This window comes from Meles meles, chromosome 2 (assembly GCF_922984935.1).
Source record: "Meles meles chromosome 2, mMelMel3.1 paternal haplotype, whole genome shotgun sequence".
Classification (NCBI taxonomy): Eukaryota; Metazoa; Chordata; class Mammalia; order Carnivora; family Mustelidae; genus Meles; species Meles meles.
In genome coordinates, this window is record NC_060067.1 from 12,660,879 (window position 1) to 12,786,033 (window position 125,155).

General features: G+C 36.8%; 1 protein-coding gene, 1 non-coding gene and 2 pseudogenes across 5 annotated transcripts; 3 read left to right on the forward strand and 1 right to left on the reverse strand.

The window, feature by feature from the left end:
- The first annotated feature begins 3,802 nt into the window (after nucleotides 1–3,802).
- On the forward strand, nucleotides 3,803–25,433 carry LOC123933700 (annotated as a pseudogene).
- LOC123933710 lies at nucleotides 12,436–20,023 on the forward strand (annotated as a pseudogene).
- A 12,639-nt stretch (nucleotides 25,434–38,072) lies between the features above and the next one.
- On the reverse strand, nucleotides 38,073–75,566 carry YTHDC1 (YTH domain containing 1). 4 transcript variants are annotated; one of them, XM_045996847.1, is made up of 17 exons: nucleotides 75,175–75,566; nucleotides 64,886–64,987; nucleotides 64,201–64,529; nucleotides 63,649–64,081; nucleotides 58,648–58,737; nucleotides 58,123–58,176; nucleotides 57,470–57,564; nucleotides 55,672–55,780; nucleotides 55,472–55,589; nucleotides 48,315–48,399; nucleotides 47,145–47,311; nucleotides 44,584–44,666; nucleotides 43,282–43,318; nucleotides 43,146–43,185; nucleotides 42,977–43,039; nucleotides 41,151–41,285; nucleotides 38,073–39,088 (listed from the first exon to the last, which is right to left on the reverse strand). In XM_045996847.1, the coding sequence occupies exons 1-17, from the start codon at nucleotides 75,200–75,202 to the stop codon at nucleotides 38,864–38,866; spliced, it is 2,193 nt and encodes a 730-aa protein (XP_045852803.1). In that variant the 5' UTR covers nucleotides 75,203–75,566; the 3' UTR covers nucleotides 38,073–38,863. The 4 variants fall into 4 exon arrangements, with proteins under 4 accessions (XP_045852803.1, XP_045852799.1, XP_045852811.1 ...); XM_045996843.1 differs by having other exon boundaries at nucleotides 43,146–43,209; XM_045996855.1 differs by lacking the exon at nucleotides 58,123–58,176.
- A 39,146-nt stretch (nucleotides 75,567–114,712) lies between these two features.
- LOC123937812 lies at nucleotides 114,713–114,814 on the forward strand. Its single transcript, XR_006817598.1, has one exon. It is a non-coding gene; the product is annotated as a U6 spliceosomal RNA (small nuclear RNA).
- The last annotated feature ends 10,341 nt before the right edge of the window (nucleotides 114,815–125,155 follow it).

A 125,155-nucleotide genomic window follows, 5' to 3' on the forward strand; every position in this document is an offset into this window, starting at 1 on the left:
GCCTACTTGTGATCTTTGTCTGTCAAATAAATAAAATCTTAAAAAAAAAAAAAAAAAAAGAAAAGAAATGGCGATTTCATTTGGATACATAGCCCCAAGTGGGATTGTCGGATCATATGGCATATCAACATTTAATTTTTTGAGGAACTGTGACACTGTTTTCCACAATGGATGTACCAATTTACATTTCCACCAAAATGGTATGAATTCCCATTTCTCCACATCCTGACTTCTTGAATTTCATCTTTTTGATAATAGCTATATTAACAGGTGTGAGGTGATACCTTATTGTGGTTTTGATTTGCATTTCCCTAATGGTTAATGATGTTGACCACATTTTCATGTACTTATTTGCAGTTCATATATCTTCTTTGGAAGAAGTCCTTTGCCCATTTTTAATTAGATGATTTGCTTCTTTTGCTATTGAGTTGTGTGAGTTCTTTATACATTTTGGCCATTAATCCCTTAGCCAATATAAGATTTGCAAATATTTTCTTCCATTCTGTAGATTGCTTTTTCCATTTTTTTGATTGTTTCCTTTGCTATGTAGGAGATACTTAGTTTGATACAGTCTTATCTTTTTCCAAAGATTTTATTTTACAGTGAGATCACAAGCAGGAAGAGAGGCAGGCAGAGAGAGAGGAGGAAGCGGGCTCCCTGCTGAGCAGAGAGCCCAACTCGAGGCTCGATCCCAGGACCCTGGGACCATGACCTGAGCCGAAGGCAGAGGGCTTAACCCACTGAGCCACCCAGGTGCCCCTTGTTTATTTTTTTTAAGATTGATTTATAGGAGAGACAGACAGACAGAGCAGAAGTGGAGGGGAGGGGCAGAGGGTGAGGGGGGATTAGCAGGAAGCCAGACCCTGAGATCAAGACCTGAGCCACAGGCAGACATTTAATCAACTGAGAACACCCAGATGTCTCTGAGTAAAGTATTCTTGGCAGGCAATTTTTTTTTTCTTTCAATACTTTGACTCTATCATTCCCTCTCTTCTGGTCTGCTGGTGTCTTATTGGCGTTCTCCTGTATGTGAGGAGTCCTTTTTCTCTTGCTGCTTTACAAAATGATTTTTGTCTTTAATATTTGAGAGCTTGATTCCACTCTTTTTCAATGAAGATCTCTGTGTTAAATCTGATATTTGAACTTCATGTACTTGAATGGCCATATATTTCCCCATATTTCAGAAAATTTCAGCCATTATTTCTTTAAATAAGTCTTCTATCTCTCTCCCTCTCTTCTAGGATTCACATAATGTGAATATTGCTTCCTTGGTGGTGCCCCAAAATTCACATAAGCATTCTTTACTACTTTTCATTCTTATTTCCTTTTTTGTCCTCTGATCAGATAATATCAAGACATCTGTCTTCAAGTTCATACGTCATTCTTTCCCCTTGATTGAGCCTGTCATTGAAGTTCTCTGTTGCTTTTCATTTTATTCATTGTATCCTTCAGTTTCAGAATTTCTGTTCAGCTCCTTTTATGATTTCTATTTCATTGCTCAACTTCTCATTTTGTTCATGCAGTGTTTTCCTGATTTGTTTCTCTATGTTATCTTAAATCTCACTGAACTTCCTTAAAATAATTTATTTTTTTACTAACTCTCAGATCTCCATTTCTTGGGTATTGGTTACTGAAAAATTGTGTTCCTTTGGTGGTGTCATGTGTCCTCCTTCCATTTTCACGTTTCTGATGGCTTCTGTTGATATCTGTGCATTAGACGTTGCAGTCACTTTCTCAGCATTTTTGGACTTTTGGGGGGAAAGACTTTCACTGGAAGGTTGCCGCAAGGCCACTGGATATGTAGAGTGTAGTATCTTTGTTCCTGGGAGTACATAGTGATATAGTTTCTATGCAGCTCCATCAGCATAGGCCAAATCTGCAAAGACTGTAGGGGTCTTCTGTGACTGGCTAAGGCTACAGAGATCCTGCAGGTGGCAGTCACAGCTATTGGGGTCCCCAAAGTTGTGAAGTCTGCTTTGATCATACTGATCTCCTTTTGGGCACATGGCAAATAGTCCTAACCGAGGAAATCCCTCTTGGCACCTGGTGCACTGGCACTCAGAATGGCAGGAGGGCTAAGGTCCTGGGATCAGACTCATGCAGAAATACTATATTGCTTTGGCTGTGGTGTGCAGGTGCATTTGCTGTCACAGTGGTGTTAGTCTGAGGTACAAGCATGTGCCGATCTCCTATGGAACTGGAGTCTGTGTCTGGGGTTTGCCTTAGTGACTTGGACCTAAGGAGTGGGGCAGGGGTATGGTCGTGGCACAAGCCCTTAGATGACAGGGCTGAGCAGTGATTTGGACCCAGAGAGACAGGATACTATAGCAACACAGCTTGAGGGTAGTAGATCAAAGTCCAATTCTGGTTGCAGAAAGAGTCCTAGAGCAGCAGCAGCACATACCCAGTGACAGCCCACTAAAGCCACATGTCAGGACCCAGGGGGTGAGGTGCAGAGAATCAGCAGCACGACCCTGGTAGTGGCAGATCAACAACCTGAGTTAGGATCCAGGGGTGAAGCTCAGAGTAGCAGCACCATAGCCCCAGCATTGAAAGGTTAAAACCATGACTTAGGACCCAGGGACAGGGTATAGAGCAGCAGCAGCTCAGCCTAGGTACTTGTTGGTCAAAGCCACAACTTAGAATACAGTGTAGGGTGCAAGGCAGAGCATGACTCCAGGTATGACAAGTCAAAGCATCAATTTGGGACTTGGGAGAGGGCACAGAGCAGTGGCAGCTCTGGTCCCATAGATGGCAAAGTACTGTGGCATCCCAATCTGAGACAGTGGGGCATGGCAATAATGGAGCCCCATGGACCAGGTCTCATCATCATGGTATCTCCAGGCCTGACAGCTCCGTCAGGTGGAATCAGTTTTGGTGAAGACTGTGGAAGTTCTCAGTAGCAAGGCCTGCAAACAATTGATAATTGCTGGGGTTCTCTACAGGCCCTTCCCCAACCCTGTGAGGGATGCCCTCCTGGTGCTGTGCCACTCTGGACTGGAGGATGTGGTAGATAAAATGCTTCTTACACTTCTCTACATGGCCATACTCCATTCTTTTGGTTTTTGCTTTGTTTTTCGAAGATTTTATTTATTTGAGAGAGACAGCGCACATAAACAGAGGGAGGAGGCAAACAGAGAGGGAGAAGCAGACTCCTTGCTGAGCAGGGAGCCCAACTCAATGCTCAATCCATTCCAAGACCCCAAGATTCTGACCTGAGCTGAAGGCAGACTCTTACCCGACTAAGCCACCCAGCCACCCCTGGCCATGCTCCATTTTTTAGCCCTATAAGCTTTCTGCTCTGTCTACATTATGCCCAGTTTTCTTAAAGTAATTTTCATTAGTTTGCAGTTGTTTAATGTTTTTGTTGTTTTGGTGGGGAATGCAAGTGTTGGGACCTCCTAACGCTCCATCTTGCTGATGTCACCCTATCCATAATTCTGTGACAAGGAGACTGTAGAGAACCTCTCTTGTCGCTGTTTTTACACTAGTCTTATCTCTTACATAATATAATTGATTTGCACTTGCAAGATCATCAATTTCTAGCTGGGCAATAGCACTGGTAATCATAATGCAGTATTAAACACACCCTGTAAACACAAATTCTGTACTTTGTCCCTTCACTTGCTTTCTCTGCCCGCTGACTGTTCATATAATACATTACTTTGAGGTATAGAAGTTATATTTTAACTTCTTGACTGATTTCTCCTTGGATATAAGCATGAGCAATGGCAGAAGGGAACAAAAGTTCCTATACTTTGAGGTATAGGAGTTATATTTTAACTTCTTGATTTCTCCTTGGGTATATGCATGAGCAATGGCAGAAGGGAAGAGAAGTTTAAAGGAAGTATTGCATATGACCAGTATGTCTATGAAATGGATCTCACCCCTGCTGCTGCTACAGCTGAATTGCTACTTCAGTTCTGGGAGTTGTGGAAGGGTCCTGGTGTGGCCAATGGAATACAGTCATTGGATCAATTTAAGAGCAATTCTGGATGAACTTCTCATGAGGGGGTCATGAGGTCACTGTCCTGAAATCTTCATTTTCCCTGTTTCATGATCTCAAAAATCCATCAGGTATTAAATTTGAGACATTTCCTCCATCCTTAACTAAAGATTATTTGGAGACTTTTTTTCAGACAATGGGTCAGGAAATGGACATCAGTGACAAAAGATATATATTGGACATATTTTCTAATAATGAGAAAACTATTTTTGGAATAGTCTGATATTTTTGAGACACTCTGTAAAGATGTCTCTTTGAACAAGAAACTTATGACAAAACTACAAGAATCAAGGTTTGATGTCATTCTTGCAGATGTCATTGGACTGCGTGGTAAGCCGCTGGCTGAGCTACTTAAAATATCTCTAGTGCACAGCCTTCGCTTCTCACCTGGCGATGCAACTGAAAGGCACAGTGGAGGTCTTCCTTCCCTCCATCCTATGCACCTGTTGTTATGTCAGAATTAAGTGATCAAATGACATTCATGGAGAGGTTACAAAATATGATATATAGGCTTTATTTTGACTTCTGTTTCCAAATATCTAATAAGAAGTGGGATCAGTTTTACAGTGAAGTACTAGGTATGTCATGTTTTTAGTTGATAGTGGAAGGTTTTAATTTTCCTAGTGTCTTGGAAGGTAAGTTTGTGTAAGTCAGAAGAATATGTCTTTTATAAATGAAATGATAAAATGAAAATATAAAATGATCTGTGAATCTCAAAAGTATTATGGAAAGGCTTATATTATAGAGTCAGTTGGAATCCTGTGGCCATTAGTACTGGACACTCTAGGAAGTTATAAATTACAAATTGAAGCACTTAGGATATCCTTAAGGAGTTACATATCCATTTTAACTAAGTATTTTTTTTTTAATTTTAAAAGTCACTTAGAAACTTCATAAAATGTCTTGATGAATGAAGACACATAGATTGAGGACTTACATCCATATTTCTACCATGAGTATTGTAGCATTTAGAAAACTGCTTCTACTTATGTAGCTCAGTTTCCTTATTTAAAATCAAACTATTTCACCATTTTACGAGAAGGATTCCTTCATGGTTGAGAACTATAGTGGCTCTATCTCAAACTTGGGAACCTACAACTTGAGGTTTCTAATGATTCCACATTCCTTCAAGTGCTTATAAATCATGTTTTAAAAGCCTAAAATCTTTTTCATGGGTGGACATGCATTCGTCTATATCTTTTTATCACTGTCTCTCCTTTTTAAAAAAATAATCTAGAGGGTTGCTGGGGGTTAGGAGGTAGGAATATGGACATTGGGTTGGGTTATGGACATTGAGGAGTGGTTGGGTTATGGGTTATGGACATTGGGGAGGGTATGTGCTATGGTGAGTGCTGTGAATTGTGTAAGCCTGATGATTCACAGTTCTGTACCCCTGGGGCAAATAATACATTATATGTTAATAAAAAAATAACCTAAAGGTGAGCAAAAATCTCTATTTCTATAATCCATGAGAAATTTTCAGCTAATTGCAAATATTTTAATTTCATTAATGATTGTTAAAGTCCTACCATGAACCAATCAAATGCAATCATAACTACAAAGAAATGAGCCATACTCTAAAACCACACACTTTACTTCGAAAATCTAGAATCAAGGAATGAGGTTGCTAAACTGTCAATTAGATGGAGTACTCTAGGAAAAGGTGTTTTCACGAGTATGGTAGGGTTAATTGTATAGTTTAAATATATTTGCAACTTTTATTTTTATAGCTTTAGAGAAAAAAAACCTTCATGTTTAAATCTATATGGTTTTGTTCAATAATTCTTAATAATGAGTGAATGTACTGGGGCACCTGCGTGGCTCAGTCAGTTAAATGTCTGCCTTCAGCTCAGTCATGATCCCACAGTCCTGGGATGGAGCACCATGTCAGACTCCCTGCTCAGCAGGGGGTGTCCTTCTCCCTTTCCTTCTGCCCTTCCCCAGCCCCACTCATGCTCTCTTGTTCTCTGTCTGAAATAAAATCTTTCTAAAAATGTGAATGTACTGATATGACATTAGACATAAAGTTCCTCTCACATTTCTCTCATTCACATTTTGTATATATAAATCTATAGGTAGATTTATACAGGTACACACACACATACATACACATGCAATCGCTTTTCCAAAGAATACTTTTAAGCATCTTTAGCTGCATCATTCCAAAATCCTTTCAGAAAATCACTTACTATAGTCACATGTCAATATTCTCCTTGGGTCTAACATTTGTTTTTGTTTTGTATGTGTTTTTTCCTTCAGGAAGATTCACTACATTATCTGGGTTAATGGGGAAGGCTCAAATATAGCTCATTCAAACCTACTGGATTTTGAATTTCCTCACCCACTCCTACCACATTTTGAATTTGTTAGAGGCCTCCACTGCAAACCCGCCAAACCCTTGCCTAAGGTAATCTATTTCTTGGTTTTGCTTTACTTTGCATTTTCAATATGAATGACTCTGTATTCTTTATTTAGAGTGTTTATTTATAGTGACACACACACAGGGAGCCAGATACAGTGACCTAATTAGAAACTCATGTATTTCTAAGTCAACACAAGTATCTGAATTTCATTATCATTACAAAATAAAGTGGAATATCTAGGAGACTTGAGAATAGTGTCAGCTAAATTAAGGCCTGTATTACTCAATATGTAAGTATCAGATATTCATTAAAAGAATCCTTACAAAGTAGCTAACATATTGCAGAGCTAAGTGTCAATATTCAGGGAAGCAGTGTAGACGGTTTCTGCCACCACCCACCTGACACCTTATCTGGAAAGAGAATATAAGCACATAATAAAAACTATGAAACATGTTATAATAAAGAAAAGATCACAATGGTAAGGAACATTCAGTGGGAATCACAGAAAAGATCTCTGAGTCACTGATAATTAAGGTGAGATCTAAAAGATATGCAGGAACATGTAGAAAAGGGAAGCAGAAAGTAGAGGAAAACACAAAAGAAAAGCAGGTAGAGTATGAATGACATTTCCCAAGAACTCCAAACTTACTCTAGCAGGAAGAAGCTAAGTAAAGGGACAGATGATGCTGGAAAGATAAGTTGAAGACAGCTACTTATAAATAGTAGTGTGGGCTAAGGGTTAAGGAGAAAATGAAAAGGTTTAAAGGAAAGGGAGAAATATGATTACATTTTCTTTTTAACAAAAAATCTCTCGGGATGTAGTCACTGAGTTAGATTGTAAAGGAGCAAGAGTGGAATGGGAAACCACGTGGCAGGCTGTTCCAAAAAACAGGCAACAATGATGGAAAACTGACTACAATGTTCACAGGAGATGACACTTACTGGTAATAATAGTACCAACCTCATGTTTTTGGTGGTGGGGGGGGAATAATATATATAAAACATCCAAAATGTTTCTGGCACATGCTCAGTGTTCCAGAAGAAATGTTAACTACTGTCATCACTGTTAATTTGTTACTATCACATACTATAAACAATCAATCCAATGGCTGCCAGCCATCCAAATCTAATTCCTCAACGGTAACTGGTTTTCCAACATATCGATATTATATTCTCACACAGTCCTAGAGAGCATGTTTCCTATAAAGTTGTTTAAAAGTAAATGTACAAATGGGGGCAAGGAAGTGAGCACATTAAAATGTTAAAAAAAAAATTGTAAGGGTTAGGGCTTTTCAATAGTGCTCTAACTAAAAGTAAAACCATGACTCAACAATATAAATGTGTTACCCAACAATTTCAGAGACAAATCCAACATTTACTTTCTTCCACTCCAGCATTTAAATCATTCCTCATATGAGATCCCAGGATTTTGCATCTTAGAGCATTTTAGAAGAGATGGTGTAGTCAGTCAGAACAGGTGTTGTCTACCTACACCAAACTTACAGAAAACATCAGTAAAGCTCCCCTAGGGAACATACATCTCAACACCATAACTGCCTGACAGAATGAATACAGAAAAATTGTACACTGCGTATATAAGAACCATAAATTCTGCATATTATAAAGACCAAATGATCTCTACTACTTGAATCTGAAAACTGCCCACAGCTTAAAATTATGAAGATTCTGTTCAGTTCATAGGATGATAGTCCTTAAGAAGGAAAACAAGAAACTAATATGTTTTAAATTGATACACCTTTTTCTTTTTTAAGAGGAGAGAGAAAGAGCGTGCATGGGGGGCAGAGGGTCAGAGAGAGGGAAAAGCAAACACAGTCAGGGGCCCGACACAGGGTTCGATCCCAGGACCCCAGGATCATGACCTGAGCCAAAAGCAGATACCTAACTGACTGAGCCACCCAGACTCCCCTAAATTTATATACCTTTAAGACATAAATAAGAAACGAGTGATCTTTAGTGAACAATTTTATGATCTCTTAAGAGATCCTCTTTGTCTACCTCCTTAGTGGTGGCAATATAAAACTGGTATCTTATTTGAGAGTAAAACACAGTGTACCTTTTGACTACAAATTATTTAGGTGATCTATAACTTTCACAAGGTTCAAAGACCAAGATAAGATTAGTGAAAGTTCCATGTTATCTAACCTCACCCTTGAAAGATTTCCTCATTAAATTTTGAAAAAGTAACTGTCAATAGGAAGTGGAAAAAGAGGAGAAAGAGAAGGACAGGAGAAGGATAAAGAGAAGTATCATAATAATTACTAATAGGAGCTGTTGTTCTGAAGTTGCAAAAACAAGATTTTAACCCATGTCAGTGATTGTTAAGAATTATATAAAGAAATGGTCTTTCCAAACTACTTACTTTTCCATTAATTATTAAGTTCTCAGAAAATTTTTGTACCCTTTTTAAAGAATTAAGACAGTTGGCAGAATGCATCAGGAGTCTTAAAAATGCTTTATAGGCTTTGGCTTCAGGCTACCCATGTGTCCCTGGACTCTTGTATTTGGTTCTACTGGTCTATATTCTCTTTTTATGCAGGTCCCATATTATTTCAGTTACTATAGCTTTGTAGTGCAGTTTAAAATCAGGGAGTGTGAGGACTTTTAATTCATAAAACTATGCAGAGAAAAATAATCAAGATGTACAAAATTTGAGGCAATTATTCATAAAAGTAAACACTGGAAGTAATCTAAATATCCAAAATTAAGTAATGGTTAAATAACTTATATTTGTGTATATCACACCATTATAATAGGTTTAATCAAAGGATGCTTAATTATACTTAATAAGATGTATTTATGAGATTTGGTTGAAAAGAGAGGGGCAAAATGATAAATATAAGATCACAATTTTCTTGCACAATGAAAAAATACAACAAATTGGGATTAAAATTTTCAAAACATATGTCATAATGTAGACTTAATTATATGAATAAAGATTAGAATGAAAACATACAAATTTTAGCATAATGTCCTCAAGATCCATCCATGTGGTCACAAATGGCACTTAGGTTGTTTCCACTGGTTGTTGTAAATAATATTTCAACAAACATGGGAGTGCATATATCTTATCAATATCCTGTTTTTCTTTGAGTATACACCCAGAAATAGAATTGCTGGATTATAAGGTACCTCTATTTTTAGTTTTTGAGGAATCTCCATATTGTTTATCATTAGTGGCTGAAGCAATTTACACTCCTGAGTGCAGTGTACAAGGATACCCTTTTCTCCACATCCTCAACACTTATCACTTCCTAATAATAGCCATTCTGACAGGCATGAGGTGATATCTCATTGTAGTTTTGATTCACATTTCCCCAACGATTAGTGATTCTGAGCATCCTTCCAAGTACCTGATTGGCCATTTGGGTGTCTTCTTTGGAAGAATGTTTATGTAGTTCCTCTGCCCATTTTTCAATCAGATTGGTTTTTGGAATTGAGTTGTAGTTCCTTATGTTTTATATTAACCCCCTTACCCAATATATGGTTTGCAAAAACTGTCCCCCATTCTGTAGTTTGCTTTTTCATTTTGACATTTCTTTTGCTATGTGAAAGCTATTAAGTTTGATGTAGTCCCACTTGTTGGTTTTGCTTTTGTTGTTTGTGGTTTTGGTCTCATATCCAAAAAAATCACTGCCAAGACCAATGTCAAAGAGCTTCTTCCCTATGTTTTCTTTTAGGAGGGTTAAGGTATCACATCTTGTGTTTAAGTCTCTGATATATTTGGGTTGATTTTTGTGAGTGGTGTAAAATAGGGGTCCAATTTCATTTTTCTGCATGTATATGCAGTTTTCCTAACACCATTGGCTGAAGAGATCATCCCTTTGCCATTGGGTATTCCTATATATGCAGAATTTGATTCTTACATTTTTTTAAATTAATTTGAGAGAGAGAACACGCACACATGCAACTGGGGGTACTGGCAGAGGGAGAAAGAATCCTCCAGCAGACTCCTCACTGAGCACAGAGTCTGACACAGGGCTTGATCCCAGGACCGAGATCATGACGAGTCAAAATCAAGAGCCAGCCACTCAACTGACTGGGCTACCCATGTGTCCCTGGACTCTTGTATTTGGTTCTACTGGTCTATATTCTCTTTTTATGCAGGTCCCATATTATTTTAGTTACTATAGCTTTGTAATGCAGTTTAAAATCAGGGAGTGTGAGGACTTCAACCTTGTTCTTTCCAAGGGTTGTGTTGCCTATTTGCAGTCTTTTGTGGTTTCATGCCAGTTTTAGGATAGTTTGTTCTATCTCTGTGAAGAATGTCATTTATTTATCTATTTATAGAGAGCATGACTGGGGGGAGAGGCAGAGGGAGAAGAAAAGAAAGATTCTTAAGCAGGTTCCAAGCTCAGCACAGAGCACGACACGGTGCTCCATTTCACAACCCCGAGATCATCACCAAGCCAAAAATCAAGAGTCAGACCCTTAACAGACTGAGCCCCTCAGATGCCCCTGTCATTGATATTTTGATAGGGATTGCATTGAATCTATGGATGGCTTTAGGTAGTGTGGACATTTTAGCAATACTAATTCTTTGCATCCATGAACATATATTTACCACTTGTGTCTTCTATTTTTTTTCCCCACAAAGTAGTTTTTGCTGTACAAACCTTTCACTTCTTTGGTTAAATTTATTTTTTTCCCTGTCGTTAAATTTATACCTATTTTATTGTTTTTGATGCTCTTGTGAACAAGACAGTATTTATTTTTCAGATGTTTCATTATTGGTGTATATAAGTGGAACTGATTTCTGTATGCCAGTTTTCTATCTGCAACTTTACTAGTTGATGAGTTCCAATGGTTTCTCTGGGTGAGTCTTTGGAACTTTCCATACACAAAATCATATCATCTGAAAATAACCACAATTTAACTTATTCTTTTCCAACTGGATGCCTTTTACTTCTTTTCTTGCCTAGTTGCTCTAGTTAGGACTTCTAGTACTATACTGAATAAGAGTGTCAAGAGTGGCATCGTATCTTCTTCCTGATTTAGAGGAAAAGCTTTCAATTTTTCACCATTTAGTATGTTAGTTGTGGGTTTGTCATCTATAACCTTATTATGTTGAGGTATGTTCCTTCTATACTCAATGTGTAGTTTTTCTAATGAAAAGATGTTGTATTCTGTCAAATCCTTTTCTGCCTCTATAGAGAGAATTGTCCTATTTTTGTCTTTCATTCTGTTACTGTGATTGAGTTCCATGTTGAACCATCCTTGCATCCCAGGGATAAATCCCACCTGGTTATGTTGTATAATTCTCTTAATATGGTCTTGAATTCAATTTGCTAGTATTTTGTTCAGAATTTTTGTATCTATATTCATCAGGGATACTGATTTACAGTTTTCCTTCCTGTGGTGTCCTTATTAGGCTTTAGTATAAGGATAATGCTTGCCTTGGAGAATGATTTTGTAAGCACCCCCTCCTCTTCAAGTTTTTGGAAGCATTTGAGAAGGACTCCTTTATATGTTCGGTAAGAATTCACCAGTGAAGCTGTGGGTTCCTGGGGAATTTCTGTGTTTGGAGGTTTTTGATTAGTGATTCAATCTCTTTACTCATTATTGGTCTGTTCAGATATCTACTTCATTATTCAGTCTTGGTAATTGTGTTTTTCTAAGAATTTATCCATTTCTTCTATGTTATCTAACCTGTGGGCATATAATTGTTCAGAGTACTCTTTTGTGTTTCCTATGCATTTCTGTATTATCAATTACAATGTCTCCTCTCTCATTTCTAAGTTTGAGTCTTTTTTTCCTTAGTCTACGTAAACATTTGTCATTTTTATCCTTTCAAAAAGAGAGAAAAATAAATACTTTATCACTTGCATGTGGAATCTAAATAAGCCAAACTCATAAAAACAGAGAGTGGTTATAGCAGTTATCAGGGGCTAACCACACTGGCAAGATATTTTTTAAGAGTCCAAACTTGCAACTAGCAGTAGTAAGTCTTAAGAGAGCTGATGCACAGTATGAATACAAAAATAATATATTATAACCCTCACACTTGCTAAGAGACTAGATCTTAATCATCCTAACAAGAAGGAAATAATCATGTGACAAGATAGAGATGCTATAATTATGATGGAAATCATATTAAATATGTTTCAAGTCAAGATGTTGTACACCTTAAGTTATACAATGTTTTATATATATATATGTGTGTATATATATATATATATATACACACACACACACACATTTTTTTCAATTAAAAAAAAAAAAAGACATACATTTTAAACCAGGCATATCTCCAGATAGACAGCATGATTAAAACTTACTTCATTTTTTTTTTCAACTTTTTATACTTTTTCATATTTTCTTGCAATAAGCTTCTTTTCACAAGGATGTCAGGGAATGAGATCAAGCAGTCTGTATCAGTGATTAATCTGCAGAGAACAGATTAGCGTAATACTATAGGGGACCATCTTCCACAGCATGGATGAAGGAGTTTCAGGCCAATCAAACAAAACACTAAAATTTTCATTTTAGGCCAATGAAACAAACAGTTTAGGTAATCTTAACTGTTGCTACAGTCACTGGAATTACACTACACCAGGACACACTATGTGAGTCATAGGAAAGTTCAGTATCATATTGAAATTAATGCCATCAGGGGAATTACACTTTTGTTCTACAAAACAGTATACAAGACCACTGAGGTTTGGAAACTGTTTCCTTTTTCTCTAAAAATAATTTTGAAAAGAAGTTTTGTGACAATGATTAGGATGAGAAAGTATATTTTTATATTGGAAAGCCAGATCATTATGTTCCAGAGAAAAAAGAATAATCAATTTAAAGAAAAGGAAGAATGGAAGGAGAGGAGGAAGGGAGGGAGGGAGGGAGGGACGGATGGACAGGAGGGGTGGGAGAAAAGGATAAGCACAGGGTTTTTAAAAAAAAAAAAAGCATATGGTTTTGATCAGGTATCCAGGTAACTTTTGCTCCTCTACATATTTCCCCCTTTGGAAGGAGAGTACACCGAACATTGTGGAGTTATTCTAGTATAGTAAGTAATATACATATTTTTAATTCACGATTAATTCATTCACGATTTAATTTAAATCGATCAGGGACAAGACGACAGAACGACTCTGAAACAATTCTGGGCAAACATGTCTTCACCAAGAGTATTACCTAGTCTGAATCGAGCTATTCAGGAGGGTGACCACAGCTCTGCTGGAGAGAACCCCGAGGCAGCTCTCCCACTGTGGTTCAAGGGTTCCCTGGGGCCCTTACTGTGGTGATTTAAAGACATAATGATTAATTTTAGTGAAATTCACTCAATCCTAAGTCATCTAAAAACCAAAGCTTTTATAACTCACTGTTGAACCAACTGCATCTATGAGGCCAATTACCATGGTATCCCTATGGTGGGCATTCCTTTGTTTGCAGATCCACCTGATAACATTGCTCACATAAAGGCCAAGGGAGCAGCTATTAGTTTGAACTTAATACAATGTCAAGTACAGATTTGCTCAATGCATCGAGGATAATCATTAATGATCCTTCCTGAGTACATTTTTTTTTTTTTTTACAAGACACTATTTCTAGAGAGATGTGCATACGAAAGCCAGGCAGGCACCCATGAGTCCTGCTATGAAAACAATTACAAGTAATATTTGCTCAGTGCTGGAAGACCAACTTCAATAATCCATTCTGAATGCCAGAGTAAGGTTTCTTGCATTTAGGGAAAATGCAAGAGGTTTAAGGATAGTAATTTTTGACATAATCAATAAAAAGAATCACCAAAATGGTTAACAGAAAGATTAAGAGGAAGCACTGAGAACAAAGCAGGGAACCATGAGTGTTGTAACAGTACTTATCTGCACAATTACAACTGTCACCATGAGAACATCGTTTTAAACTCTTCTAAAATTGTTTAATTTCTGTAAACCAGCATGTTATCAATCTTGAATTTCCATTAAACACCTCCAAAATTTTCTATGCTAATATTTTGATTCTGTCACTGATAAATTATAATTTATACATTTATATACTTAAATATATATAATATACATTCATATAAATTTAAACATTCTACAACTTTCAAATTTATCCAATTAAAACTTTGTGAATACTATTTATAAATGCAGTTATACTCAGTAATTTGGTTATGCTTGTTTTATTTGATAGAACTGTAAAAATCAAAAAGTAATTGACTTAGAAGACATCTACTGGGATATTCCCGTTTAAAAGCCAAATTTTCTGGACCAGAAATATTTGGTTTCCAAATTACTTCAGGATACACATTAATTTCCTATACTCTATTATTACTAATATCATAAGTATATATTTCCCCTTTTTATTTCATAATGACTTTAGAAATAAAATTTTGTGAATGTTTGGTTATAATATCACAGGGCACATCTGCATTTTAAAAGCGGTGTTATTGGGCGCCTGGGTGGCTCAGTGGGTTAAAGCCTCTGCCTTCAGCTCAAGTCATGATGCCAGGGTCCTGGGATCGAGTCCCACATCAGGCTCTCTGCTTGGCAGGGAGCCTGCTTCCCCCTCTCTCTCTACCTGCCTCTCTGCCTACTTGTGATCTCTGTCAAATAAATAAAAAAAAAAAAAATGAAGTCTTAAAAGCGGTGTTATTTAATTTTAATTGATTATTCTTCCTAAATAAGCACCATGAGAAGCACATTTTTTGTTTCTTAAGGATGGTACTGTTCATTTGGCAGTTTTATGAAAAAGCGTATCTTTCTAAAATAGATGTCTTTCTACTTTTAATTCTTAATAAGGTAAAGCTGTGCCCAAAAAGTGAGGAAAATTTATTAGCTGATATGTACTGAATGCTTATGAAATACTAATTCCTTTGTATGGATTAAGTAACTAGTTCTTCAATATAGTTGTTTCTTATTGTATTACAAATATGTTTCAGGATTACTTCCCTCCTCTCAAAAACTCAGTGGTGCTCTCACTGGTTTTCACAGGACAGGGACAGAAGTTACCTCCATGGTTACTGCTACAGTGTCAGAGCACTTTGTGATTTAAAGTTTGTAAAGCCCTCTTTATTAATCCTTCTTCCTTGTCTTAGTCCATAATCATTTCAACAGTAGAAACAAATGCAACTAGCAATGCCTGCAAGTGAAATATTGAGCACTCTCCAGATGCTAAAATGGCAATACTAACTAGAAAAACCACAATACCAAACCCAAATGGGAGTCTCCAAATGACAGGGACAACTCCAAGAATCAATACAATATTCCTCAAAATAATCAGGTTAAGATATTATTCCTATCCATTCAAAAATGAAAAACTGAAAAACAGAAATGAAAAAAAAAAACCACACAAGGTATCAGAGTCAAGACTCAAAACAACACAATCCATTCCACACTTGTAAGCACGACTTCACTGCTATGAAGTCAATACCAGCTCTTGATCAGCTCTGCCCGGACATGCCCCTGAACTTCACATGGACTTGTCTCCTATCTCTGGATTATGACAGTACTTTGAAACTTGCTTACCAGATCTATTAATTAACTCATTCCACTTTCTAAATGGGAAATACTTGTCATCTCCCAGTTTCTTTTTCGTCACAGCTTTAAGTCCTAGGCAGTCAACAAATTCCAGCCCATAAATATCCCTAATTGTCTCTAAGGAAAATAATAGCATTTTTCTCCAATGTTACGTGGCACTCATTTTTACCATCCACACAAACCCTTACACATACACATGAAAATTTCATTTATCTTTTTTCATATACCTTTTCTACTTTGTTCTGTAAATTATTTGGTTTTCTTTCAGCTATAAAGAGAATGCTCGTGGTCATCAACCACTCATCATGATCAGCTTATAAAGCCTCTTGACCAACCAGTCTTCTGGATTGTCATTTGTCACAAAGCAGCCAACACCCACCTTCTTAAAACCTCACCTGGTTCCAGTACCACTCTTTGGATGTGATTGGGTTCCTGCTGGCCTGTGTGGCAACTGTTATTTTCCTTGTCATAAATGTTGCTTGTTTTGTTGTCAAAAGTTTAAGAAAGAAAAGAAAAAAGGGAACAGACTTTTGAGACACAGTGGGCATAGTAAGCCAGGAAGCGTAAGTAAGATCATTCCATTTAATTCAACCTCTGTGGATCAAGTTGTGACACATTCTCCTCCACATTTCATTAAGACCTGTGCCTCACCCAAATATTTTACTCTTGGTTAAATATACTGTGTTAATTAATCCATTCTACCCTAAGAGGGAAATAATCCTATGTATTTTTTGACAACTACTTCCCTCAATATTCTTGAGATTCAATTCTGTTCATCAAACCAAGGAGGGGAGGACATGCTACCTATAAAGATAGATTATAGTCTATTTATAATTCTCATTTAAAAAATCCTCAAATAATTCTACCTTAATACTGACATATATAATTTCATAACTGGGAAAAAAAAAAGAGACTCACTGCAGTTTTAGTCTGTGACTTAAGAAACCTGATTTTTACCACACATTTTCAGAAACATCTGCTCTATAAATAAGATCAAATACATATGCCCCTGACAAAGAATAACACAGCTGAACACTTTTTAAAAGTGGCAAAACAGATATTATTCAAACTAGTGTAGGAGGGGAGAGAGATTCCAGTATAAACTGACTGTATAAGTTTATACTCCAACTAAGACAAAGGTGCCTGAAGTTTTTGGGTTTTTGTTTTCGTTTTTTTTTTTCGTTTCCAGTTGGGTCTTTCTTGGTTAAGTAAGAGAAAAATTGTTCCCCAGGGGCCAGCTTTCTTTCTCCTAAATAATTCTATAGCTTCTCTGTCACAAGATGGAAAATTCTGCTCATAAAAAAGTATGGATGCTCTGTCATTAGGTAGAGTGTGTATCTTGTTTAGTATCAAGTGCCAGAAACACAGGCCTCAAAAAGGAAAGGAAAGGAAAATGAAAACCTTGTGCATAGGTGGGTATCCCCTCAGAAATGGTATATGCAGAGTGCCAAAATTAAGCCCTTGCTGCCATTCTACCTCTTAAAAGCCAGAAGGTCAGGAGGCCTCTGTACTCCTTGACAGACAGATAGCCCCAGGTCCCCACTAGCCCACCACTCCTGGGGAGGTTTTCCAGGTCCAATTCCAGAGATCACATTTTCTTCAGCGAAGACTCAATATGAGAGGTGGGGCCATCTTTAAGGACACAAGTCATGACCTAAACACAGATGGAGGATAAGTTAAAGTTTGGTCAAGAACCTCAGCACAATGTTTAGGCAAGTAAGTCCTTTGTGTTTATAGTTCACAACCCTCTTCAAATACAAAATACTTTTTCCTTTGTTACAGGAATTCTGAATGTTCTAACTGGCTTCCTACCTAAAACTATGCACCAGTAAAACCTTTGGTTGAAAGGACTATAGATATTTTCCACACAAAGCCTTGGATATGTCTGAATATCTGTTCTTACTTTATTGAACAACCCTTTATAACTGGATAATAAGACACAAAATAAAAGGAGGGTATAATGATAGATGGGGTCCAGTAAGATTTAGTTCAATTGCTCTGGATTATGTTAGAAGATTTCCCCCCTCCAACAAGAATCTCCCATTTTTTGACCTTACCTTGTCAAGTCAGATATTTCCAACTCCTTTAATACATGGGATACTGAGGATATCAAAACAGAAACTTATATAACCTTTTTACTGATTCTTTTCTCACACAGCATAGAAAAATAAATTGCTGATGGCATAAAGAGCCAAATATTGTGTGTGACAATTTTTAAAGTCCATGCATAAGAAAGCATTTGAAATAGCAAAAAGGCCTCCAACGCTTGCCTTTAAATATTGGCAATTAGAGTCAGAATACAACTTACTAGGTAAAACACAAAAATAAAAAAGAAACCAAGTTAAGAACAGTTCTTCCGACTGACAAGAGATATATTTAAACAGTGAGATGGAAATGAGGCATACTTAGCACTTTTGATTATATGGAGACTTTTTAGCATTCTTCTACACAACAAAATTACTTTTAGCAGTAATCACTGATGAAATTAATTACATTAATAATATCCAGAAAGGAAACAATGAATATTTTCTTTTATTAAACCTGGAATATATAATCATGTCACTAAAAAGTAAAAAATAAATAGTAAAGTACAAAGAAGAAAAAAGTAATGCATTAATGTTCTTTAATTACATTAATGTCTTTTTTTTAAAAAAATAGTGAGGTGGGGGAAGGGGTAAAGGAGAAAAACCTTACACATACACATTAGCCTGAGGCATAATGAAGCTCTATGTGTACTACCCAAGCTGAATTCCAATCTACTTGTTTTCTTAATGAAGTAACTTCTGCAAATAAGATAATGAATGATTGCCAAAATTGGTCTTTGCAATTCTTAGACCATATAGCCACATACATAAACCTATGTCCAGTCATAGGTGATCAAGAATTCTCATTCCTTTTAATTCTGAAAAGTTTCACATACAGCGATATAACACTTAGAGCCAGGAAAAGATGTAAACATAAAGGTACATTTAGCAAAGTCACAAAAATCCCAGTATAAATTCCAAAAATTACAATACCATCCATGTGTTTGTTTCCTCAAGGTTGATTCTAGCGTCTTCCAAATGTCTAAGAAGTCCAAGGAAATTCAAACACAAAAACTTCAAGTGGTTACACAGAATGACAGAACTGATGTAACTTTTTTCATCTTTATAATCTCTGTGCTAGTATTATTTCAAATATACTGCTTACAATCAGAATTACTTAAACACCATAGAGATCAAAGACAAAAATCAAATGATTATGGACTTAATCTTGATAATAATGCACAAAGTTGGGTCCATCTATGTCAGGAATGGTGTAACCAAGAGTTTTAATTCCATATTCCATATAGAATGCAATGTTTATTAAAGGATAAATAATACAAATATACTATTAGTTTTCTTCTCATATTTTTTAGTATATCTTTAGGTCTAATTTTTAAGTACATTCTTTACATATATGTTCTTAAAATCCAACAAGTCACAAAAATTACTGAAAAATAAAAAAGAACGGTGAGGCCTTTAAAGGGATGGGTCCCACTGACACTCCGCAGTCACCCCAATATCCTCTACTGATAACGCCATGACATTTAGCCAGTTAGCAAAGAAGAAATTTTGACAGCGTTCAGATTCAGTACGACAAAGCTGAATCTGAAGCCAAGACACAATAAACTTGAAAACTGGCAGAGCAGACAGTATTACAAATTTCTTATTTGCTTGCATCCCAAAGATTTTGTACCTTTGAGCACTGCATCATGGTAAAACTCAGATGAATAATTTTAAAATGAAGTTTGTGAAATGGGGGGTATAGAAGTCCAGCCTCAAAGACAAGGCTGAAAGAGGCCCACTGAGTCTGCAGCCTCATTGATCTCCAAATGTATAAGAATATACAAACTAGCAGGCTAGATTCTCTTTATCAGTAGTAGCTAGCACATTAGTAAAGGGAGTCATTCTGTTGGACCCACATGGAACCATCTCTGCCCCCATGACCAGTCTGTTCAAACAGCCATGAAAAAGTACTAGAGTGATCAGTTATTTGGTGCCTCTTCTATAGTAGATATGTGTTTTACCGACTCAAAATATATGGAAATGCATTTCACTGATTCGATAAGCAAATCCCTAATTCTTTATCTCACTGGCCATCTTTTTGTATGTTTTTTGTCTATTCAGGTTTGTTGTTTGCATATACTGCACTCATTCTCTACTGCGGTGTTTTTCTACTGACTCTTCTTTGGTGACGAAAAACTACAAAGGGTAAATTTGTTATTTGTAAAAAATCTAGAATTCTGGGGTCATGGTGACAGTGGCTCAGAGCGGCAAAGATAAGGTAAATGAAAATGATACAAACTGGTAAAAATTAATTAGAAATCCTAAGTCAGAGAAGATGACCTTTGGAGCTATGATTGATCAATCTCAATGAGGACACGCAGGATGCAAGAGCTGGAATGGAATGAAACAAAAATTGAAGCAAATACACTGACTCAATCACAAATGCTGCAATGAAGAACAGGATGGGTGACTAAGGCCAGGAAAACAATTAGAAACAAGAGAGCTTTAAAAGTACATACAACAGGTAATCAGGAGAGTCTAAAGGCTCTGCACTGGCTCTAAACTGGTGATCCTGCTAGGCTGCAGCAGAGGCAATCAAAAAACATTTTGAAGGGATGTTTTCACAATACATGTGGAATGTTTGCAGAAATCAGTATCTGTAGAAGATTAACTCATGAAAACCACAGGAGGAGATAACCAACTATACAAAACAGGATGATTTGCACCTAAAGATTACAGATAGAGAAAAAAAGTATTTAGACATGAGTGGTTAATGTAAGAAATGAAGTGTTGAGAAGGATGTATAAAAGAACCATTCTGAAATTCTAAAAATCAGAAATTCATTTATTAAATGAAATATAATTGAGTATATGAAATAAAATAGAACTGAATGAATAGAAGAATGAACAAGATCAGTTACAGAGAGAATTGGTGAATTTTCTGTTTTCCTGACTGAATCTTGATTGATAGAGCCTCCTAGACCTAAAGGCTCTAGAAATTTCCAGTAAACTGATTAAAATATAGGTGTTACCTGCCAGCCCCTTGGAATATTCATAAATCTATACTAAAAGAAACAAAGATAAGTGGAGGAAAGTTCTTCCTTATGGCAGAATTCCAATTAATAATTATAGAAGAAATTATGGATACATAAATCACCATCAGGCAGACACCACAGTAGTAGTTGTTTTAGGCAAGAATTATCCATCAATGGATACTAAAATTACAAGGCAAAGGCATGATGACAAATAGGACATTTACAGTCTCCAACTATCCCTTCATAAAATACTTAATTTCAAAAGGGAAAGTCATAACTTTATAGTGTAGAAACTAAAGACATCATCTTAATCAAGTGATCAGTTAGTAACACTGTTAATGAGATATAGTAACATCATATGCCTTATGAAAACGATAGTGAAAAGAGCACACATCACTTATTCAGCATTCTTGTGCAAAAATGCACAATCTGAATTTAATCATAAACATGAAACAAACCTAAACCTAAAGGTCATTCTATCAAATAACTGGCCAAGAATTAATCAAAAGCATTAAAATTAAGAAAAAAAAAAAGGACCAAACATTATCTCAGATTAAAAGAGACTAAGGCGGTTGACAACAAAATACAACATATGATCCTGGATTGGATCCTGGTGCAGGAAAAACAAATGTCTAGAAGCTAAATACTTAAACTGTGGTCCCTATACCCTATCTACCTCTAACACCCTCCTTATTCTCCCTACACCAAAAAATTTGGGTCCTTTTATAAAAGAAATAAATTGTCCAGGGTAAAATAAAGTAACTAGAGTCAATATAACACATCTAAGTAAAGCCTTTTTCATTCTGACATTTACAGGTGCCTTTACGGAATGCCGTGTGTGTGTGTGTGTGTATGTATGTGTATACACACACACACACACACACACACACACTTAGCATGAAAGCCAAAGTCAGCCAAAAATAAAAGTCTTAAGACAATCTTAGAAAAACAGAAACAAAAACAAAAAGAAACCAAAAAAGCAAAAAACACCAAACAAACAAAAACCCCATCCAGTTAACAAGTCCTTCACTGGTACAAAGAGATCCAGTGAGTCATTCCATTGCCTCATTCTTAAATATAAACAGACAACTAAAGATTAACAAACATTAGGGGAAAGCTAATAAAATGGCAGAATAAAGCTAAAATACACATACATTCTCAACAGACATAACGAAGAATTTTTAAAAATGAAAGACTAACTGTATTAGTAACTTCAGATATCAAAATTACTTCATCCATATACTATAAAACAGAAAAAAGGGAGAGCTTTTGTATATTTCACACCTCTTATGCCCCATCTCCTACCTTTTCAGCCCATTTTTTTCTCCAGTTTTTACTGTGACAAGGAGCTTTTGTAGTTATAGCCTAATAGCAAAGCTCTCTCACTTTCTGCGCTTTGACACCACTGCACACACTGCTAAATGAACTCACCCAGCACTTACATGTGTACAATCTAGCAGTATGTTCAACGGGCGCTCTCTCCTATCCTTCAGGTAGTCATTTGAGGGTATATTCCATAGCTGCTTACTAGGTCTTGGTGGGATTAAGTCCCAGTTGTCCACAGTGATCTCTGTAATACATAGGTACTGACTTTTCTCCCTTCCCTGGATTTTCCTGTTTCACCTTTCCCTATCCTTTACTCCTGGAACCCTTGGATTTCTCAAAGTAAACTACTGCATTCTGATCCTTATATCAGGCTCTGAAGAGAACACAGACGGAGATCATCTGTACCAGATACTGGCTTTAAAAGTAGACCCCCAAGAGGAAACTTGGGAACTGGACAATTCACTCGTAACTTATGACATGGGCAAGGGTGACTACTCCTAAAATTCAGTAAAATCACAATTTTTGATTCATACGGGGGAGTAAAGAATGAGGAAGGTAAAGTACTGACTTACTGACTATATGGGCACAACCGTAATCATACAGTATATAGATAAAGTGGCTTTTGTTAACAGTTTTAGAAGGCTTAAAATAAGGCAGTGACAGCTCAGTTTAAACAAGTATCAAATTGAAACATGCTGTGAAAGTCAAAAGTTCTCCTTGGCAGTGTTTATAGACTCTTCTCTTTTGAAGCATCAGAAAACCAGGTTTAGAATTTAATTGCAAAGATAGCAGAGCTACAAGAGACCCAACTCACAACTTCAACACGCCTCCTATGCCAAAGTCAGTGCCTGGATAGAAAAAGAATGGAACCCTGAGACCTGGGATATTGACTCCCCAGTTTCTTCTGGGTTCTGCTTCTGGAGATAGGTTGGTAAAGAAAAATCTACTGAGGACACAGTAACGTTTCCACCCAACTGAAGCTATGACTTGATCATTCTGGACTCCCCATATCAGTGAGACAGAAAAATAGTTATTATTAGTGGGGACAACTGACTCTGACATTACTCTTACTAGGATCACAGTTACATGACAGGAAATAGGGATTTTTTCCAAGACCCAGGAGATGTAGAAGAATGACTAAAATTCAGTAAAGTTGGAACTCAGTGCCTAACGATAAGTCTTAAGTGTGTACTTGCAGCAACCATGATCCAAGAATGTTAGGGTAACATGGGGACAAGGGCTCATATCATCCCATCAGACTAATAATTTAGGACAGCCAGTCAAACTGCAGGCCTATTGCAGGCCTAGAGACAGGGAAATACGAAATTTTTAACAGAGGAGGAAGATGATAAATATTTATTATTCCCTCAGAACCAGTTGCACAGTGAGGAGAAAATCTTGTTCTTACTAACACAACACCGCTTTATAAAGGGTGAACTTGGCTACCATACTGAAAAGTCTATCACTGATTGGACTTAATAGAGGGCACGAAGGGATAAGAGCATTGCAAAATGTGGACTGTATTTATTGCTCATTTTGCCTTACCTGACCTCTTCACTGCTTTCTATCCTGTCACTACCCTTGTTTTCTTTCAGCCACTGCATTATCGATCAGCTTCCTTAAAGAGATAACCAGTCGCTTAGCAGCTGTCCTGCAAAATCTTGCTTTCTGCCCCTGAGTCTCTCTGATGTGTTACTGATGTGGGACACCTATGACAAGCTATGTTGTCCACATGAACATCCAAATACATCAGAGATACACCATACAAAACCCTTGACAAATGGGAGACAAGAGCCATAACACATTTGCTCCTCTACCATTTTTTAGGTGGCTTAATCTAAGAAGCACTCTGCATACCACTTTAGATGATCCCAGCAGGATAGAAACCAATTAGTTCTCCACAGCAGTGACCAGGTTAATAATGAACCTTGGTACTGGTTTTCCCTCATTTCTTATGTCACTTTCTTTTTCCCCATGCTCCTGTTTCATAGGATTAGTTCTAGAAACAAAATACTAACATGCAAGTCCTTTTTTTAACTGCAGCTTTCTAGGGGAAACTAAGCTAAGAGAGACATTCTTGAAAGATAAAAAGTAGTGGCTGAACCTGAAATACATGAAAACAAACGAAATGACAAAACAAGGAAATCTCTTAAAATGTATAAACAAAAGACAAAGATGAGAGAAAATGTGACAAATGAAAGTATTAATCTAGGTAGTAAGATAAACTGAAGAAAAAAAACTGAAAAGGTAAAAAGCAGCTATTATTAGCAAAACAATATAATGAAGTTTTCTAGAGTAGACATGTGTGTCATCTTCAAAAACAGCCAATGGGAGAGCCAAGCTGGATGCATAAAATATTCACTACAATGAAATTTTAAACAAGGATAAGTAGAAGATGCTTAAAGATTTGAGAAGGGAAAATTTTTAATTACCTGCAAAGGAACAGGAATTGTACTTCCCCCAGCATCAGCAACAAGAAATGCTAGGACAGATCAATGTCTTTATTTTTCTGAGAGAAAAGTATTTTTAATATAGAGTTTTCTATTTCTCCAAATTAGGAATCAAGTATTCAGAAAACAGAATTTCAAGTATTTTAGGAATTAAAACAAACTCACATATTCTTCTTCAGTCAGAATATACTACGTTATGCTGCAATGATAACCCCCAAATTTTCCAGTTTTAAAACAATAAAGGTATATTTCTCTCTCATGTTCCATGTCCACTGCAGTTACACTGAAAGTTCTGTGTCAAATTATCCTTACCCCAGAAACCAGGTTGACAAAACTGCCACTAAATCTCTGGAACATTTTTGGTGACTTTCACGTAAGAAAAGAGGCTTTTCACTGAAGAGAGCAAGTTAGCTTTATACAGCAAAAATATACAAACCTATAGTGTGCCTGGAAGGTAGGTGGTGTGTGCAGGGGGAAAAAATATATGGTAAACAGCACTAATGACTATTAAACTTTCTCAGGCAGTTATGTGAAGAATTTACTCCAATAAAACAAAACTCCAAACCAAGAAACAAAAAGAAACTGGAATCACTAAACAGTGGACTCACTGTGGATTTGCTGTGCTAAGTCGTACAGTCAGGTTGGAAAAGGAAGACACATGGCTCCAGCAGAAGACATCTTAGTTAAAAAATGAGTGAAAAAGAGGACAGAAAAACTCGAAAAAAGTGAGGACATGATGAAGAAAATAACTGGGGGGGGAGGGTGTTGTTGTTGAAGGGGGATTGAGGAGGAGAAGAGGTAAAGAAAGGCAAAAGAAGGAGATAGGGGGACAGTGAAAGGAGGAAAGAAATCCAATTAAAATTTACCCTAGGAATATTATCCATTAAGGAGCACGGGTGTCATGACATGTAACATAAACCAGTAAACAGTATTATTTGGCTTTGGAGTGAATAACAGTTGCAATATACAAAGCAGAGAAAATGTTTATGGACTGTGCTAAGAATCAATCTACAAACGGCAGAAGCTTTAACTACAGTTACAAAATAATATAAATGTTATCCTGGATAATGCAAAAGCTGCAGCATATTTTAGAGTAGTTAACTGAAGGCAGGAGGTTAATGGAGATAGAAAGGTAAGTGGAAGGACAGAACCAATTTCTTCATCTTACAAAATGAAGAGACAAGTGAAGCTTTCTCCAAAAAAAAGAGGTAATGGTCAGTTTCTCAGTGGAAGAATTGAGACTAAAAATGTAGCTGATTTGGAAGGGAGCAAAGTTTTATGAGGGTTGGATAAATTTAAATACATATACATTATCTGCACTGTATAAATTTTGAAATAGCTATATACTATTATTTAGAGATGTGACAACTATCAGCAAAAACAAAAACTGAAATGGTTAAATAAGGCTGATCATCAGAAGATACTTCCTTTTCATGTAAGCCCACAGATACCATTTGATCTATTTAACCACATGTATGAATTCTTAAGTTTTTGGTAAGTTTATTTTTTACCCCTTCCTCAATGAAATATTATCATTAAAGTCAAGAACTAGACAAGAATGTTTAGTTGTTAATCTTTACTATTCAGTGCTGTACTGGAAAGCCTGGCAATTCAAAAGTAAAATATGCAAAAATATTAAAATTTGGAACAGAGGAAGAAAATCTGTGATTATTTGTGGATAATATGGTGTTGAGAAAAATCAAACACAACAAATGAAAAATTATCACAGATTACTTAAATTCTGTAAGATAACCAAATATAAGAGCAGTATCAAAAATGAGTTTATTTCCACGGCGCCTGAGTGGCTCGGTTGATTAAGCAACCTGACTCATGATTTCGGCTCAGGTCGGGATCTCATAGTTGTGAGATTTTAGCCCGACTTCCCTTCTGCCTCCACACTCAGCAGGGAGTCTGCTTAAAGAACCTAGATGTCCATCAACTGATGAATGGATAAAGGAGATGTGGTAGATATATACAATGGAATACTATGCAGCCATCAAAAAACCAAAATTTTGCTATTTGCCACAACATGGACAGAACTAGAAGGTATTATGATAAGCAAAATTAAGTCAGTCAGAGAAAGACAATTATCATATGGTATCTCTGATATGAAGAATATGAGAGGCAGGACAGGGGGCTGTGGGGAGAAGGGAGGGAAAAAATGAAATAAGATGTGACCAGGGAGGGAGACAAACCATAAAAGATTTTTTTTTCCCCAAAGATTTTATTTATTTGACAGACAGAGATCACAAGTAGGCAGAGAGGCAGGCAGAGAGAGAGAGGAAGGGAAACAGGCTCTCCACTGAGCAGAGAGCCCGATGCAGGGCTCGATCCCAGGACCCTGGGATCATGACCTGAGCCGAAGGCAGAGGCTTTAACCCACTGAGCCACCCAGGTGCCCCATAAAAGACTCTTAATCTCAGGAAAAAAACTGAGGATTGCTGGGGGAGGAGGGATAGGGTGGCTGGGTTATGGACATGGGGAGGGTATGTACTATCGTGAGTGCTATGAATTGTTTTAAGACTGATGATTTACAGATCCATACCCTTGAAGCAAATAGTATATATGTTAATAAAAGTAAACTAATTAAAAAAGGATTCTGTCCCTCTGACCCTGCCCACCCCTAACAATAAATAAATACATATTTAAATAAATAAAAATCAGTATATTTCTTAAGAGGGAAAAAAAGTCAATCGTAAGCTATTACAGAACTTGTCACAACAGCAACAGAAACATAAAATAAATAAAAATAATCCTAATGAGAAATGTGTAATACACACTGGAAGAAAAATATAAAGGTTTACTTAAAAACATAAAGACATGAAAAAATGACAAGAACTACCATGTACCTTGATGGGTAACCTCAACATTTAAACTACTCCCTCCAAATAGTTAATGGGCTCAATGAATTTATTTCACACAAAAATATTATACTGTTATTACAGAATAATATGCAATGCACAAAAAAAGGGAAAACTGAAAAGTGAATAATGCACACTGGAGTGGACTACACTTACAAAACACTGTGGCCCTGGTGCAGACATAGATTATGTATGTAGATCATATATCAGACTAGCACACAAAACAGAACCAGGTGTAAACAGATATTTAGTGTGTGATAAAAGAGGCTTGAAAATCATTCAGACATGATTACTCAATGATAAATGGTGCTGGGACAATATGCAATGAAATCCCAAAGCCATATTCTTCCAAAAACAAATTTCAGCTAGAATATTACAGATTTAAATAAAAAAAAAGAACCAAAACTTTAATATCTTTAATATTTAAAAATATATAAAAATGGCAGTGAAAATGGAAGAAAATCAAGAGCCCATAAACTACTTACATATTTAACTATATGAAAGATTTAAGCTTTTATATGAAGATGCCACAAACAGATAACCTATCATTAGTAGAGACAAACCACTAATACTCATATGTGTATTATTCATATGCTCAAGCCCAGCATCTGGCTCTCTGCTCAGCAGGAGGCCTGCTTCTCCCTCTCCGACTCCTGCTGCTTGTATTCCCTCTCTCAGGGTCTCTCTCTGTGTCAAATACATAAATAAAATCTTAAAAAAAAAAAAAAAGTACTCACAAATGTTTATGAGCAGAGATTAGAAAAAGGCAACTGACATGAAAAGAAATGTAAATGACTAAAAGAATTTATGTAAAGATGCTCAAATTTATAAATAAGTATGGTAATACAAATCAATATAAAACTGAAAAGTGTTTTTCTGTTAGACTGACAGCAATTTAAGGGCTCTAAATATTCCAGTACTAATAAGAGACTGTGGTAAATGGGCAAGTCTCAGAGACTGTTAAATTGTACAACTGTAATGACTTGACAATACCAATCCAAATGTAAAATGACCAAACCCTATCATTCAAGACCCCCATCTTACAAAAAATAGTTAAAATGTTAAAATATAGGTACAAGAATATTCATTACAGCATAGTAGATAAAGGCAACATTTAGAATTTCTCTAACTGTCCAAGGATAAGTAAATAGATAAAGACATTTTGGCATACTCATTAATAGAGAATATGAAAACCATTAAAAGTAAGGCATTCAACATGTAGTAAGTCAGAAACACATTCATGGTACACTGTACAGTGCAAAAAACTATTTGCAGAAATATATGGTCTTTTCTAAAATAATTTTAAAACAAAGCATATAGATTATATAAATATTTTTTTTTTAAACCTGGAATAATAAATATCAAACTGATTGATAATACTACCCACGGAAATTAGATTAGATTGGAAAGCCAGACTATTACATTTTTCTGCTTTCTGATTTAATATTTGTTCAAGGGGCATCCACTACTGTTGTAATTTCAATAGATCATTATGGTACTTTCAGACTTTTCCAAAGTATTACTTTACATTAAAACAGAACAAAAGAAAAAACAAGTAAATAATTCCTAGTAGTCTTGCTCCAACATAGCTTTGAATATATTTTCAACTATAGTCTTCTCCCATTTCCAACACCCTACCCATACATCTATACCATTTCTAAACCTACTTCCCCCAAACAATCCTCTACATCATGAGTTTAAACTCACATTCTCTCTGAATATGTATTTTATCTCTATGTAAGATTTAACCTCCTTGAAGGCAGAGATTGTTTTTTTTTTTTTTTTAAGATTTTATTTATTTATTTGACAGAGAGAAACCACAAGTAGACAGAGAGGCAGGCAGGCAGAGAGAGAGAGAGGGAAGCAGGCTCACCGCTGAGCAGAGAGCCCGATGCGGACTCAATCCCAGGACCCTGAGATCATGACCCGAGCCGAAGGCAGCGGCTTAACCCACTGAGCCACCCAGGCGCCCCCAGAGATTGTCTTTTATATCTCCCAGAGTATCCCACTGAAAATGTTTCATACATTTTTGTTGAATTTAATGTAAATTTACTGACCTGCTGTATTGAATGTACTTTCAAAATTTGTACTAGTTCAGATTTGTTTACCATTTTTAATGAAGCTCTTAGACAGTAGGGTTTTTGGAGGAGGCAGTTCAAGACAATGATGTAGAAAAGATCCTGAACTTGCCCCTTCCCATAAACATATGGAATTTACAGTTATGTATGTAATAATTTCCTCTGAGAAAGACCTGAAAAACTAGCTGAGCAACTCCCTACACTGGGCAAATGAGACAGAAGCCACATTAAGGCAAACACGAGAACTTGAGACCCAATCCCACCATAAACCCCACCCCCAGTGTACAGACCCACAATTAGGAGGGAACTCAAAACCCTGAAACATCTTCCTGAAGAGCAAAGGCTTAGACCCCCAAATTGGACACCCCAACTTTTAAGACCCCCAAAATGTCTGATTTGAAAGCTAATGGGTCTCATGTCCACAAGACTCAAAGGATTGTAACGAACTGAGAAACAGGTCTTAAAGGGTTCGCATGCAGACTCACTCACCACAGGGCTCAGTGCAGAAGCAGCCATCTGAAAAGCTTCCAAACACATGTGAAAAAAACTCATTTGGTAACCTTAAAAGCACTGGACAGAAGGGCAGGAGCTTTCTGGGATACACTCAGGGATAGAGGCTGTTGGGAGCCACTTTTGACACTTTTTCCTCCCTCTCCTCTCATCATCTTCATCCTCTCCCTCTACCAGTCTCCAGAGCGCCAGAATCCGCCAGAGAGAAGCTTTTGTACTCCTCTGATCACCAGTTTTTACATCTGGTGTCCCTAATCTTACAGCTGCAACTCAGGGGAAGCCCTTGATCACTTGGCCCTGCGAGGCCTGTGGGGCTTGCATTCCTGGGTTCCATGGGACTATAACAACTGGGAAGGCATCTCTTGGCAGAATATCATCCCAAGGGCACTGCACATATAGGAAACAGAAGCATATCCTCAGTCTTTCTGAGAAAGAGGCCTATTTTCAGAAGCTTTGGCCTAAGGGCCAGCCTTCTGGTCTGGCACACTTCTAGAGGCCAACAGAGATGCTCTCAGGACACTGTTGAAACTAATAAATTCAGTGAAGTTAATAGGTTACAAAATCAAATATAAAAAATTTGTTGCATTTCTAACACTAATAATGAATTATCAGAGAAATTAAGAAAACACATTTGCAACTGCATCAAAAAGAATAAAATACCTAGCAACAAAATTAACCAAGGAAATGAAAGACCGTATACTAAACACTATATGATACTGCTAAAAGAAACTGAAGACACAAATAAATGGAAAGATATACTCGCAGGTGAGAAGAATTAATATTGTTAAAATGTCCATACCGAAAACAATACATAGACTCAATGCAATTCTTACCAAAATTACAACGGCATTTACCTTAGAAATAGAAGAACATTCATAAAATGTGTATGGAAACAAGACCCTGAATCGTCAAAGCAACCTTGAGAAAAAGGAACAAAACTGGAGAAGTATCACACTCCCTGATTTCAAACTGTATTACAAAGCTATAAAGTAGCTTTGTAGCTTTTTAATTACAAAGCAATTAAAACTGTAAGGTACTGGTGGGGCGCCTGGGTGGCTTAGTCAGATAAACGTCAGACTCTTGATTTCAGTTTAGATCTTGATCTCAGGACCATGAGTTGAAGTCCCACGCTGGGCTCCATGCTGGGCATGGAACCTACTTCAAAAACAAAATCACAAAACAATGGAACAGAATCTAGAATCCAAATTTAAACCCATGCATATATGGTCAATTAATTTACAACAAAGCAGCCAAGGATATACAATGAGGAAAGAACAGTCTCTTCAATAAATGGTGTTGGGAAAACTGGACAGCCATATATAAAAGCATGAAAATAGATCACTATTTTAGGCCACACACAAGTTAACACAAAATGTACTGAAGACCTGAACTTAAGACCTGAAATCACAGAACTCCTAGAAGAAAATATGGCTGGCGAGCTGCTTGACATCAGTCTTGGCCATTTTTTAGATAGGACTCTAAAGGCAAAAGCAACAAAAGCAAAAGTAAGTGGGACTGAATCAAAGTAAAAATGAAAAGGCAATCTACAGAATAGCAGAAAATATTTCAAATCACATATCTGATACAGGGTGAATATCCAATATATAAAGAATTTATAAGAACTCAATAGCAGAAAACCCAATTTAAAAATGGGCAAAGGGGGCACTTAGGTGGCTCAGTTAAGTGTCTGCCTTTGGTTCAGATCACAGTCCTGGGATCAAGCACTGATTTGGGCTCCCTGTTCAGTGGGGAGTCTGCATCTCCCTTTCCCTCTGTCCTCCCCCACTCCTGCTCCTGTGTGCTCCCTCCCAAGAAATAAAATCTTAAAAAAAAAAAAAAGGCAGAAGATCTGAAGGGACACTTCTCTGAAGAACGCATATAGATGGCCAACAGGTACACGAAAAAGTGCTAACATCACTAATCATCAAGAAAAGCGTATCAAAACCACAAGGTAGGGCGCCTGGGTGGCTCAGTGGGTTAAAGCCTCTGCCTTCAGCTCAGGTCATGATCCCAGGGTCCTGGGATCGAGTCCCGCATCGGGCTCTCTGCTCGGCAGGGAGACTGCTTCCTCTTCTCTCTGTGTCTGCCTCTCAGCTTACTTGTGATCTCTGTCTGTCAAATAAATAAATAAAATCTTTAAAAAAAAAAAAAAAAAAAAAAAAAAAAAAAAAAAAAAAACCACAAGGTATTACCACACACCTGTTAGAATGGCTATTATCAAAAAGACAAGAAATAATAAGTGGTGGTGAGGATGTGGAAAAAAAGGAACACTTGTACACTGTTGGTGAGAATGTAAACTGATTTAACCACTGCAGAAAACAGTGTTAAGGTTCCTCAAAAAATTATATAGCTACCATGTGACCCAGCATTGCCACTACTGGGTATGTACCCAAAAAAAATAAAAACACCAGGTCAAAGATATATATATATATATATATATATATATATATATATATATGCACCCTGATTTTCATTTCATTACTTAACAATAGCCAAGACAATGAAACAACCTAAGGGTTCATCAGTGGACAAACTGGGTAAAGACAGCATACACAAATGCATGTGTGCGGATGAGCACATGTGCGCGCACACACACACACACACACACATACACAGAGTCTAGAATATTACTCAGCCATAAGAAGAATGAAATCTTGTCATCTGAACAACATGGAAAAACCTTGAGGGTATTATGCTGTGTGAAATAGGTCTAACAGAGAAAGACAAAGGCTATATGATTTCATTTATACGTGGGATCTAAAAAAAAAACAAAACCAAACCTAGACTCACAGAGAACAGACTGGTGGTTGCCAGAGGAGAGGGGGCTGGTGGTGGGAGACAACATAGGTAAAGGTGATTAAGTACAAAGGTACAGTTATAAAAGTAGTCACAGGGATACAATGTACAGCATAGGGAATACTGTTAATAACACGGCATTAACTTTGTAAAGTAATAGTAACTAAACTTCGGTGATAAACATTTTGCAATATATATATAAAATGTCAAATCTAAAACTAATATAATGGTGTATGTCAACTGTTCGTCAATAAATTTTTAAAAAATGATTGTGGGCTATTGAGTTAAATGAGGCTCAAATAAACAAACAAACAAAAAAAAGCAATGAGGCTCAAAGCCTGACTTTATTGCATGCAATAGTCTGAAGCACCCACCAGAGATGATGTGATTAAATGTGACATCATAAAAGTTCTCTTACAATTTTCCTTTTTTTTTTTTTTTAAAGATTTTATGTATTTATTTGACAGGCAGAGATCACAAGTAGGCAGAGAGGCAGGCAGAGAGAGAGAAGGAAGCAGGCTCCCTGCTGAGCAGAGAGCCCCACTTGGGGCTCGATCCCAGGACCCTGGGATCATGACCTAAGCCGAAGGCAGAGGCTTTAACCCACTGAGCCACCCAGGCGCCCCTGCAATTTTCCTCCTTTAACATACTTCTTATTATGCAACTCCAGTGTGCTCTGAGCACCTTTCCTCCACATCCACACTTGGATCTGATGAGTCCAGTTACAAAACCTATCCCCGTATGACTTTTGAATAAGCCAAAACGCACTTTAACATAATCTTTTTGTCCCTAATAATACTATGCCCTCATCCTCTATATTTTATTTAGATCTATGACCTCTTCCCAAATCCCTAACTGTACCTGCAGGGTCTTTGTTTCAAGGTCCAGTGAAAAACAAAAGTTCCTCAAAGATTAAAAAAGTTCTATTCTATTCTATCATGCAAGATAATTCTTTGTCTTGTTTGTTGGATTTATCTTAAACCAGTTTCCCAAAACTGGCAAAGTAGTTTTAACAATTCCAGGCTCAGAGTCACATAACTTAGTTCCCTGAAGTGAAAAAGTATCTCTAGTATCTGTCCCATGAGAATAAGTAAATCTCTTTCCCAGAAGTCCTCAGAAAAACTCTCATGGCATTTCATTGGCCTGTGTATGCTAAACTGCTCAGTTCTAAGCCAAGCCCTGGCAAAAGAAATGCCATGCCCTGACTGAGAAGTTCCTAGGCCAATCTGAGGATGGGGCCAGCTACTCCTCAATCACACAGGTTATGGTAGGACAGGATAGTTAAATGATAAAGAACTGTTAGGGTGAATAAAAGAATGGAGGCCATATAGGAAATCAGTAACATTCATCATAACCATTATTTAAAATTTATTAATATAAAGTCAGTGAGGTCTGTTCTCAAATTCTCAAACTGTGTGTCCTCATGACAGTAATGACACCTGCTATACTACGATGTATGTTTCTAAAGATGTCTGTTTACAAAGTATGATAATATGTATGACAATAGCTCCAATTTCTGCATGAGGTTTTCTATACAACAGAATATGGATATGTGATTTTGAAATAAGACATTACAAAAATGGGGATTTAACCTTACCCAAATCCCCGAAAGAAAGTCTGTATGTAGTATATATTTCACGAGCATTTAAAGTTTGAAAACAAAAAAAAAAAAAAAAAAGTTTGAAAACACAAAAATAACAGAACAAATGTTCTGAGCTTAAAATTAATCCCAATAACATTCTACCCCCATAGATTTCAGTTAAAAACTTTATGAGGTTAAATAGAAAATACTTCTTTCATCTAAAGGGAATGTCCCCATTAAAACCACTTAAGTCTTAATTTATATCAGGGCACCTTGATGGCTCAGTCGGTTAAGCATCTGCCTTTGGCTCAAGTCATGACCCCAGGTGCAGGGATAAATTCATGCAACCAGGAAGCCTGCTTCTCTCTCTCCCACTCCCCCTGCTTGTGCTAATAAATAAAAGCTTAAAAAATGTATTCATTTGTACCAAAATTCTCATCCACTTCTAAAATATACTACAAATGAACTGGAAAGTATGTATTTTTGCATTCTATAAGCCAGTTATTTGCCAACAGATTCAATATTTTCAGCCAAAAACTGAGCTCACATTTCAGAAGCACTGAGTCCCTTAGAAACTTTGAGAGGCTAACTGTAGTCTCCTGTCTTCTTGCCATATAATTTAAAAACAAAGTTCCTCTCAGTGACATCAGTGGAAGCCAAATCTACTATAAGAGTTTACTGACCTGTTATACCCAGAGTATCATTAGTAGGATTGAACAGTCTTTCAGATGCCACAAACACACACAGAAATAAGAAACTGAAAGAGAAACACAGATGTGTGAGATTTAGATACAAGGAAGAGGCAAAAAAAATAGATGACTTGGATGACAGTAAATTAAGCTGTTAAGATCTCTATACGGACTACAATGAACTTGAGGTCCAAAAAAAGGGTTTGGCCCAATGATGTCATGTGCCTCATTCTTAGTAAGTGTATCAAATTGCATTAGGCATTTTTTCTACCCAAATCAAATAATATTAAAAATCAGGATAAAATGACTAATGTGTCAGTCACCCTTACCTTGAGGTCAGGAAACTCTAGAAGAGTCAGTGAAATGCTGGCAGTAATTCTCATTTCCTTCTTCTTATTCCACACATCCAACATCCCTTGGGATAATTTTAATAGTATGACAAAGCAGAATCTATGTCCTTCAGAAGAGTGATCATTGTATTCTACAGCAGGATGAAAAGAGATATCCAGAAGGAAGCTATGCCTATGACAAAATAGTCTGTGAGTGAAAAGTCAGACATTCAGGTATTAGTTCTAAATGAGATTGTACATTAAGTTTGATCAGACATCTGTTGTCATTTGGAAATTGTCCTTCCTAATGTAATTCCCCTGGAGCTGACTGTATTATCACTTGCCTCTTTAGTCTTCCACACTGGCTGGTCAAAGAACCCCACTTCCCTGAACACACATTAGATCAGAGCTGGCTCCATGAAAACTAGCAGAGCTATTCAGTCCTCTTGAGAAAATGATAAACTCAGTGGAAAACTGGTCTCTCTCCTTCTGACACTGGTAAGTATATGGATAATAGAAAACTGGAGGTGGTGATGGCACATTTTTAGAACACTTAGAGTACAACTAAGAATAAAGCCATTATAGAGGGAAAGCAAAGCCAAAAGAGAAGTAACATACCTGAATTCAGTTTCACTCTCTTGAACTTTTACTCCAGATAATAAAATCCCGGACTGATTTCTAAACTTTGAATAACTGAATTTTGTTTTTGACTTCAACATACGGTACAGTGTTTGTTACTGATGTAGAGAGCTTTAGAATAACATCAGAGTCCATGGAAGAAACCACACCTCTCACAGTAAGAAAAACTATCATGTCTTCAATTAGCTAATCAAACATTTCAATTTTACAGATCTATTATTTTGACTCCTCTGCATAGAGGAAAAAATTATAAAGCAATCTTTTATACCACATTCCTGTTAGTTTTCTCCTCACACACACACACACACACACAAAAAATCAGGAGAAAAGTTATTGTGAGGATTAAATGAGCTAATCTAAGTATATTAGTAAGAATTCAATACATGTTAGCTAAATATTTAGAATAAACTAAGCGGACAGTTAATAACCTTCTTAACACCCAAGATACAAAGCACAGGTTAGTGGCCAGACACTTCAGGAAATACCTCCCTTTAGTAAGAAAGCTTGAAGAAAATATGTTTAATATCCTTAGTAGAACCTGGCACCGTTGTTTTAAATATACATTAATTTATGTTCTATTTCTTTCCAAACATATGAAATGGCTTCCCTTGAAATACCAAATTAGATAAAAATATGGATGGAAACTTGCTCCATCAATTGCTACTTTTGTCCTTTTGGGCAAGTTTAATCTCTCTGGGTCTGTCTCGTCATCTATAAAAATAGCAAGTGGCGTGTTACAGGAGGATGAAGCACAAAGTACCACTGCAGACTGCTAAATATGACTTACAAATTCTTACTACGATTATTTCAGAAAAATTACTTTAATATTACATAATTTTGTGTAACTGGTTATTTCTTAAAATAACATTTTTGTTGATTCCTCTGTATCTTAGAAGCGTTCAGTTTAAAAGGCAAGAAAAAAAAACCCCTTAGCTATTGTATTAACTATAACTTACTGATGAATACATGTCACGGAAGCAACTTCCCCTATATTGCCAACTGTTTTCAGTCTAATTGAAGGCAATGATGCAACTAGAACCCAGGTTTCCTAACAGCCAGCTAAATGTTCTCTTCTCTACCATACTGCACACATAAAATATATCCTCAGGCTTAATTTTTGAAATAGGTAAATAAAACTATTAATTATGAGTACACAGAAAAAATATTCTAAATGCCAGGGAGAATATAAAAGCAGTAAACTGATAGTTTTAAGTGTCTTTCAGGAGTGAAGTTCATGCATTCCCCTTTTCAGACCAATACAGATTAAATATAAAATTGTAATTGTGATTTGGTACAGACTCCAAGGTGGTCATATATTTAAATATCCCAAATGTTTAAATATTCAACTTATTTAAAGCCAAAATTTCAGGTATAACTCAAGAAACTGAAATGCAAGAAAGTCTTCTGTAAACTATATTCATAAACTATATTCTTGTGTGGCCATTTATTGTATATAGCTTGTCACCACTGGGAAGGATTGATGGTTAACTTAAATGATGTATCTATAAGAGATTAATTTAGCAGTAGATTTTAAAAGTAAGATAGAAAAACATCTTTCAAGTCGTTCACTTATCAAAGATGAAAACAACAGAAAGCCTAAAAAAAGGAAATAATCCTGTGACCAGAGTAGATCCAAGAATGTTATCGGAAGAATAAATACTTAACCAAATACCAACATAATCCCAGGAAGTACCATTAGTTCTTACATTAGAAACAGAACTAAGCTTTTAACATAATTGGCCTAGGTCAATCACTTCTGCTAAAATATGCAAAAAAGGTGAAGGGCAACCAGAGTTCCTACTGTACCTAAAACAAAGCGTTATTTTATGTCCAGGAATGCGTAAGAAAACAAACTTGCATCCAGACAAGAAAGAAGTACAACAGATAAGTGTCAATCTTTACCAATTTATTTTATACAAAACAGTAGCAATGTAGAATATGGGAATTATCTTCCGCTGCCACACACGCAAGTTGTGAACATTCCAAGCCAATGTATACAGTTTGGAGGGGAAGGCTAAACGACAGCATCAACCATGCTACTGAACATAGGAATTTTTTATTTAAAAAGATTAAAAATTAGATAGCAATGTCTTCTTAATATTGCTCTCATCATTGAAGACTGAAGAAAAATAAAAAGTGACTTTTTAAGATAAAAAAAGAGGGAAAGGGAGAAACAAAGAGGCTGCTACAGCACTGCCATACTGTCAAACCATCATACTTCAATATTTGCATACTTGATAGCAGCATTTTTACTGAACCGTGTGCAACTACATTTAGAAACACATCAAAGCAAAATATCATGGCAGTCATCAATCAAGATCCGAAAAAAAAAAACAAATAAACAAAAAAATAACTCTAGGATGAACACACTATAAGCAGATGAACATTTACAGAGAATGAATCAATATCTACATTCTTGGACTGTTCCATTCTGCTCCAATAAGTGTCAACTCAAACTGTCAACTGTGCATTTTTTGAGGATTTGAGTTTTTCCAGTTCTTATTTACTGCATGCTTGGAACAAAGAGGGATATAATAAACCCTTCTACACAATGAACTTTAAGTAGACCGCTGAAAATAAATTTACTACTTGTAAACACACACAAAAAAAAAAAAAAAAAAAAAAAAAATACAAGATTTTTTTTATCTTTAAACAATCAGTGCTTCCAAAAGCGCATTATCTTCTATATCGACCTCTCTCCCCTCGGTCTCTGTCCCGGTCACATAATCGCTCTCTTTCTCTTTCTCTATCACGTCCTCTATCTCGTTCTCTGTCTCTTCTATTATCTCTAGGGCGGTCTCGCTCTCGCTCCCGATCTCTTTCACGGGGTCTACTTCTCCGACCACTGACAACCGCTTGTGTGCGACGAAGGAAATCATCCACCCTCATGTCATAATCATGCTAGAAAAGGTTAAAAAATTAGTTAGGTATGTTAAAATAAAAAGGGGCACTTATGAGTCCCTATACTGTAATTACTGTACGGTAGAGAAAATATCTAGAAAAATGTACTAATGCCTTAATTCACAAAATGCAATTTTGACACTGCTTAGAAAAAGGATTTTGATGTCTTACTAGAAACCTACAACAGAAATTATTCAAATCTATTGGCACTCAATTCGTGCAGTCTGCTATATAACTTCAATGACTTTTCCATCCAATCTTTTTAATAAGATTTAGGCCAAAGTAAGCACCTAGAGATGACTATCAGCCAACATGGATACAAGCCTGAAGCCAACTATTGATTATCATCAATGTTTTTCTGCAATAGGTGAACGCTACTTTTTTTCCCTCTTTGATTCTACAAACTAACCTGAACCAACTCTGCCCTCTTATGGTAAAATCAGGTATTCTTATATTCCAGATAAACTTTCAAACTGAAGCAATGCTAATGACAACTTATGAAATAGGACATAATTTTAAGAAAATAAGTACTTTAGTAAGATTGCGAAGACTACTCCACACAGATCTAATAATACATAAAAGGCTGAGAAGGACGAGAGAGGTTAAGATGAGCAACTGTCCAAGTGAGGTCCAAGTTGTCACTATAACTACTTGTAAGCTTGATCCCTGCTCTGGCTTTTTACTCTTAATTCTCAACTCTTTTACTTACTAAACTCAGTCTTTTTTCAAGTCAGCTCAAATATTCAGAATATAAGGTCCAAAAACACAATCCCACCTTACCTCTTCCAATGAATACATAAATATTAGCATAAAATATATACGCTAACCAAAAAATTACATAAAAAAGGCAAGTATCCTTTCACAAAGAATCTTAGAAAAATTCCTCTTTTGGAAATTACGTAATCATTTCTAAAAGGCATTTTAAAAAACACCACAATCCATCTAGACAACTAAGATTTTATCATATATAGACTGTGTATCTCTTCCTGTGTGACTGGAAAAAAAAAAGTCTGTTAGTCAATTAGGATTCTCAAATTGTTTCCACTGAATATTAAAGATCCTAATGATTTGATTTTGAAGAATTAGTATCTTTACGAGAATAAGAAAATAAATAAAAGTATCTCAAAGATAGGCCGGGCTACTCTGGCCTACTCTCAAATATGCATGCTCTTCAACTTATGTGGAAAGATAAAGAATGTTTATTGGCCCTGCCAAAAAATTCATCTTGTCACATATGGTGGCGGGGAGGACGTCGGGGATTTCCAGACTGTACATCCTACTTTAAGAACCAAACTACCTTTCTAAGACTATCAAATTTATACACAAGGGAACTGTAATAAAGAGTACAAGGAGATAATTTCAGTTTTAAAAGACACAAGTCCTATTAGGGGAAAAAAAGTGAATATCAATCATTTAATAAACAATCTCAATCTAACTAGTCTAATGAAAACCCAGACATCTCTAACTAGAATTTGCCTTTAATTCACCCTGTTTTGATCAAAAAAGCTTTCCAAATCAACCATCCTAAATTATTAGAACCAATAATTACTAAAGGACAATTACTCATCTGCCTCTCTTAACATGTCATTTGTTAGCATCGTCTTAAGAATCAGGCGAGGTGAACCAACAAAATTTGGCAGAGAAACAAGTAACTAAATGAGACTAGAGATAACCTGTTAACTAACTTAATATACAACATCTATCTATGAAAATGGAGTCCAAATATACAGAAAGTTTAGAAATATTTATTTGCAATAATAGTTATAATTGAAGACTCCTGTATGAAAGAAAATATCCTACTATATGATATCTCCGATATTAACCAAGAATTACAAAGAGAAGTTGCCACAACTTGAGCAGTCTCCTTAATCAGTAAACAGAAACAGTCTATTTAAATAATCCAAAGGGATTACCCATTTTTAATTAAAAGTTGTGAGTTACTTTGAAACAGCAATCAGTAAGAATATGAAACAGTCCACCACTCAACATAATCTAGCAACATTTAAATTATCAGCAGAAGTCAAAGTAGTTCCCTCACACTTGAGCCTTCTCGTGCACTTACTACTCGCTTATCTCTGTATCTTGCTTCATGTGGTACTGGGTGATGCCCTGAGTAAGGGGGATGAGCTTGAGGAGGTGGAGCATGGTGTTGATAGTAAGGATGATGTGGAGGTTGTTCCATTCCAGGATAAGGAGCCTAAAAAAAGAAAACCACTTCCATAAACATCTACCAAATATCCTTGCAAATAAACCATCCTTAGAATTTCCCTATACAAACTACCAATCCCAAACAATTTAATAATCTGTATGATCCATTTACTTTGACATTAAGGTTCTTCAAAATACCCTCTTTATGTGCTTGCTGAAAACAGGTCTGTAACGAACTAATTATACATCTATTAAGATTTAACATGCTTACACTTTCATACCATATCATTTAAATACCAACAGAACAAATCAGTATACAGTGCTTACATTAAGCTAGGCACTGTCCTAAGCACTTTAAACATCTTATTTAATTCTCGCATCAACCCAATGAGATAGGTATTGGTTATTCTAGTTTACAAAAAAGGAAACTAAGCCACCAACTGGTTAATTAACTTGCTTAAAATCACACTGCTAGTAAAAAGGTGGAGTTGGGACATCTGGCATCCAGCTCTAGAATCAATCATGTTAATCACTATACAAACATCTACCCTTAAAAAAAAAACCTCCAGGACCTACTAAATTTTTAAATGCCATTATAAAATGAGTTAAGGGCGAATCAAAGATTACTTTCCTCGTTAGCACCAAGATAATATTCTGACTTTTTAAAAATTTCCCAGAATCTAAAGGAAAGCAATTCATCTATCTGTATACAGTACCTTAAGTTAAGTAAGTCAGATGAAGAGGCCACATTACAGGCAGCATTTAAAGGGAAAAAAAGAAAGAAAGAAAGAAAAAAACAAACAAACAAACAATAAGAACTACTTACATTCCCCAATTTTTTATTTCTAAGGAATTAATGTTTCAGCTATCCTCAATACCTTCAGAAATACTCTAAGAAGATCCAGTTTTCTTACAGAAAGAAGAAAAACTAAAAATTGTGCACAGGAAAAAAATTATGCACAGGATTTAATTAACCTTTTTTTTAAGATTTATTTATTTTAGAAAGAGGGGCAGAGGGAGAGAGAATCCCAAGCAGACTCCATGCTGAGAAAGGAGCCTGACATGGGGCTAGATCTCATGACCTAGACAGAGATCACCACCTGAGCAGAAGGCAACAATCAGATGCGTAATCGACTGCGCCACCCAGGGGTATGAAAGTGTAAATACCTCTGGGGTTTTTTCTTATTTTATAGAAAGAATTTACTAAGTATTGGAATCAAGCACTATACTAAACTTTACAAGTATTTTGTAAATTATCTTCTTTACACTCCCATGAGGTCAACACTGATATTCATTAAATTTCAAACCATACAAAGACACAATATCTGTTTCATTCACCAACCCAGCCTAAAGCAGAGTGCCTTGCACAGAATGGGCACTAAATATTATTTGATGAGCCAAAGAGTGAACAAATGCCCACTGAGTTTTCAGATAAGAAAAACTAAGAAACATATTATGAAACTTGTCCAAGGTCACTGAGTTGAGAAGGGAAAACATTTTAACCCAGGCAGTTTGCAATACTAACCACTACAATAAAAAACCCTACCACTTAATAAACTTGAAACAACACAAATCATTCATTAATCTTTAGTTTTAAAAATAGTCCCCCAAGTATTTATCACTAAAGATATATATTTTAAGTCTCTTAATAGGTAACTGTAACAATCACATTTCAAATAAGCATTCAAAATACATGGAACTGTGAATGAAATTAAATAATTTCAGAAAAAGAATACAAACCATTCCTTGCCAAGGTGGTGGTGGTCCCATGTTATGAAATTCCCTCACATAATCATTGTAGGACTAAAATGAAAAATATTAATGTCAATAATAAAAATTAAATCCAGAACTAAAAAGCAAATCAGATCCTGGTTTTATGAACATTAAATATGTAAAATAAAATACTTACTCCATTTAAAAACACATCTCGGCGAACTCCTGAAAATCGTCTGTTGGGAATAAGATTTGTGAAACTAAATTCAGGTAATTCATAAACTAGTTCCAAGAATGTAATTTAGTACTAAGCAAGAGTGAACCCAACTTACCTGTCTACTTCCTGGTATCGTGGATCCTTTAAATACCCTGTTCAAACATCAAGCATTTTAGTAAATCAAATTTATATTTTTTATTATGGCATTATAATTAAACCTTCCTTACCACTCATTTCAATTCTTCCCATGAAATACAGTGATGCTATTATTGTATTATTCCATTTTCAGATTTTCTTCTCAGATTACATGATAATCTAGGAATTAACTAAATAACTTACTGATATCACAGAATTATAAACTGCTAGAGAGGTTTTCATATGAATCTTCTAAATCCACACCCCAATTCTCGCTAGATAGAAAATTTCTTCATTCTGCACCATAAGGAAAGTTAAGGGCAGAGGAATTATCTTTGAGGACACTGTAACAGGACTTCCTTAAAACAAATGTTTACCTTCCATCTTAGGTATACACAAGTTATGCTAAGTCAACCAGATAGTTTTAAAAAATGCAAACTTAAGGGGGAGAAAAACAGAACTGCAAAAGTCACAAAAATGAAGATTATACATTTTAAGTGAAAGAACCTTAGCAAAAAAAGAAATATTCTTTCTCCCCTTCTTTAATAAAGACTCAGCAAATTAAAACGTGAAAAACATTTGTGTGGCCATGTTACTGTGGAAAAACTAATTTCACTCTCCGGAATATCCCATTTTGGAGAAGAATGAGGTTTATCAAGCCACTGGTTATGTAAAAATGCTATAATGCTCACTAACACCCATTTTCAAATTGCCTAATTTTTATGTGTATTACTGTTATTAAATAAGTATCTTCTCTTAAATACTGTTCCCCTTTTTCAATTCTGGTAAGGGAAAGACTAGCTGAAAAGCTGCTGTGTAGATTACAAAACAAGTATTTCTCATTCCTCTCTAAGAGAAACATGTTAAAGATTTTTATTTAGAAAAATATAGTATAACTTCAGTGTCTAATTAAAGCTATTTACCACATAAGATACTAAATATAACAGGAAATAAAAAGAATAAAGTGTAAAATCACTGCTTTCCCTAACCACTTTTAATGTTAAAACATTTGTGCAATTTCCACTCGTGAAATAATTATAAATTAGCAACATTGGGTAATTAACAGATTATGATAATGAGTCACACTAAAATAGATTAGGCAACCTTCACAAACTAGAATTTAAGTGACAACTATTGATAATCTCCTATGGTTTAAGTAGTCATGTCCTAAAGTTTTCTCACATTTAGAACTACAGGATTACAATAAATGTTTTGTTGTTGTTCTTGTTGTTGTTGTTTCATAATTTTAAGTCAAATATCTGCAGTATTATAAAATATTAACCTGGTCTCTGGTGAAACTCAGGGGCATAGTCAATCCTTGGTTTCTTTCTGCTGTTATGAATATCATAATCTTCTGGTCGACGCCTACACAAATTAGACACATTAGAAATTAAACCAAAAACTGCTGGGACAACAAACAGCAATGCAAGAGTTCTGACAGAAGTACAAAGAATAGCCCAGTATTTCCTTTAAAATAACATCCTAATTTCTAGTTAACAAATTTTAAAATTTCTAAATTTTAATTCCTCTTATTATTATAAACCAACTCTTGAATGTATTGCTGGAAACAGTATTCTCTATAACCCTCTTACTATGATGAAAAACTTGGAAATAGTCTGTTCAAAACATGTAAATCAAATTTTAGTATTCTAAACAAAAGTAAATGAGTGGCCCTCAAACTAATGTAAATATCCAGTTTAACAAAATACTTTCCCAAATAAAGTCTCCATTCAGGTGAAAAAGCAAGAAAATAAAAAAAAACTTATCATCATTACACACAACAGGTAACTCTAAAATCTATATATTCAAAGTTATTAATATCATTTTAGAAGTCTAAACAAAATAAAGAATTCTTATTTCTTTTTGCTTTGCACAAAATTATGCTTTTCACATGATCATACAGAAAATCTGATACTTATAGTGACTTTACAGGAAGTTCTGAAAATTTTAAAACTTTGAAAAACTAGTTTCTAGTTAATAACATTTAGAATTAAGCGAATTTTTTCTAGAGACAATGCCTTAAAACTGGAAGGTAATGGGGCAGTTTTAACAGAGTTCATAAAACAATTTCAAAATATATTCTTTAGAAAGTGAAATTTTACTGTCTACAGAGGGCTGCTCTTTACGGTCTCCCATAAATCTCAATGGGTAATGTAATACATCATAAATACACTTCATTTTATGTAGCATTTGATAAAGAACTATACAAAATAAAAACAAAAATTCCAAGTTTTTTGGTAATAAATATTTTACCCTTAATGTCAAATAAAAATTCTATAATAACCTGCATCACTAGTTTTCCAGCTACTTCTTTATCAACTACTTTCATTAACTTTTCCAACACAAGTTCACTCAAACTGCAAAGTGCAGTAACCCCAAACCCCCCAACAAAATAAAAACAGTTGCATCTACAATAAATAATACTAAGAAAATTAAAAGCTGGTTTAAAAAATAAACATACCGCTTTCCTGTAGTTTGGGGAGTGCATTTACGACCGGTATAAAACATGATAGTAACAGTTCATACAGTAGTCCAACTACTGACTTTAAGCTGTAAGCCACATACATATATGGAGGCCCTGGCAGGCTTGAGAGAAGGTGTAGTGGTGTAATAAGTATAGTTTGCAGTCCATTGCAAAACTGAGGTAAAAACTTCACTTGTATATACTGTATTGCACTGGAAACCTCTTAGCTTAAAACTTCAAAAGACATCTTGGTGTTCAGTCCTTTAAGGCCAAAAATAAGGGGGCTCTGCCAGGTTTCCTCCTACCTACTTGACAGTGTCCTTTTTAAGCTCAAAGAAATGGGGACTCTTGTTGGATTATCTGTACCTACCACAGGATGTTTCCACCAAAAGGAAACTTAACCAAACGTTTCATCCCATCAACCATACATCCAACAGTCTTTAGCAGAATATTTTAGGTTTAGCTGTATGCAAATCTACACAGGGAAAGGTGTTGGGTGGAAGGGCTTAAACCAGTCCTTTGCAAAGACTTCTCCAATTCTGTAACAAGTTAAACCCCCTTTTCCTGGAAAATGCTGCTTAGTTCATAAAGTAGTGATCAATAACCATGGCGATCCTCTAAAAAACACTTTAAGTCCACAGGTACTGCCAGCATCTGGAAAGTTGTAAACAGACACAGCAACAGCCCTTCTTTTCGGTTTGTTGCCGGGTCTCCCAGGGCCACTTGATCCCCTTTGGAAAGAACCTATTGTTTTCAGAAGCTCAGCAAGATGTGTGAATTCACTGGGTACATGTTAGAGAATATTTGGCAATGGGGTTAACACATCACGATGGTAAAATTTGAAACAGTCCCAGTAATGCTCCTCTTGAATATCAAAATAACTTAAAAAACATTTTATCCTCTAAATGAGGCGTCATCTTCTGAAAAAACATTAGTGATCCTTTATAAAAGTCCCATATCTGATAAGGCTTATCCAGAGACACACCTGAAAGAAAAGGCTTTTTACAAAATATTAACAATTTTTGCAAATAAAGACTTCCTCCTCTTCCTCCTTTCTAGCCTGTTCTGAGCAACAAAGGCCTACCACATTTCAATTGTATACATTGTATAATCAGAATATTATCTAATTTAAACTGGTTATCACTCTTTAGCAAATAATTTTTCTGCATAAGGAAAGATCCCCATTTTCCTCTTGAAAAATGACTGAGACCAAGGTGACCATGTGAAATCCTCAATGAAGCCACAAACTAGTCCATGCAGCTTGATTTGAGGATTTTCTCTTTCTTCTTTACCGCAGGACAAACTTTTGACGAATCACATTCCTCCATCATGTTATTCTGATACATGTGCCTATTATCAGTCCAAAGAACGTTTCTAACCTTCCCACATCCCGGACTGGTTCTCGACGGGATGGACGTCCTCTTGATCGGGGCTGAGAATGCATTCTTCTCTTGTGACGCATTTTATGAATGACCTGATACAAGTCAATACTTTCATCGGGGGGAAATAGAAGACAAAGCTGGGTTCCACATTCAAGTTCAATTTCCTAGAATAGGAAAGTAGTAATTTACAAGAAGAAAACAGGAGAAACTTTCAAAAGACTTGTATTTTGCTGAAGGACAAAAACAAAAACAGACTGACTTGGAGACTTCCTTCTCAAGGCTGATGACCAGGATTCCAAAAAATTCCTTGAAAGGTTTTGGGGGAAAAAACAAAACAAAACAAAAAAAACAAAAAAAAACTTTTCTAAAGTGTTCCATGTATTTATATAAGGGTAAAAACTAAAACTGTAGAATCTCCAAAGTTTAATATACCTATGCAGTTGCTTAAAACTCTGTGACAATTGTTCTCTACAAAGGAGTATCGCTTTGTGCAAAATACAAAAATATCAGGACAGGGTTATCTACCTTTACACAGTGGAGGAAAAATATGTTAGTGTGTGCCAACAACTTTGATAATTAAGAACTGCTACATACACTAAAACAGATTAACTACAAAGAGATACTATTGTATGGACTTTTTAAAATGAGTTTTTATTTTCAACGACCAAGTTTTATTTATGAGCAATGAAAGCACACTACTTCTTGTCAAAGTTGCGTGTAAAAACTATGAGCGTCAAAGATTTTGGTTTATTTTAACCACGACACTTTTAATTTCATTTGTAGACTTGAAACCCTAGGTACACATACTTTTCATTCAGCTTCCTTCTAGTCAGAAAACTTCAATGAAGATGTTCTAATGGCATTTCAAAAATTATACAAAGCGTAGTAATAATATAATAAAAAACAATTAAAAATCAGGACCAGAGTTTCTCTTCAGGCGTTTCAACTGATATTTAATGAAAATACCATATAAAGATGCCTGTCTTTCAACATTCATGGAGGCCTTACTGAACAGTCAAAATCACAGTAATCATGAATTCCAAATATTCTCCCTTAATCTGTCACATGAATTCTTTCAAAAATGGCTTAGATTAAATGTCCTTCAATAAAAATATCTAAAAGGACTGACTAAGTGTGTGTTTTAAATAATCAATTAAAACAACAAACCTGTCCATCACGTCCAATCTTTACTGGTTTATGTTCATTCCAAGGATTGGTGAGATGAGCTGACTTAGTGAAGGGTAATTCACGCCTAAATACAAAGTAATGTCAATTATATTCTTTTGCAGAATCTTTTAGGGACCATATACTATACTTCAGCAATTAATCTTGATTTAAATGTGACTGAAATTTAAAGAATCACTTAGACTAGTAGCACTTATTCTCCAGAGAGCCTCTTTAGAGATGTGTTCTTTCCACATTCCGGTGTCCTCAAAAAAAAGTAAATACTGTATTTAAGAACATGAGCTCAGAAACTAAGACAGTTTAGGTTTAAATCCCAGCCCTCCCTTAACTTTTCTATGAGCCTGAGTTTCCTCAGCTTATAAACAAGAGTATCATTACCTACATTTCATATATATTGCAAAGCAATACATAAAATGTTTAGTTATCTCTAGCTTCTGAATACTCAAAAAAAAAATTTTTATTAACTAATCAACAAAGAGTTGAACTTAATCAGACAGTTAATACCAAATTAAAAATAGTAGCCTCCATCCTTGGTTCAGCACTGCTCTCCCAGATTCAAATGTCACCCCGCCTTTTTTAAAATACATCTTTTATTTATTTGAGAGAGAGAGTTCGAGCATGACCGGGGATGGGGATGGGTGGGAATGGAGGAGAAACAGAGGGAGAAGCAGACACCCTGCTGAGCAGGGAAGGGAGACTGATTCAGGCTGGATCCTAGGACCCAGAGATCGTGACCTGAGCCAAAGGCAGATGCTTGACTGACTGAAATAGCCAGGCACCCCAGTTCTCCCTTTCAATAAGGCCATATTCCCTACCACCCATGGAATCGCTCTTGACAATATGAGTATTTACTTATAAATTCATCTATCTGCACATATTAATTATGCCCTTCACTTACATTACGGTACAGTACCTATTTAACTTAAACCCTGGCTCTAAACTCTACACCACGGGGCAAAATGGTCTCACCAACATAAAAAAGATATCCTATATTTTTATATTCTTTATCAACCTAGCACAATGCTGAATGCAAACACTATATATAATAAATACCTGTTAACTGTCAAGGAATAATCAAATTAACAGCATCTGATAAGGTTTTATTTATATGTGCATGAAGTGAGAATGCCAAATTAAATAAATACTTTAAAGAACTATTTACTGTATCTACAATACTCATGAAACTGCTCAGCCCAAAGACAAACAAAAATAAGCAAAATAAAGAGCTGCTTGAAGGATCCCTGGGTGGTTGGCTCAGTCAGTTAAGGAGCCAACTCAAGCTCAGGTCTTGAGATCTAAGGGTTGTGAGCTCAAGTCCCACACTGGGTTCCACGCTGGGCATGGAGCCTAATTTAAAAAAAAAAAAAGAGAGAGAGAGCTGCTTGCATTTCTAAATTTTCTTCCAGAATTATCAAAAAAGAATGAGCACACACAATTATTTTGGAAAAAGAATGGGTACCACAGAAAGAATAGACAAGTTTTGTTGTTTTTAATATGGATGGCCATATCTATTTTAGAGAAAGAAAATAATAATAATAATAAAAAAAAAATGCTTCCTAGAAGAAAAGTGACCCAAGAAAGCCAAATGTTAGGAGCTAAGGAAGAGTTCCAGTTGAAGCAATGAGAGAGCTTGTGCAAAGGTATAACAGAGAAGAAAAAACACAAGTAACTTGATTCAGCGGAAAAGCTACATAACAATTTATTCTAATCTTACACAAATCTTCTTAAAGATGAATACAGAATGCTCAAATTTTGTAACTTCTTTAAACCTTGGGAAAAAGAGAAATGTTTATCTAAAGTCAAAGTAACAAGGTGGCATGCTCTGTGGTGATGGTGATGTGAACATACAGGGGAAGTGGTCTATGAGTAGTGGAAATGCTCATAAAAAGCTTGAATTCTTAGTGTTATATTCATTTTACTTCACAAATCAAGAGTGGTCCAAGAATGTATACGTACACATATACAAAATATATACATACATGCTTTTTTTTTCTTTTACTTTTTCAGGCTATCAGAAGTTAAAAAGAAAAAAAGACTATCACTAACAAGTCTATACCAAAGTCTAGAGTATCCAGAGGAAAACCTTTAGTTAACAATTCTTTGAACTTTAGTACTTTCTTAGATTTTCCCTCTAAACTGCCAGTTGAAAAATTAGTTATAGGAAAGGAATAAATAACCTACAAGCCACCAAAATATAGGAAAATTACAAACTACTGCACAAAGTTATCACTGTTATTTAAATATTAGCAATGGAATACTGAAGGTCCAAAATAAAACCATTATGTTTGAGCTGGTTGAGCCATTTGGCGTTAATCTTTGTAGCCAGATTCTAGAGATACTTTTCGGTGTTGACAAATTAATCTCTACCACAATATAAGCCAAGAACTGTGAGGCGCTAGGCAAAACAAGACTCAGAGTACATTAAGAGAAACTGCGGGACCACGGTCATCACAACTATAGAATAAGCATCCTAAGCTTTACTGTGAGTACTCCAACGAACATGGAAGTAACTCACTGATTTAAGGGGTCTGGCTAAGTGGAAGCAAATTTAACAAAAGACCATACAACTGTACAAAGGTTCTTATGTGCTGGATAGTGTTACAAGATTAAAATTAAAAGAAGTAATGGAAAAAATACCATCTGACACCAGTTAGAATGGCCAAAATTAGCAAGACAGGAAACAACGTGTGTTGGAGAGGATGTGGAGAAAGGGGAACCCTCTTACACTGTTGGTGGGAATGCAAGTTAGTGCAGCCACTTTGGAGAACAGTGTGGAGATTCCTGAAGAAATTAAGACCCTGCAATTGCACTGCTGGGTATTTATCCCAAAGATAGAGATGTAGTGAAAAAAAGGGCTATCTGTACCCCAACGTTTATTGCAGCAATGGCTACGGTCGCCAAACTGTGGAAAGAACCAAGATGCCCTTCAACAGATGAATGGATAAGGAAGATGTGGTACATATACACAATGGAGTATTATGCCTCCATCAGAAAGGATGAATACCCAACTTTTGTAGCAACATGGACGGGACTGGAAGAGATTATGCTGAGCGAAATAACTCAAGCAGAGAGAGTCAAGTATCATATGGTCTCACTTATTTGTGGAACATAACAAAGAACATGAAGGACATGGGGAGATGGAGAGGAGAGGGAGTTGAGGGAAACTGGAAGGGGAGATGAACCATGAGAGACTATGGACTCTGAAAAACAACCAGAGGGTTTTGAAGGGGCGGAGGAGGCGGTGGGAGGTTGAGGAACCAGGTGGTGGGTAATAGGGAGGGCACGTACTGCATGGAGCACTGGGTGTGATGCCAAAACAATGAACACTGTTATGCTGTAAATAAACAAATTAAAAAAAAAAGTAACAATATAATTTCAAAAAAAAAGAAGTAATGGAAAAATTCTTAAAGAGAAAATGGGTTATCTGGAATGGACATTAAAGGAGTGACCATAAAATATCATCAGGAGACTTAATTCTGGATGAATAACATTTCACAGAGTACAGCCTTATTTTAAACTAACTCCCACTAAAAACTTAAATAAGTCATTTTTTTGTGGTTCCTCTCCTAATGGCTAACATGCACCATCTGGTCATGAACTCCAATGTGTCTACAAAATACCTAAGCCATAAGAAATTCAGGGCACCTGAGTGGCTCAGTGGGTTAAGCCTCTGCCTTCGGCTCAGGTCATGATCTCAGGGTCCTGGGATCAAGCCCCTCATTGGGCTCTCTGCTCAGTGGGGAGCCTGTTTCCCTTCTCTCTTTGCCTACTTGTGATCTCTCTGTCAAATAAATAAATAAAATCTTTAAAAACAAACAAAGAGAAAATTCATCAGTTTGGGTGTGTCTCAAGATTCGGCGTTTTAACAGATACTAGTGATTCAAGTAATCTTGGGGCCACACACAAAGAAACTTATGTCTAATTATTATTAAATCCAAGAGGTACTTAAATAAGTCTAATATAACTATTCTATCTCAAAAGAAAAATACTGATAGCAGTTACTGTTACTGACAGCAAAGCCTTAACATTTGATGTTTTAACAGAGTCGAATGTAATTCTCATTTTATAATGAAATCTTAAGAGTACAAAAGACTTACCCCAAGGAAATACCAATGTAATAAATATTCTAAGCCCCTCAGAACTCTTAAGTATTATAAAACTAGACTTGAACATAAGTGCTGAGTATTCTCAAAATTAAAGTTATATATAGAGAAAACTAAAGTTAAAACTTTAGAGTATTTTTTCAGAAGGCGCCTTGGTGGCACAGTCGGTTAAGCATCTGACTTTGGCTCAGGGTCCTAGGAATGAGTGTGGCATTGGGCTCCCTGCTCAGCAAGGAGTCTGCTTCTCCCTGTCCCGCTGCCCCTCCCCGTTTATGTGTATATGCTCCGTCTTTCAAATTAATAATCTTAAAAAAAAATAATAAAAGAATATTTGTTCGGAGCATGGGATGGCACAGTTAAGCACCTACTCCTGGTTTCAGCTCAGGACATGACCTCAGAGTAGTGAGATCAAGCCCCCTGTAGGCCTCTGGGCTCAGGGCAGAGTCTACGAGTCTACTTGAGATTCTCTCTTCCCCTCTCTCCCTGCCCCTCCCACTCATACGCTCTCTAATAATAATTAAGAAAAGAAAAGAATATTCTTTCCAGGTAAACCTAAAACTTAAATACAATAAGGAACCTTTATTATCCAAAATTTTGTACAAAACATTAGCAGGATCCATTTTTGGGTTTGTACCTCTTCTACTGGTGTACACATTTCAAATAAGTTAGTAAATTAGCCAATAAGTCAATGAAGAAGAACAGGAAGACAATAATATATGAACAAATTAAGCTCATCTTCTGAAATAAACAAATTTCCTTATTAAGAATTTGGGTGTGTTTGGGGCGCCTGGGTGGCTCAGTGGATTAAGCCGCTGCCTTCGGCTCAGGTCATGATCTCAGGGTCCTGGGATCGAGCCCCGCATCGGGCTCTCTGCTCTGCAGGGAGCCTGCTTCCTCCTCTCTCTCTGCCTGCCTCTCTGCCTACTTGTGACCTCTCTCTCTGTCAAATAAATAAATAAAATCTTTAAAAAAAAAAAAAAAAGAATTTGGAAGCAACGGCCAAAACAAAATATGCTGCAACAAGTTTAAAACTAAGTAATTATTTTGTCTCTTAATACTAGGACATCATCATTTCCAAATATTTTCCAGTAACACCAACGTTTCTAATCATAAAACCATAAACTAACAAACTTCTTGGGCCTTTACAGTTATAGTCATCCAAATAATTAAATAAATAAATAAGTCAGTCTATCTGCTAAGAAATAGTAAGCGCCCTGTTTTCTCTATGAAGTGCCTCCAGATTTTTAAATATTTTAATTTGATTATAAATTAAGTATAACTTAATTACAACCTTAATTTCTAAACAAGCATAAATTTGTATTTAAAAACCCTGGATGCAATGGGAGTAAGGGAGTATCACCTACAGTCTCACTACCCTAACACCGCCTTCCAACATAATACACACTCTGTTATGTTTTCCCATGTTGTTACATAGATAATTACTCCTGCATACTACATTTAAGTGACAAACCATTATTTACTTAATGATTTTCTATATGGAAGAATTTAGATTGCTTCCAATTTTTCCCTATAGAGATTACTGATGGAATGAGGAATAATGATGTATTTTCATGCAGACAGCTTTTTGCTACAGTACCAACAATCAACCTAATGCACTAATTTTAACTATACTGTTGTCCATATAACTTCAGAGTTCTTTGCTGTCCCATAAATAAAAGTTTAACTGCTCAGGCTGGCCAATATTACTGTTCATTTTTGTCTTCTGTTCTCTTTATTATCTGCTTCATAAAAAAAAGGTAGCTCCCTCTCCCCCACACACATAGGCCCCACCCTCCCACCTCCTCAGCCCATTTGTGTTTCCATGCTCTTCCTTCTGCTAGTTTGCCTTCCAGAACATGAACAGTACTTTTCATTCTTATTATTCTTATTCAATTCCTCCATTTCTATCAAAATCTAACACCTAGGCTCACTTTAACTTAAAAAAAAAAAATACATACGGTCTGTTTTGGGTAAATTTTTTTAACTGAAATTAATTTTATAGGCAACAGATGTGTGCATGTCATATAAAACTCACTCACATAATTAGCTTTTTATGTTAAAATAACTTTCCAGGATGTAACTGTCCATGCCCAAAGTGCCATGTCAGCAAGCTGAAGCTTAGATTTAACTTTTGTATCCCTCTAGGTGCTCAGTTTGACCAGAAATGCAGTATATCCAGTCTGCCAATCCCCAAACACCACAACACCTCGATTCGGGCTTTCTCATCCCAAACAAGGTTGACAACATAGCCCTATCCAAAGATTTTCTATTTGGCTCTTTCTTGTTCTTTATTCTTTATCCTATAAAAGCTTCCTGCCTTCTGCCCCATTCTGTAGTTCTCCACAGGACACTGACCATTTCATGAAGTGTTAAATAAAGTTTTATCATCTGAATTTACTTCTTTAATCATTTTTTAACAACGCACAATCATTCAGTAAGAACATAAAAACATGGTGATAACCCAGTGCTCAAAACGAATCTATTTTTCTAATAAACATACTTAATCTTAATTATATCAATTTCAAAACATCATAATACCAACTAAACATGACTTGCTAACTTCCTTAAGTAACAGCTGTTCACAACTTAGTCACCTCCAAAATGTTAGCCAAGTTAAAGAGTGACTACTAATTTCCTATTCCAGTTACTAAATGACATATTAAATCACTAAAATCATATAGATCCAGGTAACATTTCAAGCAATTGTCTAACTCATGACAAACTAATTACTTAACTGTATTACTAATAGAGAGAACAAATGAAATACATAAAGCTCTTAACTAAATAAACCTTTGCCCTTTACATCCTGTATTTATGAAGACAGTAAGACAAGCAAAACATATTGATGTTATTTTCACTTTAACACTGCTAAAGTTTTTTGCATCCAAATCAGCCTACGAATGAAGCCAAAAAAAAATAATAATAATAATCACAAAGAATTAAAACTAAACAACTGTAGAGTTTTAACATGATTCCCAACTACTACCCCATTTAAAACAAGGGCAATTTTATTATCTCCACTAATGTGTAATTTACCTGCAAATCCAGTCAATTTTAAAAACTCCTCCCAACATTTTAGCATTCATTCCTGCTGGCAGCACCCAATGTATAGGAGATCCTCCATGATGAGATTCTGAAGAAAGTCTTGCAAATCCTAAGGGAATCAAATCACAACATAAAATATAGATGCTAATATAAATGATGTTTTTATATATCTAAATTATTTTTATCCTTACCTTGAAATTTTCCACTCTCTCTAACAGAAAATATTAATATAACACTCCTTGCAGATCTGAATGCAGCATTTAATTTCTTCTCATTTACAGGCAGCGTGGACCAAACACCCTACACAAATGATACAGAGATCAGACAGAAATTAATGCAAATCTTTCATCTTTGCAACTATATTTGCAAAAGACCAAGGCTACTGATAACTGTTATACTTTAAATTCAAGTAAGCTATAATGAAGAAGGGTCTTATTCAACCACTGTCAAAATAATGTACCAATTTATTAAAAACTCAGGAAAAACATGGAGAAAATCCCAACCTCAACAAAATCATTAAAGCAACTAGAAACACCTTGGGGTGGGGGAGGATATAAAATCTTATGGGCTAGAATTCTACATAATAGAAACAATCACCTACAATTATTTTAATATCACAACTATTTACTGTGGTAAATACATGTTGTTTAAGGGTGAATTATAATATGTACATTTTTCTCCTTAAAAACCTGCTTAACCAAAATAATTAAAATACTGTATTATTAAATCCATCAGTGAAGAATCTGTCCAGTTCCTAGCAATTTTTTTTCTATTTAAGTTCAAATTTTTATGCATTAATAGTTTGACTAAAGAGAAATGTGTTGCACATAAAGGCAGAACAGAGTTACTAATCTGTAAAGCATTTTAATCTATTACCTGTTTGTGAAAAGATTAGAAGGAACAGCATGGTAAAGTAAGGCAGAAGCTCTAATTCAGTTCAATCTGCTCATACAAATGATCTCACTCATACTAAGTGCTTAATTACTTCTGCCTAAACTCACTCTAGCAGAGGAACAGAATAAACTTCCACTACGTAGCTATTTGGCATATAGCTTCCATTTATAAAGTTTGATGGGTAATCATTAATGTGAGAAATATTAAGATATGAACATTGACAAAAAATATGGTTCGAAAAATTAACTTTCTAAAGATCAATAGAAGCTATAATGACTCATCTTAAACCAAGAAAAGAAAAATTTTAAATGGTGTAACAGATGTATTTTTGTAGCAAAAACAAACAGAAAATTAGTATTTTTCAACATCCTACAGCAACGGGACATATCATTTTTGTAAATCCTTGGGTGGGCCTTTAAGCTAACTTTTTCTTCTAAATTCAAGCGATGTTACTGGTAAAAATAAACTCTCCGTAAAAGAATGATTTCTTCTCAAGATCTCAAGGTGTAAAACCAGCATCAATATAAAACAAAAAATGGTTAATTACAGAGACATTTAAAGAAGTGTTAGTACAGTAAGTTAGCAACTGAATACAGAAACATAAAAATCAAAGGAAACATTCTTTTACGGTACAAAGTATAAAAAAATATATTCTTCAGTATCACATATTTTGACTTCTAAAATCATCTTTAAAAGACTCAAATTACTATTAGGTTGCCTAATCAGCTACAAAGCAGACCCTCAATGGCCACGGGACTACGGATCTTTTTTTTTTTTTTTTTTTTTTAATATTTATTTATTTATTTATTTGACAGAGAGAGAGATCACAAGTAGAGAGGCAGGCAGAGAGAGAGAGAGGGAAGCAGGCTCCCTGCTGAGCAGAGAGCCGGATGCGGGACTCGATCCCAGGACCCCGGGATCATGACCTGAGCCGAAGGCAGCGGCTTAACCCACTGAGCCACCCAGGCGCCCCGGGACTACGGATCTTTAAAGCTTTAATGAAAATCAGAGTACACTACTCAAGATACTCAAAGTCCACCTTCCCATTTAAAATTTTCAAGATTGGGATAGTTTCAACAGAACTGATGCTAATACCTTAGCTTTGGCAAGAGACACATTCTCATGGTTGTTACTCTTTATGAGAAAAAATCTTGCATCCTGTAGGACATATTTGAGTTTACTGGTTTGATCTGGAAAAAAAAATAAAATAAAATCCAAACTGATTAACTGGAGGCCATTATTACAGAGGTGTAAGCTGTACTGAAATTAGCCCTCCACAACCCAGCTAAACTTTGAGAATTCATCATTACCCATTTGACCTGGAAGGCTAAGCCACAACACATAATAGAGCAAAGCTAAGAAAAGACACCAGCACTCTGCAAGAAGTTAAACCTAGTGATGTTCCGATATATCAGATTCATATTTAAGTATGAAAACAGCTACAAATTTTATAGATATCTTTTATCAGATTATTCATTTTAATAGACCATTATGCTATTAAGTATATATATACCATCCACTGAGTCCAAAACTATAAAATACCTTGAAACGTTTGCTATTGTTCTAAAAGATATGGAGTTAAGAAGTAAAAATGGAGTTGTCTCTTTGTAAGACTACCTTATTATTTTCTTCAATGTAATATATCAGAACATTACTACATTAAAACCAACCATTAATGGAGAACTAATAAGGCAAAATAATGACTTTATGCAGCATGCAATGAAAACAATTTCAAATTTAAATGATACCTTTTCGGACAGCACGAACGGAAGATGATAATTTCTCATGCTTCTTTTCTGAACCTGTATTTAGCCAAAGTACATTTGTTCAGATTGAGCTTTAATAGAGATAAGACAAAATTTCTACAGTCTTGTCACATAAAGTTCTCATTCAAGACAAATTATTCTTCCTGGCGCACCCACACACACAAAAAAAATACTTCTCAATGTGTACGAGTGTTTCATTTTTGGGGTTGTTTGGATTTTTTAAAAATACGTATATTTGAACAGTTTCCCACTCAGAAAACTAGTCACTGAATCATCATCTTCCAAGAAAAAAAAAAAAAGTGAAATTCCACTTAAGCAGTAACAGAACAGGATTAAAATAATAAGAAAAAGCTTAGTTTCCTCTAGAATTATTACACTGAACATGCCAAAAATCAATAGTAATGAACATCAACAAGTTCACACTAAACTACAGCCTCCACACTTTCTATAGCAAGTTACATTAGAATCAGTCAGATATGACCACAAATAAAAGTAAAATGAGGATACCTGCATATGACTCTGATGCAGAGCTTCCACTTCTATCAAAAACAATCGGAGAGATGCCTCTAGCTCTCTTCCTTTCCTTCTTTTTCTCATCTAAAAGGAATTCAAACAAGATTTTTTAAAACATTACAATATAGGTGCAGGTACTCGAATAAGAAACATCATTTGCCTGGGTTTTGCACAATCACGAAGTACTAGTCATCGCTAATCTCTCTCCTGACCTCTCAGTTTCCTCAGAAGGTGTTCCATTTTAAAGACACTGTTCAAAAAACAGAAACATGTTGCTTCTCCCACCAACTTCAATCAAATTAAAAACACACGGCCATAACTGAGAACTACTTATCCTATACATAAAAGTAGTCTTGAATAAAGTTTTCCAAGAAGGGGAAAAAATCTGCCAAGTAAACCAACTTTTATCTCAGTCAAATATACTGTCTCTTTCTATGTACCAGGTACCACTGTTCTAAGTCCTCTCTCTAAAAAGTATACTATCATTCTTCATTACGATTCCAACTCTGATTCTTAGATGTCTGACAAACCCCAGAACCCAAAGCTTTTCAACTGTTTTAAAAAAAAGAATACACTAGTGATTCCTTTTCTGGTTGCCACTGCTTTTGTGTCTTTAATTCCATTCTTCATGATCATTTCCCTCTTGGATTCCTGTTGTTCTTTGAAATTCAATTTAAAATTTATTCCTAAAATGTTACTGATAGCCTATGTATTTATAGCCTATGTATTTCTACTAAAAAGCTGAGAATCTTTAGTAGACAGAAGAGGTTTGCATTACCTGTTTATTTAAGAACAATTTCAAGCTTAATTTCGAACTTTATAAGCATATAAACAAACACCTAAAATGGAATTAGGCTCTCCTGTTTCTATTGGCATTTTAATCATACCACTGTAAGTTCTTTTACTTTTCAGCTACAAGAAGAAATATGGAAAAAAAAAACGCACATATTTTTATAAAAATGGCAGAAAGCTGAAAAAAAGATCCTGCATACAATTTTCTATTATGACTATAGATGTTACCTATTTAAAGATTTAGCTAAATTATCTCCCTAATCCTTATAACAAGCTCATGAAATACTTAAAGCCATTGTTCTCATTTACAGAAAAGAGGAGTGGTTAGGCAACTTAGCCAGGGTCCCACATTTCCTGGATGGCAGAACCTTGTTTCAAATGCAAGTCCTCTAGCTTGAAAGTATAAGCCCTGAGTTCTTTTCTTACTGAGCAAATAGAAAAGGCATTTTCCTACTATTCCTGAAGGGGGATTCCAGGTCTAACTAGTTTGAAGATGGAAAATTCCAAGGACATTCTTGAGTTCCTTTTCTTTTACTTTTTTTTTACTTTTTTTTTTTTTTTTTTTAACATCTTCCCCTTTATTATGTACTGCTGTTTCTCCAAAAAGACCTAAGCAGCTTGTAAGTGATGCCGGTTTTCCTAACACAGGACTGAAAGAGAAGAGCAGGGAAGCACGTACTGGCACAATTACAAAGCCAAGCCCATTTAAAGCTAGCAGCCATGGTATCTCAAATAACCAACTATAACATATTTCCAGAAAAGCATTTATTTCCAGGCTCACTTACTTTGACTGATACTTGAACTTTCAAAAGTTTTTTTTTTTGTTTTTTTTTTTATTAAATATTTTGTTTGTTTATTTCAGAGAGCAAGAGAGATCACAGAGGGAGAAGAAGCAGACTCCCTGCCGAACAGGGAGCTGGACACAGGGCTCAACCCCAGGATCCCGAGATCATGACCTGAGCTGAAGGCAGACGCTTAACCAACTGAGCCACCTAGGCATCCCTGAACTTTGAAAAGTTTCAAGAATTCTCTCCCTCAGGGTCAACTATAAGATTTCAAGTGAATAGACTGAAGCCTTTTGGTATAAAATGACTTAAACCTCACCCAAATAGATGAGAAATAGGTTTTGTCATATCCTAAATCTTTCTCATACTTGTATTTTGTTCACTGACTACGTGTTCATATAGTGCCTACCACTCAGCAGAAATACAATCCAGTGAGAGGGCCTAAGTAGCTCAGTCATTAAGTGTCTGCCTTTGGCTCAGGTCATGATCCCAGAGTCCTGGGATCCAGTTCCACGTTGGGTTCTGCTCAGCGGGAAGCCTGCTTCTCCCTCTCCCTCTGCCTGCCTCTCTGTCTACTTGTGATCTCTCTCTGTCAAATAAATAAATAAAATCTTAAAAAAAAAAAAATACAATCCAGTCAATCAATAAGTATGACATTCACCAAGATTAAAAATACAACCTTGTTAAATACTTTATTTAAAAATTCTAGCATGTCTATCATTTTTTCTCTTGGAATACATAGGAGTCTAAGCATTATGAGCTGATCACTAGTAATACACCTTCTGCTGATAATTAAGAACAATATTTGATAAAGTACTAAAGATCTCTCACTAACATGAGATAGAAAAAAAAAAGCAAAATTAAGATCTTGTCCAACTGTTCTGTTGTTTTTTTTTTTTTTAAGAGAAAACTTCAACTTTTAAAATAAATACCATTAGAAATCTCCAAGGATTTTTTTCATGTTTTTTTTTTAAAATAAGTAACTCTTACTACTCTTAAGTTTATGATCTCCTCTCCTAACTACGATTCTCAGCTCAAAAGAACAATGAAAGTCATCTAACATAAACTTTTAATGACCACTAAAGTGTGCCACTTTTATAAATAAGTTACTGAAAATTCTGAAGAAAAAAAAAGAGGTAAAATAAACTAGAAACTAGAAAATTCATTAACACAGAAAGTAAACTGTGATCCCTTCTGTTTAAAAACAGACATCTCCCTGCAGTAACTAAATGGGTGGCTCAGTTAGTTAAGCGTTCAGCTCTTGATTTTGGTTCAGGTCATGATCTCAGGGTCATGAGATCTAGCCCTGAATTGTGCTCTACACTCAATAGTCTGCTGGAAACTCTTCCTCTACCCCTTACCTACTCTCAAGCGCTCATGCTCTATCTCAGACAAATCTTTAAAAAAAAAAAACAGATTATCTCCTAATTAAGGAGTTCCAAATCCACCCCCATTTTTCTTTCATAGATTTTTATGAAAAACTACTCCATAATGAAAAATAGTAACTTCCTGCACAATAAACATAGTCTCTAAATCATGTTCCATATAAGGGATCTTCCAAGGATAATCCAGTTTCCTTTAATGAGCAAAGTAAGAATTCCAGGTATCTCTTTTAAAGTAATAAATTCTCTAATAAATAGTTTTGATATATAGGTTCATGAAACTATTGGCTACGATTTAATCTGAAATGTCTCCTCCATAAAAATAGGAAGTATTATCAAGTACCTTGCTAAAGTATCAGCATCAGCTAGAAGCTTGTTAAAAATGTAGATTATTTTTAAGTCCTATCCATTTAAATAAATCTCTCTTCTTTGACTTAAACAAGACAAATAAGAAATATTGTTCCTAACACAGATACCAAAAAAAAGATTCCTAAAATAGAATTTCCCCTACCCCATGGATATTTAACACATTCATCACAGTAAGTAAACATTCATTCATATTGTGAAGGCAATTTTTGTTTTCTATCCATTACTGTAATTATAAAAGATATACAATCCCATCAGTTTGCAAAAAGTATGAAGTATGATGGGAAAGTACAATTAAAGATTCCACAAAGTTTGGGGTGCCTGGGTAGCTCAGTCGATTAAGCCTCTGCCTTAGGACTGGGTCATGATCCCAGGGTCCTGGGATTGAGCGCCCCATCAGGCTTCCTGCTCAAGGGGAGGTCTGCTTCTCTTTCACCCTCTCCCTCTGCTCCCACCCCATCTGTGCTCTCTTGATTTCTAAAAAATAAAATCTTAAAAAAAAAAAAAAAAAGATTCCACAAAGTTTTTTAATCAAACTCAACTACTCATCTACTCATTTTAGCTCTTTAACCCCTTTTAAAATCCTCTCTAAACTCCCAAACTAGAACTGCAGTGAGCAAAATGTTGAAGGCACTTTAGTTACCAATCTCTAAAAAAAACAAAAAATAGCTGGCCATTTGTTCTATCACCTATACAATTTTAAGAATATGATTTACTAACAATGTACTATAAAAATGATGAAATTTTATAATGAAGTGATAATGATCCTATATAACAGAACTTTATCTATCTTACTATTCCAACATTTAGTTTATTTAGAAGACACAGTAGATCTGGCTACATCCAGACAGAAGACAGCCATGACAGCATGCATAACCATCATAAAATGGCAAGGGATCTTTTAAGGACCCTGACCTCTCCTTGCTGTACACTATCAAATTCCCCTCAAAAGAGGGTCTCCACCCTTAGCCTAATGACTGCAACTACCTAGCATTACTACATTTACATCTCGTAGATCAGACAGGGATAAAATGGTAAGACATGTAGTACTGAAGGAATGACTCAAGAGAGCCCTTAACCAATCACCCCACGAGATTAAACTCTTATTTTCTACCTCTTGTACTTTCATACCGGCCTTTGGGAGGTCCTGCCCAAGTCAGTCAACCCACAAGTACAGAATTGGAAAAACAGTGTATACTCCCAAAAAAAAAAGTTGTTAAGATTTCTATTACCATATGTGATAGAAATCTAGAGTCATTTATTTAACATGGAAAAACTATAGTACCTAGTAGACAGGTTCCATATCAATATACTTTAAGTATACCAGATATTAATGTTTAAATAAGATGTTGGCTAGTATGAAAATCTAAGAATTTATAACATTAAAATCTGAAATAGATTTCCACACAGGGAAATAATCAAGACTTGTATTCATTTAGAATACAATCAATTTGAAGCTGGGAAACACATTTACTAAGACATATAAATCTCAAATGTATCTATATTACTCCAAGTACAAAACACAAGACAATCTTATTAACATCCCACATCTCAAAATATTTCATAATTCGATTTAAACATGTTCAGAAATAAATCTTTGTCTTTAAAAAAAAAAAAGTCTGTCTTTTTTTTAATTTAAAAGACAAACATATAAATACAAAAAGTAGTACCTGATCCATCTGTGCCTGAACCAGATCTGACAGATCCATCTGTGAAAGAAACAGATTCAGAATCAGAGTCGCTAGCTTCACTTCGAGTATCATAATCATTTCCCTCTTCCTTCTGGTCTCTCTCATCCTGTTCATATTCTTCTTCCTCCTCCTCCTCCTCTTCTTCCTCCTCCTCCTCCTCTTCCTCCTCTTCCTCCTCCTCCTCTTCTCCATCTTCATCCACTTCTTCATCTTCCTCTGCATCTTCTTCTACCTCTTCATCTTCCTCCACATCTTCCACCCCTTCCTCCTCATTCTCAGTGTTGTTGCCTTGCTCATCAGAAGAACCACTGCTGCCAGTCTCATGGTCAGAGCCATACTCTTCAGAGTTCACTTCTTCCTTAGAAGACTGGCTGGATCTGCTTGCACGTCTATCCACTTCAAGCCCAATTCTCTGATGTTTAAAGAAAAAGGGAATCAGCAGTCATTTAACAGAAAAGGTCAGAGTGAATAAACAGTTCTAAAGCCTCAAAAAGAACTGCTTTGTTTTACATCTGCAATAACATTTACTACCTCAGAATCATCTGGCGTAGGGGATTTGGTCCTCCTTTCAGGATCTCTTTTCCGGAGACAAGTTTTTTCAGGTTGACTCTTGTAAGGTTCTCTAGAAGCACTGCTTGACAAACGAATCTTTCGATCAGCTTCTAGACGCTTGCTTCTTTCAGATCTTTGATATTCCTCATTTTTATACTCTGCAACTGACTTTCCTTTCGTACTAACTATTCTTTTGTTATTGCTCGCAGATGAGCTCAGTGGCTTAGAAATCAACTGCCTTGAATGAACAGAAGGCTTCTGTCGCTTGATGTCAGTAGATTCCATTCGGTCACTTTTCCTTTTTGATCCTTAAAAATACAATTTAAAGAAAGCATATAAACGTATTCTAGGCATTTTATTTGTTTCACCCAAGATTAACAGATAATACATATCAAAGGCTCATTTCTTTAAAATGTCTTCTGAAATCTTAATCATAAAAAAAAAAGCTTGCAAATACTGGAATAAATTCAGGTATGAGATATTTCACGCATTTGAAAAAAATAGATCACTTTTATTCATAAAGAACTGGGTACCACAGTTTGTTATGACTATACTTTTGGTGTTTACAGACTCAAGGAATAAGAACAAATACAAAGTCACTTTCTTAATAAATTAAATCTCTATTGAAACTTATTTTAACAAAATTTTTTTTAAAATTACATACCCTTTTTCTCGTTTTTATCTTGTTCACTCTCTGGATTATACAGTTCATCATCCTGTTCTGGTACTTCAGTCAAAATATCATCAAGAACATTAAGTTCTCCATCTGAAAGCAAGAAAATTAAAAATAGGGAAAAATAATTACCATTAAAAATTTATCTTTGACTACTACACTGGGTCTATATACGTGATAACATAACCCTCAAAGATATTTTATTTCAAGATCAAGACACAAGACTAATTCTATAAAACCATACAAAGTAAAGGACATGATATAGACCTCTTGTCTACAAAGCCAGGAGTAGTATATACCCACCCCATAGGGTATAAAAGCATATATTGGAGTGCAAAAAGAAAATGTTAAGAATTTCTTTAACTGTATCTCATTTTCTAATTTCTTTTTTCTACTTGCTTTAAAATGTGCACAAAAAATTAGGACAGAAATACAAGTGTGTAACATCAACACAACTTACCAAGGATTGCGTACACCTCAAGATACTTAGTATAAAGAAAAAAAAAATTTACAATGGAGAAACATGACAGATTCCAACTTAACCACAGCCAAATCAATATCAAAGACCACCTGGCATGATGCACAACAATTCTGAGATATTCGGATGCAAAAATGCAAACTCTGAACCTTTATGTGAGAAGAATCAAATAAACTGAAATGAAGGGTCATGAACTACAAACAGTAAGAAATTACTCCAGATTAAAGGAGAATAAAAAGACATGGTAACTGAATAAGGCACATAACTGGGAAGCTATTAATAAGGTCTGTAGATTACAGTAAATGTCACTGTTAATTTCCTGAATTTTAATAGTACCATCAGTAAGTAAAAGTCCTAATTCTTAAACAAATACATATTTAAGTATTTAGGGACAAAGAAGTATCAAGTCTGCAACTGACAAATGGTTCAGGGAAAAAAGTGTGTCTTCATAGGCGTATGTCCACAGAGAAAGTTAGAGAAGACTGAATCCAAGAAAAACAATGTGGTGAAAAGTTAACATTTGTGGAATATGGTTGAAAGGTAAAAAAATCTTTTCTACTACTCTTACAGCTATTCTGTTCAAAAACATCAAAATAACATTAAAAGTAAAAAAAAAAAAAAAAAAAAAAAGTACTTCTGTCCTACACAGAAATCATTTAAGGATGCTGGTATAAACTATGAAATATGTTAACTTGTTCAGACAAGAGAACTGTTGACTATAATTGACACACTGAATGACGGTAAAAACCTGCAACTCAGTTTTCTCACTGTGTATCCTTACTCCCACCATATCCAACAGGACAAAATAAATTCTAGAAATACATGCCTATTTACTCTTTTAAATTGATTTTTATTATATGGGTGCCTGGGTGGCTCAGTCAATTAAATGTCTGCTTGTGGCTCAGGTCATGATCCCAGGGTCCTGGGATTGAGCCCCACATCGGGCTCCCTGCTCAGCAGGAAGTCTGCTTTTTCCTTCTCCTTCTCCCTCTGCCCCTGTTCATGCTCATGCTCTCCTGCTCACTCTCTCTCAAATAAAATCTTTTTTAAAAATTAAATAAATAATTTTTAAAATGTGCACTAAAGCTAATGATAAATGCTTTGAACATTATTAAGTATTCTGGTGTCAAAAATATCTTTCCAAATTTAAAGTATGGTGAAGAGAAATGTAAAGTCATGAACATTGATAAGATAGGATAATTTTATTTATGGCTCCAGCCAAAAAGCAAAGCCCACTCAAAATTATAACAAGAGCTATTAACCTGACCTGAGGTCTATAAACAGGATAAATAAGATTAAAATATCTTCACAGGTGGACAGAAATCAGGGACTGAAGAGAATTAAAATACTTGATGTAGGTATAAGAAAGACAGATTACACGGGATATGGAAAAAGTAATATCTCAGTATTGGGAATCAGACACAATTGCTATTTAAGAACACATCTTCTTCAGTGTTTGGAATTAAAGACAGTTGCTGCTTAAGAACATCCACGGGCATCTAGGTGGCTCAGTTCTCTGAGAGTCCCACCCGGTTTCAGCTCAGGTCATGACCTCATAGGTCACGGGATTGAGCCCTGTGTTGGACTCCAAGCTAAGCGTGTGTTCTTAAGAGATTCTCTCCCTCTGCTCCTCCCCAACAATGCATGCATGCTATCTGTCTCAAATAAATAAATCAATCTTAAAAGAAAAAAAAAAAAAAAAAAAGAACATTCCCTATACTGGAATGGCATATCAATTGATTTCTTTGGGTAGTTAACAGTATACTGGTTTTCTAAAATGAATATATATACTATATGGATTGTTTTTATTTTTACTTATAGCTCTCTAGTCAGTAAAAAAGTAGATCCAACAGATCTTCACAGAATCAACTACATTTCTGAGCCAAAATAAAAATTTAAAAAAAGCAAAAAAAAAAAAAACCCTATCACAATGAAGTAGGCAATTAATATAAGTAAACACAGTGCTACACAATCTTTTCATAAAATCACTAGCTCTATATACCAACCCAAAAGCCTAAACATTTACATGAAATTATATACTTTATATGTGCTAAATCTAACACAGAATGAAGCATTTGTGCAGGTTGATTTAAATCAATTTAAATTTCAGGCATGTTTAAATCATGGTTTCCCTATTTTTAAAAAAGGGTATTGTTTAAAAGAGCCTTAACAAATAATTGGATTAGTCAAATGTAGAGACTGGTTGCAGTTTTTTAAAAGCAGCTATGAAGTTTTAAGACAATAAATATTAAACAATGCTTACTTTTTTAACATTTTACCACTTTCACATATATCTCATATATACATATATGAAACACCTAAAGTATGTTTTATCATCCATTACTTCACAGATTTAAAAAAAAAAAAAAAAGGAGCTCAGAAGTACAAGCTGACCAAATTCATGTGTCTAGAAACAGATGGGTATAAGCCTACAAGTTCAGGTTTTCTAAATCTATAACTAAATTAGATGGGGAACATTTGAAAAACCTTTAAACAAAGTATAAGAGAAACAACAAAAATAGAAATTATAAAAAAGTCATGTGCACTAAATTTCAAATTAATGAACCAGAAAGCTCTGTATGACTGACATTATAGCATCTTGAAATTTACTTTAAGAACAAACACTACATCCTCACTTGATGTTCTATACATTTTTATCCATGTATTTCATGAGCTAAATAACCTACCTGTTTTTATCACAAAACTGGCGAACAAAAACCTGCAGAACAAATTCAGCCTATGACTTAATTTGACCGGCAAGGTAAGAATGGCTTCTGTATCTTAAAGACTGTGTTCAAAGCAGGGGGTGAGGGCGTGGAGAGGAGGGCACAGTGCAAAGAACATGTGGCAAACCCGTATGCGGCCCACAAAGCCTAAAATATTATTTACTATCTGACCCTTTACAAAGTTTGCCAACCCCTTATATGACATTTTAAAATTACTTTTCTCCATTACTGAAACCTCTCCTATCTTTACTGTAATATAATATACAGAAGATCTGGATTTGGAAAAAAATCCAGGTCTTCATTTAAGACCTAAGTTATCTTCAGGAAGGTCCCAGTCTGAGCTCCAGTGTCTTCACTTCTGATAAGAGGCATTGAGAATAAAAGTATCAGTGTTCGGGGAAAGGAACAGGAGCACAGTTATTTGAATCTCCTGATGAGTTTTTAACCTGTAAGCCTTTCCCTATCACTATCAAATTCTAATAAATCCTACCTGCCACGAACCTTGTGTTAATGACTAGGGTAGATGATACATTAAAATCTGGGGAACACAAAAATCCACTTTTTAAAAAAAATAAACAAATATATACATGCTCTAATATCTACTGCTATGTAATACGCCATCCCAAAACACAGTGGCTAAAACAATACAATAATTTATTATTACTGCTTATGGTTCTGGTGCTCAACGAAGCTCTCCTGCGGCTGCAGTCAGATGATGGGCAGGGCTAGAACCACCTAAAGGCTTGTTCATTCACCCATCTGGCTGGCACCTACACAGAGAAGACTCAATACAGCTGAGGCTTCTAGGGCATTTCTTTCTGTGGTCACTCTCTCATGGCAGCTTCAGGGGAGGCAGACTTTTTACATGGCGGTTTAGGGCTCTAAATAAGTACACCCCGAAAGAGAAAAAGCCAAGCAAAAGCTCAGGTCAGTATTTTATTCAGAGGCAATCACAAGTCTACTCAGGTTCCAACAGAGGAGATGAAACTCTACCTAATGAATGGAGAAATGTCAAATACTTAGTAGGCGTTTTCAAAGCTATCACCATCTACTTAGTTCTGTTTAAACTTAAGGACTTTAATTACAAGTGTAAGGTGTATTTTTAAAAACCGAAATACAGTTAAAATGTGAGAGTTTACAGTAATGGGTTATAAAGCTAACTTAAGCTGCTTTCTCTGACCAATTCTTTGATTGGCTAGAAAAAGTACACTTTATACATATTTCAATTCATTTTTTCAACCCAGAATGAATTATAAAGAAAGCATATATTACGTATTGCATGGAGCACTGGGTGTGGTGCAAAAACAATGAATACTGTTACCCTGAAAATGAATTAATTAAAAAAAAAGAAAGCAAATATTATTTTAATATTCTGAGAATTTACTGCTGCTGAAGACTAATAATCACTGGCATATTCCTTTTGGAAAAAAAGTAATTTAAGAGATAAAACAATTCCCACTTGTTCTCTAGCGTGGCCTTCTTTAAAGTACCTAAATAAATTTAATTTTTATTTTATTTTTCCAAATAAACTTTATTTTTAGTAAAGAAATTTAAATCACTCTTCATCCTAAAAATATACACCATATATTTTATTAATTCATTATTATTATGTATATTTTAGATACTCAATTCCTTCATAGTAGGCTGACAGCAGCACCCGGACCTAAGAATATTAACGATTAAAAAAAAGGTTAGCAAATGCCAGATTAAGAAGAATTCTATGAACATAAAATTTACATATTACAAAAATAACTCTGCTGTCATATTTCTATGAGATAAAGCACTTCATGTAGTTTTTGGATTAAGTCTATATAAAGAATATAGTATTGGGGCGCCTGGGTGGCTCAGTTGGTCGCTTAAATGTCTGCCTTCGGGGGGCTCCTGGATGGCTCAGTGGGTTAAAGCCTCTGCCTTCGGCTCAGGTCATGATCCCAGAATCCTGGGATGGAGCCCCACATCGGGCTCTCTGCTCAGCGGGGAGCCTGCTTCCTCCTCTCTCTCTCTCTCTGCCTGCCTCTCCCCCTACTTGAGATCTCTGTCTCAAATAAATAAATAAAAATCTTTAAAAAAAAAAAAAAAGTCTGCCTTCGGCTCAGGTCATGATTCCGGGGTCCTGGGATCAAGTCCTACATCAGGCTCCCTGCTCAGTAGGGAGTCAGCTTCTCCCTCTCCCTCCAGCTCATGCTCTAATAAAATCTTTTTAAAAAATACAGTATTTTTTGAAAATTATTTTAAAAAATTAAAAAACTAAGGATGCCACACCAAAATGAATTTTGTCACAATGAATTAGCTCAAATGAAACACAAAATTATTCATTAAACAGTATTTCGACTTACAGCTAAAATAAAAATTCATCCAAAAGTTATACCCTAACAATCTAGATGATGGGAATCTAGCTCTTGGACACAGTTGTGGAAACCCCAAGGACCCAATACCAAAATGCACACCTTGCATTTTTTAAAAGGACTATTTGGTCATTAAGGAACCAGATTCTCATCTGAAAGCAACCAGCAGGAGCAGTCCTGATACAGAGAAGGTAATATATGCCATGGTTTTTCAAGAGACAATCTGGGTTTATATCTGGTTAACATGTATTTACAAATACTGCCTACACACAGACCATGCAATCTCTTATACTTTTTTTTTAACATAATACCTATCATTAACTATTGAACAAGGACTTTAATCTGCCTAGTATGCGTGTAAGCCTATAACTCCGGAATAACAATGTTAAATAACCGCAAAGAAGTTCAGTATACATGATACTTTGTGAAAGAGTAGAAATGGTAAGGAGGACAATCCTACACAACTCTAGTGGATTAACTACTTTAACAAAATCCGAGCACTATATTGTCCGATCTTCCAGTTTCCCCAAATTCAGATTTTTATTTGGAATTGACTTATTAAACACTGCCTCAAAAACAAAACAAAAATGCAGGTTCCTGCTACAGCCTGACTCTTCTGTGTAAGTGCAATCTGTGAATGTTTTGTGCTCACAATACTGATGTAAAAAGGCCTTCACTATCATCACTAATGCAAGCTAGCACAATCTTATTTGTCATCTCAAATTAATAGCAAACTGAGTTTTGAAACAAAGGTAAAGATCCAGGGGTACGGGATGCAAAACAAGAAAATAAAAAGGATCACTGTCTTCAGAGCTTATTCAAAACCTGTCAAGATGTTAGGAATAACAAGGTTTTGTTTTTTTTTTTATTGTTCTATTGGGGGATTTTTGTTTGTTTTAGATAATCTTGGGAAACTGGAATCTAACTAGCTTTCAAAGTACTTGAACCATCAGGTTAGGTATATAATAAGAATGCCAGAATGAAGCCCACAGAATTGAAGTAACTTCACTAAAATCTTACAACTATGAATCCAAATTTAATGCTCTTTACACTATACCAGAATTACTCTTTAATCTTGAAATTCCTGGCCTAGGAAGGCCACAAATCTTAACTTCCAGGATAGCAGTGTAGAAAATTAACCTTTATCTGAGACACAGTTCATTGTTTAAAACCTGAAAGCTTCTGGGTCAGGAGATACAAAGTATTCTTTTTTAATTTTTTTTTTGGAATATTTTATTTATTTGACAGAGAGAAATCACAACTAGGCAAAGAGGCAGGCAGAGAGAGAGGAGGAAGCAGGCTCTCCATGGAGCAGAGAGCCCGACGCGGGGCTCGATCCCAGGACCCCGGGATCACGACCTGAGCCGAAGGCAGAGGCTTTAACCCACTGAGCCACCCAGGCGCCCCCAAAGTATTATTTATTTGAGGGTCCAGCTTAACAAACTAAGACCTAGAATAGCCAAACAAAGAAAACCTGGCAGTTAAATACACTACCATTCTGCTTTACAGAACACCAAAGTACATTATATCTTTTATTTTAATTTTTATTATTTTATTTTATTTTAATTCATTTAATGTAGTTTTAATGGACTTTGACAAAAATCAAGAATTCCTGGAACCTCCCCTTCTGTTATATTTTAGGTTAGACCAGTCTCAGCTACTGTTTTGTCATTCCGAATTGCCATCCCTCTACATTGAAGTGTAGAGACCTGCATTTCCCATCCCACACAATTTGCTGTTCTCCAATAAGCATACAATTTGAAGTCTAAGGACAGCACTTTAAATTTCTGATCCTATTTCTATTATGGGTAAAACAAATATAATGGAATATCAAATATATACTCTATGCTTTCTAAAGCCCTAATTAAAATGGACCTAGGAAGTCAACTTTTTCTAAGGCCCTACTATAGTGAGGGCTATACTATGTACATACAATACGTGTATGTATATACAACTGTGTGTACATATTTATATGTATTTGCCTATATGACTGTGTGTGTACATATACAATTTAAACTGAGAAAACTCTTAGCTTTGGATAGCAAGAGCAAATGTCTCAGTGAGTTACCAATAAAGTCCAACCTTGAAGTCATTTTTCAAGGCACTGAGTCATGATTAACTGTTCACAAAGAACCTGGTGAACAAGAGAGACACACACTCCTGGCCCTGATGGAGCTTTCAGTCTGACAATGTAGAAAACATATTACTTATGAAAGTGGTAACTCATTACCCTCATTTTGGATATATTAAATTTTCACACTCTTTCAGAAAGAACTTCATCATAAGTGCATAAGAAATAAAATGAATACAAGGCGTTTAAAGTAGAAAAGATATGTATACCTCATATAGAAAAACAGTTAACACCACCAACATTGCAGTCTCTTTCAAATTCACTTTTTGGACATATAATCACCACTAGAATCAGAGAGAGCTGGCAATTTATAGGCTTCAGCTTCTAAGTACGGGTATTATAGATGCCTTATAGAAGTTAATGTTTATTATACAATTAATGTGGAAAGCCCAATAATCCAAGGACTCTATTACCTAGTCTTTTAACTGTTCTGTGACCAACAGCAGATTTCTGCAATTTAAATTCATTTCTTAACAAGATTCTACGTCATTCATGAAATCATTTAAGGCCTTTGACAAGTCTAATATTGTTACAGGGCTTAACTTTATAATTTCATAATGTTTCGTATAAGATAACTAAGTACTTCACTTCCCACTTTCCCTTGTTGAAATAGGAGAAGGAAGAGGGAATTAAGTATTTTAATCCTGGTTATTATTCTAGCTGAGTGACCACGATCAACAAAGTGAAACACCCTGGACCTCAGTTTCCTTATTTACAAAATGAATTATTCTAGCAATCTTCTCATTACACTATCAGCAATTCCAGTAGGTTTCTCTTTGCTAGCCTTCCTGGTAAACCAGAGACAATCTTTGATCTAAACTATAAAAATAAGCACTTACATCAGAGATTTTAAAATAGATGTAAGTTCAACTACGGAAATGAAGTTCATTTTTTAAAACTACATAAATGTGAGATATTTCAGAAGCTGACGACTTATCCTAAGTATTGATAATAGGTGGCATTGTAAGCCCCTAAGAATAGTTACAAAGTTTATGTATATGGACCGCATTTTCATCACTACATCCATTTCTAAAACAATTCTTAAAACATAACCTATTTTTCTTCCACAATGTATGTTAATGTACCTATTACTGACTTAACAACTATGTTCATTTGAACAATGAACTCCTGGGAAGTACTTAACTTTTACTCATTTTGTATTTGGTTTACCTCACCCACCACAACCACCACCCATACACACAGCTCACAGATTACACTCTGATACAATCAAATGTTGACAGAATTAATTTTTATTGATTAAAATCATCTATTTTAATAACTGACTTTACTACTAATTAAAAAGTTTCTTTTTGTCACCAACATCATGCAACCTGAAGTTTACAACCCTTTTGTACATCTCAAAAGTGGAGGAGGGGGTTAAGTAAGATTTAAGGAAGGTAAAAGGTAAATGAAATACTACAATCTAATCATTGAATTAATTGCTTAAACATATTCCCATACACACCACCTTCCAAGTTTGTCCCTAGCCTATAGCATGAAGACGCGTCTTTCTCTTAAGGAGAAAAAGAAATACAGGCCTAATGCAACTTGACCCTAGAATCCATTTAACAAATCCCCACCCCCAAGTTAATTAACCACACAGAAGAGTAGACTTGTGAGATACATACAGGGTAACAGCTATGCCATATTTTTATCAACTATAACCTTTCCAAAACTATCAGGGTAATCCTTAAAGTTAGAAAAGACCCTAAGGCAACATGAAATCTAGCCTATCCTCCAGACCGATAATGATCCAGGATATTCATTAATATCTGTAGGGCCTGGGAGGTCGGTATTTCAAAAGACATGACATTCCATTCTGCGAACGTCAGTTCTTCCTGTATTTCACTGTAATGTTATTCCTCCAGCTCTCTATAAATTACATCCGTTGGTTCCCGGCTGTACCCTCTGGGTACTAGCACAATGTGTTTCTATCAGAACAGTGGCCAGGATTATTTGTGCCAACCCTAAAACATTTAAGTGTCTTTTCAAACATCATGTTTTCCAAAATAAGTATTCGAGGAACTAAATGGGCAATTCTTGCCATTTGCCTATTTAACAGGAAGAGCCATAAATTACTTGCAGATATTTCTCGAGATGACTAATCCACTTGTACAACTTCTTAAATATGGTCACTTACTAGACTGCCGTCGTTTTGATCGCGGCTTTAAGGGTTTTCGAAATTTTGCCTAAAATAAAAGAGTCGTTCTGAAAATACGCATTACATCCGCAAAATCCTACCAGGAAATGAACCTAAGGGTCTGCCACTCAGGAACAGGCCCTCTCAGCCGCGCCCAGGACTGCTAAACGTAAAGTGAAGAGGGGAATAGGATTAAAACAAAAAACAAACAAACAAACAAAAAACAGTAACAAACACACGGAAACCAACCCTAGACGAGATGAAGTGCTAGGTCAAATGGAGATCGAGGACGCAAGGGAAGGCCTGGTTTCTTCCAGTGAGTCCGAGTGTCTCGGGTGGGAAGGATCGGCTCCGCGCGGGACAAGCTAACCTCCCCAACCCCCACCCCGCAACAACGACTACGGCTCCATCGACCCACTCCGGAGCGTCGCCTCCACCCGTCACCCTTCTCCGCACTAACCTTTCTCCTCCCGGCTGTCGGCCGCCATTGCGCCCCTCCTGTTTCCGCCGCTGCTGCTGCCGCCGCCGCCGCCGCCGCCGCTTCGAAGCGACTCGCGCGGGCGCCGCAGCCGCGGCAGCCGTAGCACGGGCACGTCCGTCAGTCCGGCCGCTGGGCTGCGCGCTTCACACCTTGGCCTCTACCGCTCCCCCTTCTCGACTCACCCTTTCTCCTCCCGCTTCTTCCCTTTCTCCCTTTTCTCCTTTCCTCCTTTCACTGCAACCTTTCTGGTGCTCTAGGCCCAGCCTTCTCGTTGGGGTTTGGGGACGGGAGGGGGTAAGGGGGAGGGAAGGGAAACAGATGGCGACGGCGGGCGGCGCTAAAATGGAGCCTGCTTCCTGCGCGAAACAATCCCGCTCCCGAAATGCCCTGCGCTGTTTACGCTTCGTTCCTCCGTGGGAGCGTCACAGTGCGGAGAGGGGCGGGAAAGCGGGCCGGGGAAGCTGGGTGGTCAAGGGAAACGTGATGACGTCAGCACGTCGCTCCGTCTCCCACAGCCCGGATGTCCCCGGGCTGGAGTCTGATTTTCAGTGATTGGGTGGCCCGAGTTGTAGCTCATTGGGCTGCCCGCCGAGGCGCGTACACTCGGTGGCTCCGTTTTGTCACCTGAAAAAGCCTACGGACGGACCTTAGCGCAAAAATGCTTCCGATTGTTCCGGCGGAGCTCTTAATCCAGTTCTGCAAATCGGAGATTTAGCCTGGGTCCGTCCGTTTGCAGCCGCCGCTTTGTACTCCAGTCGCCGGACACACTTTCTTCATTCCTGCCCTAGGCTTAGCCAAAGGCAGCGCGGGAAGCAACCCGCTCCCCTACTAGCTTTGTTAACTGGGGAAATGCGTTCTGTTGTATTGTAATATAGCTTCGTAATTCATATAATGGCAAATTTGATTTAAAAATTTATCAGACGCTGGGGTACACAGTTGATTTAAACAGACTATTGAGAAATTGAAACTACAGAAATGACCAAAAATTATTTAACTGCATAATATGGTAAAATCTGCAAGGAAACTTTCAGGAAGTTCATTATCCAAGGGAATGAAAAGGTCATTCTGCCTCACTGTTCCATAACTGAGTTTAATATTTTTTTTTAAAGATTTTATTTATTTGAGAGAGAGAATGGGACAGATCACAGAGGGAAAAAGAGAAGCGACTTGCTGCTGAGCGGAGAGCCTGATTCGAGGCCTAATGCGAAGCTCCATCCCAGGAGCTGATGGCAGATTTAACCAACTGAGCCACCGAGGTACCCCTCCTAACTGAGTTTAAAAGGCAAGGAGATTTTTGAAGGGGAGAAAAGTAACACTGTTATAAAAGGAAAACAGTCTAGAGTGTGCTGGCCATTGTAACAAGTTGAGACCAAGCTAAAATCAGTGGAAAGAGTTTAAGGAGGGCCTGCAAGAAAAAGGGGAAAGAAAAACAGGTAATATAAAACCCAGCTATGTATCAGATGCTTAAGAATGAAGAATAAACAAAACAGTATTTCTTCCTTTAAGGACTTTCCCAGTATAATACATGAAACAAGTTGGGGCGCCTGGGTGGCTTAGTGGGTTAAGCCTCTGCCTTAGGCTCAGGTCATGATCTCAGGGTCCTGGGATCCAGCCCTGCATAGGGCTGTCTGCTCAGTGGGGAGCCTGCTTCCCTTCCTCTCTCTCTGCCTGCCTCTGCCAACTTGTGATCTCTGTCAAATAAATAAATAAAATCTAAAATATATGTATATATATTTATATATGAAACAAGAGAAAATTCGTATGTAATAGTAATAGCTGAAAATTGTGTGTTTTTACTGTGTGCGAGGTGCTGTTCTGAGTATTTGAGCTATACAGTCTGATTTCATCTTCCAAAAACCCAATTTAATTATATTACTAGCTTTATTTTACATAAAGGGAAAGTGAAGTAATATGAAATTAAGGTGCCCAAGGTCACGAGTACTAGTAACATGGCTCAACGCCAGGCAGTTTACCTCCAGCCCCCACCCAACTGATAACGGTGCCTCCAGTAAACTTAGAATGTAATTGGAACTTTCAAGGGGCACATCACTCAGAAATGGGGGGGGGGTTCAGAATAGAGTCAAGAAAAGCTTTCTGGAGAAGGGAAAATTAAGTCTACTTGAGAACTAAAAGACTGTTATCAGTCTAGGTGAAAGGGAGAAAGGGCAAAGATGGTGGGTAGAAGTACTTTTTCAGAAAAATAAAAGGCCCGAGGTGGCAAAGCTGCCCATGGTTCAATTCAAGTTGATAGTCAATGGTTAGGTAAGAAAAGACTGAATCAAGAAAAACATTATATAATGTTCTACTCATTTATTAATTCAGTCAGCTAATTCAGTATTAATTCAATATTTATTAAATTCCTATTCAGTCCAAATATTATTACAGGCTCTGGGGTTAAAAAATTCATTTAGTATAGGATCTAGTTTCTACATTAAGTTGGGGAAATAAGGCATAAGTAAACAAATTAAAAATCATGATGAATTCTATGCAAGAAGCAAGTAAGAGGTTATTATGGTGAGGCGGGGTTGGAGAGGGGAGCTTTTTAAGTGCAAAAATGAGTAAAGGCCTTGTTGAGGAGGTGAAGTTGAGACTGATACCTAATAAAAGGTGGCTGATACCTAATAAAAGGTGGAGGTAAGAGTCTTCCAGAGAACAGCACATACAAAGGCTCTGAGGGAGAAAGAGGCCATGGTATGGTCAAGAATGTAAGGGGCAGCTGGGTGGCTTAGTGGGTTAAGCGGCTGCCTTTGGTTCAAGTCATGATCCCAGGGTCCTGGGATCCAGCCCGACATCAGGCTCCCTGCTCAGCGGGGAGCCTGCTTCTCCCTCTTCTTCTGCCTGCTGCTCTCCCTGCTTGTGGTCTCTCTCTATCTCTCTAATAAGTAAATAAAAGTAAACAAAATCTAGAAAAAAAAAATGTTGAAAAAAAAAAAAAAAATGTGAGGTGAGTGCCAGTGAGCTGGAGCCCAGATAACAACAAGGCAAATGACTGAGATAGTATTTGACAGATAGGCCCTATCTTAGGAGTAAGGGCCTAATCAGCACCTAGCCTAAAACAAAAGCAGTATGAGATTTAAAAAGATGCAGAAGTTTGGTTGAGCCCACTGGAGGACAGGAATGGAGGGCTCCCTAAAGATTCATGCTTATAGGGGCGCCTGAGTGGCTCAGTGGGCTAAAGCCTCTGCCTTCGGTTCAGGTCATGATCTCAGGGTCCTGGGATCAAGCCCCACATCGGTCTCTCTGCTCAGCGGGGAGCCTGCTTTCTCCTCTCTCTCTGCCTGCCTCTCTGCCTACTTGTGATCTCTGTCAAATAAATAAATAAAATATTTAAAAAAAAAAGATTCATGCCTATAAAATTTAAAACCAAGCATACCCAAATTCAAAGTGATCAGCACTCCTCAGAGGAAGATGATAAAATCTGGAGTCTCTGAAACATGGTTTTCACACTATTCAACATTAAATCAGGTCAGGACTAGGTTATATAACACCGGTTGCAAATCGGTGCCTACTGATCTTGAACCAACACAGTGTTTGTGTGCTTTTGTTGAACTGTAATGCTTTCATTCAAACATTTTTCGATGAGACGTGGCCTCCATTATCCCTCTCAGTTGCCTTAACCCTTGCCAATATTACCAATTGAAGTGTCTATGTATCAAGTGTGTGGATTCTGGAGGGTGTGTGTGTGGGGATTGGAATCTTTTTCCCTGGAAGGGTTATATAGCGTGAGGAATAAAGAAGATTCTACCCCAAATCTTAAAGAATATTGATACAGGGAAGGCAAAGATACAATATGAACCTAGGACATCTTGTCATACCAGAAAGTGGTGATGAAAGAATGCTAGGATCCTGTCAAAATGCTAACTAAAGTGGCTCCCACTAGCCAAATATGAGACATTCTGAGCACCTGTAAAGATAAATCTGCATTGGATTATGTTTCAATCCATAAATTCCATAGTAGTTAAAAAAAAAAAAAAAAAAAAAACCATCGATCTTCTTTGGATGATGCTAGGGAAGAAGTTATTTTGAAAACTGGTAAACAAAAATCATCATTGATCTCGTGTTTCCAATTAGAACTGTATCTCAGGGTTACCAAGCAAATAGTCAATGAAGGAAAGTTTCTTTATGGAAGTATTTCAGCTAATACATGGCCAGGGTGAAGCAGTGATAAAACTAAGACATTGCCATTTTACAGCTATTAAGGAAGTACAAATCAAGGCAATGATTAAAGGGTGCTAATTTATATATCAGAAAGACAATCAGATTTTATGTGCATCTTAACAGAAATACATAACATTATCTATGAAATAACCTTGCCAAAACACTAAACTCAGGAAAACATTTGTCAGTGGTTTTCAACCAGGGATAATTCTGCTCCCAGGGGACATCAGGCAATTTTTGGAGAAATTTATAGTTGGCCCAACAGAGGAAGTACGAGTAGCTCAGAGTAGGTAGAGGCCAGGGATGCTGTTAAACATCCTATAAGGCACACAAGTCTGTAAAACTAAACCCCGCCCACACACACAACCCTACCCACTAAAAAAGAACTGTCCTACCCAAATGCCAGTAGTGCTCATGCTGAAAAATCATACTCTAGGGAATAGGCAAAGCACAGATGAATAGTTTAAGCAATCTGTACAAACACCATTAGCAAAATTCAGGCAATAGGAAACTTTACAGAAGTAATCTAAACATTAAAGTAAACGTATGAGAGGGGCACCTGGGTGGCTCAGCCATTAAGCCGATGCCTTCAGCTCAGGTTATGATCCCAGGGTCTTGGGATGAAACTCCGCATCAGGCTCCTTGCTCAGCAGGAAGCCTGCTTCTCCCTCTCTCACTTCTCCTGCTAGTGTTCCCTCTCTCGCTGTTGCTTGTGTCTCCCTGTCAAATAAATAAAATCTTTAAAAAAAATTTTTAAAGTAAACATATGAGAAATGTAAAAAATAATAAGTCAATTCTAGTACATGGATGTTATAGGTTGAATTGTGTCCCCCTAAAAATATGTTGAAGACCAACTTGAAGTACATTAGAATGTACTCTTATTTGGATAAAGGGTTGTTTCCTATGTAATTCATTAAGATGAGGTAATAGTGAAGTAGTGTGTGCCCTTAACCCAATATAATTGGTGTTCTTACAAGAGAAAAAGAGACATAGTGATAGAGACACACAAGGAAACTTAACGACAACAGAGACAGGGATTGGGTGATATAGCCAAGGAACTCCAAGGATAACAGGCAAAAGCCAGAAGCTAAGAGCCAAAGAAAGATTCTCCGCTATAGGTTTCAGAAGAAGCATGACCCCGTCCACCCCTTGATTTCAGACTTCTAGCCTCCAGAACTATGAGAATAAATTTCTATTGCTTTAAGTCAACTGCTGTACTTTGTTACAGCAGCTCTACGAAACTAGTACCTTGGACCTTATTTAATTTTTTTATTTTTTTTATTTTTTTTTCCATTTTATTTATTTTTCCAGCGTAACAGTATTCATTCTTTTTGCACAACACCCAGTGCTCCATGCAAAACGTGCCCTCCCCATTACCCACCACCTGTTCCCCCAACCTCCCACCCCTGACCCTTCAAAACCCTCAGGTTGCCCCAACCTCCCACCCCTGACCCTTCAAAACCCTCAGGTTGTTTTTCAGAGTCCATAGTCTCTTATGGTTCGCCTCCCCTCCCCAATGTCCATAGCCCGCTCCCCCTCTCCCAATCCCACCTCCCCCCAGCAACCCCCAGTTTGTTTTGTGAGATTAAGAGTCATTTATGGTTTGTCTCCCTCCCAATCCCATCTTGTTTCATTGATTCTTCTCCTATCCCCTACCCCCCCATGTTGCTTCTCCATGTCCTCATATCAGGGAGATCATATGATAGTTGTCTTTCTCCGATTGACTTATTTCACTAAGCATGATACGCTCTAGTTCCATCCACGTCGTCGCAAATGGCAAGATTTCATTTCTTTTGATGGCTGCATAGTATTCCATTGTGTATATATACCACATCTTCTTTATCCATTCATCTGTTGATGGACATCTAGGTTCTTTCCATAGTTTGGCTATTGTAGACATTGCTGCTATAAACATTCGGGTACACGTGCCCCTTCGGATCACTATGTTTGTATCTTTAGGGTAAATACCCAGTAGTGCAATTGCTGGGTCATAGGGTAGTTCTATTTTCAACATTTTGAGGAACCTCCATGCTGTTTTCCAGAGTGGTTGCACCAGCTTGCATTCCCACCAACAGTGGAGGAGGGTTCCCCTTTCTCCGCATCCTCGCCAGCATCTGTCATTTCCTGACTTGTTAATTTTAGCCATTTGGACCTTATTTAGATACTGATTTGAATACATGAGTACAGACACAAACGCATACTCATTCTCATATACACCTGTCAACAGACTTCAAAAACTGAATATCTGATGATTTTTAAAACTTGCTATAATGATTTTTAGTTGTAAGTTATGTTTAAAAAAGAATTCTTATAGTTTTATGACACATACTAAAATATTTGCAGATGAAATGAAATTATCTATAGGATTTTCTTCAAAATAAATTAGGTAAGGCGGGAGTTATAGGTGAGGGTTAGCTGTGAAACACACCTGCTTATGAGTTGAAAATGGGTGATGCCTACATGGACAGACATACTCTCCTCTCTACTTTCTTAAAAATATATTTGAGATTTTCTTTAATAATTTTAAAGAAAAAGCAAGAGAAACAGCCAAAAAAAAAAAAAAATGAGGTGATCTCAAAATGCCATTTTCCCCATCCCATGATTATCCTATCAGAGCTAAGCAGTAACTGAATGAGGCACTCATGCCTCCTAAGGATGAGATCTTTTTATAAAATAACACAAGAGGTTAGAGAGGGAATGTCCTCAACCCATCTGAAGTAGTTTTATAAGGATTTAAAAATACCTTGATGGTAATCATTAAACATATTTAAATATGTATTCTGCACCACCTTCTGGAATCGGACTGAATTCATGTCTGGTTCCTAGGAAGACTAGGTCCTTTCTGGTAACAAATTGCTTGAAACTTTTCCAGAACTGCCAAAGAATGAGGAAGGAGCACATCAACTATACCACAGTAAATATTGCTGAACTGTTGAGTGTAACGTAGCAGAGTACTTGGTGTTAAACTGAGTTCCTGCTTGCACAATTTAGCATATTATGTAGTCTTACAATATCATTTGGCACATTTACTTAGAACTTCTCTTTCACATATATTATCTCACTTAAACTGCACTCCCAGCTTGTGAGTTAAATATTTAATATAACAAGTAACTTTTAAAATTGAAAAAAGTCAATAAAAGTATGAATTCTATTTAAATATTACCAAGTATTCTTACATTTGGAAATGTGTTAATCTTCTGATTTGAAACCAGGTACTTAACCTTTTCTTCTGCATCAAGATATCAAGTTTCCTTTAGTTTTTTTTGTGTACCACAGAAGACAGCCTTGCCTCCTTTAACAAAAATTATATTGGTTTAATTCTCAAAGTAGGAAACAGACTTTCAAAATATAAGTATTTAAAAAAACAGAGTTTTGCCAGCTTTTAAGAAATAATTATCTACTCCTAGGATATTAATGAATTCTGGGCTTACTTCTCAATAATATCAGTAACTGCCATTTACTGAGTACTGATTCTGTGTAAGTACTCTGAATGCTGGCTATATTTTAACTCACTTACTCAATCTGAATGCTGTGAATGCTGGCTATATTTTATCTAATTAATCCATATAACAACCCCCGAATGCTGGCTATATTTTACTTCACTTAATCCATCTAAGAACCCCATGAGTCATGACTGTTATCTTTATTTTACTGAGTAGGTAAGTTTCTTTTAAGTCAATGCTTAGTCTTTTAGGGTTTTTTACTTCCCCCCCCCTTTTCCTTCTCTTGATAGCATGTTGGTATATGAATTCTTATAGTTTCATGATACACAAATACTAAATACTAAAATATTTGCAGATGAAATGAAACGGCTATAAATGCCTGGTTGCCTTGACCGGTTCACTTTTCACACTCTCCACCCTGCTCTGAACCTTAGAAAGCTGATGCATATACACTACCAAATTGGTTCCCTTCCATGGCTTTGGTTGAGTTCAAACAACGGGAAGCACAGCAGATCTGAAAGTAGGAGGAAAGTGAAGGCTGACTGTTGATTTTCACAATTCCCTCCTTGCGGTGTTACCAGAGGTTGGTTCTGTCCCTCTATCTATGGCCCAGTTCCTAGCAGTCAACACTATGCAGCTATCCTATCTGGATTCTGGTAATCCCACCCTTAATTTGCTCATTCTAGCCTAGGGTGGTGCTATGGATACAACTGTGTTCCGCCTAATTCCTATGTTGAAGCCCAAATGCTCCAATGAGTTTGTTTGGAGATGTGTGCAGAAACCAAGGACAGCCCAGAATACAAGTGTCCTTACTCCAGTGTTCTTCTCTGAGGTGCCCAGGTCTGGCAAAGCTAAGGAATGTGCCTGATGGTACTCTATTTTTTTTTAAAGCTCCTTTCTGGGTCACCTGGGTGGTTCAGTGGGTTAACCCTCTGCCTTGGCCTCAGGTCATGATCTCAGGGTCCTGGGATCAAGCCCCGCATCGGGCTCTCTGCTCTGCAGCTCTCTGTCTGCCTCTCTGCCTACTTGTGATCTCTCTCCCTCTGTCAAATAAATAAAAATCTTAAAATAAATAAATAAATAAAAAGCTCCTTTCATTCCCTTCCTCCTCCTTTGAAATGGGTACAAATTTAGTTCTCTTCCACAGCTGGAAGACATTCTTCTGACCCTTTCCACGTCTTGGCCAAAGAGAGCACCCACAAACAGTCAGACCTGGTCTCTCAGGTATCGGGGCTATTGGATCACTGCTTGGATTCTGTTTCAAGGAGGGACAGTGAATGCACTGCCTGCATGGTTTGCTTCCCTCCCCATCCTATCCCCATGCCAGGCTGCTCTGGTTATTACAGTTTCACTGAGCCCAGCTGCAGCTGCCTGGCCATCTGGACATTGTCCTCTGGATAGCCGTATGATACACTGAGGGCTGAAGCCTGTTTTTCTCCTCTGCTCAACAAGATGTCATCATGGCAAATGGAGAAGAGAATATAGTCACTCTTGTGTCCCTCTCTACCTCTCACTCTCCTACATTCCCTATATGTCTCTTTTTTTCGAAAGGAGAGGAAGAGGCACTAAGGAAGGAGACTTTGTATTACTTATCCATTTCTGAATAAACATTTGTTACCCTTAAAGAAGAAACAAAAATAAAACAAAACAATAACAACAACAACAGGGAAATGATACTGTCTTTAATATATGGTGCTAGGAAAACTGGGTATCCACATGCCAAAGAATGAAACCAGGCACCTATCTTACCTCATACACAAAAATCAACTCAAAATGGATTAAAGAGGCAAATGTAAGGCCCAAATCATAAAATTCCTAGAAGAAAACATAGGGGTAAGCTCCTTGACATTTGTCTTGGCAATGACTTTTTGGATTTGGCAACAACAACAACAAAAACAAGTGGAACTACATCAAACTAAAAAAACCTGTACAGTAAAGAAAACTTTCAACAAAATGAAAAGGTAACCTATGGAATGGAGAAATCATATATCTGCTAAGGAGTTAACATTCAAAATATATATTTTTTAAAAAACCCATACAATTCAAGAGCAGAAAAGAAAGAAGGAAAGAAGAAAGAAAGGAAGAAAGGAGAAAGAAGAAAAGAAAAGAAAAGAAAAGAAGAGAAAAGAAAAGAAAAGAATAGAAAGAAGAAGGGAAGGAGGGAGAAAGGGAGGGAGGGAAAGAAGGGAAGAAAACCCAATCCTTGGGAGCCTGGGTGGCTCAATTGGTTAAGCTCAGGTCATGATCTCAGGATCCTGGGATTGAGTCCCACATCCACCTTCTTGCTTAGCAGGGAGCTAAGCTTCTCCCTCTGCCTGATGCTCTCCCTGTTTTTGCTCTCGCTCTGTCTCCCTCTCCCTCTCTAACAAATAAATAAAATCTTAAAAAAAAATAAAATAAGAATAAAGAAAGCTCAATCCAATTAAAAATAGGCAGAGGAGCTGAACAGACATTTTTCCAAAAGAAGATGTTCAAATAGCCAATAGGTACATGACAATGTGTCGAAAAGAAAGAAATAAGTGTTGGGTAGATGTGGAGAAAAGGAACCCCTGCGCACTGTTGGTGGGAATGCAAACTGGTGCAGCCACCATGGAAAACAGTATGAAAAATAAAAATTAAATTAATATTACCATATGATCCAGCAATTCCACTCTAGGTATTTGTCTTAAGAAAATGGAAACATTAGTTTGAAAAAATACCTGCACTGCCATGTTCATTGTATCATTATTTATAATAGCCAAGGTGGAAAAACAACAAAAGTGTCCATGGATTAATGAATGAATTAAAAAATAAGATGTGTGTATGTATGTGCGCATGTGTGCGTGTGTACAGAGTGGACTATTATTCAGCTTAAAGAAGAAAATCCTGCTGTTTACAACATAGTGGACCTTTGGGATATTATGCTAATTAAAATAAAATAAGTCAGAAGAGAAAGACAAATACTGTATGATAACATTTATATGTGGAATCTAAAAAAAAAGTGGAACTACAGGCACCTGGGTGTCTCCGTCAGTTAAGTGTCTGTCTGACTCTTGATCTCAGTTCAGGTCTTGATCTCTCGGCCATGAGTTCAAGTCCTGTGAAGAGTGGGAAGGTGGGCAAAATAAGGATAAGTGATTAAAAGGTACAAACTTCCAGTAAAAAGATAAGTCCTGGGGATGTAGTATACATCATAGTGACTATATTTAATAATATTGTATTGCATTTTAAAAAATTGCTAAGAGAGTAAAGCTTAAAAGCTCTCATCACAAGGACAAAATTTGTAACTATGTGTGGTAATGGATGTTAACTAAATTTATTATGGTAATCATTTCACAATATATGCATATATCAAATCATTATGCCATATACTTACAACTAATATAATGTTATATATCAATTATATCTCAATTAAAAGAAAACAGTAAAGTAAACAGAAACAGAGAGAAATAGATAAGCCAGAGGCCGTGAATTAAAAAAAAATATCCACAGGGTCAAGACAGAAGACCAAAATGCTGCTTGCAGCATAAAAAGTAGTCAAGGCAAAAAAACAAATCAACCCTAACTCCCCATAAAGATGGGCCGATGGAAGGAGAAGGAAAGAAGTAATTCCCACTTCTGAGAGGTATATGTTAGGGATATGTTTAAGTCGATAAAACCTGTGAAAAATTCAGAGCTATTTTTTGTATCCTACATTACGTTCCAGTTGTTGATTTTTATTTATTTATTTATTTTGCGCGTGTGTCACTTGTGTGTGACACACACGCAAAAAAATCTGTGTGTATTGGGTATCTCTGTGCTTTGTATAAGGAATCCAGCATGCTTTCTAACTGTGACATGTTCTTTCTACGTTTCTCTTATTTAATTTTAATCAATGTTAAGTATGTATATCTTATATAAAAGCAAACTACTTAGTATTACTTTTTTTTTTTTTTTTGGATATCACCCAGTTTGCCTCAAGTGACCGCAGCCTGCTCTGTGGTCCAGTGGTGCTTGCTGCTCTCCTGTGGCTACTTGTGTATGTGGCCATCCAAACGCATAGTCACTTTTCGGTCACCAGTAATTTAGCCTTAAAACCACCACCTTATTTTTTGAATCAAAATTGGGATGCATGTAATTTGAGTGCCAAAATGGTACTGTTCTCTATAAAGTGTTCATGAAAATAAATGGTAAACAATTTTTAAAATCTTTTGGAAAATTAGAAATGTATGATCCTTATGCTATCTACAGCTTGATCCTCCCGTTATACCAAACAGGGAGTTGTTCAACAACAACAAATAACAAATGTTATTTGTTGAATGCAAACATGAAAACAAAATAAAAAATGCTTTCTTTTTTCAGTAAATGAGATTCTAACTTGAAAATCTAAATTGAGTACAGGCCCATCATACCGAAGCTATGGGTAGTGCACAGGTAAGTTTTACACATATACATGTGTGTTGGGAGAGTTAGGGAAACTAGAGATGAAGCCAACAGATACATGAACAATAATGTCCTAAGATGACAATTCAAAATCTACTGAGTAATGATTAGGTGCCGAGCACTATAAAAAGTGCTTTATGTGCACTCTCATTTAACCTTTATTTTACTGATTGCTAGACAGAAGCCCATGGCTAGCATATTACAGAACTAGAGTCTGAACCTGCTTTTTCTGATTCTAGGATCTGTGCCCTTAACCTCTATCCTTTACTGCCACTGATGATAAGATTAGAAAAATGTTGTAAGTCAATCATTTGGATAATGAATTCTACCATAAAGAATACATGTGGATATGGGTGTCTTTGAAGATTCATAAACAATTAAATTCAAATTTAATTGATCCAAGTATGGACCTAACCAGGGTCCATACTTGGTTTTCTTTTATAACCTAATTAGAATATCAAAAATCATAGAAGAAACCATTATATTAGAATCAGTGGTGTTATAGCCAGTTTGCAGGAAATGTATCTTCTAGTACAGTAGAAATCATAAATAGTAAAGGGTATTTTGACTCCTTTAACCAGTGGTGAGCTGGTATATATTTAACAAACAACCCTCCCAAACCTTCTTTGTAGTGTTTTCCAATTTCTCTGACGTAAATATTCACACCATGACTTATTTCAAGCTACAAATGTGACATCACATTACTGAATACAGAGTTGAGAAGTATGCAATAACATATATTTCCACTCTGCAGATATAATAAATGCAAATGTAGATGAACTCAAGAACATAGATATTAAATTTTAGCTGAAAAAATTAGGAAGTGATCAGTTTTGAAATTTGTTACTTTGGTTTTTAATATACTTAACTATCACTTTATATAAATCTAATTTTTAATAATTCCTGTGTTTAACAACCAGCTTCCAGAATTTCTGAAAATCAAACAATTGGCCCTTGTAGGTAATTATGACTGCTCCAACATTCTACTCCCCTTAACTGCCCCTCAGATACACAGCTATTGTTAGTCATTTTTGTATAATGTTACAGTTATCTTCTGGCCACAGCTTAGGAGAATGAAGTAGGAATAATAATAAGTTCCAAGTCACTTCACCCAGAACTTGAAATTCAGGAATCAGACTAGGAATCATTTTCTCTGTGTGGCTGAAGCTATAAGTAACACATGAATATTTAAAGCTGATAATTTTTTTACCTTAATGTAGACTGAACAGCAGATCAGATGAAAGCATGATGGTCCAAAACTTTTGGGATGGAGCAAAAGGAGTCAGAACAGAAAAGTATATAGCAATACAGGCCTACAACAAGAAGCAAGAAAAATCTCATATATGCAACCTAACCCTACACCTAAAGGAGCTAAAGAAAAAAACAGCAAATGAAGCCTAAAGCCAGCAGTAGATAGGAAATAATAGAGATTAGAACAGAAATAAATGATATAGAAACAACAACCACCATCAAAGAAAACCCAGTAGAACAGATCAATGAAACCAGGAGCTGGTTCTTTGAAGAAATTAATAAAATTGGTAAGCCCCTAGCTAGAATTATCCAGAGGAAAAGAGAATGGATCCAAATAAATGAAATCATGAATAAAAGGAGAGATCACAACCAACATCACAGAAATACAAACAATTATAAGAGAATATTATGAAAAATTACATACCAACAAACTGGGCAATCTGGAAGAAATGGATAAATTCCTAGAAACATATAAACTACCAAAATTGAAAAAGGAAGAAATAGAAAACTTGACAGATGAATAACCTGCAAAGAAATTTAATCAGTAATAAAAAATCTCCCAATAAATAAAAGTCCAGGGCTAGATGGCTTCACAGGGCAATTCTACCAAGCATTTAAAAAGAGTTAATACTGGGGTGTCTGGATGGCTCAGTCAGTTAAGCCTATGACTCTTGATTTGGGCTCACGTCATGATCTCAGGGTTGTGAGATCAAGCTCCTCATTGGGCACCATGCTCATTGGGGAGTCTGCTTGAGATTCTCTCCTTCTCCCTCTTCTCCTACCCCTGCTCACAAGTGCGCTCTCTCTCTCAAATAAATAAATAAATAAAATCTTAAAAAAATAAAAAAAGTTAACACTCATTCTTCTCAAACTGTTCCCAAAAATAGAAATGGAAGGAAAACTTCCAAACTTCTAGCATTACCTTGATTCCAAAACCAAAGAACCTTACTAAAAAAGAGAATTACAGGCCAATATTCCTGGTGAGCATGGATGCAAAAGTTCTCAACAAGATAGCAGCAAATCACATCCAACAGTACACTAAAAGAATCATTCACCACGATCAAGTGGGATTTATTCCTGAGCTTCAGAAGTTGCTTCTATATTTGTAAATCAATCAGCGTGATATGTCAAACTAACAAAAGAAAGGGTAAGAAACATATGATCCTCTCAATAGATGCAGAAAAAGTATTTGACAAAATACAGCATCCATCCTTGATAAAAATCCACAACAAAGTTAGGATAGAGGCAAAAATACCTCAATGTCATAAAGGCCATATACAAAAGACTCATAGCCAACATCATCCTCAATGAGGAATCAAACTGAGAACTTTTCCGTATGGTCAGGAACATGACAGCGATGTGCCCACTCTCACCACTGTCATTTAATGTAGCACACCCTTGCCTCAGCAACCAGACAACAAAAGGATCAAATTGGCAAGAAAGGAGTCAAACTTCCACTTTTTGCAGACAACTTGATACTCTACGTAGAAAACCCAAAGACTCCACCAAAAAATTTCTAAAACTGATACATGAATTCAATAGTCACAGGATAAAAAATCAATGTACAGAAATCTGTTGCTTTTTTTTAAGATTTTATTTTTATTTATTTGAGTGAGAGTGAGAGAGATCATGAAGGGAGAGGGAGAGGCAGACCCTCTGCTGAGCAGGGAGCCCAATGTGGGGCTCAATCCCAGGACCCCAAGATTATGACTTGAGCCAAAGACAGATGCTTAACCAACTGAGCCACCCAGGTACCCTGTTACATTTCTCTAATGAAGCAGCAGAAAGAGAAATCAAGGAACAGATCTCATTTACAATGGCATGAAAAATAGTAAGATTCCTAGGAATAAACCTAAAAAAGAGGTAAAAATCTATACTTTGGGAACTATAGAACACTGGTGACAGAAGATTAAGAAGACACAAAGAAATGGCAAAACGTTCCATCTCATTGAATTAGAAGAATAAATATTGTTAAAATGTCCATACTACTAAATGCAATGTACATATTTAATGAAATCCCTATAAAAATATCACCAGCATTTTTCACAGAGCTAGAACAAACAATCCTAAAATTTGTATGGAACCACAAAAGACCCTGAATAGCCAAAGCAATCTTGAAAAGCAAAGCTGGGACATCATGATTCTGGACTTCAGGTTATATTACAAAGCTGTAATCATCAAGGCAGTGTGGTACTAGCACAAAAACAGACACATTGATCAATGTAACAGAATTGAAAACCCAGAAATGGACCCACTACAATATGGTCAGCTAATCTTCAACAAAAGAGGAAAGAATATCCAACAGGAAAAGAAGAGTCTCTTCAACAAATGGTGTTGGGAAAACTGGACAGCCACCTGCAAAAGAGTAAAACTGGACCACTTTCTTATACCAGATACAAAAATAAATTCAAAATGGATGAAAGACCTAAATGTGAGAAAGGAAACCATCAAAATCCTGGAGGAGAACTTAAGCAGTAACCTCTTTGACATCAGCCAGAGCAACTTTTCTCTAGATACGTCTTGTGAGGCAAGGGAAACAAAAGCAAAAGTGAACTATCGGGATATCATCAAGATAAAAATCTTCTACACGATGAAGGAAACAATCAAAAAAACTAAGAGGCAACTTTTGGAATGGGAGAAGATATTTGCAAATGACCTATCTGAGAAAGAGTTGGTATCCAAAATCTACAAAGAACTTCTAGAGCTTAACACTCAAAAAAAACCAAGTAATTTAGGTAAAAACAAAAATGAGCAGAAGGCATGAAGACATTTTCCAAAGAAGATATCTGGAAATGGCAAAACTATGATGATAGTAAAAAGATCCATGGTTGCCAGGGGTTAGAGGTGGGAGAAGGATGAATAGATGAAATGCATCCTTGCAAAAGGCAAGATTTCATTCTTTTTTATGGCTGAGTAATATTCGATAATATATGCATATACAGCCTCTTCTTTATTCATTCATTGAACAATGGACATTTGGGTACTTTACATAATTTAGTTATTATTGATAATGTTGTTATAAACATTGGGGTGCATGAATCCCTTTGAATCAGTATTTTTGTGTCCTTTGGGTAAATACCTAGTAGTACAATTGCTGGATCATAGGGTAGTTGTATTTTTAACTTTTTGAGGAACCGCCATATTTTCTTTCAGAGTGGTTGCCCGAGTCTGCATGCCGACCAACGGTGTAAGAGGATTCCCCTTTCTCCACATCCTTGCCAACATCTGTGTTGTTGATTTTAGCCATTCTGACAGGTATAAGGTGTTAGCTCACTGTAGTTTTGATTTGCCTTTTCCAGATATCATCATCATCCCTGATGATGAGTGATATTGAGCATCTTTTCATGGGTCTGGTAGCCATCTAAATGTCCGTGACTGCCAGGGGTTAGAGGTAGGGGAAAGATGACTAGGTCAAGCACAGGATTTGTAAGGCAGTGAAACTACTACATATGATACTATAATGATAAATACATTTGTCCAATCCCATAGAATGTACAATACCAAAAGTGAACTCTAATCTAAACCATGGACTCTGTGTGATAAAGCCAACATAGGTTCATCAGCTGTAACAAATATACCACTGGTGGGGATGTTAATGAGGAAGGCTCTGCATGTGTGGGGACAGGGGTTTCATGGGAAATCTCTGTACCTTTTTTATCAGTTTTACTGTGAGTCTAAAACTGCTCTTCCAAAACCATCATTAGGAGACTCTTTACTTGGGTAAGTTTGGACTTAAATTGTTCCAGTCTTTCTGAAGCAGCGTTCAGGCCAAATTTCCAGGAACATCTAAAACAAGTGCCGTGGGCTAACTGGAATACAGATGGGCAGCCACTACTTCTGTTCATGTGTGGCTGTGCATGGATATGAAGGGCCTCAGTGCAAGCTGGGCTCCTACAAATTAATGCTTCCATCCAAACTGATTTGACCAGTAAAACCAGTTCACATGCCAGTGTAAGCAGAGAACGGTGTAATAAAAAGAGGGAAAGAATGAAAGCCATTAAAAAGTGAAATAGTTAACAGGCGCCTGGGTGGCTCAGTTGGTTAAGTGTCTGCCTTTGGTTCAGGTCATGATCCCAGGGTCCTGGGATCCAGTCGGCATCAAGCTCCCTGCTCGGTGAAAGTCTGCTTCTCCCTCTATCTGCCCCCACCACCCATTGGTGCTCTCTCTCTCACTCTCTCTCTGTCTCTTTCTCTCAAATAAATAAATAAAATCTTTTAAAAAAATGAAAAGTAAAACAGTTAATTTGACCGTTAATCATTTCATTTGTTTTTCAAGGGCTACGCAACCTTTTGGAGAAAGAATAACAAAGCAGAAAGTAGACTGGAAGTAATATGTACAGAATTTCTGTAGGGTAACTAGTCTATTCTCCTTATCTGTCTTAAGCCTTAATGTTATCTGATATTTAAGCAGCCAGACCTACTTACCCCTTCTCCTCCCCTTCCTGATTCCTTGTTTGTTTGTTTTTTCCCCCACCACAAGTATTTATTGAACATGTATTTTGTGGTAGGCACTGCTCAAGATACTGGTTTTTGTGCCAAAATAAAAAGTTTGAACTTCATCCTCTTGATCTGATCTTGATTTCTAAAGTCGAATCTTCTATTGTGCATAAAGTCTAAAGAAAAATTTGTTGAAAATTCAGATTCCTGGTCTTAATCCTAGAGATCAGATTCAGGGGTTTGATATAGGCTTGGTAATCTGCCCTTCTAACTGGCATCTCAAATGATTCAAAAGAATGGCATAACTGGATTTAGATTTTAAAATAAGTCTGTCACTTTCTATGCATCTAGTGATTTGGTTTGTGGGCAGCCCAACCCTGCAAATTTTTATTTCTCTTTAGGAGAAATCAGCCTGGAATCACGCTTTCTCTTCTAATCTAGACTCTGCTGTTCAGGAGCTATTGGCCAAATTAACCTCTTCCTACTGGGTGTCTTAATGTCTGCGGGTATGTGTGGATCAAAATTCCTAGCTCAGAGAGTAAATGGGCAAGTTTAGTGATTAAAAGCCCATGTGGTATCTGGCACACTGCAGTAAGTGCTCAAAAGAAGGACGTTGTCGTTAGTATTAGTGGTAGTGGTGGGTTTTTAAAATTTGTTTGTTTTTTAATATTTTATTTATGTGACAGAGAGAGAGAGTGCACACAAGCAGGGGAGCAGCAGAGGGAGACAGAGAAACTGGTTCTCCGCTGAGCAGGAAGCTGGATGCTGATGCCAGGCTCAACTCCAGGACCCTGGGATCATAAACTGGGCTGAATGCACCACTGGGAGTATTGTTCCTGCAGTTATTACTGGTGGCAGTTTTGCGGTGCTTTGTTTTTTGTTTGTTTGTTTGTTTTGTTTTGTTTTTGAGGGAAGAGGAGAAGGACATGAAGGTTTTCCCCACAATTTCCAGGTCAAGCTTTTGGGGCATGACTAGATACTTAACTAGTTCAAAAGAGAGAAGAGTTCTGACTGCTTCTATTATCTAGAAATAGGCAGAGATTTATTTTGTTACTATTAGTTTATTTTCCACTTTCCGTGCATTTACTTTTTTAATCCCTGTGTAACATATTTTACCATTATTGTTGCTCTGAAATTTTCTTCTCATTGCTTGTTTTAAAGGAACCAAAATTATACTTAGCTCAGAGAAGGAAATAATATCTGCTCTTGACAAGCATCCAAAAGATGTATTAGCAGAGATAAGGATTATAAAAGAAGAATCAGGATTGTAAGGACTGTAAGTCCAGTTTGCGTCAATTTCTTCATCACTTCACAACCCCAGTACCTTACACTCTTAAAGGCTAAAATTTAATTGCATGCATTTTCTCATGGAATCTGCATAATAACCTTATGAGGAAGGCATTCTCATAATCCCCACTTTTAAGGATGAAAACACTGAAATATCAGGTCAACTTATTTGGCCAAACAAAAGTATGTAGGAGAATTCAAACTTGAACCCAGAACTAACCAATCTTGAATCCTGCCGGAGACTGTGTACCAAATTGCCTCCTAGTCATGGTAGCCTGGGAAGACCAGTGGGGTAACAGGGGGACTCATACAATAGCTCTTAACTCCAGTCAGTTCTAGAGATTGAAGAAAAAAATAAAAAGTGGCATTTTTTTAGAAATTCTCTTATAGTCCTTTCTCTGAATGATTGACTTTAGCTTTGATCTACATTGTATAGTCTTTAAACCAAACATGTCTACAAACATATGCAGAACATACTGGTGTGGTCTTAAGTTTATAAGTTTTTAAACGAAACTATGATGATAGAGTCATCTTGTGGAAAGGAGGTAGAAAACATATTTAAAACTAAAATGGGGGTGCCTGGGTGGCTCAGTGGGTTAAAGCCCCTGCCTTTGGCTCAGGTCATGATCTCAGGGTCCTGGGACCTCTGTGCTCAGCAGGGAGCCTGCTTCCCCCCCCCCCCCCCCGTCTGCCTGTCTTCCTACTTGTGATCTCTCTCTCTCTCTCTCTCATTGTTAAATAAATAAAAAAAAAACTTAAAAAAGACTAAACTAAAATGGACCGTGCTTCTTTCATCTGCTATTACAAAGATAAATTGAGGCATATTAAAAATATTGAGTTTATCTGAGCAAAAACCAATGCAAATTGGGTAGTGCCAAAACAGAAGTAGTTAGGAGCTGGAGAGAGACGTTTAGTAGAGAAAAAACTGAAGCAAGTAAGGAAATTATTGATTGGCTATAGTTTAAAGTCTAGTTAGCTGTTTGTGGTTGGTTGCATTTAACATTTGATGTAATAACACTGAGGCATTTACAAGCTTAAGGTTTGGCTTGCTTATGTAGGCATTTAGAGCCCCTTCGGTCTAATGGCCTCTTTAATTAATTTGACACAGGTAAGGGAAGTAGTGTAATTCATATCAGAGGGAGAGACATTTCTGTAGCATTCCCTTGCCCTCTCATAAAGAACGGGGACAACAAGCAGAAGACCACTAGATAAACTGTTCAGAAATCAAAACAAAATAAAACAAAACGGCCGCCCTTCCACCTTCCGTCTCTTCCCAAGAATTAGCTGAAAAATTAGAAACAGGAGATATGCAAGACTTACACCATTTATGTGAGTTTGAGCCAAATTTATTTGAATATTGAAGGACAGACTAAATGATTAACTGCATTACTCCTAAAAACAAATGCTTTTGAAGGAAACTGCATAGAACAGCAATTGTGGCTTAAGGTGAACAGCAGAAAAGAAATCTTTTTAGTGTTCTGAGTTAAAAAATCATTTGTAATTTCCCCTACAACCAGATTAAACTTATTACATGTATTTAAGTGTTTGCTCTTAAAGACATAGAGGCCCTTTAAGAAAATAGTTTTTGGCATAAGTAATGATGCATAAATTGTAAATCAGTGGAAAATAAATTGACCCAGTAAAAAAAAAAGTTAGAAATTTACTTTGTATATCATCAAGTCTTAATTTTGACAATGTTGGTGAAGGACAGAAGCAGAAAAATGTTCACCTTTAGCTCAGAAGGCTAACCAATAGCCTGCAGAATTCCGATAAGGATCAAATACGTGCTGTTTGCTACATTCTTAAAGGGTCACGTGACTGTCTATACATCTCACTGATAGCTAATATGCAGGTGAATGACAAACACCAGAAAAATCTTGTGAAAGTTTTACAAGTAGAAATTTGAAGCAAACACTTATGATCTAATATTCCCTGCATGTCCCCTCCTCCTTGAACACTAAGTATATAAATACCAGTTTCATACAGTAAAAGTGCAGCCCTTTCTACCCATGGATCTGGTCTGTGGTCCCAGTGTTACTTAAATATACTAAATTGCACTCTAAAATGTCTTGAGAGTTCTTTCTTGACCACTGTGAGTTCAATGATCCTGCAACAATGTGATTTTTGAATTGATGTGTCATATTCCGTATTACGAAATGAGTTATTAGCTATGGGGTGCACTTGAAGACTGTCCTACCTAGTTTAAACACAAATTTATTACTGGGTATTCGATGGCTTAAATTCTTTGGAATGGCCAGAACTAAGTGAACTTCTGATAACTTCCACTCGCCTGCTAATTCCGCATTCTGGAGGCAGGCACTGCTCCTACGATGTCATCAAACCACAGGGTGGTGACCAAACAGGACAATGCAGGCACCACTGGGTTTGCGGCGCCCAAACCAGCCACTGCTGTGAGTTCTCCCTCCATGGACCCCATGTCGCTAAATGGTGGTGGGGGTGGGGGGTGACACAAACCATCTACCGCCCTAACAGTAAAGGCATCTGGCAAATGTAGTTTTTACCTTCCAGCCTCAAAGGCACAGAAAGGTTATTAGAAATAGGTTGAGATGGAAGTAAAACATTGAATCATAACTTATTCAACCATTCTTCGAATTTTGATATTAGATTAATACATATTTTCCCTATGATAAATAATTAAATTCCTGTAAGTGAAATCCTATATTCCTATAAGTGCCATTCCTATACATTGAATTCCTATAATTCCTATAAGTGAAATCTCTGAGTCAAACAACATGAATTCTGTTCAAGTTTTTTATAATTATTGCAAAATCGCCCTCTTGGAAACTTACAAGAGTTTATGTTCTCTACAGCCATCTTTGTTCTATATTGTCAATCATGATTAATGCACTTGTACTTTTCTTTTTTTAAAGATTTATTTATTTATTTGAGAGAGAGACTCTGAGAGAGCATGCACAGGCACCCAACATTGCATGCACAGCGTGGCGGGGCGTGGGGATGGTGGTGGCGCAGGTGCTGAGCAGGGAGCCTGAGGGCTTAACTAACTAAGCCACCCAGGTACCCCTACATTTGTACTTTTAAAAAGGAAAAGGACACAGGGTGCTGTGGCTCAGTTGGTTCCGTGTCTGACTCTTGATTTCAGCGCAGGTCGTGATCTCAGGGTCCTAGGATCAAACCCCATGTTGGGCTCCCTGCTCAGCGGGGAGTCTGCTTCTCCTTCTGCGGGCCACTTCCCTCTACTTGTGCACACTCTCTCCCTCTCTCTCTCTGGCAAATAAGTAAATAAAATATTTTATATGACCAAAAAAAAAAAAAACCCTAAGAATTTTAAGGGTATCTGGCTGGCTCAGTAGATGGAGCATGTAGCTCTTGATCTTGAGGTCATGAATTGGAGCCCCATGTTGGGAGTAGAGTTTACTTAAAACACACACACACACACACACACACACACACATACAAACAACAATAAAAACCCTAAGAATTTTTTTTTTGCTAGTGAGTTTGAACATTTTAATTCTTACCATAGGTGAATTACAGTCAAGTCTTTACCTAGTCCCCCAGTAGTTTTCAACAATGCATTCAGTCTTTATCTCAAATGATGAGAAATATAACATTTGTTTTGTTTATCTGCACTATTTATTGCTAGTTAAGTAAGTAACTTTAAGATCTAGTGGCCTCTTACTATCGCCCTGTATTGGTAGATAGATAGTATGTCTTTCAAATAAGCATTAAGGAAACTTTCTTCTTTTATCGTCTCTGAAATTAAACTTAACCAAGCCTGTAGGCTTTAACTTAAAAGTAAGATTATGTAACATGATTAGGAGGCAGCTACTTCAATTTTGGTGCAAATGCTAGATGTGAATTGTAAGTGTCTGAATATCTATCAGTATAGTTTTATGAGGTCTGTGGGTTACTCATGCCTGGATCCAGCTCTGAATGTCTTACCACTCACAGTAAGAGTCCTGGAAGGAGAGAAGCTCTGTAAGAAAGCTCTTTGGTTCAGGGAGGTTTGAAAGGTTGAAACAGACAGCTGTCATTTCATTTGCTGGAACCTGCTGGTGGAATTTCTATCCTTTCCTGATTAATGTGGCTCAATGAATTCTGGGGGACACTCAGCCTGTCAGCACTCTAGCTCACACGACTTTTTCTTCTGGCAGGCAGCATGTTCAGCATCTAGACTGAAATGCTAAGGGATTAAAGGATGCATGGGCTGATTAATGGATTACTTATTTACTTACTATTCCTGGAGCTAACAATTCTCCTCCTTTTTCCCCAAAATAAATATAGGGAGATTTAGAGGAGGAATTAAAAAGAAGTCTTGTTCTATTCATATTTAGTGATTTAGAGGGGAAAAACTTTTCTAAATTCACCTTTGAAACTAGAATATTAATCTTTTGCTAGATGAACGCAAAGCCCCAAACATATGCATTACCCTTAAACAGCTACCTTAAAGGCTGACTGGTTACAAGACCCTACACGGTCATCATTCTCCATCTAGTGGCAAGATAGGCTAATTGAAAGCAAGTTCCTAGGAAGAAATATTCTGACACTTGAACGTCAGAGCCAAATATTTTAAAAGAGAACAGTGAGTACTGTGGTATCAAATAAAGCTCATCACTGTTTTGATAAATTTTGATTTAGAAACTCTATGTAAAATAATCCATGGTTATAATTTGATATTGTGTCAGGTCATCTAATTTGGAAATAAAAAGAATACCCCCGGAAGAGAAACAGAATATTTATAACTGCAGGCTTTTCTTGAACGTGTCTTATTTTAACTTTTAACATCTTAAACATTTTGTAATCTTAAAAATCATATTGTTCATAATAAAATGTGAATTATATTTCAATTGTTGCAGGGAGAAGATTTCAAAAAATGTTTTGCCACAACCAGGTTATAACAGCTCAACATCAGAACTGGGTCACTGGGCAGAGATTTTTGGTATAAGAAACTTTGCATTCTAGAGATATTATTCAGGATATGCTGGTATGTATAACTAGCAAAGATCGCTGATAGTCCCAAATTGGGCTGTCATTCAGCAAAGTGCCTGTATCAGGTAGTTACATGGACATCTATCTATGCCGGTATGTTCAGCATTCTATTAGGATTAGTTAGCGTCCATGCTATCTGGTTTTAAATCATTTACATAGTACTCCAGATCCTAAGAGACATGGGAAAAAAATGATAAAGGAGGTATAAAAATACTATGAAAAGAAAGTAAGCAAACTGAAAAATCTTTAAAAGAGGAAACCAAATGAATGGACCAGAACCAACAAGAATTTAAAAAAAAAATAATAAATAATATTAGAGAACTAAAGGGAAAAAATTGGAAACATGAATCAGGAATATCAGTTATGAAGCACCATTTGGGGATACTGAATGTGAAAAATCTACTAGATGAAATAACACAGGAAGTACAGTATCAGCTATACCTTCTTGCTGTTTTATGGATATCGTTTATCAGATCAAATACACTTGAAAGACAAATTTGTAAGCTGTAAAACCAGGTCAGTGATCATTGCCAGAAAGAATTTGGAACAAAGTTACAAAGTTGTACTAAAAACCAGAGAAAGGTTAAGACATAGTGACTTATGAATTTTGAAAAATTAAAGACTCGTATTAGGATCCAGATGGGAAGAGCACAGAGAAAGTGTAAAAATAAGAGAAACTAGAAGCTAGAATTTGTTTTCTAATTAATTACATATAAGGCTGAATAGGTTATTGTAAGGTATACAAGGTCTCAGAAGGCTGACACACAAAGATATTTGAAAACACTGTGGGAGGAAATGTTTGATCAAGAAAAGGAATGAATTCAGAAGGTAACTGGGAGTGGAGAGTACGGAAGAAGCAAAGCTTTGCATTGTGTTTGGAACAGAAACTGCTGAAGGCATCTTTAACACAAATAGCTTTCGGGAAAAACAAGACTGCACTGCTTTCTTTCCCCCAGAGATTTCAAAGAGCAAGCATGTGTGTCACGTGTATCATATGTGTATGTGTACTCACTCGAGGAATATGTAGCACGGCACGGGGCACTGACTGATCAGAGAAGACGCCAGTTAAAGTGCCAGGGGAAGTTTTGGGAGGCTCTGGCTGTGTTTTCCCATGGGGATTATGAATATACCTGGGACAGGCTGGGGCAGCGGAGAGGCAGTGGGGAGGGGCGCAGGGTAGAGTTGATCTACCAACAGATACGGACTTGCGTCAAAATGTTAACAACTGGTGTGGTCATGTATGCTGGCAGAGTGGCAATATGCCTTTACATCTGATGACTTTCACACAAATTTCTGAAACATGCTTTGCTTGTTTCCTCTTTTTATGACCCACCTTGGGTAGCTGTTTTATTCCAGAGGGATTAAGATGGTCTGTAGTAAAACAGTTTGGCATATTGGAGAGTCTTCTTTCTATTGGAAGTCAGACTCTATAAGTAGGGGATATTAAGTTATAATAAAGAAGAGAAAAATAATCAAATATGATCTTATTCAAGATACTTTCCTGGCAAGTCAGCTTGCGAGGTGCTCTGTTAGGCTTCCTGGGTTGTAAATGTTCTGTACCAATTTAAAACATGGAACCTCTTGAGCAAAAAGTATTTTTTAAAATCCAAAGAATAGTTCCACCTCTTCACAGACCTCAACCGAACTGCAGGCTGGAGCCGAGCCTGGTATATCTCAGCAGAGCCACAGCTTCCAGCAAACCAGTCTGCACACTGCGTTGTGTCACTGAGCTGTGCAGGTGTTCACTAGCCAGCAAAATACATTCATTTGTCTTGTATTCCATTATTCATCATTCATTTGATATATATTGAGCATCTATGTGCCATCATGGCTATAAAAATCCAGAGCTGGATTTTCTTTTAAAGGTTAACTTAAAAAGTTTCTGATCAAACTAATCAGGAAAGGAAGGAAGATTCAAATCAATAGCAGCACCCATGAAGTTTGCCTTCTACTGTCGAAACAGAAGATACAAAAATAAGCGGGAAAACCCAAATGGCTAATAAGCAACTGAAGAGTTATTTGCCCTTACTACTGATTACAAAAATGTAAATTGGAATGCTAATTAGAAAGTCTGATAAGGGATGCCTCGGTGGTTCGTCGTTAAGCATCTGCCTTCAGTTCAGGTCATGATCCCAGGGTCCTGAATTGAGCCCCACATTGGTCTCCCCACTCAGTGGGAAGCCTGCTTCTCCCTCTCCGACTCCCCCTGCTTGTGTTCCCTCTCTCTCTCTCTCTCTTTGTCAAATAAATAATTAAATATTTTTTAAAAAAAGGAAAGTCTGATAGTATTAAGTTGTGTTGAGGATGTTGGAAATAAAAAAACCGCCCATACAGCTTTAGGGAGAGTAAACTAGTACAATTATTCCAGAGCGCAACCTGGCAGTACTTGGTAAATTAACCATACTTATACACTCTACATGATGTAGCAGTGATATCCCAGGTCTCTTGTACCTGTCACTACGAAGACTGTTTACGGCACTCTTTGTGGTAATAAGAATGGAGGAAGCCTAGATGTCTATCAGGGGAGGAGTGGGAAGTGAAATGAGAGATAGACATATAATTAAATTATATGCAGCACTCAGAATTAATGTTCTATATTAAAATATAGCTGGGTGAATCTTCAAATATTATGGCGAGTGGGAAAAAAAAGAAACAATATGAGATTTATAAGGGAATATCTTTTAAGGAGATCAAATGCGCACACCCAGAAAACAACACTATGTTTATTTTTAAGGATATGCATGAGTCTAAATAAACAGAAATGACTGACTGAAAAGGCAAATATTAAATATAAAGGGGTGGCAGAGACATGAAGATGGTAGATAAATGGAAAAATAGTGAAAGTTGGAAAGTGAAAAAAAAAGGCATTGCATAGATGCTGATAATGTGCGATGAAATGGAGAGTGATTAATTCTCCATTAATGGAGAATGGAGTGTAAGAATGGAGAAATGGAGAGTGAGTAATTTTAGACTATCAGGTTAGACTGGTAGTCTAAAAATAATACACACAGTAGAACCTGGGATGTGAGGACTAGGATATTTTGAGAGAGAATATGAGAATTATATTGAAATACATAATGAGGATGAGCGCATTTAATTCTTAGGCCTCTGATGATCCCCTGCTCTTAAATCATTTCTAGGGTTAGAGGAAGATAGTATATATCACAGAAGTTATATTTTAATTCTTTAAAATTATATATATATAATAATTAAATTATTATTTAGTTTGGCAAGTGATAAAGGATAAGCTATCAAATCAATGCTCATCGATGCACCTATTTATATTAGTAAACATAAGTGTAGAAAAAAGGCAAGAGGGGCACCACGGTGGCTCAGTCCATTAAGTCTGCCTTCAGCTCAGGTCATGATCCCGGAGTCCTGGGGTTGAGCCCCAGCTCCTTTTGGGCTCCCTGCTCAGCAGGGAGTCTGCTTCTCCCTCTCCCCCTGGACTCCCCCTGTTCATGTTCTCTCTCTCTCTCTTTCTCAAATAAAATCTTAAAAAAAAGGAAATGATATACCATACTCACCATAATCCTCATTTTTTACCATGACACATATGGTGATTTTTTTCAAGTGGAATTTCCTTTGCAGTTATCTTGTTAATTGGTATAAGTGAGTCTTAATATAGCATTAATAGGTTTTAATGTGTTGTCATTAGGATTTCAGTTGAAACTATCATTTTATCTTTCTTTAATCATCATTAATAACCTTGGAAGAGGACTATCTTTGGAGCTCTGTGCCTCGCCACATTATTTGTCTTGCACTTACCCTGGGCTCTGTATGCTTATTGTCTTGTTTCCTTCAAACAAACACAAAAGAAACAGAAGGCAGGTGAACAAATGGCACAGTCTCTTAGAGGAAATGGGTGAAATAATATTTTTTAACTGTTGATTGTAAAGATTAAGAGGAGATTATGCTCCCATGTAGAATATTAAACTATATTCAATATGTTTTAATATCAATCGCTCCTTAATTAATGGTGGAGTGAATGTTCATCATGGGGGGAAATGCCAAATTTACACCTAAGGGAATCTAAAGAACGCCTTTGGCTGCTGATTAAAGTGCTTCAAAAAGTTTAAAAAGAAAAAAGGGTGTGCTTGTTTTAGGAATGAGGAAATACAGACATTACTATTTGAGAAAGAAAAAAACTTGTATCACTCAATGACGATTACAATTCAGGTGTCATCTTTTTCTTTCATCTTCTAACCAGTGAACAAGGATAGGTTAGTTATTTCCTTGACTAGGTAGTTTGAGAAGGAATAGATTCAGAAACATTACTTAACTAAACTGATTATTATTATAAATTGGTTTGTAGTCACTCTGTAAAGGGGGATGCTGCTGCTGTTTCCTCTCTATTTTCATTGTAATTGTGTTTATTTTTTCTGGTTCTTTCATAGGAGTTTTTATACATATTGTATTGTGAAATGATATTACACTTGCAAAAATGATTATTTTGAAATCCAGAGACAGGCGAACAAGCTAACCCTTTCAAACCTGATCATGTTGGACCTATAAGCTCCTGTTTATTTTGCTTAGTGTTTGCCTGCTGGTTGCTGATTGTTGTTACCTTCTCCTTATGTTTTGTTTCTCAAAGAAGTAGGATTTTTGAGACTCGGTTCAACCCCCCCCCCCCCCAATTTTGATCCATCCCTCTGGGTCAGGCTAAGTCACAAACTGCCTAGTTCATTGCTACAGTAAATGAGCTAACTAAGAATGACCGGCAGTACTTTCTTTCAGAAGTTCATTCAACTCACTGAATGTTGATTACTAATTTAGCTCTGGGAGAAGGACATTTCTTTTTTTCTCTTTTTGGAGAAATACTCTTCAGAGACGCATAGTTCTTTTATATCATAATGTAGAAAACGTAAAATGTTCTTCAGCGAAACATCTGAAATTCCAAATTCTCTATTTATAACAGAAGATAAGCAACATTAGTTTTTATTTTGTTTGCCTTTTCCCCCCTAAGTTGTTTGACATGACTCCATATAAATAAAGGCAATTCTCCTGCTAGATCAGGAGCTACTGCTTCACTGGTTAAAGAGAAATCATAGAACTCATTCCCATAGACTGTAGTTTTTAACTTTGATGCTATCAGCTAATCTTCATCAAAAGTTATCAGTTAAAAATAGTATTGTACATATGGAGTCAGATTTTGAGGCTCTTATATCTTTGCATACATTAAGATAATGTTGAAATTAGATAGACGCTTCAACATAAGTCTATAAAAATATCTCCAGAATCTATTCGTATAATCTGGACATGAAAATTATTATAATAACCTCAAGATCTTCAATTTCTGAGAGCTTTCCAATGCATAAAATACTTTCATATACAGCTTTTTAGAGGCAGGAACTATTTCATTGACTTTTGTCCCTTGAGCCCAGAAATTGCCAGACATAATTCACTAAGTGAAGTAAATATTTATCTTTTGTTGTTCTCTTTGTGCCAAGTGCAAATTCCCTTTTTATCCTTCTGGAATTCTTCACCATGTGCCCCTTTGACAGAAGCCCCAGAGCCCATGTACTCTACATCCCGTCTTCCTTTCAGCAAGGGCACGGGAACATGATCTGGGCTCCACTGATTAGCTGCACCCACATGACTTCGCACTGAGGCTAGTGATACGAAAGAGCAGGGGCGGTGAAGAATCGACCGTGATCGTGGCAGCAGCACACGAGCAAGCACCTGTTCCGTGGTTCCACTGGTGGAAATAGAACTAGTGTGGCCAATGGTGTCCAGCCAGAGGCAGGTGGTTGTGCAAGTGGTAGCATCCAACATTCACCAGCGATGGGAACAGTACTCTCATGGCCCGAGGTCCACGGTCTCAGCTGTGGTCTGTTGCCTCGTATTCTTTGTACTTTCCACATCTCAGAATGTGGTTCTCTAGCTTTCCTGGCAGTTCTCTTAGTTACATAAAATCTTTTCAATACATTACTTTTTTGCCTAAATTAGAGATGGCTTCTGTTTCTTGTATTGATAACCCTGACCAACAGCATATAGAATTGAATTATGTATCTCTATAACCTTGAAAGACAGGTTTTATGAATAGTGTTTATATATTAGGAAACAAAGATTAAGAGACAATAATGAACTTGGTTGAGACCAAATATTTAGTAAGAACTAAGAATTGGTATCAAATATAACTGCTCTAAGCCTGGGCTTTTTCTCCCTATCATAATGTGGCAAAGATCCATCAGCTACATGCTGAACAATACTTTTTCATTTTACTAAGCACATAGGAAGCTTACATTTCCCAGCCCCTCTTGTCATCATCAGTCAGGCCAAGTGACTAGTTTATGGACAATGAGCGAAAGTGGTGTTTGCAGCTTCCAGTGTTAACACTAAAATATCTCCTCGGTCTGGTACATACTCTCTAGAGAGAAAACCTCAGGGATTTTTTCCCCCCATATGTAAGGAAAAATCCATTTCTTCCCTATTGTGTGTTTCTTTTGTATGAGTCTCCTTTATTTTTCACATAGAACAATTCACTTCTGATACTCCGGATAACTAAATGTGTGGCATTTCCACTACCAGCTAAGTGTCTTACAATTTAACTCAATTCTGACACATCTATGTGGAGACAGCATTAGATCCCAGAGGCTAAGGGCTCAGTCCCATAAGACTGCCCCCCCCCAAACTACCCACCCTTTCAGATATTGGTTGCAAGCCCAGGTTATTATTTGTGTTTCTAACCGACTCACTACAGATTAGAGGTCCCAATACCCAGCTCCTTGGGTTTGATTAATTTACTAGCATCGTTCACGGAACTCAGAGAAAAACTTCCTTATGTTTACCAGTTTATTAAAGGATATGATAAAGGGTATAAACAGGTGAAGAGATATGTAGGATGAGATGTGAGAATATTTGAGCACAGGAGCTTCTATCCCCATGGAGTTGGGGTTTATCATTCCCCCATGTGGTTTTTGCTGGCCTGGAAGCTTTCTGAACCCCACACTGTTAGGATTTTATGGAGGCTTCCTCACATAGGCATGACCAATTATTAACTCCACTTCCAGCCCCTCTTCCTTCTCTAAAGATGGCAAGAGGGTACAAGAGGGGATGGAACTGAAAATTCTAAGTTTCTAATCATGGCTTGGTTTTTTCCCATGATCAGCCACCATCCGGAAGCCATCCAGGAGTCCCCCCAGAGTTGCCTCATTAGAAGAAAAATACTCCTAGTGGTCTTACTGCTTAGGAATTTACGAGGGTTTTAGGAGTCTTGTGTTAGGGATGGGGCCAAAGACAAATATTAGAATAAGAGTAGCTCCTAGTATTCTTATCACTTAGGAAATTACAAGGGTTTTCAGAGCTCTTTGCCAGGAACTGAGGGCAGAGTCCAATACATGTTTTTTTTTTTAAATTTTATTTATTTGACAGAGATCACAAGCAGGCAGAGAGGCAGGCAGAGAGAGAGGGAAGCAGTCTCCCTGCTGAGCAGAGAGCCCGATGTGGGGCTCGATCCCAGGACCCTGACATCATGACCTGAGCTGAAGGCAGAGGCTTTAACCCACTGAGCCACCCAGGCGCCCCCAAAACATGTATTTTCTATTATCTCAAATTCTCTTTCTGTTCAGGTGGCTAAAAGTGAGATGGAAGAGTCTCACCAAGGAAGGAATCCAAAACTGAGTCATCACTTGGAGTAGAGTCACCTGAAAGGGCTACCTGTGTCACATTAGGAACTGGAGACAAAGGTTTGTTGTATTATGCTTCTCTGATTTGAGGTTTATTACTAAAGCTGCTAGTGATCTTTACTCCTTTTAATACAGTAACCGGTAACAGAAGTGAGGTACTGCCATAACAAAACCTAAAAAATATGTAGCATTAACTCAGCTAGTGGCTCTGGAGAGTGAAGAAATACTGGATAGCTATCTTATGTGGTAGGAACACTTTCAGTAAATTTGTTACCTGCTTTTCCTTATAATGCAGACCATGTGTCAACTGGGCTTGTAAACTCTATAGGAAGAGCTTGGAAAAGCAAATGTTAGCAGTGTTTTTTAGGACTATTTGCTCATTTGGCAAAATATAGTTAAAAAAAGAGATGATTCCAGGAGAAAATTGGTCAACTGAAAAGTAGAAATGGTAAGAAAGAAAAAGAGAGAGAGAGAGAATAAACAGAAATGCAGGACCTTACAAGCTTTAAAGTCCTAATGTTTAAAACTTAAATAGTCAGAGATAGACTTACTAAAAGCAGTGAATGAAGAAAGTTAAGTAAACTTGATAGTTGGATAAAGGGACTCATGGAAAGGATCAGATTATGAGTATGTCTTTAATTTGCTCAAGATAGATTCAAGGTAGCTGCCATTAAGTAAAAAAGAAATCACAGGGTGAAGCCACAACAGAAATCAGACTGCAGAATCATGTCCAGAAAGACTATTGGTGTGGCTACTGGCATATGGGATTGATTGGACACAGACCGAAAACTATTAAATGTTTGAAGAAATGTTTTTGCAGTGAAACTAAGAAAGTACAATTAAAAAAAAAAACAGTTGTGATGTTAGGATTTAAAATAACTTGCAGATCTTCAACCTTGCAGCAGTAGGCAGGCTGTTTAATCTATACATCCCCTAAAAAGGGCTTACTGCCCAATACCATTCCAGACATAGTCAAGGAAAATAATGGACAAGGAAGAGCCTTCCAGAGATTGAGAACATTGAATAATGGGAGTTCTCCCCAGAAAACATAATTGAGCCTAATCAGGATTTTCCCCTGCCCCAGGGCAGTGTCTGGCCAGTGGGATTTCAAAATTGGTTCAAACCAGTAACTGCTGTGTTCCTTATTCTCCTAAGTGGAAGTGTAGATCGTGGTTATCTTGTCCCCACTCCACCACTGTAATTAGATATGTGTTTGGGTGACTTCTTGTTTTCTTAGTTCATAGGTCTCCAGAGCCTGGGGCATCACATCTTGATCAGATGGGAAGGACTGCATGGTGACTGGAGAGCCTGGGTTTTGAGTTGATGCAGTTAGTGATGAAAGGTTCGAGTTAGTGATGGAAGTGACTGTGTTGTGTGTGGGAGGATGAATAAAGGGATAATAAGTGGCCAGAAAGGAGGACTGGCTAGATGCTCATTAATCTTATTTTCTTCTTTTGGTCATATGAGAAGGCTACAGTTCAGAGTGTCTCTTGAAATTAGACTACAGCCATATGAAATGGTAGATGGAACATGGACAGAAGCCATCTGTGTCACTTCCCAGACCTGCTTCTTAAAGGTCCTTCACTATCTTTCATGTACTCCCCATTGTCCCAAGGCTGTAAGCAAAGAATCGAGAGTGGAACTTCCCTGAGTCCACACACCATCAAGCAGTTCTCTGACACCAGCTGGGTATCCTGCAATTCAACTTAGTTCTGACACTATCTACTCAGAGATAGGATCACATTCCACAGGTTAAGGGCTCAGTCCCACAAGACTGCCTTTCACTTCAGGTGCCAGTCCAAGTCCACATTGTTACCTGTGATTTTGGCCAATCGGCTGCAAATCAGAGATTCCCATGATCCTCTCCTCGGGTTCGATGAACTTACTAGAGCTGCTCACAGAACTCAGGGAACCAATTGAGTCACTAAATTAGTGGTTTATTATAAAGGATGCTAGCTAGAAGAAGAGATGCATAGGGCAAGGTCCTGAACAAAGTAGCTTCTGTCCCTGGGGAGTTTGGAGCCAGAAACAGTTGACATGGAAGGATACCACCCCAGCAGCTTGGAAACTCTCTGAACTCTGTCCTTTTGGGTTTTAATAAAGTTTTCATTACTTAGCATGACTGATTAAATCCCTAACCATTGGTGTTCGGACTCAATCTTCAGCTCCTCTCCCCTCCATGAAGAGGGACAGAAGGGTCCAAACCGCTTATCAAAGGGTTGGTTCCCCGACAACTAGCCCTACCTTTAGGTGACCTAAGGGCTTTCCAAAAGTCACTTCATTAACATAATAGAAGACATCTTTATGGTTCTCATCACTTAGGAAATTCCAGGAGTTTTAGGAGCTCTGTGCCCAGAACAGGAAGAAGACCAAATTCATACTTCTTATTGTAAATCACATCACAGTGATGTAAGCATGTAAAAGCACTATGATAATACAGTGATGGTTAAGAGCTTGGGTTTTTAAGCCAGATTGCCTGGGTTTAAAACCAGATATTTAATTTACTGGGTGAACGACATTTGAAGTAACACAAATGTTACTTAACATTTGGGTGCTCAACGGGGATAATGTTAGAACCTTCCTCATAAAGTTACTTTGAAGTTTAAATGAATTAATACATCTAGAGAACCTAGACTAAAGTGTAGTACTTAGTAAGCACTGTATGTATGAACTATGATTATAACAGAAGAACCTCTGATGTACCCTGGGAGCAAGGAGAAGGAAAAGTCTAATTTAGTCTGCAGGGTAGAAAAGAACCTCCAAAGAACTGGGCTCTGCAGACCAAGGAGAGACAGGTATTAAATCACATTCGAGGAACTTTACAGACTGTATCCGTTTTTAAAGGGTGAAGTCTGGATAAATCCTGATCTAGCTGAATCCCTTAGCATGAACTCATCATTCAAAGGATAACTCCATTCCAAACACATTTTCTATCTCTTAGGGCCTTATATAGTTACATCTGACTAGAAAAAGCTCTATTCTCTCCTATTTAATGTCTACTACTTGGTCTATAAAACCAGTTTTTTCCACTCTTTCTTGTGTAGACTGCACTTAGAGCAGTTACACAGTTTAAATCCCACTCAGAGGAAAAAAGATGGACTCACACTTTAGAAATTTTCTCTCCATGTTATTGATGTGGGAAACAAAGGCAGAAGGAAATGTAGATAAAATTAAATTTCCTTATAACCTGCGGCCCAAAGACAGATGATACTTGATACCTGAGGCAGGCCAAGTATAACATTTCTCCAGGAAATTTCCAATTGTCTTAAGTTTAATGCTTTGCTAGTGGGAAAAATAATCTTAGCTTGATAATAGTTAGGTCTCCATGATCCTTGATCCATAGCATCCATGGATCCATAGATCCAAAGGTTCCATGATCTTTTACCATATGAAAATCCTTTTGGAAACTTCCCTTGTCTTTACTTCCTCCAACTCTGAGAGATATAATCAGTCATCCCTCTCACTTATAATGCAGCTCTTTCTGTCCAGCTGGGTCCTGTCCCTGTGCTTTAATAAAACCACCTTTTTGCAATGAAGATGTCTCAATAATTCTTTCTTGGCCATTGGCTCGGAACCTTACCACTTCAAACCACATCGTTATTAGTTCTAAAACTTGCTCAACTTAATAATAACTAGTGACTTCTCACCTGAGGGTTTCACAGTGTTTTCTTAAAAATGAGTCAATGACATTAGCTCCAATGGCACGGGAAAAGATGTCTAAATCACAACAAACTTTCAATAGACTATTTTACATAAATGAGGAGAAAGGACAAAACAATGTCTCAGACGTCTTTTCCAAGTAAGAATAAAAGCTTTTGCCAATTACTGAAAGATGACTGCCTCTTCTCCATATAAATAGATGCTTTGCTTTCTGAAGATAAAGAACTGTTAATTTTTCTTTTTTTTTTTAAAGTTTTTTTATTTATTTGAAAGAGAGAAAGTGAGTGTGGGGGCAGGGGAGCAAGCAGAGGGAGAGGGACAAGCAGACTCTGCCAAGCAGGACACAGGGCTCCATATGGAGCTCTATCCCATCACCCTGAGATCATGACCTAAGTGAAATCAAGAGTCAGACACTTAACCAACTGAACCATCCAGGCACTCCAATAAGCTGTTAATTTTTCAATTTCATTCCCAGGGACTTTCAAATTTTCTGGCTTTACTATGAATGAGTCTGTGTAGCATTTAGAAGGCTAAAAACAAAAGGAAGAAAGCCAAAGAGGAATACCAGTTTTCGCCATCTGCCCCAGGGCTTTGCAACATAAGCACCATCCTGCTTGTTTTTGAGGTGACTACACCCTCTTTTCTGTAGGCATTAGAATCTCTCCTGTATATGTACAAGCGTTTGTCTCTGACAAAGTTTCATCGTCAGGGAATTTCTAGATAGAGATCTCTGAGTTAAAATTCCAAAGTATATGCATCCACACATCCTTATAATGACTCTCTTGTGGCTTTTAAAAAATAACTAGACACATCAATGGTTTCACAACTGCTTCAGAGTGGTAAGATTAGTATGCAAAATCCTAGAGAAATTATGCAGGTGACCACAGTTATTAATGTGCACATTGTTAAAATGTTTGAATGCTGTCATGCTGGGACCAACAGATCAAATTTGAAGATTTTATCAACATAAAGCTGTTGACTCAGCACTTGAGAACTAGGATTTGAGAATGTTGTTGCCTGAGCTGCATGCTGCCTGCTTTGGAGTTTTCTCTCATAAAGAACATCATGCAGTATTTTGGGGTAACAACAGGAAATTTTTCCCATAAGAACCACAGCTAAAATTACAAACTGGTAGCTGTTTTGCTAAGTCTTTATATGATAACTAGTGACCAACTATTTTTTTCTCTATTAATTTCACTTCGGTCAAATATTTTTCAGAATGAAATGAGAAGACAGGAATTTCCTGCATATATGCAAATTCATTTATTATGAAACAACATATAACATCATAGACTATTAGAATTGAGAAAAACCATGGATATATTGGCTTTACTGGTGATTTCACTATTTGGTCCAGGAGGAGAAATGCTTGTGTATCCTGGTTGTGTGGGGCCTGCACATTTCCTTAAGTTATTCCTAGGCCCTCTACCTCAATTTCTAACTCAAATTAGCATTCTTTAAACAATCAGATGGCTCACAGAGCAGTACTTAATACTGTGAATAAATTGGGCTTGCTCTTTCCATTCTAAACCCTTTTCAATCTGTATGGTTCTCTGGACAGGTGGAAGACAGGACTTGGTACATCAACTTACTTTAGTAAGAGTTGTGAATTTGCCTGAGCCCGAGTCTAAACAAAATCTTAGCCAGCAGGAACCAGATCATCCATCTGTATTGCTGATATAATATTTTTGCATTTGTTGATTCGTTATTAAGTCCTTTTATGGTATCCGTGTCCTAAATTCCATCTTTATATACACTGCAGCCCTCAGGCTATAAAAATGAACTGTTTGGGGTGCCTGGGTGGCTCAGTGGGTTAAAGCCTCTGCCTTCGGCTCAGGTCATGATCCCAGAGTTCTGGGATCGAGCCCCACATCGGGCTTTCTGCTCTGCAGGGAGCCTGCTTCCTCCTCTCTCTCTGCCTGCCTCTCTGCTTAGTTTTGATTTCTCTCTGTCAAATAAATTTAAAAAAAAATGAACTGTTTAATCACCAAGGTCTTTTTAGAAATAAAATAATTATTACTTATTTATCTATTGATTGATTGTAAACATGTGGAAAAAATAAGTAAAATGAATTAAAGTAGAAAGAAGAAAAAATAACTTGTATGAAATAACCATTTTTTGAAAGAAAAAGAAACTGTGTTTCTTCTTAACCTTTAAAATTGTAAATAACTTCTCACTGTAGAAAATTTGACAATACTGATAATCAAAAAGAAGTGAAAAAATCCAAACTTCATGTACATTACTTAATAGTGTTTGTTTTTTGTTTTCTGTGTGTGTTTGTGTGTGTAATCAAGTGGTTCATTTTCAGGATTGGAATAGTGTAAGAAATATAGTTTATATCCTTTCCATTCCATCTAAGGCCTAGTTACAAGAATATCTTCACTCTTTAAATGGCCCTCAAGGTTATGATTTTTAGTAGTGGTGTTATAGTCAAACAGATGGAAATTACACGTTTACCTAACCATTCACCCAAGTGACAGAAATTTAGGTTATTTTTTAATGTTATTACAAAATAATGCTCTAATGAACATTCATGTACATAAATATTTATGTTTCTCTCTGATACTTTCAGGTCAAATTCCTATAAGTGGTATGGCTAAAGACAATTTAAGTTTTTAAGATAGATTTTTGAATATATTATCAAATTGCCTCCCAAAAAATTTGTACCAATTTATAAACTCACCAACAGTCACTGATATACCCTCACTGTCTGCAACACTGAGTATTATCAGTCTTTTTGATATCTGAGGCTGATTGGTAAACAATAGTACATTCTTATTTTAATTTGCATTTTTTTCCTAAAGATTTTATTTATTTATTTGAGAGAGAGCAAGCATGAGAGCACCAGTACTGGGAAGAGCAGAGGGAGAGGGAAAAGCAGACTTAATCCCAGGACTTGAGCTGAAGGCAGCCCCTTAAAGGACTGACCCATCCAGGTGTCCCAAATTTGCATTTTTAAATTACAAATGAAACCAAAATCTTTCTCTCCATCCTTTGTTTATTTTCAATGAATTGCTAATTACTTATTTTTTTCAATTAAACGTGCTCATCTTTTATATCAATTTTTAGGAGTCTTTTTTAATATAAAAGGCATTAACACTTGGTCATATACATTGCAAGTATTCTTCTTTGTAAGTTGCTTTCTTACCGGGTTTACATGTTTTTAGGAGTAGATTGTGATACTAGTTTACTAGTATCCTTACTAGTGATACCAGGTTACTAGTATCCTCATTTTGGGGAGAAATTAAACAAAGACTGTTGATTGATCTGGGAGGAACTGATTGAGTTAGGGACATGAATGGTGTTTTTGGACTGCATTAGAATTTGGATGATTGGCTTGCTGTTTTGGACAATCAAATTATAATTTTGGTGCTTTAGTCTCTATTATTTTTAACACTCAAAACAACCCTTTAAGCAGCTGTCATCATATTTGAGTCATAGATCTACGAGAGTGGCAAAGCAGAATTTACAAGCCAGGTTTGTCCAATATCAAAGCCTATTCTTACGATTATACCATACTATTTCTAGAGATTGCATAAGTGTTTTTTTAATCTCTATATATTTTTAAATGCTTGCCTGATATTCCATATAGTTGGTGTTCCATAAATTCACCATGAGTGAATTCATTTCTCAACTACATAGATCTGGACACAAAGGACACAGAAAGGATAAATATCTTGCCTAAGATTACCCAGCGAGGCAACAATAGGGAGAGAAGGCCAAAAATAGTGGGATCTATTCCATCAATCTTTTTATCTTGTGTTTCTTCCTTTGCTTTTTATGCCTAGAAGGTTCTTCTCTGCCTAGAGATAAGGGACAATCAATTATGTTTCCTTCTAATTGTTTCTGGTGTTGGCTTGCATATTTATATTTAACTCAGCACTATCTGGAATATATTTTGGTGAGAGAAAAAAATTAGAGGTTTTTTTCCTGGGGGGGGGCTTGATGAAATAATTCAAAGTTTCATCTGAAAGAATATATAGATTGTAATTGCCAAGAAATATTTGAAGAATTGAAGAAAAGAATTAGAACAGAAATCTAGTATTGCCAGACATTTAAAAATAATCATTATGCAATAATTAAAACAGCACACACTGTTTTAAGAAAAAAAAATAACTTCTGTTCAGTGTAAAAGAAAAATTAAAATGATGTGAAAATATATTTTTCTCAAAAAGCATATCAATTTATTAATTTGGAATTTGATGATTTTTCAGATCTAAGGAATGTCAAAATAATTACTGAAAAAATACAACACCCCAAATAAAAATCCAAACAAGCCTAGTGCTTGTTTCTGCAGCATATATACACAAATTGGATCCATGCAGAGATTAGCATGAACCTTGCCAAGATGACACATGAATTTGTGAAGCATTCCATCCTTTTCAGTTATGCAAGAGGAATTTTATACCTCAATAAAGCTGAAAAAAAAAAAAAAGCCTAAGCCTAAATTTTCTCATAACAAGGCTGCCCTCAATGAATTGTGACAGTGAAACGATCCTTTTGACATGGTGCTGTTACTATGGCCATAAACATTGGTGTCATGGTAGATGTTGGCTGCAGAGGCTACTAAGCTGATGAGCGAACACTTTCTGGCTTGGCATGTGGGTGTGGTGCTTTGTTCATGCTCCACACCCCTGGCTCCTTGCAACGTGCATCTGCCCATCTGCAGGAGAGCACTGTCTTCCCTCTTAACCCAGTGATCTTTCTACTTTTAAACTGCAGCTGGGTTGGGTTATTATGGGCTGTGTCTTCTTCCTTGTGCTGGGATTTGAATAGGTAGGAACTACTCCCTGGAATTATGAGGATGCTCAAAAGGGCCTCCAGGTGGAAAGAATTTGGCCTTGACCTGATGTAGAAAAGAAAGGAGAGCTTGGAAAGAAAATAATCCTGGAATCAAGGAATTTTAAAAATGGGATGAAGGGTTTTCTTTCAATCTTCTATTACTCAGCCAAAAATCTATAAACGTACATGTGGTTTTCAGGATGAGGAACTCAATATCAGAAATGGAAAACTAACAGTTGGCTATGAACCCCGAGGTTGAAGGGACTTATATGCTAACCCTTTTTTCCCTCAGTGACATTTACAGAAGTACGGGAAATGTATTTCTTTCTAAGAAAAAGCAAGCATGGCAAGATCCCAGCTTTTCATAGGAATCTGTCAATTCTATTTTTCTGTTCCTAATTGCCTGGATTCTTATATGACATCTAACTTCTGAACTCTCCAAGTCATAGTCCAGATAAAGCCCTTTCATTGTCTCCACTGAAGATGCAGTATGGCTTCTGTGGAGAATCATGCCTTACTTGTGGCACACAAGTGGTCTAAGTTAAGGCTTATTCCCCCCTCCCCTCAGATGAAGGGTGTTAATATAGAGAAAATCTGCCACTCTGATTTGCAAAGTTTATAGATACTCAACTTTCAAGTCCAGTTTATGAGGAATGGCTTCAGCTTATTTTTCATCTTTGCTACCTTGTAGCGTAAAGTCTCTTGCATGTAATTTTTCAATAGCAAAATAATAAATACAAACAATAAATATTGAACTGAGGGGTCTAATCAAAGGAAAACTTTTCATGAATTTTAAGACCAGGAGGCAAAAGAAGAGAAATGTGTTACAAACCTTACTGATTATTTCTTCCTTACATTTATCATTGACTATAATTTAGTAGAAAGATCCCTCCCAAATGTCTCAGCTTTCTTTTCTAGGAGGACTGTATGCAGGCATTGTAGAAAGTAGATACTCCCTTTTGTCTTGAAATATGTATCCTTTTGCAATGTGAGAGATGAAGTTAAGTCTCTCAGATTCAGACTGATGAGCAATGTTTTCAGAGATAAATAGCATTTTTCCTTCATTATTGAATACTTATGTATCTATTAGATATGGTTCCTCACTGCACATCCTTTGAACATTTTTTTTTTTTTGAGCAAGAGAAAGGTTGGGGAGGGACAGAGGAAGAGGGAGAGAGAGAATCTTAAGCATGGAGCGTAACTTAAGGCTCCATCTCATAACCCTGAAATCATGACCTGAGCCGAAATCCAGAGTTGGACGCTAAACCAACTGAGGCACCTGGGTGAAATTTTTGATACTAACAGATTAATTTGAAATAATACCATTAGCAGATTGAGCTAAACTCAGGAAGTCACAATTTGGTATTAAAGGATGGCAACCAAGAATAATGACTGTGTCTAGAGCCTGTAAGACCATACAGCTTAAAGAATGAAACCCAGGTGACGGTCAGTGGGGAGGAGAGCAGCAGGGTAAAAGGAATTAAGAAAAGGAGGAAATCTGTTTACAAACTGCCAACATGGACCCTAAATACATCGATATCTATGAACACTGGGGGGGGGGTGTGTAGCGCTGAGATTAAAGACATAGACACAGTCTGCCAGATTTACTCTGATTCTAGCTCTGGGGTTTTCTCTAGTTTCCACTCAATGTCCATCCTCCATAAAGTCCTCTGTACCTCTCACTGTCTTTTTCTCCATAAAGACAATAGTTTCTCTGACACTCTTTTCCAGAAACTGGGGTCTTGTCTCAAAGTTAGAGTTCCTGGTAGCTGAAAATTCACCGAGATACTCAGTGCTGCCTGGATCTCTGTGTATTGCCTACTGGAAGACTGCCTCCCTGCCATGTCCTATCCATCTTCTGTTACATTTTTCTCACTTGGGATTTGATTGCTTCTTTGTCACTATTCTTTCCGTGCAGTGTGTTCTACTTTGCTTCTCTGAGCAGACCCTCATGCAATACTAGATCTCCCCTTACATGCCTTTAGGAAGAGCTGATGCTGCACTTATATTTTGGACTGTTCCCATGGTTAAAAACAATCCTAAAAAAAAAAAAATCCTGATTCTCATTCATCTGTTCATTCATCAAACATCATTTATAGGCCTACTATGTGTGGTACTTGAGATATAATGACAGAAATAACCGTGGGTTAACACAGGAACTCTCACATACTGTCATGGGAGTGTGAATTGGTAAATGACATTGGCAAGCAACTTGGCAATATTTTGCAAAGTTGCACATGGAGACTCCCTATTATCCAGCTACTTCCTGTCTCAGTTTGTACTTAGAAAAACTCTTGTTTCTCAAGAAAACAAAACAAAACAAAACAAAACAACCCACCACCACCAACAAAAAAAATTCTGGTTTCTCTGCATTTGTTTCACATTCTTCTCTTTCATTTATAACATGTTACATAAATTATATAAAATTTATAATTAATGGACATGTATAGGTACTTAAATTCACTAAAGTGAATTAAAAAGTTATTTCTTGGATAATGATGATCAGTTGGAGCTCGACTCTTTTCTTTACAAAGTTCCTTCCAAAAAGAAGATAACTACCCCCCTCCCACAGTACATCTGACCTCAGATATTTCAACTTTTGTCAAAGTTCTCAGGTTTGAACTGCAGCATAGCAGGTCCTCCCAAAGGCAAATACAAGAGCACAAATTACATATTGTCAGTTCCTTAAAATACAAATTATATACAATTCTATTATCCATCTACTGAAAATATTCACATGAATTAAACATTTGTGACATGAAGGAAAGTGTAAGGTGCTACCCACATCCAAATCAGTGCTTCTCCATAGCCATTAAAGAAACATGTCCCTACCCCTCCTCATTCACAGTTACCAAAGGAAAATTGCTTAATTTTTATTCTATTTGAAGCCAAAGCATGCTTTCACATGCAAGTGACACAGTGGAGAACAAATGAGAAGGTGAAGGGGTGACCCTGAGATGACCCCCCCAGAACTTGTGCAACCCACGTCTCCAGCTTCCTTAGCTTGTCACTACAAACTGAGGTGACGTTTCATTTTTGTGTCTAGATAATGATGCTTCAAGGCTCTATCTGATTATCAGATATCAGCACCTGTTTGGGGAGTTTGCAAGGTATTGCCTTGCTTGTGGCTTGGAGTTCTGCTGCAGCCAGGTTCCTCCCTGAAGCCTTCCAGCCAGCTGGCTGAGGGGATGTTTGCTGTCTTTGCTGCCACTGATGTTTATCAGCCTGTTACTCTGCTTCTAAGGACCACTGGCATTGCCTGCCCAACTCCTGAGCGGTGACACTGTTTTGGTAATTCCCCATAAGATGCTTGAGAGCCTGCAAAGTTTGGGAGGCAGAAGAATTACAAAATTGAACATCAACAGAGGTCTGGCTGGTAGTGGGCAAGCGTGAAGGTTGCATGCAATAACAAAAGTGGTCGTGACATTTGGCTAAAATATCACCCAATGACAGACAACGTGAGAGTGGTGGTGAACTGGCCAGCATGTGCTCCATTGAAAGAGAGGAGCTGCTGGGAACAAAGGTGACCTGTGGGAACAAAGACCTAGGTTTGCTGGACCTGATTTTGCAAGAGGTCTGAAGTTAATATTAAGTGAAACTTTACTTCTGATCAGTGTGGCACCTGATTCTTTTATTTTTTAAATGATACTGCCATGGCCAAACCAAACATTTCTGTGGGCCTCAGTGGGACAGTGGGCCACTAGTTTACATGTTCGATTAACAGCTACTGTTACAAGTAGCTACTCTTAGAACCTAGAGTCCAACTGTACTTCCAAGTTCCTGCATAGCAATCATCAGACTTCTACATAGCATGAGCCAACACACACACACACACACACACACACACAGAGCAGGTGAGGGAGAATTCCGTGCTTATCAAGGGAAAACCCACATTCTTTCCACTAACAGAATCTGGCTCAACCAACTACTTAAAACAGTCGTGTGCTTTGCCCAATTCCATCTCAAATAACACTTTATAGGAAAGGGTTACATTATAGTTCAGATGCCACTGCACCGAATTCAATACAGTTTGCTTTTAATCTCGCCTTCAAGATGAGGCAAGAAGTTCAAACTGCACATATAATACAATTTCATCTCCTCCCCTCCCGGGAGCCAATTCTTGAATAAAGATTATAAAAACAGCTTCCAGGAATGAAATAATAATTTTCAGGTAGAGAGCAGACTGAATTCAAATTTAAAAGAAACTGTTTTCAGCTCTGTGGAGACAGACTTCCTGGTAAATCAAATTTCTATTACTGAGCGGAACAATTCAGCCCAATGTCAGGCCTTTCTGTCTGGGGACGGCTTCCCTATAGTCAGGCCTCTGCTCAAGAGTAATGGAAAGCTACTTGTGTACAAGTGTAAAAGGCCCATCTCACTTCCACACTATGCAGGAAAACTGTATGTCATGTTCTCGTTGGAAGCTTCTCCTGCTTCAAAATTTAAAGTTCACTTTCCACTAGCTAGATGGTTCAGGAACCCCTGTTGAAGCCAAAGCAAATTTAAAGGAAGAACAATTCAGCCACAGAAGTTGAACCAAGCAGCATCCCAAGGTCCACTCTCAGTAGTAAGAAATAGCATCACACTGAGGAAAGGGTAAGAGGCCTCCTCTAGGTGTTGGATAACCTGGCAGGTAGATCTCCATCGTGGAGAAGATGCGTCAGCTACGCTGGAATCACCTAACCAATGTCTAGTCATTCTGACTGCATGCTCACTAGAGAATATTCTGATAATTTCATTTTCCCAGTGGATCTGCCTACCAGAAAAAAATGGGCTGGTCAGGCCAAACCAAAAATGATGGTCCACTTAGCTAGATTGGCAATATTTCTCACTGCAAATTAACATATAAATTTTCTGGTTTATATGCTTTAGTGACACAGATATATAACTACAAGGTATAAACACATTGGGAGTGCATTATATATTTTACATACTCAAATATTTGATAATTTGATTTTAAATAGGCATTCACAGATAGCAACAGGGTAAATTTTTTTGAAAGATTTTATTTATTTATTCGACAGAGAGAGAGAGAGAGATCACAAATAGGCAGAGAGGCAGGCAAAGAGAAAGAGGGAAGCAGGCTCCCTGCTGAGCACATCCCAGAACCCTGAGACCATGACCTGAACCAAAGGCAGAGGTTTAGCCCACTAAACCACCCAGGAACCCTGCAACACGGTAAATTAAAATATCACCTGGCGCATTCAACTCTTTTTTAACTTTTCTTTATTCATTGACTGGAAAAATGAATTTTTGTTTTTATTTCTCTAATTATTTCTCAAAGTTAAATACATTCATATTTCTTTATCAGCAGAATTTGCCCTGCTATTAAGAGGGAGGAAGTGGAGAAAACTCCCATCTATTGACAGTCTACTATTGTTTGGTCTCCTTAAATATATTATGTCATTTGTTTTGCACAATAACCCTGAGGTTAAAAGGGTATTCTCCGCATTTATAAAAATAGGTTTAGGCATGTTTAGTAAGACTGGCCCTGGGTCACACAACTAGTAAATTGCAGGATTAAGGTTTAAATTTAAAGAGGCTAGAGGACTCTTTTATTTTTTCTGATTTATTATTGACACATTGTAGCCTCAAGCTCTAACATAACGTATAATCTCATATATTACTGAAAATCTTAATTTACCCTAACCAAGTCTTAAGTGGTATTTGGGTGAGCCAGATTGGGATAGGCCATGATTCAAGTCTGGTAGATACATGGGTTTGTAGAAGGATGGGCTTTAGAGATAGGTGAATCAGAGCAGAGACATGAGGCATCACATAAATTTAAAACCTACATTCTTTGCAAGGTAGTAAGGAGGCACAGGAGAGTGAGTAGAAAATATGTGTGTTACAAAGGAGCAAACTGAGTGTAGCTTCCAAAGAATATATTTGGTTGCAGAGAAACTAACAATTGCATTCATCCACAGTAGGCAATCAGCAGAGGGCATAAAGGCGGGATCTGCTGCATATTCTTATCTGAAGTATGTTTAAAACTTATTTGATGCTTAACATTAAGCTACACTCATTCAGAACTAGAAAAGGAGGCCATCAAATTCCCAGTTAAACTGTTTTCTCTAAAAATGATTTTGTTTACTTGATAATGTGACTAGGTATAGAGTTTCAGGTTCAAAGGCTTTTCACTCAATATTTTGTTCATATGTTTCTTCACAAGCACTATGCTGATGAAAAGTCTGTTTTTAATTGTCCTGAAAGGAATCCATCTTTTCTTTCAAGTGGCATCAGGATACTCTGCTTTAACTTGATGCTCTAAGATTTCACCATCTTTTCTCTGTGTTTATAATTTTGCATGGCCCTTGCTGGCCCTTTGTGAGGTTTCATGTCTTTTTGCACTCCTGGAAAACTCTAGGCAATTATCCCCTGAAATATTTCTTCTACCACGTTCTGTCTAAATCCAGTAAAGGATGTCATGCCTGGCAAGGTAACTTAATGACGGGTCTGAGTGTGAGTGCTCCCCATTCCTCTTATTGCCGCTAGCCCTCAAGGACGTTGTCCTATTTCTCTGTAATCAGTGCCCCTATTCATCTTTCCTGACTAGAGGTAGATACTGCAAGGGGAAGGGGAAGGAAAGAGATACGCAAGGGTTGACCTGCCTGGCTCCTCCCTTTGTGGTACTCCAACTAATCATCCTGCCAATTGCTTCTGGGTCTAGCTCCTTCTCCTGGATTTCATCATCTTTACGCATGGAACATTAGTGTGACTGGTCTTACCTCCTAGGTCAGAACTTTCCCAAGGGAATCCTGATCTGTGAGCTCTATCTGTTTGCATTTTTCAAAGATCAATTACTCTTTGTGTAGTTCTCTAAGTTCTTGTTTTTCTGTTGGTGATGGTTATAAATATTATTTTATTATTTTTTTACTATAGTTGACACACAATGTTATAATGACTTCAGATATATATATATATATATGTATATATATATATGTATATATATATATATATATATATATATATATATATATCAGTGACCTGATAAGTTTTCACATTTTGCTGTGTTCACCACAAGTACACTACCATGTCCTATTACATCACTATTATGATATCATTGACTATATTCCTTATGTTATGCCTTTTATTCCTATGACTTATGTTTGCTTGTTTGTTTTATTATGGCTGTATTTATTTTTAAAATACATTTCCTTCATTTCTATGAATTTAGTGTAAGAGGGAGATTACCTTAAATGTTTGCCATTTTGAAACTGGAAGTCTGCCCTTTTCTCATTAATGTGTGTGTTTTGAACTTAGTAATGTGGTCAAATAATTATTCATGGAATTGCCTGAAAAAAATCACAATCTTTAAAAAAAATACATTTCATTGTATTTCATTTTTATTTCTTACAAACTCACCTCAGTCTTTATTTCCCATCTTTGTCCATTTTCTCCCAAAACATACACATGCACATCATACATTTAGCATGTATATATACATATATCACATGTAGATTTAACTAGAGCTTGACATATAATTCTTCATTAAGTAATGATGGAGAGGTAATGAAGACAACAAGAAGGTATGGTTGATACATTAAAACAATTGATTTTTAACCTTATTAGTGATATTGTAGAACAAAGATGGGTGAAACATTCATTTAGATTTTAAGTTATTTATTTAGAGCTTGATAATATCATTTCTTTTATTTTTCCTAATGTCTAAATATTAAGGTTTAAGGGAAGGAATATTTTCTTCATGCAAAAGAAGAGTACTGAGAGGCAAAGTTTTTCTTATTTTCAAAAATAGTATTTTGAAAGTTTTTAATAGAATGAACATTATTAAAGCACTTCTTTTTAACTGTAGATATTTGGCATGGAGAGTTCAGCTGTGTTCAACTATGTTGATTTGCTCTGCATTTATGAAATTTATTTCTCAGTTCCTGTCAGTTCTTAAATATCAAGGGTAAATCAGAAATAAAATCTGTATATGCATGTATTTTGAGTTTTTATTAAGTGAATCTGTGTTTGACTGGAGGAGGCTTATTTAAAAAAAATAGTATTTGTACAATGCCTATCCTCATAGTTATTATTCTACACCCACATAAGTGTATCGCTATAGTGCAGCTCTAATTCTTTAACCACTCCAAGTAATAAAATGGAAACTTTTTCATTTCATTGACTGTCTTAAATCCTTAAGTGTATCATGCCTTAAACAGAACTGGTAAGAAAAAATGAGCTTTTTTAGATTTAATGTCAAGAACTGACAAACAATATGGAATATGGAGAATACACATAGGAAGTTCCAGGAAAAAATTCTTAGGGACTTGTATTTTTTGTGTTTTGAATATTTTGATGAATGGCCTACGGAAAGGTCTTCAGTTTTCAGATTGATTTATAGAAGGGACCACACTCACTGTTATCATGGGTCCATGAGCATTTATAGAAAATCCTGTTTGATGGGACTTTTACCTTTTTCTTACATACAAATCTGAGTTTAGTCATGATTCTCTTTTACTTAGACCTCTTACTCTGATCCCCATGGTTCTTGGGAATGCTACCCTGCTGCATCATCGGTCTTTTCTCCGTTCATGCTTGTTCCTTTAAACTAATTTCATACTTGTTCCTTATCCTCAGAGAGAGATTCTAAAATTTTGAAACATTAGTCAGACATACTTTTGTCCTCACCATACCCCCAAAACAACCTATGCCTCACAGATCTACTGCTGTGAGGCAGCCTCCTCATTGGCTTAGAACAACTGGAAACCAGAGGACATAAGAATCCATTAATGGTGTCTATACAGGACAGCCTCCCAGGACAGAGTGTAAGGTAGAGAGAGGACAATGGATTCAGAGGGGAAAATAAAGGCATACCACAGACAGAGTAACTATAATAAAATATTGCATTGAGAGAGCAGAAATGGAAGAAAGTGATCTCTTGTTAAAAGCATCTACTATAAAATCCATAAGAAATATAATTTCATTGTCTAGACACTATTTAATATTGTAGGATTAATTTTCTAGTCTATTCATAGATAGAGATTAGATAGATATTTTAAAAATTGTGTTTGACTCTCCAAATACATTCCACCTTATTCTCCATTGAAAAGCAGCACTCTGGTTTGGGAAATTGAGCTTAGCTTAATGAGTGAACCTAACTGGTCTAAAGAGAGGGACGGAAGGGGAGAGGATAAGGTCACAACATTTGTCTCCTGGCTCCCCCCTTGCAAGTTTGCCTTCTGCGTCTTTCATTGAAGGTCACAGATCTACTCAGGCCAAATCACTCTGTGTGATTCTCTTCCTCCTTTGGTAACTTCTGGCCTAGGGGAAATAGCTCAACTGCTACAAAACCCTGGGTTCCTGCATTCTAGCTTATAATTCCAACACCCACTCTTTAGTAAATAGTCCCTTTGTAAACAGTTCCTCCTTGAAGTTAAACTATTTAGTTGTGCCATCAGTTTCTTTTTGGGACCCTGATTGAAGAATAGTGAAACTCATCCTCTAACCCAAGACTGGTATTTTGAAACTCTCATATTGAGTTTGATTCAACTGTACTGGAGGAGATTGTACAGAAAGCTTAGAATTGAAGAATACTTACCTCAGGACATTATGAAGGTCAAATAGACATGACTCGGTATAATTTCCATTTGGGAAAGAGGTGGGTGTCTTTGTGGGACAATTATGTGTGGTGAGAATATTTTTGGAGCTATAGCTTTGGATAGGTTCTAGGCAACTGAAGAGTACATCATCACATCCACTGTGGTTCTATTTTTTGCCCATAATTTTAATTTTCTATGCATAAAGTAATCTGAATTAGGACCATTGCCAATTCAGTAGCACTATTTTATTAGAAGAAAGGAGTGTAAATAGGACATAAGTTAACCTGTCTATGTATGAAATAAAAAGCAACATGAGTGAGATCTTGGTGAACCACTTCAAATTAAAGGCAAATAACCAGGGAAGTGGCAGCAAGTGCAGTCAAATTTAGTAGAGCAC

Bases quoted from the DNA above. Each gene is read 5' to 3' on its own strand.
- YTHDC1 (XM_045996843.1), bottom strand. From the start codon at position 75,202: ATGGCGGCCGACAGCCGGGAGGAGAAAG. The intron at 47,312-48,314 runs GTTTGTTGTTTT...TTCCTATTCTAG, and splicing joins AGATTGGACGTGATGGACAG to GAAATTGAACTTGAATGTGG. The intron at 43,319-44,583 runs GTTAATATTTTA...ATGTTTGAACAG, and splicing joins TGAGTTTCACCAGAGACCAG to GGTATTTAAAGGATCCACGA.